The sequence below is a fragment of the Eurosta solidaginis genome, chromosome 3 (genome assembly GCF_040869045.1).
Source record: "Eurosta solidaginis isolate ZX-2024a chromosome 3, ASM4086904v1, whole genome shotgun sequence".
In the NCBI taxonomy this organism is placed as follows: Eukaryota; Metazoa; Arthropoda; class Insecta; order Diptera; family Tephritidae; genus Eurosta; species Eurosta solidaginis.
In genome coordinates, this window is record NC_090321.1 from 261,110,509 (window position 1) to 261,217,251 (window position 106,743).

At 37.5% G+C, this 106,743-nt stretch overlaps 6 protein-coding genes and 1 non-coding gene across 39 annotated transcripts; 5 read left to right on the plus strand and 2 right to left on the minus strand.

Annotated features, from left to right (window-relative positions):
* The first annotated feature begins 216 nt into the window (after positions 1–216).
* LOC137245458 (zinc finger protein 665) lies at positions 217–17,187 on the plus strand. 2 transcript variants are annotated; one of them, XM_067776135.1, is made up of 12 exons: positions 217–403; positions 1,074–1,201; positions 1,267–1,436; positions 1,531–1,683; positions 1,744–1,887; positions 2,201–2,330; positions 2,585–2,752; positions 12,064–12,345; positions 12,411–12,636; positions 15,585–15,820; positions 15,903–16,087; positions 16,229–17,187. In XM_067776135.1, exons 1-12 carry the CDS (start codon positions 301–303, stop codon positions 16,719–16,721), a joined length of 2,418 nt encoding a protein of 805 aa, XP_067632236.1. In that variant the 5' UTR covers positions 217–300; the 3' UTR covers positions 16,722–17,187. The 2 variants fall into 2 exon arrangements, with proteins under 2 accessions (XP_067632236.1, XP_067632237.1); XM_067776136.1 differs by having other exon boundaries at positions 220–322.
* On the minus strand, positions 17,091–56,273 carry LOC137245460 (uncharacterized). Of its 10 annotated transcripts, none has more exons than XR_010951330.1 (3): positions 33,946–34,406; positions 28,926–29,032; positions 17,091–19,043 (listed from the first exon to the last, which is right to left on the minus strand). XR_010951330.1 is itself a non-coding variant. In XM_067776139.1 (3 exons), exons 2-3 carry the CDS (start codon positions 40,890–40,892, stop codon positions 18,940–18,942), a joined length of 414 nt encoding a protein of 137 aa, XP_067632240.1. In that variant the 5' UTR covers positions 40,893–41,002; positions 56,038–56,272; the 3' UTR covers positions 17,091–18,939. The 10 variants fall into 10 exon arrangements, 9 of the variants coding, with proteins under 9 accessions (XP_067632240.1, XP_067632241.1, XP_067632239.1 ...); XM_067776139.1 differs by lacking the exons at positions 28,926–29,032; positions 33,946–34,406 and adding exons at positions 40,583–41,002; positions 56,038–56,272; XM_067776140.1 differs by lacking the exons at positions 28,926–29,032; positions 33,946–34,406 and adding exons at positions 40,583–41,002; positions 49,284–49,419.
* On the plus strand, positions 46,904–46,985 carry TRNAS-CGA (transfer RNA serine (anticodon CGA)). The gene has a single exon. It is a non-coding gene; the product is annotated as a tRNA-Ser (tRNA).
* A 3,362-nt stretch (positions 56,274–59,635) lies between the features above and the next one.
* Positions 59,636–60,810, minus strand: mRpL18 (mitochondrial ribosomal protein L18). Its single transcript, XM_067778197.1, has one exon. It carries the CDS (start codon positions 60,695–60,697, stop codon positions 60,116–60,118), a length of 582 nt encoding a protein of 193 aa, XP_067634298.1. The 5' UTR covers positions 60,698–60,810; the 3' UTR covers positions 59,636–60,115.
* On the plus strand, positions 59,648–60,108 carry ox (ubiquinol-cytochrome C reductase complex subunit oxen). Its single transcript, XM_067778198.1, has 2 exons — positions 59,648–59,885; positions 59,953–60,108. Exons 1-2 carry the CDS (start codon positions 59,754–59,756, stop codon positions 59,986–59,988), a joined length of 168 nt encoding a protein of 55 aa, XP_067634299.1. The 5' UTR covers positions 59,648–59,753; the 3' UTR covers positions 59,989–60,108.
* Positions 60,811–62,019: 1,209 nt separating the features above from the next.
* On the plus strand, positions 62,020–96,723 carry Taz (tafazzin, phospholipid-lysophospholipid transacylase). Of its 20 annotated transcripts, XM_067776154.1 has the most exons (9): positions 69,770–70,205; positions 72,598–72,853; positions 73,796–73,970; positions 74,346–74,570; positions 74,855–75,014; positions 87,709–87,837; positions 89,950–90,057; positions 95,741–96,129; positions 96,217–96,723. In XM_067776154.1, the coding sequence occupies exons 4-9, from the start codon at positions 74,514–74,516 to the stop codon at positions 96,259–96,261; spliced, it is 888 nt and encodes a 295-aa protein (XP_067632255.1). In that variant the 5' UTR covers positions 69,770–70,205; positions 72,598–72,853; positions 73,796–73,970; positions 74,346–74,513; the 3' UTR covers positions 96,262–96,723. The 20 variants fall into 20 exon arrangements, with proteins under 20 accessions (XP_067632253.1, XP_067632252.1, XP_067632254.1 ...); XM_067776158.1 differs by lacking the exon at positions 73,796–73,970; XM_067776157.1 differs by lacking the exon at positions 72,598–72,853.
* Positions 96,724–96,876: 153 nt separating this feature from the next.
* On the plus strand, positions 96,877–106,495 carry Mos (Mos oncogene). 4 transcript variants are annotated; one of them, XM_067776148.1, is made up of 7 exons: positions 101,069–102,058; positions 102,134–102,288; positions 102,647–102,762; positions 103,129–103,235; positions 105,317–105,427; positions 105,494–105,533; positions 105,606–106,495. In XM_067776148.1, coding segments are annotated over exons 1-7 (1,296 nt in total). In that variant the 5' UTR covers positions 101,069–102,056; the 3' UTR covers positions 106,371–106,495. The 4 variants fall into 4 exon arrangements, with proteins under 4 accessions (XP_067632250.1, XP_067632251.1, XP_067632249.1 ...); XM_067776149.1 differs by lacking the exon at positions 101,069–102,058 and adding an exon at positions 96,877–100,449 and having other exon boundaries at positions 105,317–105,533; XM_067776147.1 differs by having other exon boundaries at positions 101,079–102,058; positions 105,317–105,533.
* The last annotated feature ends 248 nt before the right edge of the window (positions 106,496–106,743 follow it).

Sequence of the window (106,743 nt, forward strand, 5' to 3'; positions counted from 1 at the left end):
TTTTTAATTCGATGTTCGATAGCCAGCGAAGATCGAATAATGGTCATAATAGGGGCCATTGTTTTTATTGATACATTTGTATTTTTATTTCTTTATTTTATTTGTATACTTTTTATTTCATTCATTCCACTTTCAAACTTACATTGCACCCAGTTCTTTCACTTATCATATCTCACAGGTAGAGGCCGCTGTGCGTTTGAGAATCAGCTGGTTAAATTAGTTTTTTGCACGGCAGTGTTGGTCGGAAATTTGATATTTTCCTTATTTGTAAATAACAATAAACGCAGTGGCCAAAATTAAATGGCTGAAAATATTGGCGAAGGTGATGATTGTCTCGAAGATCCACTTAAAATTCTAAGTGATAATGAAGCAGCTCCAAACTTCGCTTTCCACTGCCTTAAAGGTATGTGCCCACAAACCTAGACCACGTGTTGCTAACCGCTTCCTAAAAGAGAAAAGGGTGTTGGAGGCCTTGGTTCCATATTGCAATTAAATAGATGGTTATAGCGTTTTATTCATGTGGGAACAGTCTGCAAGTAGGATATACATTATGTACAAATTTCGGGGTTGATTCTAGATGGGTAAAAGTTTAACCTGTTACAGTATCCAGATCGAAGCTGAGTTAAAGTGACGTGTGTAGGTTGCTTTCCACTATTGGGAGTTCAGGGGTTCACCGGACAATTTCTGGCGTCCAACGCCTTTTCGTGGACATCGCTGAGGGAATTTCTCAGAAGCCGTGTTTCTTCATAATGATTACGGACGTGACCTACTTAAGTCCCTGGGAGGCGGGGCCACTTCAATCAAATGTCTGTTGAAATGCCCAGGTTTTTGGAAACTGTTTGTTCTCTGCCTAATGGAGAATACTGTCGCTAGTCACTGTGTCGATGGTGTTCTGGGGCCATAAGAAGACAGCACGAAGCAGTTTTGAGAGCGGTGTTTTGCAAAGCCTGTAGTTTTTTCTAGGCTCTTTATTGGCTCGGCGACCATATCTTTGTTTTGTGGAACGTCGAACACTTCTTTGTCCCTTTGTAGCGTTTGCACAACAATATTTAATATTTGTCTTCCAAACGCAGATGATCCTAGCTTGCTAAATCAGTTGATCACCGAAGACGTTGTTGGGGTAGATATCAATGATTATTTGCATGAAGCTATATCTAGCAACTTAAAAAAACTCGACTTCAAATGGAAAAGTGAATGTTTGGTAATAATTTTTTTTTTTGCCCTTATTGAGTAGCAATAGAAACCAGTAACATTTTTTATTTGTAGTTATGTGCTATCGGTTTTGAAGAGTACCAGGATTTATTTCTGCATTGCAAAACCTTGCATAAAAATGAATTGGGCGAATATGCGTGCACATTGCAAGATTGTGACGTTGTACTTAAAAATGAAGACATACTTGCCAGACATTTGGTGCTAAAACATGCTGATTTGGAAAGGTAGGCTATTTCTCACGACTAGGGTTTAACAATAGGAAGGCATGTTCTTCCAATATGCAAATAAAAATGTATTTATATTTTGATATAATTACAGCATTAAAATTTATTGCGTTTGTCCTTATTGTGATTTGCGCTCTTCAAGTTTTAGTCAACTCAATAAACATTCGTGCTATCGTAAATTAACGCGCAAGGCATGTATACAACCTTATTGTCAATATTGCAAGGAGGAGTTTGTTTCGCATAAAAGGTAAGTAATTATGTAATAGTCCTACTTAAATAGTCCTATTTAATTATACTTTGCTTATAGGTTTGTTTTTCATTTACAATTTCATCTGGCCAAGCGACGTCCAAAAATCTGTTTGGTTTGCAATGCGGATTTCAATGATGTGGATGAGTTTTTTATACATGTAAATTATGCACACGAGCCGCCTGAAACAATGGCATGTTCAATGTTAGTATTTAAAAAAAAATTCCATCTGAGGTCAAAAGCAGTACGACGTTAAGAAAGCATAAATAAGCAACAGGCAATTGAAGTCATGCGATTATGGCTTGTCCGAGTAAAAGCTGAGTATTTGTTTCTTTAGCAAAGTCGAAGGCGCTATCTTTAACTCAGAAATCAAGCCTGAGCACATGCTCCTTTAAAGAACAACCTAAAATATCACTCTTGGTTTTTTCTGTCCGAAGCAGTTGTTGCTTTTGTCCACAGAGGTTTTCTTTTTAAGTTTCTTTTTCCTTTTTACAACATGTCACTTTCCTTCTTTTAGTTGCGATCGTATATTCATTGAGAAGGATGCATACAATGCCCATCAAGATATGCATAAATCGAAACCCAAATACAAGTGTAATGAGTGCAACAAAAGTTATTATGCTAAAAGATTTCTGGCTCAACATAAGGTTAATGGCGGAACGATACAAGGTGGCAGCATGGTGACATACCTACAAACATAAATAAAAGTTCAATATACTTTGTTTTTGTAAATTCGATGGACAAATGTCAAAATCGTACTGCGTCGGAAGTTGATGTATCAAATCAAAAAAAGTTTATAATCAGCTGGCCCATGCTGCCACCTTGTATCGTTCCGCCATGATAACGAATAAGTTGACAAAAAATGTCTGACTAAATTTAAAACAAAATATACTTGTTTTAGGAAAATATCCATGACAATGCTGAATATAAATGCGATATTTGTGCAAAAGAATTACCTACGTATACAATGCTGCAAACTCATATGAAATGGCATGATACGGATGCAGAAGTACAAGCGTATATTTGCACAAATTGTGGTTTAATTGGACGTGATAATGAAAGTTTGAAGGTATGTAACGAGTATTTATTTATTTTATTTATTTATTTGTTAGTCTACAAATTTTACAATTAATCAGACTAAATATGAATGAATGAATAAAATGCGGATTACAGTGTAAAATCAACAACCATACATAGTGCGCAAAATTATATTATAAAATATGTATATACATATATTATTGAATCAGTTGTCGGGATGGACTGTGATGCCGAGCAACGGAATTGATTATCAGTGCTGTCGGAATGGACGTGATTTCGAGCAGCTGATGTATATTTAACACATAATGAGTAGGGCTGTGATGTGTGGGAAGCTGGAAAGGGCGTGATTCCAAGCGACCCGCCCAAAGTAACTATTGATTATTAGTGCTGTCGGAATGGACTTGATTTCGAGCAGCTGATGTATATTTAACACACAATGAGTAGGACTGCGATGTGTAGGAGGTTGGAAAGGACGGGATTCCAAGCCACCCGCCCAAAGTAACTGGAGCAGTAACAGATTTAGTTTAACATGTGATTTTGAAACAGTTATGAGTTCAAGGCAGTGAGTATATATTTTTTATACTGTAAAGTATGTCGCAAGTATCAATATTATTGCAGTGATTATTGAAATCTTGACACAGACAACGAAGAGGTTCATGCATTTGAAAATTCGATCTACATGTATTTAAATATAGCGGTTGGAAATACCGAGAGGGCCTAAAAGGGAAATTAAACGTCACCTCGCCAAGCAGAAATTGACTGCTTATCATCCCCCTTAATAGTTTTACCATAAATAAATCTCTCTACGGCTCTGTAGTGAAGGCAGCTGTGAAAGTTTTAACCGGCTGCAATACGGCGGTAGATTCCTTGATGGATCCCAGGGCAAATGATTTAAAGCAAAGAGCAAAAATTGCTTCTGGACCGATTCCAATTTTTCGCTATGAACCTGATAACGCAGGTTCCAGATAATGGAAGCATATTCCAATATAGGTCTTACTAACGATAAAAAAAAAGAGTTTTAGTGACATAGGGGTCATTGAATTCCTTTGACCACCTTTTTACGAAAGCCAAAGTGCCCCTAGCCCTATTCACACACGATTCGATATGTAATTTGAAGTCCAGTTTAGGGTCCATTATAACGCCAAGATCATTAAAGTTTGTGACTTGCTTAATGATATAATCGCCTATCATGTACTGATAGGTTTTAAAAGATTTCCCCCAGCGGGTTAGGGGATCAGAATATACCCGCGGTAGGTATGCCTGTCGTAAGAGGCGACTAAAGTACCAGATTCAAGGGGCTGTGTAGCGCAACATTTCAGGTTGCCAGCGCAATATATAGCTTCTCCAAACCCAATTGTCAACCTCACCTATCCGCGGCGAATCCTGTTTCACTAACAAACGGGGCTCTGGCGACCCCAGGCTCCTCATGGAACTTGGGGGTAGGGAGGGAGGGAATGGCCTGAAGGTTTAATGTGGACACATAAATCGTTCCCGAGATGGTCGGGCTATCACCTTAATGGTGCTATGGTACCGGAGCGTACCGGATTTGTATCCGGCAAAGGACCATCACATCGATAACACTCCCCAAAGCCTTCGGGGAGCAACCTTATCGCTACAACAACAACAATAACAAAAGATTTCCTCGTAAAACACATAAACTTGCACTTCGGTAAATTTAGAAAGAAATTTAGAAGAGCAGAAACAACACTGGCTGAGGTGACTGCACTGTGGAACTCCAGAAGATACATTGATGAATTCAGACAAGCAATTGTTAAGCACAACGATTTGCTTTCTACCTACCAAGTACGAAGAGACCCAAGAGAGAAGCCGTGATGGAAAACCCAATCGATCGAGTTTTAGTAGGAGTAAGGAATGGTAAACTTTATTAAACGCCTTACTGAAATCAGTGTAAATGACATCAACTTCGCAGTTCGTCCTTAAGTTATTGGATACGAGGGTTGTGAACTCCAGCAATTTAGACACAATGGACTTACCCCTGCAAAAGCCATGTTGTGACAGGTCCACTGCCGAAGATACTGCAAAAGCCAGTTGATTTGTGACAACTGATTCAAATAGTTTTGGAATAGCACAAAGTTTGGCTATTCCTCTATAGTTTGTGACACAGGATCTACTCCCACTTTTATAAAGTGGTATTATAAACGACTCCTTCCACTTCATAGGGAATATCCCTTGCCTCAAAGAGGCATTAAATAAGCAGGTAAAGGGTTGACAAAGAAATTGAGCGCAAGTTCTCAGCACAACAGATGGTATTTCATCAGGTCCACTGGAGTAGGAAATTTTCAGACTTTCGAGATGCCTTAGTACCTCGTCTGTATGAATATATGGGATACCTACTGAGTTAAGCGAAGGTAACATGTATTGATAATCCACCGGAGGGGAGTCAGGGATAGTCGAGTAATTAGATTTAAAAAAGTCAGCAAACATATTTGCAATCTCGGAGTCAATACTAGAAATCCGATCATTATACTTCATTACAGAAGGAAACCCTTTAATTTTTCTTTTGGAGTTGAAGGAATTAAATGTTTTTGGATTGGAATAGATCCGATGCTTAATCTTCATCAGATAATTCTTATAGCATCTTATCTGTAGCCTGTTGTACTTAAGGCGCAAGATGGAGTATGCAGCATAGTCACTATTATAGCCAGATAATTTGAAATGCTTGAAGAAGCGTGTTTTTTTGTTTTTTAGATAATTAAGTTCTCTAGAGCTCCAAGCAGTAGCTGGAGGTGCTGAGGGAGTTTTGGAAAAAGGCACACATTTGAGGAATATCGCATGTAAAACGTTGGTGAAATGGACGGAGCTCGCTTCAATATCTCCGTCGTACTCAGGTCACTTTATTTTAGAGACTTCGTCGATTAGTAAAGACCAATTGGCCTTTCTAAACAGAAACCGACGCATTCGGATCGGTAGTATTCCGCACCGGTAAGCTAAGACAATCCAGGTAAATTGAAAGTGCTGGATGATAAACATTCTCAGGCAATACCACTGGATCACATCGAGTAACAGAACAATTCGATGTGTCGTCTGAAAAAATCAAATCAAGATATTTGCCAAATTTATTATGAATTCTGTTAAGTTGATAAAGACCAATGTCTGCAAGGTAATTTAAATACTCGTAGAATACAACATTACAAGCAGTGGGAACTAGCATTCCGTCAATAAAATTCCACGACACAAAGGGCAGATTAAAATCGCCAGCCACTAAGACAGAATCAACAGACCTTGACATAGCAAATATAAATTTCAATAGGGAAGAATGTTTTAAGTATATAGAAATATCTGACTGGGGCGGAATATAAGACGCAACAAAATATTTATATGTAGATAAAAGTTTAACTTGCACGCAGAGGATTTCAACATCAGAAGAATCATCGAAGTACACTTCCTCAGCAGAGAACCTGGTATGTATGGCGATTAACACGCCTCCACCAACTCTGTTTCGTCGGTCTTTTCTAAAGATCTCATAAGAATCTGCTAATATCTCAGAGTTAAACACAGTTGGTTTCAACCATGTCTCAGTAAAAACCAAAACGTCATAACAGAGTTCATGACTACGGAGAAAAAGATCAACTAGTTTAGTATTTAGACCCCTTCTGATAATAGACGTTGAGGCCATTATGAAAGGTGTCAGACAAATCTATGACTCCGCGGGAATTTCTACATCTTTTCGAAAAAAACGGAAGGGCTTAATGTATACATTACTGGGCCAAAGAGAAGCATTGAAAAGTTTGCTATATTCACTTTCAATAACTCGAACTTTAAAAGCGACTCTCACTAAAGTGTTAATGTCGACATCTCTCTTTACTAACTTAAAACAAGCGACATTAGAAGCAGCAATGCCAAAGTGATCAGAGATGTATTTAACAATACTCTCCTCAGTGACCGATGGCTTAAATGAGGACAAATGAATCCATTTGTACCACACAAATACATCTAATTCAGCATTGTCATTGCTACCACTAACAACACGCGATTTTTGCGTAATTTCCTTTGATACACTCTTTCGTTGTCTGTCAGAAACATCAACAGATGGCACATTTGCATTAACTGCGCTAGCTGCAGCATCTGCATACGATACAGTGCCAGCAGAGCGCGACGCTGCACTAATATTTGTCACATTGTTGACAACCATTTGAGCATCAGACTTATTGGAATTACCAGAAGGCACATTTGAATTATTTTTGATTGTTAGCTTTAGTTAATTTAGATGTGGATGCAGTAGATTTAGTTTCAGATGTAGAATTGGAACTAATTGATATTGATGTATTTCCAGATGTAGACGTAGTTTTAGACGAATGAGAGACTTTAGAATATGAGGCGTTTTTAGATGTAGATGTAGATGCAGGCGAAGTAGAAGTTGTCTTTGTAGTAGAACTAGTAGAGAAAATTTTCGATGTTTGCGGCTGAGTAATAATAGCAGCAGGTTTATATGTAAGAGTAGAAGTAGGTGCAGGTGATGAAGCATTAGCTCATCGATAAGGGGAATTAGAGAACTCCGTGCCAAGCGGGGTAGCGGGAAAATCCATTTGGTTGCTTTGTATTAAGTTGTTGTTATTGGATGCCATGGGGAGAGCAGAAATAAATATCGCACTATTTCTGAAATTCGGACAACCATAGGCACAGCAACATTTAAGTTTTTGTTGGATGACTTCAAAGAGTCCATTATATGATTTTTTAAATCATCGAATATTTTAGACACAGCATTGGAAATTATGTCAAAACCTTGTTTTTTAGCCACAAGAATAGCGTTCAAAATATTAGATACCTTGTCCGGAATGTTCACACACTTTTCACACAAGTAAAGCAAATGCGGGTTAGCCTTGATTAGCTTTACTTCATAGTCCGATATACCCTCACTACAGGCTCTGTGGAAAATCCTCTTGCAGAACCCATTACACGGCACTAGATTATTGTCACCAGTTCTGGAAAATCGTTTATTACACTTTCTACAATATTCATCCATTTTGGCAATTAAAGTAAAAGAAAATATAAGAATACGTGAAAATATGAGAGCGATTAAAAACACGTCCGTACGCGGCGAGAGAACAGATTTATGATAGATGAATTGTGGTAAGATTGGGAGAAGGGTATATGGCTTATCCTCTGTGGCGAGCTTCTAGATATGTATGCAGGTTATATGAAAAAACAAACACATTTCACATAGTCATGTTCCGGTTTTCCACCGTGAGCATTGAGTAGCATAACAAGACGCGTTGTAAATCTAAAAATTCCCCTTGCCAATGATTAGCGGCGTAACGGAAGTTATTATTATTAGATGAGCTAAATACAGGTTGCGGCTCAGTCATACTCTATTGAGGTAAACTAGAACGATCCTAATAACGATCCAAAATTGAGAGAACTTGAAGACAAAGCGCTTCCCAAGGCAGTCGGTTTTATGTACCGGAGCGACTCGGAATTTTTCCCGACCAAGGACTGTCATTTCAGTGTAACCCCATTTAATTTGTTGCGTCCCTCCCACAAATTGTCATCCTCCCAGCAGCTCCTTGCAGCGGGACTGCTCCATATTCTCTTGCTCCTGGAAGGTATCGAATCCAACCCGGGTCCATCTCCTGACGCCGGTCCTGAGAAATGGTTTTGCTGCATTTGCCGGAAAAGAATCTTTTTAGGACGGTCATACTCTGTTCAGTGTGTCTTGTGTAAGGGATGGTTGCATCGGACAGGTTGTTCTGGGCTTGATCCCAAAACCCGACGTCCACGTAACTTTTATAAATCTTTTGTGGATCCTTGCTGTTCACGTCCAAGGGCGTCCCGTAGTCTACGCCTTAGCTCCCCCCCCCCCCCCCCCCCCCACTACCTTCCAGCAGCCCAGCTGCTCAGCAAGCCACAACTAGTACCCGCTGCTGCTCGCGGCGCCAACAACTCAAACAGCTGCTACCACTCATAACTACTATCTTCGTAGTATAGTCAGTAGCAATGCTGAGCATCAGTTCCTGCCCCCGTCTTCTTCCCCCCCCCCCCTCCCCCTCTTTTCCGGCAGCAATCGTGTAGGTCAGGGAAACAAACTCTTAGTCCCTAACCCCGTTTGCACCGTTTGCCAGCACAGAATATATATGTTTGCGACATCAGCCCAATGCAGCTCCTGCCTTGGGCGGTGCCACTTTCTTAGATGTTCTGGTCTCCGCGACGGCAACCCCCCGAAAGGTTTCATTGCGCCATGTTGCCTGGTCGCTAACCCCAATCTACCGGGTACCCCAATGCTTGCCCAAGGACGCCCAGTCCCAGGGCCACAACAGCAGTTGCGTCCTGACCTTCCTCAACCCAGGCGTAGCCACCCGTCACTTACTCCCAGAGTGGCGACGTCTCCCCCTATGCACTTCAGAATTCTGCAGTTAAACTGTAATGGATTAACTGGGAAGATCACGGATATATATGATTTCATGAAGCGGCACAACATCCGCATGGCTGCGATTAAAGAGACTAAACTCACAGCAAGATCTGCACTGCAAACCTGTTCTGGGTATAATGTCACAGAAAAGATCGCATGAGCGGAAATGGAGGCGGCCTCGCGTTTATCATATATCATATATTTGATCCTGGCATCGACCGCAGGGACAATGTCTTAGAACGTCGCGGCCTATCTGCCCGGTGAGGCGATGCAAACCTAGAAATCATCAACATCTACATCCCTCCTGCCATATGTTGCCCCAGTGGATACCGCCCTAATATTAGCGCCTTACTCACTGGCAGCAATCGCATTATCTTAGGCGACTTTAATGCCCATCACGATCTATGGCATTCAAACTTGCGGGCGGTCAGTAGGGGTGAGATGTTGGCGGATCAAATAGAAGAAACGACGTTCTGCACAATAAACGGAGACGCCCCCACACGTATGGTAGGAAGCTGTCACAGTTCGCCGGATATCTCAATCGTGAGCGCAGAACTCGTAAACTTCATCAACTAGCAGCCGATGGTAACATTGGCATCCGACCACCTGCCCATACTTATTTCGTTCGAGCGTACCGCTGACTTCATCGTCACCGAAAAACGCACTTTCATAAACTTCAAAAAAGGAAAGTGGGAAGAATATAAATCTGCAACAGACAGCAGCTTTGCTGCCCTCCCTATCCCGACTGATGCCCGCCAAGGGGAGCGTGCTTTCCGCAAGGTCATTGAATCCGCCTCGGCACGTTTCATTCCCGCCGGGAGAATTCCCGAAATTCGGCCCCACTTCCCGACGGAAGCCGCAAATTTAGCGAGAGAACGTGACCTTATAAGACAGCTCGACCCAGGCGACCCCCAAGTAAGGGACATGAACCAACGCATCAGATTGCTTGTGGATGAACACAAGCGGGCGAAATGGGAGGAGCACCTAAGAGGTTGTAACCTCTCTGCCGGTGTGGGTAAACTTTGGTCCACCGTAAAGTCCCTATCGAATCCAACTAAGCACAATGACAAAGTTTCCATCGCTTTCGGCGATAAAGTGCTGTCGGATTCGAAAAAATGCGCGAGCGCTTTCTGCCGTCAATATGTAATGCATTCTACGGTCGACAAAGATAGACGGAGGGCCAACAGACACGCACATAAACATAAATTCAGCGCGTCACCAATTACCATCACCGCCAGAGAGGTTGAAGATGCCATTGGTCACGCTAAACCATCCAAAGCAGTGGGCCCAGACGGCATAGCCTTGCCGATGCTTACAAGCCTAGGGAAAGAGGGTTTCAAATACTTAGCACATGTCTTCAACCTGTCTCTTTCCACCTTTGTCATACCCGAAAAATGGAAAATGTCCAAGGTGGTCCCGCTACTAAAGCCTGGGAAACCAGCTAACATAGGACAGTCGGATCGTCCGATATCTCTCCTATAGCCAGTAGGAAAGACGCTTGAAGCCATTTTGCTCCCCTACTTCCAAGCAAATTTGCAGCTAGCCTCTCATCAGCATGGCTTCAGAAAACTCCATAGCACACCACCGCGCTAAATGCCATCAGCACCCACATAAATTGCGGTTTAAATTAAAACCCCACCATAGAACAGTACTCGTAGCGCTAGACCTATCAAAAGCTTTTGATACGGTCAACCATGGCACGTTACTGCAAGACCTGGAAGGGTCTACCCTTACCCCATGTCTTAAAAGGTGGACCGCAAATTATCTGGGTGGTCGGCAGGCATCGGTGCAATTTAGAAACGAAACATCAAAACCAAGAAGAATTAAACAAGGGGTGCCACAGGGTGGTGTCCTATCCCCACTTTTGTTTAATTTCTACATATCTAAGCTACCTTCACCACCAGAAGGAGTCACTATCGTTTCATACGCCGATGACTGCACAATAATGGCCACAGGCCCAGGCCCACAGATCGATGAGCTCTGCAACAGAATAAACGGCTACCTCCCTGATCTCTCCAGTTTTTTCGCCTCGCGAAACCTGGCATCACCGACTAAATCTTCCGCGACCTTATTTACAACATGCACGTCCCAAATGTCGACCATTTTTGAACATCCACGTCGATGGCACTACGCTACCGACTGTCCTACACCCCAAAATCTTGGGTGTGACGTTTGATCAGAATGTACATTTTGGTGAGCACGCAGCCGTAATTGTTCCGAAAATCCAGAGCCGTAATAAAATCCTCAAATCCCTTGCTGGCAGTACCTGGGGAAAAGATAAAGAAACGCTCATTACTACATACAAAGCAATTGGCCAGCCGTTTACGTGCTACGCGTCACCCATATGGTCGCCAAGCCTAAAAACTACCCACTGGAAGAAGCTACAGGTCTGCCAAAATACTGCTCTCCACGGGCTGCCTTCTTATGTCCCCAGAACACCATCTACATAATGAGGCGAGAATACTCCCCATCAGGGAGAGAAATGAGATGCTAACCAAACAGTTCCTGTTGAATACCCAGAAACCTGGGCATCCAAACAGACATCTGATTGATGAGCCAACACCGCCTAGAGGCTTAAGTTTTCATCTCCGTAAGCATTTTGAGGAAATACGGCACCTGATAACCCAGCCGTATGAAGCAAAAAAAACACAAGCAGGTCCTTGGTGAACCCCACAAACAGGCGTCGGACCTTTATGCCAGGAATTGCCCGGTGAATCCAGTACTCAATATTTTCGTAAGCGAAATGAGAGGATTGAGAGGAATGCCGCTGAAGCAGCAGGTTTAATTTTGATTTCCCACAATTCGTTAAGCATACTGTAAATTGCACGGACTGCATATACATTTTTGCGTGAATTTTGTTGTGACTTTACAATCCATGCACTCCGTGCACCGTTTGCAAGACAAAGCCATTCCCTCCAATATATTTTATTTATTTATTCAACATATGTATAAATATTTCTCATCCTAAATTGCAGACACACATTTCAAAACAAAACACGGAATGTTTCGAAATTGAAGAAACAATACTCGTATCCGCTTTTCGTTGCCTCTTTTGTTCGTTAGATTATAAGGATAAAGACTCGATGCGTAAGCATCGTGCTTCCGGCATACATGAGGATGGCAAATTTCACTGTCCTCTATGCTATGATGAATTTGAAAATTACAAAGCAAAACGCACACATTTGGCAACACATAAAAACTACAAACCATGGTTAGAGAGTTTACCGCTCAAGCGAAGATTTATGTGTGATGAGGGTGTAAGTAAAATAGTCATAGTTACTTATTTAAATTTATTAAATGTTTTACAAAATAATTTTTGCAGAACTGCGATGAATGCTATGCCGAATGGCCAGCGTTTTTTAGACATAAAAAGCGAATACACAAATCGACCATATGTCAGAAATGTAATCAGAAGTTTTCAAATGCAGATGAATTACAAAATCATGCCAAACAATGTGGTCTAAGTGGATTGAAATGCCAATTTTGTGATAAAATGTGCCCAACAAAAATGTCTTTAGCCATACATGTGACTAAAAGACATAACAATAGTATGTACTTTTCATCCCTTTATATATTTGTATTAGAGGTTTACGCCGGTCACTTAATTGGCGGCGGTAGCCTAGGCTTTATTATATACCGACGGCGGCGCGCGCCGACAAAGTGATCGGCGTAAATCTCTGAATTGAATCGCTGGACTTCAAAGTATCACATTGTCCACAACTAATGAATATGGAAACATACTGCTGACGTCAATAGTATGTGTGACGATCTGGAACGATATCATTAACTTGCGGATGAAGATCTGGGAGGCTTGTAAAGCGAAAATTTTAAAAAATAATATTGGGAGAGGTTTTGTTTATATGTATTTAAGAAAATCGACGTTTCCGCCATTTCGGAAAGATCCGCGGTTTATGCCTCAAAATCTCGTGGATTTTTCAAAAAATTTCGGGAGTAGCTCCTTGCGGAGAGAGATATATTTAAAATGGTCACACTTTTGTAGCGTAGTTTCATCGAAGGAGTTGTTCTGGGCTAACTCTAATACCCGTCGTCGGCACGATTTCTTTAAATCATTTGTAGCTGCATGCTGGTCACGCACAAAGGCGACTTACGGTTGCTATAAATTATCTACTAATAGTCATGACTCTCATGGCACAGTTTTAACAATTAGCATCAACGCTGGCTTGTTGTTGATCGCGCCAAAAGGCGCCTTCAGTTTTTTCGGCTCTTTTTAAGAGCTACAATTTCCGACGTGCGAACAGTAGCAATCCCGACCACCAGTCTCTACCACGCATCCTGGCCCTTATACCATATGCCAGCACAGAATCCATAAGACTGCGACTTCGAACTCATACCTTCGTCGACGTTACTTTCCTTGAAGCTCTAGGTGTAGCTCCGAAGACTTTCTAGCGGATGTTTTTGTAGCGCTATGCTTCCGAGTTACACCAAAAAACACATTGAAACGTTAGGGAGTAACTATTCGGCCAAGGACGCCGCCCTCGAAATCATAAGCAGTCTAAGTGGATATCATTGCGTAATACATGGGTAAAAATCGTGTAATCCTTGGCGTATCTACATAATTTAAACTTTACAAGGACCGTGGATAAAAGTCTTAAAATGTAGACCAAAATTTGCAGACGTTTGTTTTCGATATATTGACCTCAATACTCTTCGTTTCCAGCATTTTGATATAAGAGCTCATTATGGATGGCCGTCTTCAGTTTTCAGACAAGTTCGACTATCCCCTACGTTAGGGTAGTAGAACACCCTGTAATTTGTTCGACTGTCTTGAGAAAGATTTTTCTTCACCATTTTGAGTGTTCTTGCGAAGGAAAAAGCCTAACCTGGTTGAAAAATGTGCCTACGTATTCACATTTGTAACAGTAGCCGTCACGTGGAGGTCATATTTAAACATGGTTGATAAGCTATATACAATGTGATTCACTCCAAGGGACTAGTTGGGGATAGGACCGCCAACTTTAGGAAATGTCAAACCGGGAGACTTAGGTGTTGAATGATGAAGTGTGAAAATCAAAATTAAGATTTCAGACGCTATTTTAAGTGTTTTGTTTTAAAAACTTGGTGAATTCGGTGATGCGAAATCCGTGTTAAGCTGTCATTGAAAGGACCTGTTTTCTCAAATAACTTTTGAACGGTTAAGTGTTAAATTTCGCAATTGGATTTTTACAACTGGCAGTGATGCGCATCCCTTGATACCCCTTCGATCATATCGGACCAATTTTCGAGATGAACAATAAATGGCTTAGACAGTCTTAAAGTAGAAAATATAGTAAAGCGCCGAACGCCGCCGCCGCCGCACCGATATTTTTGACATTTGGCGGCAGCGTCCGAAAAACGTCGCTAATCGGCGGCGGCGGCGTATATCTCTAATTTGTATATATTAAAAAATGTTGTGTAAAATTAAATAAGCTCAAACCAATTGATATTAGTTACATAAGCCTTTTTAAAAATTATGGAACTAATGTAAATGTAAAATTGAGGAGCTCCAAACCAAAACGCAATAAGTGACTCATAACAAGTTCCTAGATAAATGAGAAAAAGTGCCCAGCCTTAAATGGAGGCACATTTTCAAAGGATACTTATGATATAATGGCAGTTATGATAGGCGCACAATCAGCCAGAAAATCACATTTATCGGACAGCTAGATTCTAAGTTAAGACAGATATTTATTTGTAATTACTGAATTTTGGTCTGAAAATATTTTTTTTTTGGTTTGGAAGTTATTGGAATTTCAGCATTTTGGTGTGAATAGTAATTGCTATTTATAAAATAGGTTTTGTGCCAATTTTTCAGCGACACTGGAAAAAATAGTTGGACCATGTACATAATTTTTGTTGTTGTTGTTGTTGTTGTAGCAGTGCTTCGCCCCACCTGATCATTTTTGTTATTTTAGTATTCCAGTATGAAGTGCATGGCTCAGCTACAGAGTTACTTGTGATTAGTTAGGTGGCTAAGAATATACCTGCGGCAGGTATGCCTGTCGTAAGAGGTGACTAAAATACCAAATTGATTCAAGAGGTTGTGTAGCGAAACCCTTTCAAAAGGTTGCCAGCGCAATTTTTACCTTCTCGAACCCAATTGTCAACCTCACCTATCCGTGGCGAATCCTGTGTCTTCAGCAGCCGAGGCTCTGGCGACCACAAGCTCCTCATGGATCTAGGAATCAGGAGGGCGGAATGGCCTAGGTTTCATATGGTCATACTAAATTGTTCCCGAGATTGTTGGGCTAGAAACATAACATACAAATCAAGAAATGTAAATATTGTATGAAATTATAGGGTTTTGCTATAAAACGTAATTTTTGAATTGTTCCAGCGTTGTTGAATTTTCTGTTCTTTTTACTTCTCATGCAGATTAGGTTCTTGAAAGCGTAGTTAAATCATATCCAAATCTCAAGAAACATTAGGGGTGCACTTATTGCGTTTAAATAGTGCATTTAAACGGAATGAAACAAAACGTTTTTTTTTTTTTTTTCAGAGAATTTGCCATGTCCGCATTGTTCATGCGTATTGAAAGATCAAAAAGCGTTAGAGAAACATGTCGGCGATGCACATCTACCTGCCACTTGTGAACAATGTGATAAAGTGTTTCGTAGCAAACGTTATTTGGCCTCACATATAAGAGCTATACATGAACACGAATGCAGATATTTTTGCTCATATTGCGAAAAAGGATATTTTTTTCGTTCACAGCGGGACTCTCATGTAGAGCTGGTACGTTTTATATAAATACAAAGATGAGTGATTTGTTTTGTATAGATAATGTGGTTTCTTAACTATGTTCATAAACTTTCAGATGCATCCAAAATCGCTTTATAAATGTGGCAAATGCAAATATGAAACAAAGTATGCTAAATCGCTTGAAATCCATATGGACAAGCATTTAAACAACGAAAAAATGCTATGCCCATATTGTTCTAAAAAATTTGGTCGAATGAACTCGCTAAACTTGCACATTAAAAGGCATGAAAACAATAAACCGTGAGTATATATAAAAGCTTATCTTTTTCCCTACATCTAGCGGCTTCTGCTAAAAAAAAGTTAATTTTGGTAAGATGCTCTTGTTAAAGTTTCTGGTTTTTCGCGCAACAACTCACATATTTTTCCTTTCTCTTCGAACAGTTATAGATGCTGCGACACCATTGTTGATGGCTGTGAAGCTGCATACATTGCAGAATATTTACTAAATAATCATATCAAAAGTAAACATGCCAATAAATGGAATGAAATTCAAAAAAATAACATAGCAAAAACGAAGAAGAACGGAGCAGTTGCTAAGGAAAAATATATAAGACCAAGTAGAAGAAAAAATAAAACTACTACCTCTACGAGTACAGCACGGAAATGCAATGAGGGTCAAAATGAAACGGTAAACAATATGTTAAATGCTGCAGTAGATGAAATAACAGCAACACCAAACCTGTATGCAATTGAGACGTCAAATGAAGAACAACTAACTTGCGTTGTTGATGACAACTCCATTAGTGCTGATAAAAATTATATGCTGGTATTAATGGATGACATTTCTATGCAAATGGTTAATAATGCAGATCAGCTTTTTCTACTTGAAGACGTAGGCGACACAGAATTGAATACAATCTTGAATGTTACATAGTCGAATTTCATATTCATAGCTAATTAATTTAATTCCTTTTTTTATCTTCTTGTAGACATCCTATCTGAATTGGTTTTCCTTTTTTTAATTCAAAAGTTTTGGAGAAATCCCTTTTTAAATTTTTTTTTATCGATTATGCAAAATATAGGCCTCTATTATGAGCATTTTTCGATCTTCGATCTTCGCTGGCTATCGAACATCGAAAATCGAATTAAAACTTGGTATTATGCAGGGTTTTGCGTTTACAACATTTTTTGGATTGTTTACACTTTCATTGCAAACAATTGTAAATAATGTAAACAATTGTAAACATTTACCAGCATATGTCATTTCAACTTATATTGTAAACTGTAAAATCAAACAGATCGATTTGAAAGGTCCAAAAAGTTACTTTTTTTTATTGTAAAATTAAAATTGACCAAAACAGTGAAAATGAATAAAAAATATTAAAATACTAAATATTAAAGCGTATTTTTATACTTATCGTGCTTTGCACACAGAGTATATTAACTTTGATTGGATAACGGTTGGTTGTACAGGTATAAATGAATCGAGATAGATATATACTTCCATATATCAAAATTATCAGTATCGAAAAAAAATTAGATTGAGCCATGTCCGTCTGTCCGTCCGTGAGCACGATAACTTGAGTAGATATTGAGATATCTTCACCAAATTTGGTATACTAGCTTATCTGGACCCAGAATAGATTGGTATTGAAAATGAGCGAAATCGGATGATAACCACACCCACTTTTTATATATATAAAATTTTAGAAAACAAAAAACCTGATAATTTAGTAAATAATACACCTAGAATGTTGAAATTTGACATGTGGACTGATATTGAGACTCTTGATAAAAATTTTGAAAAATGATTTAAATTGGGCGTGGCACCGCCCACTTGTGATAAAATCAATTTTACAAATATTATTAATCATAAATCAAAAATCGTTAAACCTATCTTAACAAAATTCGGCAGAGAGGTTGCCTTTACTATAAGGAATGCTTTGAAGAAAAATTAACGAAATATGTTAAGGACCACGCCCACTTTTATATTACAGATTTTTAAAAGGGTCGTGGACGAATAAAATAAGCTATATCTTTGCAAAAAAGAGCTTTATAACAATGGTATTTCATTTCCCAAGTGGATTTATAACAATAAATAGGAAAAACTTCAAATTTAAAAAATGGGCGGTGCACCGCCCCTTTTATGACTAAGCAATTTTCTATGTTTCGGGAGCCATAACTCGAAGAAAAATTAACGGATCGTACGGATCGTAAATTGTGTACACATATTTTCCTTATAGCAGGAAATATTTCTAGAAAAAATGGACTGGAAATGGAATGGAAAAAACCACGCCCACTTTTATATAAAAGATTTTTAAAAGGGTCGTAGGATAGAATAATAAGCTACAACTTAGCAAAAAATAGTTTTGAATCAATGATATTTCACTTATCAAGTTTTATTGTAAGAGGAAATGGGGAGACATTAATTTTTTAAACGGGCGGTGCCACTTGTTATGTAGAAAGGTAATTTATCTGAAATGAAATGTACAATTGAAGTTCACGCTGGGTATATAATGTTCGGTTACACCTGAACTTAGACACCTTTACTTGTTTTTATTTAATTCAAAAGTTTTGGAGAAATCACTTTTTAATTTTTTTTATCGATTATGCAAAATGTAAAGTTATTCTTGTTATATATATAAAAAAATGCGTTAATTCGTTTGTTAGAAATACTAAAACTAATATCGTTGAAAACTTACGTTATCATATCGAAAGCCTACATTTAAATTATTATTTTTAGTTATTTATTTTTATATATATCTTTTTGCGCAAAACAAACTACAATTGTAAATATATATATCATAATGTATTTACTATGTAAATGTATGTACGTATGCCTTTGTGTGTGTAAGTATGTAATTGTTGTATAATCAATTTGTATAGATATTGAATTTTATTGCATTTACATGCTTTCTCAACACACTTAATGTTACATATTTGTTTATTAATAAATAATTTGCGCGCCGCAATCACATAAACTTGATTACATTTATGTACGTTACATATTTATCAATATCAAACTGCAACGTAATTAAAATACAACATCATTATGGAGAAAGAAATTGGCAAATTCTCATTTAGAATGTTATATTCGTAGTTCATTTTCATTTAATGTGATTATATGGAGTAAGTAATTAAAATTGTCTACTTTAATTTGTCTTTTTCGATTTTTTGGCTTGTTTAGATTTCAATTTCTCCTGTTTCTTCAGTTCCTTTTCCTTTAGCGACTTGTATAGTTTGTAGCCGAACAGCGCTGAAAAAGAACAAAAAAGGAAATTAAAATATAAATAAAATAAATTTTAATCTTTTTGTAAAAGTAATTGTTAATTTATTATTTTTTTGGTAAATAAACTCATTAAAACACTGTATGTAATGAAAGGCTTAAAATACCAAATTACTTGTTGGTTGAACGAAAAATTTCGATATGGTATGTATATTCAGCTGCTACTGATAGTTGAGCGGAGTATTATCGACAAAAGACCAATCATTGGAAAACACAAACTTATTTTAGTTTCGTCACAATTCTTTCTTATTTTGCAGATTCCATTTGAATTTTTGAAAGTTTGTAATGAATACATAAATAACCATATAAATAATAATAGCCGTGTTTTTGAATACATAAAAAAAATAAATAAATGTAAGGCGCGATAACCTCCGAAGAGATCTAAAGCCGAGCTTCTCTTCCAATTTGCGTCGTGCTCCTCTTGATTTTTCCCTACAAATTGGCCGGACGGGACCTACATGTTTTATGCCGACTCCGAACGGCATCTGCAAGGCAGATGAGTTTTCACTGAGAGCTTTTCATGGCAGAAATACAATCGGAGCGCTTGCCAGACACTGCCGAGGGGCGACCCCGCTTAGAAAAATTTTCTTCTAATTGAAAAATCTTATTTCTAAAATTTTGATGTTGCTTGCCCCGGGAGTTGAACCCAGGGCATACGGCATGATAGGCGGAGCACGCTACCATCACACCACGGTGGCCGCCGAATGAATACATAAATAACCATAATTAACAATAATAGCCGGGTTTTTTTAAACGGTTTTATTTATAAGCTTTTATTTACTTTCACTTGGCTGATGTCTGTAATCAAATCTTGCAAGTGAAATTAGATACACTTCCCGGTGTCCGATTGAGCTGAAATTTTGCACACATGTATAACTCCGATGACAATGCAATATTACTTTGCGAGAATTCGACAAATTAATCGATAACAGAGTTATCGGTAAAGATTTGTGTTAACATTGACATAAAAGCCTAAGTCCTCAAGAACGCAGGTAACTTTGGTCTGTTTGTGTATACCACGAACGTAGAAGTTAGGCTGTTATCGCTAAATCGTGCATACTTTTCTGCGCACTTGATTTTGTTTTACAGACTTAACCCACAGAGCAGAGATCTGGAATGAGTAGTTGTAAACTGAATGGGACATAGGCAAAGTCGCAATAAAATATGATTTTAAGTTAGTTAGCACTGTTTGACACAATTTTATATGTGCTCTCTGTCAAAAATGCTCCAACTAACTTAGACACATTTTATTTCGATTATGAATATGCCCCAATATATTCGCATCATGATATAAAAAATCGTGTACTCTTGCTCAGTCAGGGTTATTTAAACGTAGCGGTTCGTATCAGTAATTTGGTTGAGAGTCTTTTTCATCCTGACACCGCGTTAGCGTTGAACGCGAAAGATCTGACAACCGAAGATGCTGATATCCGAAGTGAAGCCACTTTTGGCAAACACATACGATATGTTTTATCGAAAATCTGTATATTCATATGTATGTATGTACGTATTTAACCTTTTGTTGTTGCAAGAACATGTTAACATGTATATGCACATATATACAAATTCATTTGAATGAGTTGAACAAAGCATGGGGCGCATTCCAAAAGCACAACTGCTGGCGAAGTTTATTAGTGAAAACTTCTTGGAACCCACAGTTTCAACTTTACGACAAATTAGTGAGCATAACAATTGTCCGCTCTATTCACTCAACGTTTTTATCGATTGGTTGTTGACAGTTGGCTCGACGTATCGTTTCAAAAGCACAATTTCTTTCACTCAGCTGATAACTGATTATTAGCAAGTTCAATTAAGTGATGGAACAAAAAACAACGATCAGATTGATGTTAATAATATAATACACTCAGACATTAACAAAACAGGAGGTCTTCAAAAGAACTAGAAATATTTGTTGGTGCTAAAGTTATGTTGAGATCTAACGTTGACATTGCTAAAGGACTTGTAAATGGAGCTATAGGTCACATCATTGAAATTATATGGCCATATTACAGACGTGCTCAACTATACCATGGAGGGTGGAGCCGTGTGTAGAAGTCCATGAAAGTGGGCAAAGCTTCTGACCGCCATTCACCTGGGAATGGCCAGAGCGATTCTTTTGCATGCGGTTCAAGCAGTTCACTACTGCCGGTCACTTGCGGCCAAGTATCCTCTTGGTAGCCGCTAAACGTTTAGCGGTGAGCTAATGTGAGAAGGCGACAACCTGGCTAGGTCACTCTGACATAATCGGTTTAAAGGCTAGCCGGGGGAGATCTCATCGGCAGCGTCTGTACACCTCTAGGTGCGGCTGCAAGCGGGCGTTTGTCTTGGAGCTATATAAACGTGCCAAGTAATATTTTCACCCCCGCTGAGCGGGTTATGCGCTGGGCTTGGGACCCGCCACGTAAAACCATACTCCAATGAAATATAACAACAAGCCTCGGATAAATACACTCTCTATTGATGACGACCATGGCAAACGTTTGAAGGACAATGAATTGAGGGCATGCACCTGGAACGTCCGCTCCCTGAATGGGATTGGTGCAGATGCCCGGCTGGTTGATATCCTCGTCAAAGCAAAATCTGACATCACCGCCATCCAAGAAATGCGTTGGACGAAGCAAGGAAGAAAGAAGATCAAAAATTGTGACATCTATTGGAGTGGCCATACGAATAAGTGCAGTTTCGGCGTCGGATTCGTGGTGTGAGAGAGACTTTGTCGCCAAGTTCTGGCGTTCACACCTGTGGACGAACGTCTCGCCGCTATCCGAATAAAAGCAAAATTTTTTAATATATCATTCATCTGCGCCCATGCGCCGACAGAGGAGAAAGACGATGAGGGATTCAAGGGGTTGTGTAGCGCAATATATAGCTTCTCCAACCCAATTGTCAACCTCACCTTCGAGCGGCGAATCCCGTTTCACTAACAGACCAGGCTCTGGCGACCGCAAGCTCCTCATGGAACTTGGGGGTGGGGAGGGAGGGATGGCCTGAAGGTTCAATGTGGCCATATAAATCGTTCCCGAGATGGTCGGGCCAGCACCTTAATGGTGCTGTGTTACCGGAGCGTATCGGATCTGTATCCGACAAAGGACCATCACATCGATAACACTCCCCAAAGCCTTCGGGGAGTAACCTAATCGCTACAACAACAACAACAACAACACGATGAGGTGAAAGACACTTTTTATGAACAATTAGAACGCACATACGAGCGCTGCCTCCGTCAAGATATAAAAGTCGTGCTTGGTGACTTTAACGCCAGGGTGGGCAAAGAAGGTGTTTTTGGCCCTACATTTGGAAAGTTCAGCCTACACAATGAAACTTCTCCTAACGGAGTGAGGCTGATTGTCTTTGCCGGTGCTCGAAACATGGTCATATCCAACACGAGGTTCATGCATAAAAAGACATCAAGCTACATGGCTGTCTCCTGATCGAAATACTCGCAATCAGATCGATAACGTTGTGATAGACGGACGGCATGCCTCCATTGTTTTAGATGTGAGCACGATCCGAGGACCTAACATCGACTCGGACCATTATCTCGTTGCAGCCAAAAAAACACAAGGAAAGCTAGACGTCGAAAAGCTTCAATCACAACAGACTGCCAATAATTTCGCAACTCGACTCTCACACCTGCTCTCTGAAAGCACAACTCATCCTGAAGGAATACAGGAGCAGTGGGAGCATATTTCCAAAGCACTTCGTACTGCCGCCGAAGAAAAAATTGGTTACCGGCGACCACGAAAAAACAACTGGTACGATGAAGAATGCCGCGTTGCAACTGAAAGAAAAGACGTTGCCTACATGGCTACGTTAAAAGCGAGCGCGACAAGAGGAGTGTGTGAACGCTATCGTGAGTTGAAAAAGGAAGCGAGACGCCTTTTCAGGAAGAAAAAAGCAGAAGCAGAAAGGCGTGAGTGCGAGGAGCTTGAGCTGCTAGCCATCAGGAATAACCCCCGAAAATTTTACCAAAAAATACGGCGACAGACGGAAGGTTTTAAGACCGGGGCAAACTCCTGTAGGAACGAAAACGGCAACCTTGTAACTGATGTCCAGAGAGTGCTTAGATTATGGAGGGAACACTTCTCTGTTCTCCTAAATGGAGGCAGCAATTCACCGCGCAGAGATGAAGAACCCCATCCCGCAATCGATAATGATGGAATATATGTCCTCCCGCCCGATTATGACGAAGTTAGAATAGCAATAACCAGAGTGAATAACAACAAGGCCGTGGGCGCTAATGGGTTGCCAGCGGAGCTATTCAAGTACGGCGGCGAGGAGTTGGTAAGGCGCATGCAGCAGCTTCTTAGCAAAATATGGGCGGAAGAGTGCATGCCCGACGGTTGGAATCTAAGTGTTCTTTGCCCAGTCCACAAGAAGGGGGATACTGCAAAATGCACCAACTATCGTGGAATCAGCCCTCTTAATATCGCATATAAGGTCCTTTCAAGTGTATTGTGCGAAAGGTTGAAGCCCACCGTGAACCGGCTGATTGGACCTTATCAGTGCGGCTTCAGACCTGGTAAATCTACCATCGACCAGATTTTCACAATGCGCCAAATCTTGGAAAAAACCCGTGAAAAAAGAATCGACACACATCACCTCTTCGTCGACTTTAAAGCCGCCTTCGACAGCCTATATGCCGCTATGTCTGAATTTGGTTTCACCGCAAAACTTATACGGCTGTGCAAAATCACGTTGAGCAACACCATCAGCTCAGTCAGAATTGGGAAGGACCTCTCCGAGCCGCTCGAAACTATACGAGGTTTCAGACAGGGTGACCCCCTATCGTGCGATTTCTTTAATTTGATGCTGGAGAAAATTATACTAGCTGCTGAACTTAACCGCACTGGAACAATATTCTATAAAAGCGTGCAATTACTGGCATATGCTGATGACATTGATATCATCGGCCTAAACACCCGCGCCCTTAGTTCTGCTTACTCCAAACTGGAAAAATAAGCGGTAAAGATGGGATTGATGGTGAATGAGGACAAAACGAAGTACCTGCTGTCATCGAGCAAAGAGTCACCGCATATGCGCCTTGGCAACCACGCTACTGTTGGCAGCTATAATTTCGAAATAATAAAGGACTTCCTTTATTTGGGAACCAGGATCAACACTAGCAACAACATCAGCACTGACACAATCTTGCCAATAAATGCTACTTTGGACTAGGTAGGCAATTGAAAATTAAAGTCCTCTCTCAGCGAACGAAAATCATACTCTACAAGTCACTTATCGTACCCGTCCTGCTATATGGGACAGAAGCATGGACCATGAAAACAGCAGATGAAGCGGCTTTGGGAGTGTTCGAGAGAAAAGTTCGAAAGATTTATGGACCTCTACGCGTTGGCGATGGCGAGCATCGAAGAAGATTTAACGATGAGCTGTACGAGCTCTACGCAGACATCAACATAGTCCAGCGAATTAAAACGTGGCGGCTGCGCTGGCTAGGCCATGTTATGCGAATGAAAGATGAAGATGCGGCCATGAAAGTGTTTCAATCGGAACCCGCCTATGGAAGCAGGGGTAGAGGGCGGCCCGCAATCCGCTGGAAGGAGCAGTCGATAGTGAATTATAACGCAAATACCTGTCTTTGTAGACTTAACTCCACGGTGGCTGGAAGGAGCAGTTGGAAAACGACTTAAACTCCCTTGGTGTGGCCAATTGGCTCCGGTTGACAGAGAGAAGAAGCGACTGGCGCGTCTTGTTGACGCCATAACCGTTTAAACGGTTAAGCGCAAATTAAGTAAGTAAGTGAGTAAGATAAAGTTATGCACTTGACAGTCCATATAAAGTTTTAGTGCGTATGTGATGTAATAAAAAACACAGCTAATAACAGCGAGTTGACCTGAAGAGTCCAAGGCCACACATTTTTCCACTTTTTGGTGGGACTTTTCCACAAACTCTGAATGTGAGGCAAGTATTCTAGAACTAGTCAGAATTGCCGTCATAATTTAGCAACGCAAAAAATAAAGCATAAGGGCCCGTCGCATTTGGACATTTTCCAGCTAGACCATTTCAAAAGGTACTTTCTTAAGCGCTCTCTTTGACACGCCAAAAGAGATATGTATTTAGGTACGGAGTTAAACTCAGTCCGCCTACCGTCTATTGTGCGGTGATCTTGTACCTTTCAATTTACTTTAAATCTATTCGATTTACAAATATATGAAAATCGAAGGTGCTAACAATCTGTACCGAAAATGTAAAATAAATCACTACTTCTTTGATATCGTACGTTATAATCCCAATTTATACGACAGACGTACCATGTAATTTTCTTTCGTAATGTTGCCGATCCGTCATATGTTAAGATGCGGTCCCTGTTTACTCAATGCCGCCCAGTCTCAACGGAGCAAAATATTCACGAGTTTTTGGTTTTAATTTCGATATCTGAAGGTCGCAGGCTAAACCTTGTTCTAGGACCATGAATGTCTGTTTAGAGCTCACTCTGTCCATGTGGCCAGCAGTTTCATTACTAGGAACTCCCATTTGACTCCGCATTTAGAGTTAAGTCGGTCAAAAATGGTTTCAGATAGACTGAAGGTATCCATATTGTTACCAGAATTTTGTTTAACCAATAAAAGGAAAAATCCAATTATGTAAGTACCATCGCATGCTGTAAAATAATTACATAGCAATACTAGATTTTCTAAGACTCGATCTAATTGCTGTTTCGAGATTTGATAACTCTGCCGCCCACAGTATAGTAGCCTGAGCCTTAACGACGCGAGCACAAGACACGAACAGAAAACGCGCTCAACCGTTTCTTTCTGCAGCATGCTGGAAAGCTGTTAAAGTTATCCCTATTCCCAAACAAAACAAAGAGTACAGGCCAATAGTCAAACTGCCTTTTATCGCGAAGGTTGTTGAGCGCATCTTACATGGGCAGATCGCCACATATGTGCACGAAAATAAACTTGTGACGGACCATCAGTCTGGTTTCAGACCAAAAAGAAAGCGGAAAAATGTTTCAAAAATTGCTTAAATCGATGAATGGTTTAAAATTTAGGCTCAAATGTCTAACCGTGTATGAACCAACTTCGTATGTAGTTAGTACTGTTTTATTGTTCCTTGTAGGTATTTCAGTGTTTTACGAACAATAGCTAAGTTTTTTATTTGATTATTTTCAATTAACGGTTAATAAATTTATGAAAATAAATCAAATAAAAGCATGAAGACATAAATGATATCTTATTACTGATAAAGGAGAAAGAATGCGACAACCACTTAATGCTCGGCTTGTCAGTACGATATTAAGTTTAAGTTAAAGTTGATTAGAGTTTAGCTTTGCCGTTTTGGTCGATTACATACTTACAATAATTTTGCTTGCTTTAAGCGGCCGAGTTAAACTTGTATTTAGCTTTAACGGAATAACCGTGCCTAAGTTCCCTGAAAAAATATGAGGCTTATGCCTGGGTTTTCAGTGCGAGTTTAACTACAGTTAAAGTCGACTAGAGTTTAATCTTTCCACTTTGTTCGGTAACATACATACGATTTTCTCTGTTCATTTCAGCTTAAGCGGTCGAAGTGGCAGGGTTAAACTCCAGTCAACTTTAACGGTACTTTAAACTTGCACTGAAAAACCGGGCCTTAAGCGCTTATCGCGTATGTTATGTTGTGTGATGTACACAATATAAAGCGATTTTCCAACTCGGTTACCATGTGAAAAGACTTGAACGAAAACAAGTAAGGAAGGCTAAGTTCGTGTGTAACCGAACATTACATACTCAGCTGAGAGCTTTGGAGACAAAACAAGGGAAAATCACCATGTAGGAAAATGAACCTAGGGTAACCCTAGAATGTGTTTGTATACCATGAGTATCAAAAGAGAGTGGGCCATAGTTCTATAGGTGGACGCCATTTCGGGATATCGCCATAAAGGTGGACCACGGGTGACTCTATAATGTGTTTGTACGATATGGGTATCAAATTAAAGGTATTAATGAGGGTTTGCCCTTAGTTGTATATGTGAAGGCGTTTTCGAGATATCGACCAAAATAAGGACCAGGGTGACCCAGAACATCATCTGTCGGGTACCGCTAATTTATTTATATATGTAATACCGCGAACAGTATTCCTGCCAAGATTCCAAGGGCTTTTGATTTCGCCCTGCAGAACTTTTTCATTTTCTTCTACTTAATATGGTAGGTGTCACACCCATTTTACAAAGTTTTTTCTAAAGTTATATTTTGCGTCAATAAACCAATCCAATTACCATGTTTCATCCCTTTTTTCATATTTGGTATAGAATTATGGCAATTTTTTTTATTTTTCGTAATTTTCGATATCGAAAAAGTGGGCGTGGTCATAGTCGGATTTCGGCCATTTTTTATACTAAGATAAAGTGAGTTCAGATAAGTACGTGAGCTAAGTTTAGTTAAGATATATCGTTTTTGCGCAAGTTATCGTGTTAACGGCCGAGCGGAAGGACAGACGGTCGACTGTGTATAAAAACTGGGCGTGGCTTCAAGCGATTTCGCCCCTTTTCACAGAAAACAGTTATCGTCATAGAATCTATGGCCTTACCAAATTTCACAAGGATTGGTAAATTTTTGTTCGACTTATGGCATTAAAAGTATTCTAGGCAAATTAAATTAAAAAGGGCGGAGCCACGCACGTGGCTGTAGTCCGATTTCGCTCATTTTAAATAGAGGTCTGAGATGAGTGCCCAGGAACCTACATACCAAATTTCATCAAGATACCTCAAAATTTACTCAAGTTGTCGTGTTTACGGACGAACGGACGGACATGGCTAAATGAATTTCTTTTTTCGCCCAGATCATTTTAATATATAGAAATCTATATCTATCTCGATTAGTTTATGCCTTTACGGATTGCCGTTATGAGAACGAAATTAATATGCTCTCTGAGCTCTGCTCAGCTGAGTATAATAATACATGAAAAAACCCGTTAAACGACTTTCCTTTTAATTCATTAAGAGCGCGCAGTGCCGAAATACAAACAAAACAAGCAAGCTAATGTTAATTGATTTTAGGCAGGTTTTCCCCCAATTTAATATCAGGTATGGGCAACTGGTTTGGAATTCTTTCTATTCATGAACTTACAATAAGGCAGTTTTTTTTATATTTTAATAATAGGGGGACTCATGTAACCGTATAAATGCCTTATAAAGTGTGTAAACGTATAAATTTATGTAGTGCATAAACGAACTGTCAAATTTTGTATGAAAAATCATTTACACAATTTGTATAAATTTACGCGCACATTTCATTGTGTAAACGGGGTAAACTCAAAGGAATGCAACCTTGCAGACATTACAGCAGGCATTTTCATCAGAAATCTCCAGCATCAGCAAGTCATTTACAAGAATATCTTAGTAAAGACGTTTTAGTTTTGATTTTTCACTCAATCTTTGCATTTTTTAATTTGTATAACAATCAAAAAATTTTTGTTTGGCAATAATACAGCTGATAAACAATCAAGTTTATCAAGAGTATTTCTAGGTGCGTTCATATAACAGCGTGTGTAAATGGATATAATTTTACACCTTATAAGTTTATATGCTTTCATGAGGCCCCTTTAATAACGCTTTCACCATAATTACACGAAGTTTCATATCAAACAAGCACAAAGTACATACACATTGACATACATATTTAATAATTGTCATATTTGTAATCTCATTCAATTACATTAAACCAAAAATAAAAAGCAAAGATGAACTTTTGAACCCCAAACGTTACAAATGTCCGTACTCATGATGTAGATATATATAAAAATACGAGGGTTACTACGAAGATTTTGCGATTAGGAAGCTAATTGAGTAAAGGGCCAATTAATGGTGACTTATAACCATAACCAGATAAAACAGCTAATCGAACCTACCTTATGGAAATCAATGTAATCGATTAATGGTGCCATACCATAACGCTAACGCCATAACCATGCCATAGCCAACCAATTGGTTTTTGGTTTCTCGCCATATCCTTAACCTAAAAATATTTGAGTTGGTGAATTTAACAACTTTTTGTAGATTTTATTCATTGTTTTGGATACGTTATGACTAATGCTCCGTTTCCACCAAACCCAAACTCCGTGTTTGCCAACTCTTTTATGCAAAATATCTCTTGGCAGAAATGCAACTTTTGATTTTTGCTTCCGCATTATTGATACCGAAGTTAAAACGCGTTTTTCGATAGCTTACGCGATATTTTTAGACATGTTTTAACAGTCTTACGAAACTGGCAAACACGGAGTTTGGGTTTGGTGGAAACGTAGTATAAGAGACTTATTTTTTGTGGAATATGTTTGTAATTTTTTGCTTTTTCTTCATTTTTATGAAATTTTCACGATTTTTAGGTTAAGGCACCATTAATCGATGATATTGAAGATGGTTATGGATATGGGTATGGTTACGACTACGGCGTTAGGGTTAAGGAAGTTTAATTGGCCCTTAAAATCTGACTTTGTGTCAATGAGCTTGAGATTTCTTTAAGCAAGGTATTGGGTTGTAGTTTTAAAGAAGTGTCATGCCACGATTATTCGCCTACAATGTACATGATTGGCATGAAAAAATCTGCTCTGGATAAGAAAAGGACAATCATGTGACGAGTATAATATTGTAACGAATTTACTGCAAATCCTCTTATTTGCAACGTTCTGCTAAGTTCGAATCACTAAACTGTGAATAAATAACTCCAATATTTAATATGCAAAATGACCTTTATTAAAGTACTTCACAATAACACTGATACTTCACTTGCTTGCTTAAATGAAACTGATTGTCGCGCCTCTACTGTTGCTGCTTTTATACTGTGTGATTTCCTCGTTACATCTTCTAGGCGCTTCCAGAATTTACTTAGTTACTGGTATATATTTATAATTACAGATGCACGTGTGTAGCTCTCATATGCACGTGTATTTGTGAGCGACACTTCCACAATTATAATTGCGTACTTTTGGGAGCATCTCAGATAAGATATCTGCACGTGTTTGTGCGTTGCTTCTCCGCTGCGTGTACGTGCATATGTGTAGACATAATGATTGAATTATTGATGTGCATACAAGTCACTGCTTAGCATCGGCTTAGAGATGACAGTACCCCTTAGTGTTGCTAATATTCGTAACAATATGTGGGGTTAAGTAGTAGGCTAATGCATTTTGAAATCTTAACCAAGCAAGCACTTGGGAACTGAAAGTAGCTGCCAGTAGGCTATAAGATTTTGCTCGACTTGCTTTTTAATGCTAGACAAGCGGGCCGCAATTTATCTAAGCGCTGGACTGATACCACTGTTGTCTAAAAAGATAAAGGTTCATGCATCAGAAGCTTCCGAAAAGATAAGTTCCGGTTCTAGCACACTGTCTTTCTAGCCCAATTACAGTGCGGTCGAACCTGCAAGATCTTTGTTTTTTAATACATAAGTTACGGGCTAGAAGTGTCATCTAACGTGAGTTTTGTTATGGAAGGTGAGATGTGTCATATCCATGGTGTTGCAAGTCACTACACTTTGCAGCACCATCCAACTGTACTATAAATCGTATCTAAATTGTCGAATGACCGTTCTCACTTTATTTACTCACCCATCCAGCCATTGCGTTCATTTATCTGCCTACAAATCTATGTATTTATTTATTTATTTATTAATTCATACATTCACTAATTTGTAAATATACTATAAATTCACTCATTGGTCCACATTCATTAATCCATCTATAAAAATATTTTTGCACTTATGTATCGATTAAATAATTTATCCACCTATCGATTTATTTATTCACTCATCCGTCCCTAAATCCACCCGTCTATTCAAGCCTCCCCTCATTCGTCGTGCATTTATTCAGTCATTGGATTGTTATTCTTGTATCCATTAATGTATTAATTCATTCGTTCATCGATCCAAGTCCTTCAAGATCTACGGACCTAGTTATGTATTAATGTATCCGTCATTCTACCCAACCTTTCACCCACCCATCTTTTCATTCATTTCCATCAGCGATTTGACTGTTTCGTAACAAGCATGACGGAACGATACAAGGTGGCAGCATGGTGACATACCTACAAACATAAATAAGAATTCAATGTATTTTGTTTTTGTAAATTCGATGGACAAATGTCAAAATCGTACTGCGCTGAAAGTTGATGTATTAAATCAAATAAAAAAAGGGTATGATCAGCTGTCCCATGCTGTCACCTTGTATCGTTCCGCCATGGTAACAAGTGACGCCAGCTATCACTGCTTCGCGACAACTGACGCCAATTAAGAGCACCAAGCGAAGTCAAGCCTTCCTTCACCTGTCTCTCCAAATCTCGTGTAGGTTTCCCCTTCCTCTGCTTTCAGACTGCGGTGTTGTCTAAAATACTTTCATCACATGACTTAGCCACCGAAGCCATTGAGCAGCCCGACAATCAATCACGAAAGCTGTTGTAGCCAGATTAAACCTAGTTCTATTTTTGGGAAGCGGCAGTCAGTGGCGTCCTTTTTATTTTGTCAATAAAAACTGCAACAGAAGTAAATAACAGATAATAAAAGCTAAACTCATTCTTTTGGCGTTTTTTAAACATAATTAATATTTTTTTCTAAATTTTTCGCTACTATTTGCTGTAATTTATATTGGTGGCTGCCGCTTTCAAAGTAATCAAGAAGCTAATGCTTGGCAACGGTTGTCGTCAAGCGTTGCTTTATTGTGGTTGTGGTCTGTAGACGCCGTGTTTAATGTGATCAACCCTATTCTTTTATCCATCCATTCAATCATACATTTATTCATTTTAAGGCAGTCCGTCCTTGAATCTATTCACACGTCTCTTTTCATCCATTTGCCGATTCATTCAAATTGAAATATTGGTACTCAAAAAACCGAGATACATTTTCTTAGCATCAGCACTTTTACCGCCACCAAAATTTGATGCTTCTACACTGGTACAATCACAAAATAGTCAAATAATTTCAAAACTTTCTTTGTATCCCTAGTAGTTACATAAATAATTAATATCAGTAATTGTAAAAATTTATCTAGGGCCCGGTTTTTCAGTACAAGTTCAACTCAGTTTGTCAGTTAAACTACGCTTAAACTTATTCTGTAGCTTTTCAGTATACTTTAATTGAAGTTTGAGCTGAGCTTAAGCGGCCGATCTAGCAGAGTTAAACTCTAGTTAACCTATCATTTATTTGCGTTCATTCGAAATGGCGTCGAATATACCCCACAAGCATTTTGGCTTGAATACCATGAGAGCTCATGTTGATAAATAGGCATACTTCTAAAATCTCAAGAGTTTTTTCTTACCAGTGGGTCAACTCAAGAATCATAGCATACTCAGCAAAAGATGGAATTTTTTATAAAGCAAAAAATGCTATTACTTAAGTTGAAAAAATTTAATTAACAACTTGTGGTTCTCTAACTGCACTCAAATGTAAGATTCCATACTGCCGTATTTTCACTGAAATAAAAGGAAATCTATAATTTAGAAAATAAATAAATGTGAGGCGCGATAACCTCCGAAGAGATTTTAGGCCGAGGTTCTCTTCCAATTTGCGTCGTGCTCCTTTTAATTTTGCCTACAAATTGGCGGGACGAGACCTACTTGTTTTATTCCGATTCCGAACGACATCTGCAAGGCAGGTGAGTTTTCACTGATAGCTTTACATGGCAGAAATACACTCGGAGTGCTTACCAAACAGCCGAGGGCGATCTTGCTTAGAAAAATTTTATACTAATTGAAAAACCTGCGTGAACCCGGGATCGATGTGGTAGGCAGAGCACGGTACCATCACACCACGGTGGCCGCCTATATAATTTATTTTTGATGAATTACACTTCATTACTGCTATCAACCTCGTGTTTATTTCACACAATAAACAGCTGTTGGTTTTGGTGATACCACCTTGGAGATTTTTTTCAACTCCATCTCAACCCGATATGCAATGTAGGATATCAACTGGAGAAATGTGTGGAATATTTATTTGAGAACTGTACATTTCTCAAAATCTATCGAAATTAGGTTAATAATTGGAAAATATTAGCCGTTTTTTAACACGCGTATATCCGTTTACGCTTAAACTTTATATTGACTGCTAAGCGACAAACTATAAATATACCTCTGAAATTGCTGCGCATAAATTTTGTCCTACTAAATTTCAATACGCATTATACTCAGATGTAACTGAAATATGTGTCTTTGTTTCACCCTCTACACTAATTCTATGTATTCTATGTGTGTCCACAATTCATCGCAACTGATTCAGCTATATGTTATACCCTATGGCCATCAGAGCGTTGCGTCTCCGCTTTTCGGTACACCCTGTTGCTGTAGCTAGTTGTTTAATCACAGCCGCTAGATGGGTCTCCTAAGCATTATCTAAGCGAAGATAGGCGTTTTTTTACACGCGAAAACGAAACGTATATGCGCGTGTTAAAAAACACGGCTATTAATGACGTTGGAGATCAAATCGAGAACTTTTAATTTTACAAAATTTCTCAAAGGTTGGATAGTGATTGGAGATTGAAGTTGGATATCAACTCGAGAACTATCTGGTTTAAAAATAATTAAATAATTATGTTGGATATCACTTCCCGAACTAGATATATATTTCGCTGGAGAGTTTTTTTTTCAATGTTTGTTGGGTAAACAAAATCCAGCTGTTGCCGTATCTACAAATTATCTAGATAATGAAAAAACCAGTGTTGCCGCACTAAAAAGCATACCCCAAAGGCGGCCTTAAACTTACGACTGAAAAACTGCTCAGTAGTTTGACTGGAGTTTAAATTTTACTAGAGTTTAAGCACACTTAGTTAAGCTTAGCTTAACCAACTACTGAAAAACCGGGCCTAAGTTTTGCTAGATGTCATATCAACACTAGAACCATAATTAAACGTAAATAGTTTGCAACAAAAACAACTCAATACATACCAATCACTAACAGCACTGTAAATAACAACGCTGCCACAATCGAATAATTATAGACTTGTTGAAAAGTTGTATATTGCATTAATTTTTGTTCGGCATGTTCGATGGTATTACGTAGCGTATCTTTGGCATTATGTAGAAATTGGATGCGCTCTGGCCCGGACAATGATTCCACCTTTTCTTGTAAAGCCCTTATTTTAACAAGTAAACGTTGTGCATAACTATTATCACCGCCAATTTGTCTTATGATCGATTGTACGGTATTTTGCAGTTGATCGATTATATGAAGGTGTTCCAAGTTGTCGCCGCCGTTGCCGGTTTCCATATTTGTTAGCACATACAACTGTTCGAGGGGCGGAAGGCGGGAGGCACTTTTATTCACGGCGGCAGTGAACAACGTCAACACAGAATTGTTTTATTATGTACGAAGGTGTTAAGTGACCGCATTCAACTGCCAACAAAATCGTGGCCAACATACGGAGAGACCGATCAACTTCGCTTTTGGTTGTTCATGAGCTATTAGGTATCAGCTCTGTGAGAAGTATGCGAGCGTGAGTAGCACATTTTGGTTTTAGCAAAGACTCTATAAATTAATTTACTCTCTTTGATTAAAGTGTATAGGGCTTACGAGGGTGCTAACAAAAGTTCGTTTGGTTAGTGAATCTTAATATATTTTTTTTACCAAATACAGCAAGTGATTTCAAGACATGCTGTTGTTGTTGTTTTTGATGTTGTTGTTGTTGTAGCGATAAGGACACTCCTTGAAAGGATTGCGCTACACAACCCCTTGAATCTATTTGGTATTTTAGTCGCCTCTTACGACAGGCATACTTACCGTGGGTATATTCTAAGCCCCCTAACCCACTGGGTGATTTCAAAACTTCAAAGCGAGCGCTTGTAATAAAGAGTGTTAACCAATGATGACATGATATGAAACTTCTCGCTCTCTGAGAGCGCGTGAAAATGTGCATTTTTTATAACATTGACCATAGATTCCATCATCCTCAAAATCAAATTTGGGCATTTCGGAATAACTTTGGGGTATTTTACATGGTAAAGGTTTAATTTATGATTTTCACCGAAAACTTACTCAAGATTGTCAAATGGGATATTAAAAAACTCGAATTTTTTCAGGATCATAAATACAAAAAAAAAACTTATTTTACCCGTTAAAAACTTTTCCGTGACAACACGCGAAATTTAATTTTTTGATAGCTAAGATAAAATGTATTTATCTCTTTTCGTGCGTTAATATAACAGCTCATTTAATTTTGTTATTTCTTGTACCTTTTTTACAATTTTTGATCCGCTTATGTAGTTGAATACACTTGAAATGAAAAATAATGAAAACGCACCGATTTTCTTGGATTTTTTTTTGCGCGGTTTACGCAACTCTGATCTTCAAGACCCATTCTTGGAAACGAATGAAGTTTGTTTACAATCGAATGAATCAATGTTTACAATTGAATGAACTTTAAGACCCATTCCTGGAAACGAATTGAGAGAGAATGAATGTTTCGTATCATGTCATCATTGCAGAAAATAGCTAAGGATAGATCAGAGGGAACTCCGCAACAACCAGAAAAGCCATGTCGGAACCATACAATTGACAGCCGAAAACCAGATGATTAGTACTTTTCTGATTGACTCTTCAACTTCCGGAGTAGTACGATTTTGACATTAGTCCATCGAATTCCAAAAACAAAGTACATGGAATTTTTATTAATGCTTGTATGTATGTCGCCGTGATATCACCTTGCATAGTTCCTATCTTATATATAAAAAGAAAGGCTAAAATGTGTGTTAGTTGGTAGCCGGTGTTTGAAGAGATGCGCCGGTCGATTTTGTTCAAACATAAGTTGCGTATACCTCACGCGGTGGTTTTCACATAGGTTTGGTTGCAGTCGATGCACAGGGTCTCGAGATATAGGCCAAAACGTGGACCCGGGTACCCTTAGATTGTGTTTATAGAATATGAATATCAAATGAAAGCTGATGATGAGTATAGTTTAATAAACTATTGTCCCTATTACGGTGTACAGCTCAACTTAGTTGGGTTATAATTAAAACAACTCAACTCCTGTTTGGTATTACGAATTACAACTTATTTTAGTTGAAGTTGAATTGAGTTGCCAACTTCAGAAAGTGATGATTTGACAGATAAATGAACAGCTGATCAATTTGTGGCGGAAATTTTAGCATTTGCAAACGTGATTTTGTTATTACAAGATATTAATTATATGATATGAAATCTATTTTATAATGGCAAAAATGTTGGTGATTGACATGTCGCGAATACGGAAAACATTCGCGTGATCATTTCAATCCCTTGGAACTACCTAGCACCAAGTAAGAAATTGCTTAAGTGACAAATGATGAGCTTCAAATGCAGTTATTTTGCAGATTTGAATGGAAGCATTTTGCTCATTACTAAACAAAATTAAGGACCATTTCCTCATACGCGTTCGAGGGAAGGCTGTACCCCTATTTTAAAATTATGCGCCACACTCAGATTCCTTGATGATGGCAGCTATCAAAAATGCTGTGGAAATGATTTTGGTGTTGGACTGGTTTTAGATATTATTGAGGAATATATTTGTGCGAAGTGGATTAAAACCCAAATAGCAAAAATTGTATTTTACTCTAAAACAGGACTCCCAGGAGTGTCTTTTGATACTCACGTTCGCATAATTTCACCTATTTTGGCTGCATCCGAACTGCGGCCAGCCTCGCCCAACTTCGGAATGTCGCTCCATAAAGTCAAAAACTTATTCAATGTAATCCTTCGTTTAAACGTTGTTTTTTATATAAATGTCTACAAAATTGTTGATTATTGTTTGATTAAAAGAGGTTTAACTACCGGCTTCAAATTTTTTGTTTTTTTTTTTGGTAACGTTTTATGAGCCGTGCGTGGTGGTATCGAAAGACGCGTTTCGATCTCCGTTTTTAGGATTCGAAAGCAGAAATTAAAAATTTTATTTCTGTCGAAAAACATTTACATAAACCCACAAAATGGCCCCGAGAGGCTCCGGAATATGAGGCCCGATCCAGTTTTTTTTTTTTGCACAGAACATCTTTCTACATTGGCGGCCTTTGGCCGCTATTTGTAAAAATAACCCTGGGTGGGTCCAAAGCCTTTCTGCATTAGTGTGTGCAAAAAATCTGGCAAAATACAACAACAACATGAAATTAGATTTTATTAGAAATAAAACTTAATTTTTGTTTTCTGATTCTTAAATCGGAGGTCGAAACGTGTCTTTTGATACCAACTTTGAAAATTTTTGTTAAAACTTAGGTGGTAAACCCTCTTGTAAAACGGTTTATTTTTCCAAAACAACTGCAAAATTGTATGAGACAACTGCTAGTAATCAGTTGTAAGATTTTGACGTCTTTGACAACTACACTAACACAAGGTTGTAAACGGTAAGCCCACAAAAAGTTGTTAGACTAGACAACTCAACCGACAATTTTTTTACAGGTTGAGTTGTAATCTGTAATACCAAATTGCGAAATTTCAACCCAACCAGAGTTAAGTTGTAAACGGTAATAGGGGCACATATTTTATTTTATTTAAAGAAAATATTTATTCATATTGCAAAAATTCGAATCTTTATAATTTTATTATTATTTTTTTTTTTTTTTTGAAGTATTAAAAAAATTTTCTTGAACAAAAGTTTATACGATAAAACAAAAAAATATTCAAATTACTGGGACTGGGATTAGGACTAGGACTGGGACTGAGACTCGGAGTGGGACTGGAACTGATACTCGGAAGGGGACTGGAACAAAATACATACCACCCTCTGGGACTGGAAATAAGGGATGAAGAAGAATAAGAAGAACTTGAGAGAAGAAGGAGAAGGAGACTGAGAAGAGATAGAATGAGACGAAGATGGAGATAGATGAAGCGAAAAAGACGGAGGGAGGAGTGAATAAAAGGATTAGGAAAAAGTGTAGAAGGGGAGGGCAGAGTTAGACGGAAAAACCTTATTAAAATGTATGCAGATAGACGAAATTTAGAGCAGAACTACGTCTGCCGGGTCTGCTATTATATGTATAAAGGGAGTTCTGAATTTTGTGTATTTGGTGTTGGAAACGTTGCTATAGCAAATGAAAGTTACGGAAGAAACATTTTTTCGTTTTAAATTTTTTATTTGCATATTTTGTTTTGTTTTGACAGTTGTTAATTTGCTATTCAAAATTTAAAAAATAAACTACGGCTTTTGATGTTGCGTATTTACCATGACGTAGCAAATGCATAGCCGTATAATATTTTGGCGTTTTGTGTAAATATGCTACACTAGTTTGTAAATAAAATGATGCTAGACCATTTGCACAAGCAGTGCCCCAATGCGCGGTGCCTCAATTCTTACTTCATTTTAGTTTCGTTTGATGTTTTTCCGCCAATTTCCATACAAAATTGGAGAATCTTGCAATCCATTTTTGAGTAACTTCCCTAGAGTCTTAAAACTTAAAACATGCGTAGTTACCCGATAAAAGGTGGTCCAGGTATCATGAAAATTATAAAAAATATCTGAACTTAGAAATTTTGCTTTCTAGTTTTTAAGAACTTCCCAAAAACTCACGAGATCTGAAACATTGAACATAAAAAAAATAAAAAAATCTGTACTTAGGATACACGAGTTTTCGCAATGGGACAGGGATCAAGATATTTAGAAAGTCCATTTACAACATATGGAATTTTGCGACTGCTATTTGACTAACTTTCCGTAGAGCTAGATTCCTGAAACTAAGAACATGCTTCAGACATGCAACATGAGGAAAAAAAATTTTGCCTACCGTAAAAGTTAAAGTAAAAGTTATAAAACTCGTCCGAACTTGGTAATTTTGCTTTCAAGTTTTAAGGAACTTCCCGATAACACAGAGACCTCAAACATTGAATGAAACCTCTAGCTTCATTAGGTTGTAATATTTATGTTAAAAGAGTTTCATAGATGGGATGGGGATCGAGATTTTACGTGGTATTAATTATTAATTGTGGAATCTTGCGATCGATTTTTAAGTAACTACACATTGAACTAGAAACATGAAACCTTACACATAGTTCAGGTCACCTTGCCAATGCAACAAAAAGAGAAATGAAATGGAGATAAAAATTAAGTACTACCTTTATAAAAAGGGACTAAACGAAAAATATCTCTTAAAGCAAAGACATAATCTTCTTGCAGTTTGATATTCACATTTTAACACAACTGTAAAAAATTTTATGTCGAACAAAAAAATAAAGGTGGAATGCAATAAATAGACTTTCGATATAATATCTACCTAAGTCCGGCAATGTGCGCTCCACCTTTATATTTTTGTTCTTAATAAAAAATTTTACAGTGGTTATATTAAAATTTGAATATCAACGTTACAGGATTATATCTTTGTTTAAACACACATATTTCGTTTCTTCTGGTCCATTTATATAAAGGAAGTACTCAAAAAAATTCTAAATCTCGATTTTGAAGAGAAGGAGTGATACTTTGAGGAGAAATCATGATCTTAAAAAAAAATATACTGCAAGTGACATGACTTTCTGGTTACAAAATAATTTGGATTTTTGCCGGCCTGTGATATAGCAGAAAAAGGTGTTTGTCGCAAGCCTGAACCAGTTTGGAAAATCTTCCCACCGATTTTTTATATTTTTTGTCCCCCGCTGTAATGTGTTGCTCTTCAAAGGTTGATATTTGTGGAATAAGTTGTATGCTACTTAAATGGATATTAATATGCTATTTTCAATTCAACTGTGCCAGGATTTAAGTTCGATACTCCCGAGATTTTTGGGACTTTAATAGACCGGGATCCCGAAATCGTCATCGCTACTGTAAACGCTAAGAGTCCCCATTTCTTATATTGATGGTCCTTTTCCGTATATAGATCCGGTACGTTCCGATAACAAGCACTATTAAGGTACAAGCCCAACCATCTCGAGAACGTTTTAGTATGACCACATTGAACCTTCTAGGCCCTCCCGACCCCACTTTCTTATTTCATGAGGAATTTGGGGTCGCCAAAGCCTCGGCTGCTAAAGAAACAGGATTCGCGACGGGTATAGGGCTATTCAAGTGTTTGCTTGAGCAAAAATAAATAAATGCAAGGCGCGATAACCTCCAAAGAGATTTTAAGTCCGAACTTCTCTTATAATTTTCTTTAAATTTTTCTTACAAATTCGCAGAACGGGACCTACATGTTTTATGCCGATTTCGAACAACATCTGCTAGGCAAAAGAATTTTCCCTGAGAAGCTTTTCATGGCAGAAATACACTCGTAGTGTTTGCCAAATCACTGATGAGGGGCGAATCCGCTTAGAAAAACATTTTTTTTTTACTTGAAACATCTTGTTTTCTCAATTTTCGATATTGCTTTGCCCGCGGCTTGAGCCCAGGTTCTTCGGTATGCTAGGTGGACCACGCTACCACCACACCACGGCGGCCGCTAGCAAAACAGTTTTGAAAAATATCAGAGATAAGATGATCTTTTGCATAGCTTAAAATATTTAAATTTAAATAAAACCAGTTTATTCATAAATTTTAATGAAATTTCCCAATTTTGTTTCCAAATTCTCTTATCTTTTTTAATTTTCATTTCACATATGTATGTTAATTAAATCAATTTATTATTATTTGTTGCTTACCAAATACGATCATAACAAGTCCAATCATTAGGAGGAAGATCATATAGTCCCAGGATGTATGAACAGTTTGATCAAGATGATTTACAAGATGCTCTGCAGCCTTCATTGGATTATATAAACTTTCTTTCAATTCAGCTTTTTCCTCATCGCTTATATCATCCATCTCTTCGATCATCTGCCATACCTCATCTACAGAGGCCATTTCAAAATTACTATCCGAATTATCAATATCGTAGTCATAATCATCGCCAGCAGCATATGCTGCAACATCTTCGGCAAAGAGTTGTTGATTTATTGGATCATCAGCCATTGTGAATAAGCTTAGTTGGTTTGTGGTCTTTTGTTTTATCACTTTTCAGATACACGAGTCACTTGTTCAAAAACTTATCGTTTAATTACTTCTGGTGATTTTGCGAAATTCTAATGTAGTGTTCATAATTTCATCATTATTGTGGAACAGTAAATATTTTGTTTTGTATATTTATTTTATTTAAAGTAAACTTTTGAATTTTAGTAAGCGCATAAGCTAAAGATTTAAAGAATTAGAAGGGTCGGACGAATATATCGCACACATTAATCTAAACAGCGATAAACCGGAAACAAACGCACGATGTTCTGAAAACGCGAAGACCGACTGCTGAACCATATGCATTTAAGAATTTTTTTTTTAGTTTTGTCAAGTTTTTTCCGGTAAGTAGTGAATTCATTATTTAATTGATTCTATAGATCTGTGGTTATTGAGTTAAGGAACCCGTTAGTATAGATTACTTCAAAAGATAATTTTTAGTAAGCTCATTTTAGATAAGTGTGTGCGACAAGTTTATAACCAAAAATGTTCGATTATGAAGATGAGCTGTTTTTAAAAGTTAAAAAAAAGTGGGTTCCGCCTATAAATATTTTATTTACGGGTACAGTACGACTGGAAACCATGCATGAATAAAGTTTTTTATTATTAAAATAAACAAAGATAACTTAACAATTCCGTAACATTTATAATTTTTTTCCAATATGTATACTCATTGAGGTCAATAAATAAAAAAAATGCTTCTTGGTACCCGTGGCCGGTTTCTCTACTACAAATAAATTTGTAAAAATACAGAAAGTATGATATTTTAGATCAGTATAAACTCATTTCGAGGGAGAGCCAAGTGAAGAACAATGCCAATTAGCTCCAGTTAACGAGACTAGGAAGAAACTGGCAAGCTTTATGAAACGGTAAGGATTGTGTGAACAATTAAGTAGGAATCAACTTTTTTCAAATCGACTAAACAGACTTTTTTATACTCAGCGTGCTTTGCACACAGAGTATATTAACTTTGATTGGATAACAGTTGGTTGTACAGGTATAAAGGAATCGAGATAGATATAGACTTCCATATGTCAAAATCTTCAGTATCGAAAAAAAATTTCATTGAGCCATGTCCGTCGGTTCGTCCGTTAACACGATAACTTGATAAATATTGAGATATCTTTACCAAATTTGGTACACGAACTTATCTGGACCCATAATAGATTGGTATTGAAAATGAGCGAAATCGGATGATAACCACGCCCACTTTATATATATATAAAATTTTGGAAAACACAAAAAAACTGATTATTTAGTAAATAATATAACTAGAATGTCGAAATTTGACATGTGGACTGATATTGAGACTCTTCACCGTGACACCGCCCACTTGTGATAAAATCAATTTTACAAATATTATTAATCATAAATCAAAAATCGGTAAACCTATCGTAACAAAATTCGGCAGAGAGGTTGCCTTTACTATAAGGAATGATTTGAAGAAAAATTAACGAAATCGGTTAAGGACCACGCCCACTTTTATATAAAACAAGTTTAAAAGGGTCGTAGACTAGAATAATAAGCTAGCTATAACTTAGCAAAAAATAGTTTTGAATCAATGATATTTCACTTATCAAGTTTTATTGTAAGAGGAAATGGGGAGACATTTTTTTTAAACGGACGGTGCCACGTGTTATGTAGAAAAGTAATTTATCTGGAATGAAATGTACAATTGAAGCTCACGCTGAGTATATAATATTCGGTTACACCCGAACTTAGCCTTCCTTACTTGTTTTTAAATCCAATCGAATCCAGCTCTAATACGTACGATATTGAACTAAGACCACGTTTAAACATGCTTCAATCTACAAAAAATCGTCAATAGATATTCTACACGTTTACATATGTTCCATCCCTAGTAACTAGATTATTTTCTATCAAATTTTTAAGTTTTTTTATTTTGTGCTTTCAATTAAACATTACATTCTAGAGGTGGAACTTTTTCCTTTAAAATAAGTACGCATCTTTACGATGTATTCATAATTACAGATTATAGAGGGGAACAATTTATATGGGAAATCTAGTTATATAATTAACGATTAAGAATTAAGTACGATAATAAAGGTAATCTCGTTATATGTAAACTAGGTCTAGCAAAGCCGTTCCTAGCGAAAAATAGGAAGGATTGTACTGCCGCCCTTAGCAGAAAAGCAGTAAAGAGTAAATCGTAAGAAACTTGTATTTTTGTGTTGGAAAAAAATTTTGTTTTAACTTTGAATGTGACTTTTTAATTTACTTGGTTAGTTAATGAGTAAATTATAATCGCAAAAATGTATTGCGATCAAAATTCCTCAAAATTTACAAGTTATACTCATTATGGACATTGTTAAAAATGTTGTTAAGAAACTGTTGTACGATCTGTTTTTTTTTTTTTTTCAAATATCAAAATGAAGGAGTAATGACGAAAATCGTTTTCATAATCTCCAGGTATTAGGAGTGACACGGCTATCGGATCTAGAAGCAGCAAGTAGCAGAGGAAAGAAAGCTTCTAGTATTTGCCAAGACAACAGAGTTGTTTAATAACATAGGTAATAGTTCTTGATAGGCCTTTTCGGTTTGTTGGCTGAGATCATAAATAAAATATTGTGAATAGATTCAAGCTAGGCTTATATTACATTTCCACTGTTCTAAAGTGCGCACTTCCAAATGGGTAATTTGAAAGCGTTTACACTGGTATCATTCGCATTTGGCTTAATCTTCCCTTCAAGACACGACTGCGAGAACAGCAATTCATCGCAAAAGATGCGCTGGCGTAATAGATAAAAAAAATGGACAAATATGAAAAATACAAAGCAGTTGCTGGCAGAATTCTCATTTTGGCTTTAAAAAACTAGTGGAAACTTCTATTTATAACTCTGGTACAGCACTAAGCACATGATACGTTGTTTTACCGCTGTGTTCTTGCCGGGTTTTTGTTACTAAGAAAATGTCAAAAGCGTGTATTGCCGTTTTGGATAACGTAATGCGAAGAATTTTGAATTTTTTACCCAAAATGACGCATTGATGCAGTGTAAGGAAGATTAAATCCTCAAAATTCGCAACGATTAGAAAAAAAACTACCCAAAAATTGCAAACAAAAATTTTTGATTTATTATAATTTTTTATTTGGCATTTTAAACAAGTAAGAAATTTCAAGCATACGAAATTTTCTGCTAGTTTCCTTTGGTTTGACATTTCCACAAAGTTTCGGAGAGAGATTTAAAATTTTCTTTTTGAAAATGAAAAAACAATTATGGCCGCCGAGAAGAGGGAACGGTTTTACCTTCAAATTATTTTATCATGGTATTACCCCCCCCCCCCCCCCCAAGCGGGTTAGGGGGCTTAGATTATACCCGCGGTAGGTATGCCTGTGGTAAGAGGCAGCTAAAATACCAAATTGATTCAACGCAACACTCTCAAGGGGTTGCAAGCGCAATATATAGCTTCTCCAATCCAATTGTCGACCTCACCTACCCGTGGCGAATCCTGTTTCATTAACAGCCCAGGCTCTGGCGACCTCGAACTCTTGATGGATCTAGGAGGTAGGAGGGTGGTATGGCCTAGAAGGTTTCATGTGGTCATACAAAATTGTTTCCGAGATAGTCGGATTAATACCTTTTTCGTGGTTGTTACCGGAACGTACCGAATCTGCATCCGGCAAAGGATCATCAACATCGATAACACCCTCCAAGGTCTTCGGGGACGGCAAGACGTCACTTCCAGCAATGCATTAGAAGCAAATTTGTCAAGATTAACATACTGAATTGTATGGAATTTTTCATTTCTTGTAATATGGATCACGCGCTTATAAATATCACCAAATTTATAAAGAAGAATCAAAATATACAATTTTCACATTACACTGGTTTACAGCCAAAATGCACCAGAGACGCCATTATGAAATTCCTATTCAAAATCACCCCCTGATTTCGAGATATTTACGGTTTTTTACAAAAAAAAAAAAAAAATTGGGTTCACTTAATCATATATATCTCAAGAACGAATTGAGCAATTCCAAAACGGTTTGAAGCTTTTAAAAAGCAATAAAATTTTCTATAAACTGTGCATAAGACACTTTTTGCTAGGCCCTGCAGATTCAAAGATAACGAACAATCATTACGGATTTTTTCCATTTTTTTTTTTTTGAAATATAAAAAAATGTGTACTTTGCGAGGAAGGATCTCGAAAACTTTTTATTTTTTTTTCCGGATTTGTTTTTTCTCTCTAAGCTCTGTTTTATTGCAAAAAAAAAAAGCTTTCATTCAACAAAATCGATGGACTAATACAAAAGTTATAAGCATTCATGTAAATATTCCCATATAATACTTAAGTACTTAACTTTTGTATTAGTCCATCGATTTTGTTGAATGAAAGCTTATTGTTTTGTAATAAAACAGAGCTTAGAGAGAAAAAAACAAATCTGCAAAAAAATAAAAAGTTTTCGAGACAAAAAGTGTTGTATGCATGGTTTATAGAAAAATGTATTCAGCCCTATTCTGCATTTCGACTTGGATTGGAATTTTTTCGATTTGGCAATTTTGGTATTCTGTGTTCCAATCTCTTTCGATCCAACTTCGAATCTTTCGATTTTGTGTATTCTGTATTTCGATCGTAGTTCCGTTTTTTAAGTTGCAAATTAGTTGGCGGAAAAATATTTTCTTTTTCTTTTTTATTAATTTATAACGGAATTTTAACAAAAATGTAAGTAAAACTTGTTAAGAAACGTAAAAGGCTTGATGATGATTGTTTTTTATATGTTTCCAGGTCAAAAACAACATGTCGATGTCGAAGTCTTTGGACGTACATATTTGCCCCGCAAAAGTAACTAACACATACTTGAAAACATCCTTGTTAAGTTGAAAGTTTTTTTTTTGAACCTAAATAAGAAAATAAGTCATTAAACTTTACCACTTTTAAGTTCAATTTCTTACAATTCGTCACTCATCTCAAATGGATTACACAAATCTCCCAATATTTGCCTTTCCATTCTCGCCTGTCCATTTTCGTATGCGTTGCTTTCCAACTCCACAAATAATGCCGCGGCTATTGATTCCATTATAATAGACAGCTATAATTTGTGTCTGTTCGTTGGGTCCAGTTATATGCCAAAGCAAGCTGCCGGAGTAGAGGAAGGTGAAGCGAAAACGTAAACAATCCTTGCGGAAAGAATAAATAAACCTTTATAAAGTATATTAGGCCAGTGCAATGAATTTAGCATCCCTAAAATTCAGAAAATGTCAACTATATTCGTCCGGAATCCGTTTTAACAAAACTTGGTGGTCACAGCAGAGAATTGGCCAAAAGAACGACAAAAACACATTTACAATTATGAAAGCACTTCACTCAAAAAAATATAACACTGCGGCAATATATTCTGTTGCTTTTTTTGTACAAAATGGCGTGGATAATAAAATATAAACGTTTTTAGGTGTTTTTTAAAAATTGTCTTTAATTTATTTTGCTCCAATGTTCACACATTCCGTACAAACAGCTGATTTCGAAAAAACATTGCTCTTCCTCTTCTCGTTATGATTCCGTCGAAATGCAGAATACCCAACTTCGATTAAATCGAGTGTGGAACGGGGACGTAATCGAAATGCAGAAGATTACCTTTTAAAATCTTCAAACCGTTCTCGAATTGCTCAATTCCTTCTTGAGATATATATGATTAAGTCGATCCAATTTTTTTTTTTTTTTTTTTTTTTTGGAAAAACCGTTATTCGTAAATATCTCAGAAACGTTACCATAGAATTAAAAATAACCTTGATTTTACATAGGAATTTCATAATGGCGTCTCTGGTGCAGAAAAAATTGGAATTTGTGATCCAGTGTTATTAAAACGTAACTGATTTTTTGAGGCTTTTTATTTTGATCCATTTTTTTATTTCATCACATCTGGTATCTTTATTATGCTGCTATTTTTATAAGACACCAGCAATTCGCACACATTAACAACTAGCTTAAATGGCAACTTAGACACAATTGGCGTAGAAGCAGTCGTGGCCGAGTGGTTAAGGCGTCTGACTCGAAATCAGATTCCCTCTGGGAGCGTAGGTTCGAATCCTACCGGCTGCGGATTATTTTGCACTTTTTTTAATAATACTTTTAATTAAAATAGATTTCTCAAATCGCAGTGAATGTTGCTATACATATATTCTATTTTCACTCAAAAGTACTTTTTCACCCGGTCGGAGAGGGGAGATTTCTTCTACACATGGAAATAGAAGACATCAATACATTTTCAAGCTTTAAAGCATTGTGGATAAGCACACAATGCTTTGAAGATAGAGTCTAACTTTAATTGAATTGTGTTTTCTCTCTCGTTCTATTGTAAAATTTTGTTGAATAGATGGAACACCTAAATATGTACATACACTGCGTTTCACTTGAATACAACACTCGTTTCCTTTTATTTATTTGCTTATTTAACTTTGTTGAGCTTGTTGTTGTTGTTTCATTTTCGTCAAATTGTTATTGTTTTATTTCGTCAAATTTGGTTTGCTGGAAAAATGCATTTATTTTTGTTGCTTTGAGTTAAATTTATTCTGAAATGCAGTGCATTTTTTGTGTCACTTGAACAGCACATTGCCGTTTCAGTTTGATGTACAAGTGAACAGATTGCCCGCGAAGTAAAAAAAATATTTTTTTTTTACTATTTCAAACAAATTGATTTCATTTCCCATAACAATGGGTCGCGGTAAAGCTTTAACCAACGAAGAACAAATAAAAATCAAAAAAACATTTAGAGATTGTGGGCTTTCTGTGACTGAAATATCAAAAAAAAAAAAATGGTAAAAGCAGAAATGCTAAATTCAAAATGAGACGAACTATAGAAAAGACATGAAAAGCAGTATAAGTGGTGTACTGTCTGATGCAGATAAGAGGGCTATTTTGAGAGAAGCTTCAAATTCGTATGATTCTGTGGACAAAATGAGGGCTAAAATAGGTGTCCGTGCTAGCAAGACCACTGTAAGGTGTGTTATTTCAGGAGCAAATCACCTAAACAACTAAAATTAAAAAAAAAAACACCACTTAACTCTGCACGGAAAGAAATGAAGTTGAAATTTTGCCGAGATAACATGGCATGGAGCAACGAGTGGAAGCGAGTTGTTTTTTCTGACGAGAAAAAGTTTAATTTGATGATGGCTACAATTATTATTTTCACGATTTGTGGAAGGACACTCACCAATTGGATCGATTACACAGTCGAGTCGGCGGAGTTATGTTTTGGGGTGCGATTTCCTATTATGGCACCTGTGAGCTGTTTTTGGTTCATTGCCGTGGACTTTCCAATACGACAACGCCCCAATACATACTGCCCGTTTGGTCAAATCGTGGATAAGGTCCAAAAATGTCTCAGTTTTGAATTGGCCACCATGCTCGCCGGACCTCAATATAATAGAGAATGTTTGGGAATGGCTGTCCAGAAAAGTTAACGAGTCTGGAAAACAATTTTCAACAAAAGCCGAACTTATTGAGGCCATTCAAAAAGAGGGGACTTCAATTTCTCTCAATTATTTGAAAAGTTTGTACGACTCAATGCCTAATAGGATATACGAGGTTATCCTGAACAAGGAAGGCTCAACCCATCATTAGAAACCATATATATATTTTAATTTTCTTCTAATCCAGTTTTATTGAAAAATGTGCTATTCTAGTGAAACAGAATTTGTTATATTTTGAGTATTTTTATTTTTAAGTTGTATTTAAGAAATCGTTTAATTTATCGAAATCTTTTTTATTTTTTATTAAAAGCTATAAATAGCAATAAACAAATTTTCCTACAAAGATATAAGGGGAAGAATTTCAATATGTACGGTGTGCTATTCAAGTGAAACGCAGTGTACAAATGTATTTTTTGTTTAGATAAATAGATAAGTCGATGTTGTTGTTGTTGTTGATGTTGTTGTTGATGTTGTTGTAGCGATAAGGTTGCTCCCCGAAGGCTTTGGGGAGTGTTATCGATGTGATGGTACTTTGCCGGATACAGATCCGGTTTGCTCCGGTACCACAGCACCATTAAGGTGCTAGCCCGACCATCTCGGGAGCGATTTATGTGGCCACATTAAACCTTCGGGCCATCCCGTCCTTCCCACCCCCAAGTTACTCATGGAGCCTCGTCTGTTAGTAACCCCAGCGGCTTAGGTCAGAATATACCCGCGGTAGGTATGCCTGTCCTAAGAGTCGACTAAAATACCAGATTCAAGGGGCTGTGTAGCGCAACCCTTCAGGTTTCCGGCGCAATATATAGCTTCTCCAAACCCAATTGTCAACCTAACCTATCCGCGACGAATCCTGTTTCACTATAAGTCGACGTCTTGCGTGCTTCTGATAGACAGTGGCTTTCCAAAAAAACGCTTATCAGTAACGAACATTTATTGAAATCACACTAAACACGGTTTCAACACTTGTGCAAACAGTTAACTTTTTTCTAAAATTATTATAATGTGGAATTATAAACACAAAATTTAATTTCAGTTAAACAACACCGCACGGCTACGCAACTACTCAGTAGTTTGGTAAATTAAGTACTGATTTTATGGGATCTATAGAATGGCAAAAATACAGGTAGGAACTGATGTATGTATATCGGAATGTTTATGGATGTAGAAATGTTTAAAAAAACAAAAACAAAAATAAATAATTGTTATACATACATACATATATGTATGAGAAGTCTAAGGAAATATAACGTTTATCTGATCGATCATAATAAATAAATAATATATAATTTATTTACATTGCGCTGCAATCTTTTCAACAATGTCAGCATTTTCTTGACCATTAAGATACATCATTAGGATGGTCACTGCAACTGGAAACTTGTTAATATAAATATGTATTTGAAAACACTTTTAGGTAGGAAGATCTTAATAAAAATTGGTATAGAAAAGAAAAAAAGAATTAATGCGATAAGATACGAAACGTTGACGCTGGCTTAGGTGCCCATTTACCAGGGCATTGCCCGTCATTGACATTATAGCTTTTGTTATAAATTCAAGTAAGAAATTAAATTCTTTAGTAGGTATGTAGAACACTCATTTCGAACGATGTACGCATTCTGTGCATCTTTCATCAATGACTTGTTTTCTCATTTCGATTTCGTTTAAAGTCCAGTAGTAACCGGTCGCTTATTGGCAAGAGGTCCGAGCATTTAGGACAATTCATTTCTCCAGACTCGTTCTATGTGAGACTTGGCATGTCCAGACCCCAGCGGGTTAGGGGGTTAGAATATACCCGCGGTAGGTATGCCTGTCGTAAGAGGCGACTAAAATACCAAATAGATTCAAGGGGTTGTGTAGCGCAACCATTTCAGGTTGCCAGCGCAATGTATAGCTTTTCCAAACCCAATGTCAACCTCACCTATATGCGGCGAATCCTATTTAATTAACAGCCGAGGCTCTGGCGACCCCCAACTCCTCATGGATCAAGGGGTGGGAGGGCGGAATGGCCTAGAAGGCCACATGTGGTCATAACAAATCGTTCCCGAGATGGTCGGGCTTGGTACCGGAACGTACCGGATCTGCATCCGGCAAGGGACCATCAACATTCGATAACACTCCCCAAGGCCTTCGGGAAGTGTCCTTATCGCTACGACAACAACAACAACAACGAAATATATGTATGTATGATCATATATTATTTCTAATTGCTATTTTTATGTACGGGTCCCTTTTTCGCTCTTATTTATCTATAAATAAAATTTCGGTTCTAAAAATGGAGATTCGGGCTATTTATTTTATTTATTTATTTATTTATTTATCAGTCTACAATTTAAACAATTATACAGACCAAATATACCAACATTTAATTCTCAGATGTAATACACGATATAAACAACATAAGCAGTCATCAATTTTAAAGTAATATTTAAACAGTATTGAATTAAACGCTTGACAATTTCAATTAAAAACTTAGAAGTAAGCAAAAGTTAAAATGTTGTAAATGTGTTAAAATGTACTCATGAAGGAGCTAGTAAATAATAATTTATGAAATTGACAATAAAGCAAATTAATAGTAGATAAAATATATACAGAATAGAATTTATACAGAGTAAATTTGATTGCATCCATATAAAAATAATGATCACAACGCAATTTTGCAAACAAGTTTCAAGTAATTGGTACTTCAAATTTGAAACAGAGGGTTGAACAGTATATCACGGTTTAGCATTCTTTGATTCATTTCGAATTACAAATTTAATGTAGTTAAAAGGTATTTTTTAATGCCAAGAAACGAGTCGCAGACGTCTAAATTTTTACAGTGTTTATTAAAATCACGACATAAACAGTGAAGTTAGTGAGCTTTGGGCAATTTTGGTCGTAGTGCTTTTGTTTAGCTATATCTTATTAAAATAATTTGTTAAAAATAAACGATTGTGAGCACACAAAAAAATCTATTTGTACTATGTCACTATTGTGAATATTTGCAATGCATTACCGGCAGTTGCTACCATATGCCAGATGGCAGTTTTTAATTGATTGATAAAACAGCTGATTTCTGTTTATATTTGATAAGAGGCTTTTATATTGGTTGCGCAAGATGCGCACGGGTCCGGCTCGTATATTCAAATTTGTAAAAAGGTTTCCTTGGGTAGGTGCGATTGGCAATTGGGTTGGGGAAGTAATGAAGCCATTAAGCTTTATATTGCCTTTACAAACCCCTCGCTTCCCAGTCTTAAGATACAAAACCGCATAGGCAATTTTGGTGGCACAATTTGAAGTACCAAGTTTTCCTTCATCTGCTTTTTCCCGCTATCGCTCGACTTTCTGAGCCGAAGCTTTTTATTGTCACAGTCCTTTAAATTTTTAGCGGGCTTCACCTACAAAACATTAGCGATACGGGCTCTTGAACACTATTTTTTGTACATGGAGCCTCAATCCCTTGCGGGCCTTGAAATAATCCGTCCCTGCTTATTTGTGTTGTCTCGTGGCATTATTGATATTGAAAGTGTGCCCGCATATACATACCTGCATATGAGCTTACGTATGTACATACTATATAATACATATCAGCACAAAATTTTCTAAAACATGTACATCTAGCTACAAAGACAAAATTTAAAATATATTTTTAAATAAGTTATTTCGAGCTTTTGTGTTTAATAAGTTTATTTGTGCCAAATAAGAATTTATATGGTAGTAAAAAGTGAGGTTTATGAATGCCAAATCCTTATTGATGCTATTGCTGTTGTAACAATGTTCCGACCCATGCAGTGGACCCAACCACTCAATAACTATCACTGTCATCAAAATCCTCTGCCAGAAGTCCAAGGTAACTAGCAGTGTAAGTATAGTTAGACCATAGAAAAGTTGCTGTTAGAGGCGTTGGTTCCACGTTACAGTTTAATTAATGGTTTGTCATGTGGGGACACATCGCATACAGGTATATCACGTACGCTGTAGCTGTAGCTAGAATGTAACCTTGATACAAGGGCAGAACGAAGTAGAGCCAGGGTGAGAGTGTGCGTCCTCTGCGTTGACTTAAAATGTGGTTTTCATGTAAGGTTTGGCGGGCGCGATTATTTAAAATGTGTGGATACATAGAGGGCCCGCATATATACTTTAAAATCAAGCGTATAAATTATTTATGGGTAGCTTTCATCATTGTGCTTTCGCAGATATTCTTATCTGTTTTGGAGGCTCATCTACATCATGCAGTTGACTGCAGGAACTGTTACAGAAGTGCTCATCACAAAATAAAGTAATGAAATCTAGTGAGATTCAAGGGGTTGAGAAGCGCAATTCATAGCTTCAGCAACCAAATTGTCAACCACGCCTATGCGAGGCGAATCGGCTTCAAACATGCATGTATAGTACACATTTTAAGCAGGCGATGCTCTGGCGACCCCAAGTTCCTCATGGAATGTGGATAGCCGATAAGGTTCAATGTGGTCAAATTATGGCTAATGCCTTAATGGTGCATGTTGCCGGAACGTACGGGTTCTATATCCGGCAAAGGGGCATCTGTATCGATAACGCTACTCAAAACCATCGGGGTGTCCTTATCGCTACAACAATAAAAAAGCGGAACTAATTTGTGTAAACGCCTTTGGTGTGACCAATTGGCGGCAGTAAACCCAACGAAGGAGGGACTGGCACGCCTTGTTGGACCGCCATAAGCGTTTAAACGGTTAAATGGTTCATATTTGTTATTGAAAACAGATGCTTGCAGAAAAAAATGTGGCAAAATAACAACAAATATAGAAAAAATTACATGCCACTCGTGCTTTAAAGAAAGTGTGAATGACCACTAATCCAAGAAGAAAAAATGAAATAACCGGTTTTTAACCCTTTCGACCCCAACGTTGCTTGTGGGCAACTTCATATGTTTGACGCCTAACGGTCAGCGTCGTTTTTGTTTTTGCTGTTGTAACGGCATCGATATCGGAAGCTACAAGTGTTCTCTTTAAGTTGAATAAAACAACAGCTAATTTGATCGCCAATTAGCAAAGTTATTTTCATTAGTGCACGCGTGTGTCAAGACAAATATATTTGCGAAGTTGGAAAGAAGTTTTTATACACGTGAATTTTTTTCAAAATTATAATAAAAATTAAAAATGTTTTTATTGAATCTGTTTAAGTAAATAACAAGTAAAATATTTGTGAATGTTAAATCTTACCATTGCAAACAAACCACAGGTGAGTAATTTCCAAAACTGTCAAGTTGCTTGTGAGCAACTTTGGGCAATTATGGTTATTAATTTATATACTTTTAGACATGAGACCCCAACATAAAGGCTTGACAAACAAAGATATTGAAGAAATGTTGAACTTCGATTGGGATGTTTCCAGTGACGAGGAAAGCGGCGATGAGGTGGAAGACATATCGGCAGTGCTGGAGAGGAATTTGGAAGGGATCGTGGAAAGAGGAGAAAGCATAGAGATCGACCTTCTTGAAAATACGCTGGCGGACGAGGTTGAGCAAGAATCTTCTAATACTGTTAATATGTGCTTTGTAAAAGTTGATTCAAAATCTCTCAAATGGAGATCAAGGCCCTATGAAGCCCCTGACACTAGTTTGAAGGACGATAATATCCTGGAAATTATTGAAGTTTTGACGTCAGTTGAATATTTCGAAAAAATTTTTGACACTCGTTGTATTGATTTGATCATACAGCAAACAAATTTATATGGACTACAGGAACTCGGCATTGAGCTTAACTGTACTAAGGAGTATATAAAACGGTATATTGGCGCTTTGTTATACTTAGGTGTTTTTAGACTACCCCAGCTTAAAATGGCTTGGGCCCAAAACACAAAGCTTACGGCTATATCAGAAGCAATGTCTCGCGGCCGGTTTGAAAAAAATTAAGCAGTGCTTTCATTTCAATGAAAACAGCCAACAACCTAAAAAGGATGATTTAAATTATGACAAGCTGTACAAGATACGCCCTTTGCTAAATATCCTCAAGGAGAACTTCAATAATCTACCTCAGGAAGAGCATCAAAGTGTTGATGAACAGATAATTGCATTCAAAGGTATACATCGATATAATTCATATATTCATAAATTTATACTGTTACTCTTGGCTAGGACGGTCTACTTATAAACAATATAACCCAGCTAAGCCCCACAAATGGGGTTTTAAAATGTTTACTCGTGCTGGAACTACTGGCATAGTATATGATTTTACAATGTATGTTGGCGAAGGAACCTGTCCGTCATACGGATTGGGACTATCTTCGGATGTTGTCCTTTATCTGGCTCAAAACTTGCCCAAAAACAAGAACTTTAAACTTTATTTCGACAACTGGTTTACATCAGTAAGTCTTATTGCGTTGAAGGAAATGGGCATATTTGCAACAGGTACTATCCGTAAAAATCGGGTAAGCAGTTGCCAATTGCTTTCAGATATTGAGCTCAAAAAACGGGGAAGAGGATCTTTTGACGTGAGATCTGAAGCTAATTTTAATATAGTACGCCTGAAGTGGTTTGACAACAAATCAGTTTTGCTAGCATCTTCGTGTATAGACCACCAGCCTGTTGATGTTTGTAAGCGTTGGAGCCCGAAGGAAAAAACTTACATTGATGTTCCAAGACCTGCTATAGTTGCTTCCTATAATAAAGGCATGGGAGGGGTTGACCTAGCTGATATGCTCATGGAGCTGTACAAGGTTAACCACCGCTCAAGAAAATGGTACATAAGAATCTTCTATTGGTGCCTAGGAACATCCGTTACAAATGCCTGGTTGCTTTATAGAAAACATCTTGGTCTTCTGCATCCCAACCAGAAACATATTCCATTAATACAATTTCAACTGGAAATTGCTAATGCACTTTTGCAATATAGTTCAGTTTCTGAAGATTCCATCCAAAGGAAAAGAGGTCGACCATCGAATTCGGAAAAAAATAATCCAACATCTTCCGATGGTATCTCTCCCTCGAGCAGTGTGTCTTCGCAAAGCACCAAAAAGTATAGGTTCCAACCGAACCCTCCAGATGCAAAGCGGTATGATAAAGTGGATCACTGGGTAGTATTTGGCGAAAAAGGTCGCTGCAGATTGTGCAAAACAGGAACTCCAATGTCCAAATGTCTTAAATGTAAAGTACATCTTTGCTGTAACAATAACAAAAATTGTTTTTTGTCCTTTCATACTTAGCATTTAAAATAATTCAATAAATCTTAATACGGCTATAATAACAAAACAAATTTTTTTTATATACCACAATTGCCCAACGTTGCTCACAAGCAACTTTCTCTACCGCCCAAACGAATGGGCGTGGCGACTTGAAATTTTGGCCAGACACTCCTTGAGTGACTACAAAATGATTAAAATTAAAAAAAAAAATTTATGGATACAGATAGAAAATTGGGTCGAAAGGGTTAACATCTGTCTACTTCTACACACAAACGGCCAAATGTATGAGCATTGCATGCTTAACTTTTCTTTGCTTTTCCTTCTTCCTTATTTGATAGCAGGTGCAGTGTGATTTGAATTAGGTAGCTTCATTTTTAAAATTAATGACCAACTGATAATAAACTACTAATGCATGCTATATATAGATCATGATACAAAAATATAATATAGCTACACTTTCATTTATGACATAACCCTCAGTTTTTTATTGCAATAACAAATGAATTATTTGTATTTTCACTGTTGTTTTGTATGCATTTACTCACCTGCTAAACCAAATACAACCACAGCCGGTACATAGAATGCATAGTTGGGAATACTTTGTTGGTATGGTGATGATGAATCAGTTAAATCAACCATTTTTTCTTTACAATTAAATGTAAAAGGAATGTTTTATGAACTGTATTAACTTTTTGGTTTAATTTCACGCATGCAAATGAAGCCCCGATTTGCTGGAATATTTATCAATAAAATCGGACTTTGTGTATTTTCACGTACAAACAAATGTGGTGAGTAATTTGATGTATCGATGTATCGATAAGAAGTTTTCTTATAAGGCCCCGTCACATAAGATTTTTGATTCAGCGTCGTGCGCTGACAGATGCTTAGATTGCTACCCTTCAAAAACGCGAGTACGCTATAAATAATGTAAGGAATACTCCCAAAGGAGTATAGGACTGGCCCAAATCTAATCTGTATTCATACAAAAAATGTGCTCCAATTAACATTGCGATGTCCTCTCGCTTTGTTTGTGAGTATTCCATAGAGTACATACGTGACAGTACATTGCAAAGTAATTTCACTGTAGTACTCCATGGAGCACTCACAGAGGATCATATGCCATAGTACCAAAGAGGAATTGTGTTGTCGGAAAGAATTATCGGATTGAATTTAATTTAAAATGAAAGTAAATGAAGAGGGGCATTACAACTTTTATATTTCATACTACGAATATTCTTATGTTATTTAGCATTTGCGTGAATAAACTGATACTTCTCTAGTATGTATACATAAAACCAATGCGCTGTTGCATATTATCAGAGTTGCCTTAGTAAAAATCTATTATCAGTTATTTGTATGCAATACTTTACTTTTGGGAACTCTGTTCGATCGTCATCGTGTTGTGATCACGGTCGTTAAAAAACGAGCAAAAAACATTTTTGATGTTGATGCTGGAGTCTTAGCCTGGCAAGTGCAGGGCACGAGCACAGAACGTGCTCGATCGTTTCCTCCTCCAACCCACACTTCCTACATCTACTATCACTGGTCAAGCCTAGTTTAATGTCATGTGACGCCAGAAGGCAGTGTCCAGTCAGAATACCCGTCATGAGTCTACAGTCCTCTCTTTTTAATGATAGGATCAACTGTGTTAGTCTAAGGTTGTAAGACCTACACATAATCTTCGACACTTTACAGCTCCGCGCTTGAACCCACGCCTTTCCCGCTTGGTCGATCATGTGCACCTCTCGCCTTCGCTTAATCTCGCGCAATCTAATTGGGACATCTACGGAGCAAGCTTCAAGGGATGCGCCCTTTTTAGCTAGTTCGTCCGCTTCTTCATTCCCATCTATTCCCATATGCCCTGGGACCCAATATATATGTATGCTTCTCCCTGTCCCGATTCTCTCCAGAGACTGCTTACACTCTAACACGCATTTAGATTCTGTGCTATGCGAGATTATTGCCTTAATTGCTGCTTGACTGTCAATATAAAAGTTAACAGGGTTGCAGCTTAAGCTATTCTCTCTCTCAGTAATCCGGCAGGCTGTAGGATCTGCTTATTTCCGGATCAGCGCAGTATACCGCAGACCCTACTCCTTCCACTACTTTGGAACCATCGGTGTAAACATGTATCGCCTCGTCCGCCATTTGCGCACCCTTGCGCCAACCGTCCACCTCTATTGTAGCCTTAAGATCTCCCTCGAAGCGCAGATAGGGAATCATGTAGTCTGTTCGTCTTGTGATTGATGACGCTATACTACTATGGCCATATGGTCGGCGCTCAAGCTGCCCCGAAGCACCGAGCCTGGTTGCGGTCGTTAACGCTTTATTCTGTGCTACCAAGTCTACAGGTGGGATGTGCAAAATGGCATACAGTGCAGCCGTCGGGGTTGTTTTCAGGGCTCCCGTAATGCTAAGCATCGATAGTCTGCATACCCCCTCTAATTTTTTGAGGTATGTTGTTTTTTGTGTGGCTTTCCACCAAACAAGAACTCCATAGTATAGAATAGGGCTTACAATCGCTGTAAAAACCCAATGATAAAGAGAGAGCGCTAGGCCCCACGTACACCCCAACATTCTTTTACATGCGTAGAGTGCCGTTGAGGCCTTCTTGACCCTCTCCTTCACGTTGAGCTTCCATGACAGCTTACTGTCTAGGATTATTCCTAAATATTTTGTGCATATTTGTTATTATTATATCAAAATAAAGATTCTCTAGCGTTGGAATTTACGAATTTCATGCCACATTTTCCCGATGGTGAATTACCTACCAGCTATTTGATGGTTTACTGTTTCCCACTATTCGTTCTGTTGGCGGTTCTCTATTTTTATCCGTTGTCTGGCTTAATCGTTTCTTGTTAGACGTTTCTTTTTTTACATCCTTCAAATTTACCATTTCAAGGTGATGGATACGAAGGCAGGTAGCAAAATGGCTGCGAAAACCTAATCGAGATCTTTCAGAATCACTATTCCCAACTACACAGTGTGCCCTCTTGTATATCTATTCTCTTTGCACTATTTTAATCTCAACTAGGTCTCAAAGAACGTAATAAATTAACAAAAAAACAAAAACAAAAAATTAAAATTTGATAGAAAATAATAAAGTTCGGTAAATCTATACGACAGCAAAAATATCGAAAGAGGTGTCAAAAGACGCGTATTAATCAACAATAATCCGAAACCGGAAAATAAAAATTTTACCTCTGTCCGGAGATATTTGTAGTTGAAGTTGGCGACTTTCATGTGGTTGTTGTAATGTTGATGTACCCACAAAAAAAAATTGTGCACATAAGTGTTTTGCGCGGATATAGTTTTCGTCTCCAAACCGGTGTTGGATCCACCCAGTGTAATTTTTTATAAGCGCGGCCAAGGGCCACCAACGCAGAAGTGTTCTTCGCAAAAATACTATGAATACCACCCCCGGTTTCGGAGGGACCCGCGGGTCAGTTTTCAGTTTTTCGTTAATATCTTTTGAACGAGTTTTTTTTTATTATTAGTTTAATGGTTAAAGCTTAAGCTTAATAAAATACCAGGTTACCCTTCCATTGGTGTTAATAAATAACACCAGGTTATATATACAGAAGTTTGCTGTCTTTAAATTGCTGTACAGTTGCTCCACCAACACACAGATAATACACAAAGGCCAAAACCATGTGCGTGGGTTTCTGCGTAATTGAGGTTATTATATATTCTGATTTCATGGTTTACTCCAAGTACGATAAATTTTTTAGTTTTTAATTAAATTTTTTGTCATTTCGATTCCCGCACTATCCGCTATTTTATTCTCTACTGCGTGAATAGCGTCGTTTTATAGCACGCGGTTGAGTTGTGGGGAAAAACGAGCTTGACGCGACGACGTAAAAAAACGAAGTGTTTTGAACGAGTTAAAATTTTTATTTTCCGGTTCCGGATTATTAATACTGATGTCAAGACGCGTACGCGTCGTTTGACACCTCTCGTATAGAATTACCTCAAGTTCTCGGAGATAGAACACACGCAAACGCGTAGATTATCTATGGACAATTTATTGTAGATTAGGTATAGTGTAAACATGGTCTTAATGGAGACTGATCCCGCATAGCACGCATGTGACGACTCGGCGCAAGTAAAGCAAATGAATGATTTAAATCCAAGAAATCGATATTTTCTTATCATTTGCTTATTTTGACAGCTAGGCGAACTTTAACAACAGCTGCTACTGGACAATTCTCATCGTTTGTGAAGCAATATTTTGCAAGTCAATTGGAATAGTTACAAAATAATGAAGGCCTTATACAACGTTTTGTTTAAAAGGACCTCCACCTTTGCCTTGACTATTATGGCATCAGTGTTTTTCTTTGAACGCGGCGTGGATGTTGCATCCACTACAATTTTCGAGACTGTCAATAAAGGAGTAAGTTTTTGCATAATTATGTAAGTGCAGCCACCTCATCTGATATATTCTCTTACTCTATTTCTAGAAACTGTGGAAGGATATCAAGGATAAATATGAATAAGCACCACGCTATTCATAAATATTGGCTAGTTAGAAATATTCTTATGCTACCGATGGAATAAAATCAGCGCAGCGATTATTTTTAGTTATTAATAAATGTAACAATTTATTGCAAAAAAAATGCCTTATTAGTTTTCTCGTACAACCTCCGTGTTTGCTTGTTGATTTGCTACTAAGCTATCTTCCAGTACATCCCATGGTTTCTCCGGGCGTTCAGGATCCCAAGGGTGCGGTGCACTGTAACGTTCAGGTTCTTGTAATCTTATTCCATTTTCTTCCAATGTTTTGAGGAATTTATCTACTTTACTGCCAGCAATAGCTTCAACATTGCAAGCTATTTCTGTTATACCGGATTGTAGGCATCTCATGGCAAACACGCGAGCTAGATTTACAAAGGCAGATGTGTCTTTGGTTTTGTATAAATGCTTCTTAATAGCCCACTCTGAGGTGCTGGCACCGATGATGGGTCCATTCTGAAAATGTCTCACTTCTGCCGTCACATATCGGCCACTTACATTGAGCTCCAGTTTGTGCCAAAACGAACGTCCTGGTTTCTCTAGGAAATAACCCGATGGTTTGTGTGCAATCCGTAAGCGTTCCAAATTGCGTGGATTGCGATTTATCATTACAGGTACGCCGGTGGGCTTACTGATTTCTTTAATTTTCTGTAGCACGCGCGACGAACGCAAAGGCTGAAAATGCCCAGACATGATCCAATATAGTTTCTTAGCACTGGAAAATCTTTATAATTTTTCGCTTTCTGCCTTATGACTTCAAAACACGAATAGCTAGGAATGTGTCGATAACAATGATTGATAATATTGTGTGTTCACAATTGAAGATTGCTCCTGTCATTAAAAGATAGATTAGTTGTTGTTGTTGTAGCAGTAAATAAAATATTAACAAATCACACTAGTAGATTGCGCATTGCGAATGTAAACATTAGATCAGCTGTTTTTTATGCCGTATGAATTGACTCTTTTCCTTTAAGGTACGCGCACATTACGCTGCGCGAAACATAGCGGCAGCGGCGCCTCACAGAGCGACATATTTTGGCAATTCACATTAAGCGGCAATCGAGCGACACATTGCGGCAAAAGTTTGTGTTTATTTTTGTTTGCAAAATGGACGACACAGTTTTTGGAGCTGTAATTATTTCATATTTGTGCGAAGAAGAGGAAAGGAAAATAAAAAGGTCGTGGCTATTGGTCCAAGACATCTCATCCTCAAGATATGAGGAAGGAAAGTTCCACACTCTTTTTCCCAGATTGAAAAAAGATGGTGCAAAATTCTTTGCATGTATTCTTATGAGGCAATTCACACCTAGGGGCAGCAGCACTGCGCGACACTTAGCAATGCGGCTTTTTTGCCTAGTTGATCAAATTTGCCGCGCTGTGCCGGGTCGCGCAGTGCTGCTGACGCTAGGTGTGAATTGCCTCATAAGAATACATGCAAAGAATATATTGTAGTGCAGTGCAGTGCTGCGTAGTGCAGCCTAATGTGGCCTTATCTTTATCCCTTTTTTCTCGCTCTTTTTTTTATTCGCTCAAGAGTCAACTACGTAGAGGCCAGAACCCACCAGTACCATTGTTTACTATATAGTTTGGCAGCTTAATTCGAGGTTATGTTACGAATAGAGTGGAAGGCACTCGCAGGCCGTGAAAATAGACACTCGAATGGAGTGGCATGAAGAACAGTAGGAAGACCAGAGTTGCATTGGATCAATCATTGCATCAATATTAAAGATAAATTTAGAAAAAATAATTAAATACTTGAGTATAAGCAAACATTTTGCTTCAATTACTGCAATTAATGTGTCCTAGATGCTATATATTCCAAAATTATAACATTTTATGTCTGTTTAAAAATTTAACTTCAATTTTCCTAAGATTTCCGTAATATGGCCATTAGTGATGTTTGTGTGTGTGCGCAAATTTTGAGCGATCAGCTGTTAGTTGCGCTACTTGGTAAAGTTTACAATGACCAGTACACATCCCCATTCGGAATGTAAATATTTACGAATGCATCGCCAAATGAAGGATGATTGCAAAGTAAAATGTCAAACAATTTTAATAATAAATCGATTTTTTTGTAATTTTTAATTTTTTTTATAACTTTAGCATGGGCCACACCAGGAAACGTTTATATACATTTTCCTGGTCATAAAAGCACTAAGTCCGCGTACGTAGTGGCCACATTGGCTTTTATCGTGGACAGCGAGGCGTAAAACTACCAAGTATTATCTACTTTTTTGTAAATATTAGGAAACGCCAAGAAAGCCTAAAATGCTGTATATGGCTGGATTAGGAGCATTTGGCAACCTTCGGCTCTTGGGGCGAGGAAGTTATGTGACATTGGTTCGGATACAGAAGCCTTGCACTGCACACTATCCAACATCATCAAAACGGGTGAGTAATAAAACTAAATAAACTTTTGCAAGTTCTTGGCATAACGTTAAAACAGTAATCCAATAAGCCAAGTCAATGCCATATGGAAGATATGGGTGTGTGTGTCTGATTTCCATGGTCATTCGTTACTTTTGCTGCTGTTCATATTGCTCAAATATGATATGATACGGTGATATGCCAAGTATTTTTTTTATAATGTAATGACAAAAAATCTGCGGAATGGAAAACGCAACAGATACGCTGCTGGCTTTTTATGGCCTAGAAGGTTCAAATTAAATCGAATGTGGTCATATCAAATCGTTTCCGACATTTTCGGGCTAGTACCTGAATGGTGCTTTTAACCAGAACGTACCGGATCTATATCTGACAGAGGACCATCAACATCGATAACACATCCCGAACTCTAATAAGAGTGTTTTTATCGCTATAATAATGAGTAAAACAACAACAACGCGCACCTAAATATAAACACAGTTCGTCTCCCATTACCATCACAGCCACAAAGGTTAAAGCATAAGGCCCGGATAAGCATAAAACCTTAACTATCAGGGATTAAAATACCTGGCGCTCGTATTCAACCTGTCTCTGTCCACTTTCGTCATCCCCAAAAAAATGGAAAACAGCGAGGGTGGTAACGCTTCTAAGGCCTGGGAAACCAGCTACCGTTATAGACTCATATCGTCCAATTCCTCTCCTATCACGAGTAGTGCAGATACTTGAAGCCGTCCTCCTCCCTTATTTTACCACAAACCTACCAATAACAGGGAATGGCTTCCGAAAACTATATAGCAACACCATCGCCAAACGCCATCAACTGTATTAACATTTCTATTTACAATGAGGACAATGCAAATGTCGACAATATTTTCATCACTATCGGTGGCATTACGCTACCGACTGTGTTATACCCAAAAATATATGGGGAGCATGCAGCCGCAATTAGAACACTAATATCCCTTATAAAGTAATTGCCCGGCCGCTTGTGTGCCACACGTCCCCCATATATTCTCCGAACCCAAATCGGACTCCCATTAGAGGATATTGATGATAATTTGTGAGTGACCGCACCTATTGGATAGAGCGAAGCACTTTGTTTATCTGGGAACCACCATAAACGCGAAAAGAATGTCAGGTAAGAAATCAAACAGAGAATAGCTCTTGCCATCAAATGCTACTTTGAACTGAGTAGAGTATTAAAAATTAGTCGTCTCGACGAACAAAAATCAAGCTCTGCAAGTCGCTCATCGTACCTATCCTGAGGAGAGGTAGGTGGAGGAGACTTGACCTCCCTTCGTGCTCTTAATTGGCGTCAGTTATCGCGAAACAGGGATAGCTGGCGTGACTTGTTACGAAACGGTTAAAACCACTTAGGCGGTCAACCTCCAATTAATGATGACGCGGAACCCCTGGAAGAGTTCCGCTACACAATCCCTCAATCCCGTAAATTTGGCTATCGCTTCTGTTTCTGTCCGACACACCTCTTCCGCTACAGACACCATGTAATTGCAGTGAGCATGGCCGGAAAAAAGGTTCTATGAGGAGTCTCACTTCCACTTGGAAGCGAAGGACGCTGTTTAGAAGGTCACGTTAAATACGCGGGCAACTTAAAACAAATATGGAGAATGACAGCCCTTTTTGTCATATCAGCGCCATCAAGTTAATATAATGCTTAAAGAGCTCGTATGGCTGTTCTAAGCTCCCACAGAAGTCATCCTTGATCGGAACGTCTATATAACCTTTTGTTGTTGTTATAGCCGCAATCAATTTTTGTAAGTTCGAGGAGTATTTTTCTTCACCTATGGCGCTGCAAGCGTATTCCAGTAGAGGAGAAATATACGTAGGTGTCCAAATACTTATTCGCCAATTCCGTAATTTCGAATTTGCTTGGCGTTAGACCAGCTTTAGGTCTCTTCTCCTTTCCTGAAAACTGGAGCCAAACAGAAGTCGCAGCTGCTTAAGCCTGGGAATCCAACATACCAACGAACGTCATATCGTATTATGAGATTAGTACTAGCAGCTATTTCGGTTTAAATAAATAAATAAGTTCTATTAAATTTTAGTATTTTTGATTTTGGCATATTTCGGTATAATTTTCGGACCTATTTCCACGTATCAGAACTATATACCGAAAATTTCGGAACCATTTCGGAATAGTTTGGGGACTATATTCCGTTTATTTCAGGATTGTTACGGGGTGTTTTCATATCGAAACTCGGAATTGTTTTAAGGTTCATATCAGAAAAATATCTGGAGAATATTGAGAGAGTTTTCAGTACATCTTCGGGAATATTTTAATATTGTTTAAGGAATAATTTCAGTATTGCCATCAGGACTATTTCTGGATCATTTCAAGATTGCTTTAAGGATTATATCCGAACTATTTCGGTAGTATGTTGGGGTTTTTTTCGGGATCGTTTCAAGAGTATTGCGTCATCATTTTAGTTAGATTATATTTCGAAACTTTCCTATACAAATGCACTAAATTCTGAGCTCTGAAATGGAGAATCGAGCTTAAAGCATATGTGAACTACTGGGAGTAATACCAATAAGATACATTTTTCGAGCGGGAATGCGTACCAATAAGATATTAATTGATTTTCATTTCCATGAAAGGAGGTACCAGCTTTAACTCTACAGGCTATAGATAAATTCTTCTTCACCACATATGATGATGATAAAAGACGTTATAGCATGAGTAAAGGAGGCGACTAAAATCAACGGACGCGAAGGTTTGAGTGGTCGAAAAATCGCTAGGAAACAGGCATGTCGCAACCCTTTCAGGTTGCCAGCGCAATATATAGCTTCTCCAAACCCAATTGTCAACCTCACCTATCCTTGGCGAATTCTATTTCATTAACAGCCAAGGGTCTGGCGACCCCGAACTCCTCATGGATCTAGGGGGTGGGAGGGCGGCATGGCCTAGAAGGTCGCATGTGGCCATAACAAATCCCTCCCGAGATTGTCGGGCTTGGTACTGGAACGTACGGGATCTGCATCCGGCAAAGGATCATCAACATCGATAGCATTCCCCAAGGCGCTAATGTGCTGACTCTTTGCTTAATGGCAGCAGGTACTTCGTTTTGCCCTCGTTAACCATCAAACCCATCTTTTCCGCTCTTTTTCCAGTTTCGAGTAAGCAGAACTTACGGTTGGAGTGTTCCGGCCGATGATATCAATCTCGCCAGCATACGCCTGTAATTTCACGCTTTTATAGAATATTTTTCCAGACCGGTTAATTCCACAGCTAGTATTAATTCCACCAGCATCAAATTAGAGAAATCGCACGATAGGGGTCGCCGTGTCGAAATCTCGTTAAATTTCTAACGGCGCGGAGGGGCCTTTCCCAATTCTGACTCAGCTGATGGTGTTGCTCAACGTCATTTTGCACATCCGCATAAGTTTTGAGGAGACACCAAATTCTTTTATAGCGGCATATAGGCAGCTCTTTTTGGTGTTGTCGAAGGCGGTCTTAACATCGACGAAAATTTTATGGTGTTAATTCTTTTTTCGCGTTTTTCTTTTCAAGGTTTGGCGCATAGTTAAAATCAGTTCGATGGCGTATATACCATGTCTGAAGCCGCACTGATGAAGTCCATGCAGCCGACTCAAGGCTGGCTTCAATCTTTCGCACAGTACGCTTGACAGGACCTTATATGCGGTATTAAGAAGGCTCAAGGCGATAGTTTGCAGGATCCTCCTTCTTGTGGACTGGGCATGCAGTCGTCCGACAACATTTTGCAAAGAAACTGATGCATGCGCCTTACCAACTTCTCGCCGCCGTATTTGAATAGCTCCACAGGTAATCCATCAGCGCCTGTGGGCTGCGGCTTTGTTGTTTTTATATCCCCTGTACTTGTACACAGGGTATTATAACTTTGATTGGATAACGGTTGGTTGTACAGGTATAAGGGAATCGAGATAGATATAGACTTCCATATATCAAAATCATCAGTATCGAAAAAAAAATGTGGTTGAGCCATGTCCGTCCGTCCGTCTGTCCGTTAACACGATAACTTGAGTAAATATTGAGATATCTTCACCAAATTTAGTACACGAGCTTATCTGGACCCAGAATAGATTGGTATTGAAAATGAGCCAAATCGGATGATAACCACGCCCACTTTTTGTATATATAACATTTTGGAAAACACGAAAAACCTGACTATTTACTAAATAATACACCTAGAATGTTGAAATTTGACGTGTGGACTGATATTGAGCCTCTTGATAAAAATTTGAAAACATTTTTTAAAATGGGCGTGGCACCGCCCACTTGTGATAAAATAAATTTTACAAATTTTATTAACCATAAATCAAAAATCGTTAAACCTATCATAACAAAATACGGCAGAGAGGTTGCTTTTACTATAAGGAATACTTTGAAGAAAAATTAACGAAATCGGTTAAGGACCACGCCCACTTTTATATAAAAGATTTTTAAAAGGGGTGTGGACGAATAAAATAAGCTATATCTTAGCAAAAAAGAGCTTTATAGCAATGGTATTTCATTTCCCAAGTGGATTTATAGCAATAAATAGGAAAAATTTCAAATAACAAATAATAGGAAAAATGAGCGGTGCCACACCTAGCAGTTTTCTATGTTTCGGGAGCCATAGCTCCAAGAAAAATTAAGGGATCGTAATAAAATCGGGTACACAAATTTTCCCCACAGCAGAAAATATTTCTAGTAAAAATGGATAAGTTTGGTTAAGGACCACGCCCAGTTTTATATAAATGACTTTAAAAGGGTCGTGGCCAAAAATAATATGTAAGTTAAATCTTAGCGAAAAATAGTTTTGTACCAATCGTATTTTTATTGTTCTGTTATATCTTTATTTTAAAATAAACAATAGGGAAATTCCCATATCTGAAGGAAAACTGCATTATTACCCCCTCAAAGTCATTGGTGTTAGCCTCTGTATCCTTTTTGCTTAGTTCAGAGTATAACCATATATGTATGTATGTATTATTGCGCAGCCTTGCAACACTATTAAGCACACAAAACAAACAACCACAGCATTTCAAATGTACAGCTGGGTATGTAATGTTCGGTTTCACCCGAACTTAAACTTCCTTACTTGTTTAATCTGGTTATTGCTATTCTGACTTCGGCATAATCGGGGGAGATTAATTTCATCATTATCGATTGGTGGCTAGCAGCTCTTCGCACTCACCCGTTCTGTCGCTAGTTTTTTCTTAAGTGAAACTACCTTCAATGTTTATATCACAGACGGAATATAGATGTAAGTTTCTCCTCCCTATTCTTGAATCATGATAATGAACAATGAATTCAAATAAAATGACCCACGGCGAACATGTTTTCAAATTGTCCTCAAGTTGTTAAAAAAAGCAAAATACCCAAAAAAGTGCCGATTTTTAAAAAAATGTTATATTGCGATTGGCCGATAAGCGAAATCAGTGATGCAAAATCCTTTAGTAGGTTCTAGGGGCATAAACTCCCCTTTAAAATGATTCTTACCTCATACTTAAGTTGAGGATATATGTACGTATGAGAGAGGTTTGAAAAATCACTTGGGCTTTTTCATTCAAACATCTGTTGTTTATTTGCGAAACTATACAAAGCATCTGAAATGTTAATTTTGATTTTCACACTTCATCCTTCAACACCCAAGTCTCGCGGTCTGACATTTCCTAAAGTTAGCGGCCCTATCCAAAACTAGTCCCTTGGAGTGAATCACATTGATTGTAGCCTATCAACCAAGTTTAAATCTCACCTACACGTTACGGCTCCCTTTACAAATGTGAATACGTAGGCACATATATTTACCAGGTGAGGCTTTGTCTTTCGCAAGAACACTCAAAGTGGTGAAGCAAAAGATTTCCCAAGACAGTCGAACTAATGACCGTGTGTGATACTACCCTAATGTAATGGACAGTCGAACTAGTCTGAAGCAACGCGGTCATCCATAATGAGCTCTTATATCATAAGGCCGGAAAACAACAGTTAACATCTTTCAACTTAAAATCGGTCTCGTTTTGATTTAACGAAGACTATTGGAATCAATGTTGTGACACAAACGTCTGCAAACTTTGGTCTACATTTTAAAAATTTTATCCAGGGTCCTTGTAAAATTTTAATTATGTAGATGCCCCGAGGATTATACGATTTTCACCCATTTCGCAATGACATCCACTTAGACGAGGGCGGCATCTTTGGGCGAATAGTCACTCCCTAACGTTGCAAGGTGCTTCTCTGGTGTAGCTCGGAAGCATAGCTCGACAAAAGCATCCGTTGGAAAGTCTTCGGAGCTACGCCTAGAGCTTCTAGGAAAGTGACGTTGACGTATGAGTTCGAAGTCGCAGTCCTATAGGGTCAGGAGGCGTGGTAGCGACTGGTGGTCGGGATTGCTGCTGTTCGCACATCGGGAATTGTAGCTCTTAAAAACAGCCGAAAAAACTGGAGGCGCTCTGTGCCACGAGAATCATGATTATTAATAGACCATTAATAGCAACCGTAAGTTGCCTTTGTGCGTGACCGCCAAGGAGCCATAAATGATTTAAAGAAATTGTGTTCGCGACGATTATTAGGAGTTAACCCTAGGTGAATCTACGCTTTGAACAACATATACAGACAAAAGTGTGACTATTTTATGTATCTCTATTTCTTTTCAGTATACGCAGCAGCTCCAATTCCAAAGACCGGGTTTAGGTTCAAAGCCTCTCTGGAGTAAGTGAACGAGGGACAATCCCTCCGCAAGGAGCTACTCCTGAAAATTTGTGAACGGTCTGCGAGATCTTGAGGAAAAAATCCCAGATTTTCTGAAATGGCCAACACGTTGATTTCCTTAAATACATACAAACCAAAACTTTCCTAAATATTATTTTTTTAAATAGAAAAATCAAGTTTTTTAAAGTAAGAACACCGGCGCGCCGCCCACGCCGCCGCCGCCGCCGCTGCCGATAAAGTGATCGGCGTAAACCTCTATCTTCAAGTAATTGTTTACACTTCAGCATCGTACAGCTTTTGCTCTTTAATTACTTTTGTAGATATTTCATTTTGAGACAAGTTTCATCAAAATAACCCATAGTGCGATATCTCAACTTAACTGAGTATGCGCTGGCTGGGAGTCGTTGCTACATATGTATGTGTTTGTGGATTTTCCGCGTTTCTCACCACCACTATTGTGTAGCCCCTAAACCTTGTTTCCTTGCCACAAACGACATTTTCTATTCAGTGGGTGTTTGTGTAGAACACCATTAAATTGACGCTCGCTCGTTCGCTCTTTTGTGAGAACACGCCACTAATCAATCCCATACATAATAAGATCCAAAATTGTTCTCTGTTTGTGGTGCTTGGAAAGCTATATTTCTGATTTGTAAATAACAGTAAATTTTGCAAGCTCCTAGCGTTACGACGTGTGTACGAATAGCGAGCGAGAGCGGTAAACAAACGTGCGTGGTTTCGTGTATAAACAAGAAGAGCAGTGACACCACTGTAGTGTGTGTCTGTGTGTGTGTGAAGAAGAACAGGAAGATTGAATGGAAAAGCTGGAAATGTTTTGCATTAATGAATTGTTGTGCGAGTCGGAGTAAAATTTAAGTATAGACTGGTGTAGTTTGTGAGGGTGTGGCACTACTTTTGCAGCTGTAGTTGTACAATACTAAAATCCATTCAAAGCAATTTGTTCCTTGCAAAAATACATAAAATAATAATAAAAAAATTTTTTTTTAAAATTTACAAATTTCTATACCACCGAAATCGAAAATACCACAAATGTACTAAAAAATCAAAACAGCCACCAAATTGAATTAATTTAGCAATATGCAGGGCGCTTGCCATTTAAAACCGGTAAACAAGCTTAATTGAAATGTTCAATTTAATGAAATTGTCGTATGACAAAAATCCAAACATTTTAAAATGAGTTCGCAGCAACTTTGCACTGGTGTTAAAAATTTACAAAAATAAAACAATAGAAGCAATAAAGCCCGCGGTCCCCCAGCGGGTTAGGTGGTCAGAATATACCCGTGGTAGGTATGCCTGTCGTAAGAGGCGACTAAAATACCAGATTCAAGGGGCTGTGTGGCGCAACCATTTCAGGTTGCCAGCGCAATATATAGCTTTTCTAAACCCAATTGTCAACCTCAACTATCCGCGGCGAATCCTGTTTCACTAACAGACGAGGCTCTATAAATCGTTCCCGAAATGGTCGGGCTAGCACCTTAATGGTGCTATGTTACCGGAGCGTACCGGATGTGTAGCCGGTAAACGACCATCACATCGATAACACTCCCCAAAACCTTCGGGGAGAAACCTTATCGCCACAACAACAACAGCAATAAAGTGCGTTTTAGAAAATTTCCGCAATTTTTCGCAAATTTTTTTCCCACTCGTTGGCTCAATATGACACTGTTGTTAGACAGAAAGGGAAGAGTTTTCAATGGTCACAACTTCCGTGGCATAGCCTCAACAAGTAGCAGCAATGGTATCCAGCAATCCACAAACTCGTACGGCTGCTTCTCACGGCTACATAGGTACATTATAAGGAACAATGCCGAGCACCAATCGTGCAATATAATCTTGTTCTCCGAGTAGATATCGCCCTAACATAAATGCCACACTCAATGGCGTCTTTAACACACTACGATCTCTGTGACTCCAATTTGCTAGCCGATGGTATGGGACAATACCTTGTAGAACAGATAGATGATACGAAGTTTGGCTCACCAGAGATCTCCATCGTAAGTGCACCTACATTAAGCTGGCCGGATTTAAAGCATATTCGCAGCGCTCATTTTCGGGTCTGCCCATTCCTATTGATGTCCGACAGGGAGAACAGGTCGCGCTGATAGAATACCTCCACAAATCCTTCCAAATTCCTCAGTTCACGCTGCAATACTTCTTCTCCTTTACTATAGCGCTAGCCATGCATAAATACTCAGTTAAACGACAGATTCAATAAAAAGCCATATAATCGGGTAGTGCTATCTGTGGTCGGAAATTCAAAAGCCTTTGAAATTGTTAACCATGTCGCTTCACTCCAAGATATATATTAGTTATACTTCTATTCTATTTAGAATTATGCCGCCATCGGCAAGCCTGTCGTAAGAAACGACAAATAATTACAGAAGCCTAAGGAATCAGATCCATAAAGGACTGCCCACATTCGGAACACTACCCTGAACTTTTGGGGAGTGATGTTGCTGTTAGATCAACAATAATATAGATTAATCCTCTCTCCCCTATTGTCCTAAGAGGTAGACCACCCACTATTTGAATGACAGGCAGGTGTATACTCAATCATAAATAAAAAATTTAAATGAAGGAGAACTAAACATGATATGGCTTCACCATAAGGAACTATGCTCTAACATAAGCAATTATTTTTCTCCTAGAAACACTTGGTGTACTGAGCCAGCAGTTAATAAGTGAAGTCCCCTCCTGACTTACAAAGATCAAGCAATACAAATTTCGCATCATACGTTGACTGATTTATTGCTCTGAATAACGGCCGCTGCCAAAAGCGAAGATTTACATATCTAACTTTATTTAGCTCTCTTACCAAAATCTTCATAGCATTCGTTGTTTCCACTCTTTAAAAAAATGTCTGTGTTAAATTGTCACACCTCGTATACCTACGTATGTGGTACTTTGTTTTGATATGAATATGCGTGAGTGCGTTGACGCTGTTGCATAGGTGGCGGGTGTTATTTATTTTTCTTGATACCCATTCGATGTGGGGTAGCACACACTGTATCTCACGCATACCGGTTTTTCACTCCCATGAGCTCTTATGACCGCGTCACAATCAACTTGTTCATATGGAGGCGTTCAATGCAATCTTATGCATGATGAGTAGATTGCACGTATTTTAATAGAGGACGGCACACTAGCGCCATCTGACATACGAAAGTTGGCAATTTTCAACTATTGCTACATGTCAAGCATAAAAAGAAGAATTCGACATTTGCTTTCGTTATGAGTGCTTTCACACTTTGCAAGTTAAATTATTTTTCCCACTCTTTCGTACTTTTCGAATGTTTTTCACATTTAAAAAACGGCATTTTAACAAAAGAGTAGCAGACAAAATATGTTAGCAAGTATTTTTCTTGTTTAGTAAGAACGTTTATAACAGCTCTTCGCGAAATTTTATATGTGAACTAGCAGACCCGTCAGACGTTGTTCTGCCCTAAATTTGGTCTATCTGCATACATTTTAATAAGTGTTTTCCGTCTAACTCTAGGTATGTGGGTATTATTAATTTCATGTCTTTATTCCGGCTTCCCATGCATATTTATCAGCTTTGCCAGGTTGATGTGACTAAATCGAATATCACAATGAAAATTACTTTAAAGCTCCCAGCAACAGCTTTCATTTGATATCCAAGTTGACACCGAACAATCACACACACGAATTTTTTGGTAAAAATGTTACTTTTGTTTAAACAATTTGGCTGATATAAGAAAGGAATCAAGTATTTTTTTTGATGCAGATCGAAGGTAAATATTTCAAAGTTTTACTGAAAAGTAGAATTTTTTAAATCCATCCATCCGTTTATGAGTTATAGCTGTGTAAACAAAAATTTTATGATTTTTTGCTACATTTTGGCAATTTGCCACGCCTCTATAATATATATCTTCAAATGATATTAACTGTACCATCTCACGTAGCTAAGCTTTCAAATGCAAAAAACCGTTTTAAAATCGGAGCATTCTGTGTGAAGTTATGTGCATACATGGCATTTAGCGACTTTAATTTATAAGATTTATAGATATATAGATAGATGGGCAAATCGGAATAAGTTTTATTTGCTAAGCCTGAAGTTCCTTTATTTTTACAAACGCAATATCTTGCGTGATTGTGGCGATGTTACTGTCATTTCATAAGGTTACCTATGTATATAAAGGAAAGCCCATTCTGACGTGACCATTAAAAGGAACACAGTTTCCCGTTTTTATTACTTTAAGTGACATTAATTCTATTCTGCAACTCTTGTTGAAGTCAAAAAACGTCATATCTTAACAATAATTCTTATAGCGCTAGTTTTTTTTATTCCTTATACAAAGTGATAAGTCCAACAGTTATATACCGACTAAAGTGATCTAGAAGTTTCGACAAGGTCACATCAAATCGTGCGACCGATCACAAATTGTCATCAATATCCTCTAACGAGAGTCCAAGGAAACTTGCTGTTTCAACAGGGGTGGACCATAATGAGAGGGGTGCTAGAGGCTTTGGTTTAACAATACAGTTAAGTTATGGTTGGTTTCATCCGGGGACACATTACAAGCAGGACATATGTTTTGTATGTCGGGGTTGATTCTGGATAGGTAGGAGTTTAGCCTGTTACAGTATCCAGATCGAAGTTGAACTAGAATGACTCGCGTTTCCCTACGGAGAGTACGTTCTTCTTCTGCTAGTTTTGTGTATTGCTCTTTTAGTACAGGATTCACCGGGAAATTCCTGACACAGAAGTCCGACGCCTGTTTGTACCCGACTGTGATTGTCGTTTGTCCATTGTTGCCTAGCAGATGCGGTTTGGAGTCGGCGTGAAACATGTTGCTCACGTCCTGCTAATCTGTAGGAAAAATTAAAAAGAACACTACTCAAATAGAGGTAACTCAAACCGTAGGCAATATCTTATATCGACTGCTGAGTGGAATATCACAATACATCGATCAAAACCCGTCTTTTTACACCTTGCCCTATATTTTTGGACGCGTATTAGCCATCGTATTAGCAGCCGACCACTGTTCTACTAGACTTTTACCAAATTATTACCTAAATCCTGAAATAAGGTGATTTTTGAAAATATTTGGAGATATGGTGTTTGGGAACTTGCTGCCGAGATAGGTTGATATTCCACTCAGCAGTCGATATTTTATTGCTCTAGAACCAACAGCTATTTGTACTAAAAAACAGAAATTAACAAAAAAATTTAATGTAAGAACTTCAATGGATTTTATGTCTTCTTTGACTATCAAATTGCAGTTCAGCCAAAAATATATTAAAAAAAAATAAAAAATTATATAGCGTGTATATCTTGTGATTGTGCTGCTATTTTTAACAATCGTACGTGTTACGCAGCAATTCTGTAATACGCAATTTTCGTAAATTCGTGTGTGCAAAAAAATTAAAAAGAATTAAAGAAAAAACTGAATGAAGTTACATGATGCATTAATGATGAAGCTGAAAATCTTTATGGAAAATGGAAAGGTGGACCAAAAAAGAGAAAAACAAAATAAAATAAAGAAGCATGACAAGTCTTGTAATTTAAGCTAATCTCTTATTTTTTTTTTTTTTCTTATGAAATAAAAAATGGGATTTGTTTTATAACAAAATCAGCAACAATAAACCATGTCATTAATTGCTAATTCCTCTGTGATTTTCTCTTTTCCAATTTCTTCCATATCATCGTTCATTTATAAAACACCAAAAAAATTGCAATTTAAAATTTTATTTTCATCATCATCATCATCATCATCTGTGTGTTTCATTAGTATCACGTTCAGCCTCAACAAGAGCCGCAACCTCAACAACTTGCTATGAGCTATAATATCGATTGGATATTCCAGCGTATGCGATTTCCTAATACTGCATGGTATATTGTTAGTCAAATTGTTATTACTGCGGTGGGACTATTGGCCAAATTTGTTTTGGGTGAGTATATTTACAAATTTACGAAAATTCGTATATCCAACAAACCACACAACAAAGTCTCAAGATTTGGAGAAAATGCTTACTCTTTATTTACTGGTAAACTCTGGCCAACAGTGACTGACCATAACAAACAGCCAGTCACAGCGATCCAGAAAATAGTTTTTAAACTGCAGTTATCTTTGAGACTGAATGTCTTTCCAAACTACTAGTAGGCATCTATTATCGTGTTGAAAAGTTCAAAAGAATTCTTACTTAAGTATTGAAAATAACAGTTATTGAAGATATACATATATGACTTTTGAGATTTCATAGTAATGTAATTTGTATGTATTTTAAATTGAGATTAAACAAAAATGTTTGTTGGGCTAGTTTTTGAACAACAACACATTAACAGAGTTGTATAAAGCTTAAAAACCAACGTTTGGCATTTTACAGTTAGTTGTCAAAGTGAGATTAAACAAAAATGTTTATAGAATCATTCTGCGTGGTACATCGCCCTATCTCGGTTGCCGTTTCGAAAATGCCCTACCCCCAGAAAATTGTTGAAAAATATATTTCGAAGAACGCCATAACTAAGATTTTTTTAATTTAATTTTTTAACTTAATTTTATATTTTATTTTATTTGATTTCATTTCAATCCATTCATTCTATATTATTTTATTTTACTTTTTTTTGTTTTATTTATTTTTTTAAACAAATTTTTTTTAGTTTTTATTTGAGTTGGTTTTATTTTGGGTAATGGTATTTTATTTTATGTCATTTCATATTATTTTATTTTACTTTATTTTATTTTTAACTCATTACATTTTATTTAAGTGTGTTTGATTATTTATGTCTTATTTAATTTTACTTTTAAGTTTTATTTACGTGTTTGAACAAATTTTATTTTATTTTATACATGGCTGTCTCCTGATCGAAATACTCGCAATCAGATCGATCACGTTGTGATAGACGGACGGCATGCCTCCAGTGTTTTAGATGTGCGCACGATCCGAGGACCTAACATCGACTCGGACCATTATCTCGTTGCAGCCAAAATACGCACCCGCCTCAGCGCGGCTAAAACCAAGGAACAAAAAACACAAGGAAAGCTAGACGTCGAAAAGCTTCAATCACAACAGACTGCCAATGATTTCGCAACTCGACTCTCACACCTGCTCTCTGAGAGTACAACTCATCCTGAAGGAATAGAGGAGTAGTGGGAGCATATCTCCAAAGCACTTCGTACTGCCGCCGAGGAAAAAATTGGTTACCGGCGGCCACGAAAAAACAACTGGTGCGATGAAGAATGCCGCGTTGCAATCGAAAGAAAAGACGCTGCCTACAGGGCTACGTTAAAAGCGAGCGCGACAAGAGGAGTGTGTGAACGCTATCGTGAGTTGAAAAGGGAAGCGAGATGCCTTTTCAGGAAGAAAAAAGCAGAAGCAGAAAGGCGTGAGTGCGAGGAGCTTGAGCTGCTAGCCACCAGGAATAACGCCCGAAAATTTTACCAAAAAATACGGCGACAGACGGAAGGTTTTAAGACCGGGGCAAGCTCCTGTAGGAATGAAAACGGCGACCTTGTAACTGATGTCCAGAGAGTGCTTAGATTATGGAGGGAACACCTCTGCTCTCCTAAATGGAGGCAGCAATTCACCGCGCAGAGATGAAGAACCCGATCCCGCAATCGATGATGATGGAATATATGTTCCCCGCCCGATTATGACGAAGTTAGAATAGCAATAACCAGATTGAAAAACAACAAGGCCGTGGGCGCTGATGGATTGCCTGCGGAGCTATTCAAGTTCGGCGGCGAGGAGTTGGTAAGGCGCATGCAGCAGCTTCTTAGCAAAATATGGGCGGACGAAAGCATGCCCGACGGTTGGAATCTAAGTGTTCTTTGCCCAGTCCACAAGAAGGGGGATATTGCAAAATGCACCAACTATCGTGGAATCAGCCTTCTTAATATCGCATATAAGGTCCTTTCAAGTGTATTGTGCGAAAGATTGAAGCCCACCGTGAACCGGCTGATTGGACCTTATTAGTGCGGCTTCAGACCTGGTAAATCTACCATCGACCAGATTTTCACAATGCGCCAAATCTTGGAAAAAACCCGTGAAAAGAGAATCGACACACATCACCTCTTCGTCGACTTTAAAGCCGCCTTCGACAGCACGAAAAGGAGCTGCCTATATGCCGCTATGTCTGAATTTGGTTTCCCCGAAAAACTTATACGGCTGTGCAAAATGACGTTGAGCAACACCATCAGCTCAGTCAGAATTGGGAAGGACCTCTCCGAGCCGTTCGAAACTAAACGAGGTTTCAGACAGGGTGAACCCCTATCGTGCGATTTCTTTAATTTGATGCTGGAGAAAATTATACTAGCTGCTGAACTTAACCGCACTGGAACAATATACTATAAAAGCGTGCAATTACTGGCATATGCTGATGACATTGATATCATCGGCCTAAACACCCGCGCTGTTAGTTCTGCTTACTCCAAGCTGGAAAAAGAAGCGGGAAAGATGGGTTTGATGGTGAATGAGGGCAAAACGAAGTACCTGCTGTCATCGAGCAAAGAGTCAGCGCATATGCGCCTTGGCAACCACGCTACTGTTGGCAGCCATAATTTCGAAATAGTAAAAGACTTCGTTTATTTGGGAACCAGCATCAACACTAGCAACAACATCAGCACTGAAATCGAGCGAAGAATCAATCTTGCCAATAAATGCTACTTTGGATTAGGTAGGCAATTGAAAAGTAAAGTCCTCTCTCGGCGAACGAAAATCATACTCTACAAGTCACTTATCGTACCCGTCCTGCTATATGGGGCAGAAGCATGGACCATGACAACAGCAGATGAGGCGGCTTTGGGAGTGTTCGAGAGAAAAGTTCTTCGAAAGATTTATGGACCTCTACGCGTTGGCGAGTACCGAAGAAGATTTAATGATGAGCTGTACGAGCTATACGCAGACATCAACATAGTCCAGCAGCGGCTGCGCTGGCTAGGTCATGTTATGTGAATGAAAGATGAAGCTCCTGCCAAGAAAGTGTTTCTATCGGAACCCGCCTATGGAAGCAGAGGTAGAGGGCGGCCCCCACTCCGTTGGAAGGACCAGGTGGAAAACGATTTAAACTCCTTTGGTGTGACCAATTGGCGCCGGTTGGTGGAGCGAAGGAGCGACTGGCGCGCCTTGTTGGACGGCCATAACCGTTTATACGGTTAAGCGCTAATTAAGTAAGTAAGTAAATTTTGTTTTATGTCATTTCCTTTTATTTTATGTTATTTAATTTTATTTAATTTATTTTGTTTTATTTTATTTTACTATATTTTATGTTATTTTCATTAATTTTTAAAAATTTTTTATTTTATTTTATTTTATTTTGCCATATTTCATTTTATTTTATTTTAAATTATTTTAATATTATTATTATTTATTTATTTATTTAAAACTTATTTGTACCAGTAAGACTCTGTCTTTTAGGTAGTACATCAACCACATAAAAAAAATTCAAGTTACATATAAATACAAAGAATGAATGCAAAATTTTGATTAAAAATAATAAAAAGCACATATGTACATATATCTATATATTAATACGCTAACAAAATTTCCATACAATCAATTGACAGGCTGTTTCGCATACTTAGCATACGTAAAATCATATAAAAGTTATATGAATCGATTCGTATTGATCAGCCGCAGTGCATAGGCCTATTTTTGTTAACAAATATTACTCTATTTGTTTATAATTAATAGAAAAAGTTTTTTGTAAATTCGAAAGTCTGTGCAACTATCGAAATTGCCATCTGTAGGACGCATTATGTTCACAAACCCCCCTGAGTAAATAGCTCCAAATTCTCAATTGTTGCGTGGCTCAAATGTTTCATCTCTACATATGTATATATTTGTACACGCCAAACGGTGAGAGAACTACTGCTTCGCTCATTTTCTGCTGAAATAAAATATTGTTTCCCATTGTTTCCAATTACCTATATTGGTTTGTACCAAAATCCTTAAAAAATTGTCCTAGAATAATTGTTAGCACACAAAAAAACTTTAAAGAGAAGTAATAACTTAACCGGCCTATTTTTTTGGACAAATTTTACTTACACGTAAAAGCATAGGTCTTTATTTAACAGATTCTTTGTTTTTCATTTTAGGTGCTTTAAAAAAAATGAAATCAGAAATAATGAGTCAACTTTTGTTCAAACTCACTAAATTTATTTATTTATAACAATTAATTGCAAATTTGACCCAAATGTTTTTTGCATTTCCAGATTTTATGCTCATTTTAGATATAGCACGTCTTATAGTGAACAAAAAATAAATAAATTTGCTACAAAGATATTACATTAAAATTTGTATATTGTCTTTTATGCTAATTTATTTTGATATTTCTTATTTTATTTTATTATATTATCTTTTATTTCAACTTAGTTTATTATTATTTAAATGCAACTTGATTGAATCGGAAAATTTCACGTTGTATATTAAACGAAAAAAAACGACCCAAAAAAGTTTTCGATTTTAGGTCGAAATATTGCATAGGCAGTATATTACCCACTATATTTATTATTAGGCTAACTTTGTTTGATTATATGCCCATTAATCGAATGCTTAGATCCCATAATCCTAATTTGTTTATGTCGCTTAAAATTATGAAATCAATTTTATTTTAGTAAATATGTTTGCGTGAATAATTTCAATGTTTTTGTTTCTTTTTCTTTTTTTTCTAATTTATTCTGCTTTGGTAGATCTTAGTATTATATCGTTCACAGACGATATTTTATGGTAGATATGGTCATATATATTCATCTCCATTTCGTGAATGTGAATGTTTACAAATTTAATACAAATTAATTACGTACATAGATCTCAATGGGAACCCCAACATTAAATATCCGAATATTAGAAACTTCATATTTCCACAATGATAACATTAAAACCCGGAAAAAGGTCCAAGTGCACTTTTTGCGTTTTTATATGGAACTGTTTATTCACATCACTTAATTTTTTGGGGAACCGATCACACAAAACTAACTTCGGTAGCGCCCCAACGGGGACCTCCCGGGTGGTGTGGAAAAACCTATTTTTCAATTTAATGTCAAGTAATTTCACCTTAATTCTATGTCAACTTCTTTTGATTTTACATATTTTTTATATTTTTGTTTAAGGAGCTCCATACCAAAAGGTTATAATTACATTTGAAAATTTTGTAGAAAATTTAAGAAAATACAATAAAAATTACAATGTCTTAATGAAAAATTTAAGTAAGTTAGACCAGTTTGCTATATTTCCGCTCACTGCTTAACTACTAACGCATTATTTCACTACCCTCAACACTGGATGCATAGACTGAGTTGAAAAAAATAAGAGTTGGTCGAATTTCGACCACAGGCGATACTAGTATATAATTATTAATAGTGTGATAAAAACAATTCCAGACTAAAGTTTGAAGAATGAAGGTTTGAGATATGTAAATTAGGGTAAGTTACGAGTTTAGGAAACATAATACTGCTTGTTTGAAACATCCTGCCTTACGAATTGCTTTTGTCTTGGAAGGAAGTGAGTTCCATAGACGGATTGTACTGCCAAAGAATATTCTAAAGGATGTCGAGTATTTAAAAGCCGGTATCAACAGATTCAAAGTTCGAGTGGACTGACACAAGGTTAGCTTATTAAATAAGTAAGGAGGATATTGAGGATGCAGAAGTTTGTGTAAGAAACATAGATTTCTCTTTTTTAAGAAATTGCAAACGTACTCCCGAGTATTTGCACGGCAGACGAAGATATGTGATCGTACTTTCTTTTAGAAAAAACAAATCGGGCGGCATTATTTATGGCCAGCTGAAGTTTGTTAAGCGATACCGAATCAAGGTTACTACATTTAAGTTCTCAAGTTTATTTTTTAGTTATTTTATTAATTTTATGTTATTTTATTGTATTTTATTATATTTATTAAGTTTTATTTTATTTTCCTTTATTTGATTTTATTTTACTGTATTTTATTTTGTTTGCTTTTATTTTATTTTATTTTATTTTATTTTATTTTATCTTATTTCATCTCATTTCATTTCATTTATTTATTTTTTTTTCATTTATTTTATTGTATTTTATTTCATTTTATTTTATTATATTTTATTTTGCTTAATTTAAATTAATTAAATTAAATTTTATTTTGTTTTATTTTATTTTATTTTTTTAGTTATTCTACTTTCATATAATTTAATTTAATTTTTATTTTATTTTATTTTATTTTATTGTATGTTATTTTATTTTATTGTATGTTATTTTATTTTATTTGATTTTATTTTATTTTATTCTTTTATTTTATTTTCATTTATTCTTTTTTACTTTATTTTATATTATTGAATTTAATTTTAATTAATTAAATTAAATTACATGAATTTAATTTTATTTCATTTCAAATTAATTTTATTTTATTTAATTTAATTTTATTTTATTTTATTTGCCGTGGTGTGGTGGTATTGTGCTCCGCCTACTACGCCGAAGATCCTGGGTGCAAGCCCCAGACAAAATAACATCGAAAATTTAGAAAAAAGTTCTTCGAATTTTCGAAAAATTCCAATATGGGCGTGAAAATGTTTATATAAACTTATAATGTGGAAGGGCAGCGGGTGTTAAATCCTTAAAAGGGATTCGTTTTCTTTTGTCGTTGGGCTTTATTTTCACTACACCATACATGTATAATACAAACATTTCTAGGTCGTGCCAAAGCACTTTTCTATATCCATATATCCGTATATATACGGATCGTTACAATGCGCTGCAAAGGATGGCGAGTCTACTATGTATGCCAAGCTCTTCCTCGAATATATATATACAGTTGCGTACTGGTGTTGTAAAAAGAGAAAAAAGACCAAGCGAATAAATCAAAAAATTTCACTATTAAAAGTATTGCTCTGCCCAAATATTTATGGTGTATTGCGATATTGTGATTTAACAAAATAAAACATAAGATATTAGATAAAATCAGGAATCGTAAAAGTTGTACGTTTTATTATTAAAAACCTCTTTTTAATAATTATTTTTTAAGTTTTATTATTAGCGCATAAAATTAAAAATTTTTTGTTTTTATTTTAAATATTCGCATGCCCTTATAAATAAAATTTTAAGTAAGACTTTAAAAAAATCCGAAATTTGACTTAAAAGGACACCCTAGTGTAAATAGACCAGAGACGTCTCTAATCACGTATCCAGAGCCTTATTTAAGTTTGATTTGCTCATTTCACATTCGGTCACAGGCCTAATTTGCAAACGTCACAAAATTGTGACTATTTATATCTCAAATGTGTAAACATCTTAAGCCCTCTCACGGCGTTCTGCTCTGAACGCTCATATTTTTTTCGCTTACGTACAAACAACTTACCCTTTTGTAGCTTTAATTTAAATTTATTAAAGATCTTGCAGCAATTGCATATTTTATTATTAAATAAAAAAAAAACTATTTTTATACCTAAATACCGCAAGTCATATTTGCTATTGTTGTAGGAATTATTTGCACACATGTTGCGGACTCAATGAGTTAGATGGCATCATCATCACCTCACCTTAATTGTTACGCCAGCTATCCCTAGCTCGCAATAACTGACGCCAATTAAGAGCACCAAGGGAGGTCTTTCTCTACCTACCTCTCCATTTCAGTAGAGTTAGATATGTCTTCTTTATTAAGAGTGTGTTATTAAGAACGTTATCCAATATTGCAAGACTATCAACATAGAGAATTCGAGTAAAAGATCCAGTGAAAATACTTTTTTTTATATATGTAAGGATTGTGTTGAGGACCAATGGCTTCCTTAGTATTCACGTAGCATAGCTATCAAGTTATCTGGCAAAATTATTTTGAAGACGTGCGCTAGATATTTTAAGCCTTCATGGTCAAAGTTCTTAAGCATCGGTATGTCATTCCGGGCCTACTGTCTTTTCACAATCTTTGGCGGTTATGGTAATGGCGGACGCGTTTATGATGCTAAGGAGCAGACAAGCAGCAAGGAGCTACAAGGCCCAGCGGGTCAGGGGGTTAGAATATACCCGCGGTAGGTATGCCTGTCGTAAGAGGCGACTAAAATACCGGATTGGCCTGAAGGTTTAATGTGGCCATATAAATCGTTCCCGAGATGGTCGGGCCAGCACCTTAATGATGCTGTGTTACCGGAGCGTACCGGATCTGTAAACGGCAAAGGACCATCACATCGATCACTCCCTAAACCTTCGGGGAGCAACCGTATCGCTACAACAACAACAAGCTACAAGAGATTTGAAGAAAGGACGGAGGGTCGATGAATCTAGGAATCTAACCCAGAACACCCCGTTCGATGCAACCATCTTTTGCGCGTGACACATTGATATTAGTGTGATCGTCCTTAAAAAGTTCTTTTCCGGCACACGCGCAAAGCCATTTCTCTGGACTGTGGTTGGGTTCAACACCTCCCCGGTGCAGGAGAGGATGGAGCTGTCCCGCTGCAGGGAACGACTCGGAGGTTGAGAGCTTGTGAGATGGACGCAACAAATTCAATTGGGTTACACTAATATGACAGTCCTTGTTTGGGAATCCCGAGCCGCCTAGCCGCTAGATAGAACCGGCTTAAATTAGAAGCAATAATATTTAAGTGTTTTTGTTCTTCATATTTTTAATTAAAGTTAAAAACTTTGCACAATAAAAAAAGTTGCTAACGAGGAAATTTATTGCAGAATGTTTTTTGTTGGCGTTTTTGAATTTGTTTTTGGTAAAGGTTATGTTTTATTTTGTTAAATCTTATCGCAGCTTCCGTCTTTTATACATTTCTTAGTCCATCTATTTTTCATTCACGATTTTATTATATTTTTATGGGCTCTGCGCCTTTGAACTTGATGCGTCGATACAAAAAAAAAAAATATAAAACGCTATTATCATTAAAGGCAATCGCAAACATTTTCTAACAAGCAAAAATTGCAAATAATTAAAAACAAAACGTAAATTTCAATTTACATATTGATACCGCACTCACGTTTTCAACCTTCGGATATGTATATGTATATGCACTTATTTATATGTGCTAATAATATAAAAACTTTGCTGTGTTCGCCCATGGTTCGCATTTGCGCGCTTGTTTAATCGTTTGTTTTGTTTTGAATCGCTGATTTCGTTATTGAAATTAATTCAAACGGCGCTTTAAGAAGGTGCACACGTTTTAAAAAAAACACTGCAGCATGTAAGTCGAAAGTTCAACCTCTTACAGTAGGAGCTCGAACTTTGTCAAAAGAGATATTAGAGCTTTTGATAGTCGACCTTTCGAATAATCGATTAGTCGATTAGCAAAAGTTGTTAAATAAGATAGTCACTAGTCGACTAGTTGTTTGCATTTGATTAGTGTTAAACTCAACTATGGGAATCGTTTTTTTTGTTGTTGTAAATTTTCAAAGAATTTTGCGATTTATAAAGAAAATAGCAGTTATTGTAAGCCAGCTTCAGATCCCATATTGTGTAATTTGCTTCTTTGGCATCAACGGAACTAGAAAAGAAATTCCATACCCATCTACGTTTTTTTGGATTTTTTTTTTTTTTGCAGCAAACAAATTAATTTTTATGGCAAAAAATTTAATTCATGAAGTTTTAAAATTTTATTTTTGATAAAAAATGAATTTAAGGTTATAAAAGCCCTGACAAAGTTGACGCATCTATATCCATATAAAACAGCTGATCCAGCCAACCTTATGGAAATCAATGTAATTGGTCAATGATGCCATACCATAACGCCCTATCCATAACCATACCATAACCAACCAATTGGTTTTTGGTTTTTCGCCATATCCATAACGTAAAAATATTTAAGTTGGTGATTTTATTAACTTTTTGTATATTTTGTTTATTGTTTTGGATACGTTTTGAATAAGAGACTTATTGTTTGTGGAATATACTCAACATTTTTTGCGTTTTCTTAATTTTTTATGAAAATTTTACGATTTTAGGTTAAGACACCAATAACTTGTGCCAATTGATATGGTTAAGTAAAAATACGGTTATGCCCATGGCGTTATGACTATGTCAACTTTGCCAGCCCTTAAGTTTTGAGTAAGGCCAAAGCCAAAAGTTCCTTTAGCTGTCGTTTATAATCCAGTGGCGCTATTCACCAACTTTTTTTTTAAAACATTTGAAAGTCATAACTTTGATTAACAATAATTTTAAGAATTCTGTTATTCACGAACATTTTTAAAAACATTTGATAGATGCAACTAAGTTTAACAATAATTTTGAAAATTCTCTTAACTTGTCAACCCTAAAATTCGACAAAATAAACCCAGCTGTTATCGTTGTCGAAAATTGGTAATTATCGTGGTCTTTGTTGATGTGGTTAACCTGTCGAGAAAGTTGGTAAAATTTAGTTACTAGCTAAAATACCTAAACTATTATGATTGTAAAGTTTATTTGTGATTGTTTTTTAAAGAAAATGGCATTTGAGTTTGTGGCGTATAGTTGCATAACGAAACTGCAAATAATGCAAGAGTTGTGGACCTTTCTGGTGAATACCATGCTGAAAATATATAAAATAATACAGTAAATGTTCAAATAACATAAATAACATAAAAAAAACTTAATATTGGTTAAAGGGCCCATTACTGATACTTAGCATAGACTTGACTTGGAGTAAACTTGGCAACTTATCCACGATTATGCTCCACTTATTGACATAAATGTCAATTTGTATGACAAAATGAAATGGAAAAAAACAAATGGCATCTCAAAATGTAAACGTCACTTAGAACTTACATAGAAAATCAAAATTCAACAGACTACTAAGTCAAGTTAAGTGCTGCTAAGTTTTGAGTAATCAGTAACATGCAATGTTCATTTAACAGAACTGTAAGTGACAGTTCTCAAGTCAAGTCGAGTCTATGCTAACTATGAGTAATGGGCCCTTAAGCCCTGGCAAAGTTGACGTATACATATCCATATAAAACAGCTGATACAAACAAAATTATGGAAATCAATGTAATTGGTCAATGGTGCCATATCATAACGCCGTAACGTAATTTTTTTGAGTTTTCTTCATTTTTATGAAAATTTCACAATTTTTAGGTTAAGGCACCATTAACTGATGCCAATTAGTATGCAACTACTTTTCATGAATTCCTTGTAAAAATCCTTTTCCTTGAAATTAAAAAAAGAAAAATTTAGCTATTAGTAAAATGTCCTACTTCTGTTTCAATCAAATTTTATGGTACGACAGAGAATTGTACAACGATTACGACTTTCTTGTGAACTGCCTAAATAGGTTTAAGTTTTATATAAAACGTGATCTAATAAAATCTGTTATGCGAACACCATCTAAATCAAGAGTTATTTCCATTTCTGTGACCATTTACTGACTAATCCCAACAATACCCATACGGGACTAGTGTGGATGAATTACAGCACATTGTAGATGAAAATGGGTAATCGCGGGTCACTATCTTTAGGGCGGAGTCGCACTTAATTATCCCAACTAAACTCATAATGCACTACATAGTGGAGATCAATTATTTCCCACTGGAGACGAAAGTGCTTAATCGCTATCTTTAGTGATGAGTCGCACGATTTCTTGCAGTGTTACTACTGTCTTGACCTTTTGCAGAAGCTCTTGACCTTATTATGTAATATTCGATGTATTTTTTGCATATCTATGGCTTCATCAAAACAAGCGTACATTAATTAAATGGGGGGTTGCCGTTAATCGATGGACTATGGGTGAATTAAATTTTTGTTTCTTTTTTTTTCAAATTTAATTTCTGCTTAGCTGTGCACTGATTTACATATGTAAATCTTATCTAAACCGGCTTTACGCATTGTTGATTGCATTTGTTGAAAATTTAATTATCGTATTATTTAGGGTGAAGCGTACAAGTGGGTGGTTACTGGCGCAAATATTCGTGCACTAACACAATGAAACCATTGGCCGGTATCAGCGCAATAATATTGTTACGAATATTAGTAACACTAAGGGGTACTGCCATCTCTAAGCCGATGCTAAGCAGCGCCTTGTATGCACATCCATAAATCAATCATTATGTATTTACATAAACGAATCAATCATTATGTCTACGCATACGTACGTACACGCAGCGGAGAAGAGATGCACAAACACATGCAAATATCTTATCTGAGATGCTCCCGATGCAATTGTAATTGCGGAAGTGTCGCTCACAAATACGCGCGCATATGAGAAGTTATACACGTGCATCTGTAGTTATAATTATATGGCAGTAACTAAGTAAATTCTGGAAGCGCCTAGAAGATGCAACGAGGAAATCACAGTATAAAAGCACCAAAGGTAGAGGCGCTACATTCAGTTTCAATTAAGCACGCTATCTGTCGGGCAATAGTAGATTTAATTATTGTGAAGTACTTTAATAAAGGCCATTTTGCATTATTAAATATTGGAGTTATTTATTCAACAGTTTAGTGATTCCAACTTAGCAGAAGGTTGCAAATAAGAGGATTTGCAAGTAAATTCGTTACAATATAATGCAATTGAGCTTTTGTTTTGATTTGGCGCAACTCAATAAGTGAAAGAAAATTCAAAAATTTCGAAGTCCTATAATTCTGCACTTTTCATAACTTCTGCCAATATTAGCTATACATACACATATATATTCGCTTACTTTTTTAATTCAATTAAAATTAATTAACAAAATGTATGATAGTGTAGTTTTTTTTCGTGTTTTTTTGCAGGTTTCATGAACAAAACAATTGTTTACAATAAAGATAGACTGCTAAATGTGATAGGGAGACGTCCAGTCGGTGTACCGTTAGTAACTATTTCAAATCATCATTCATGCTTCGATGACCCAGGGCTATGGGGTGAGTTATAACTAGATAATTGCATATTTTTCATTGTTTGTGAATGTATATAAAAACTAGAGATGCTACAGACCTTCGACTGAGATTCTAAAAGTTGGGAACATCTGACTAGCTGGACATCTGTAATGAAATTCTCTGGGGTTTTAAATAGTTACAATTGCCTAGTGTGCCGTAATTATTATTAAGCTAGAGTTAATACTATGTTTACACTGTACCCAACCTCTGTGTTTGGGAGTTTTTCCTAGTTGGCATAAAAGATTGGCAAACACGGAGTTTTGTGTTTGTGGAAACTTAGTAAAAAAACTCCAAGGTAATGGACGCGTCGTTCAAAGATTGTGCCGCAGACGTTCCCATCAGATGGGCCGTAAAGGCGGGACTGCAAAGTGTCGAAGAGCATATACAGGTCTTACAACCTTAGATTAGCAAAGTAACTCATACATCTAAAAGAGAGGACTGTAGGCTCATTATGGGTATTCTTACTGGACACTGCCTTATGGTGTCACATTCTTTTAAAGTAGGCTTTGTCAGTGGTAGTACATGTAGGAAGTGCGGGTTAGAGGTGTAATCGATCGAACACGTTTTGTGGTTGTGCCCAGCTATAAGGAGTGACACAGCTATCAGATTTAGAAGCAGCAAGTAGCATAGGTGGCCGCCGTGGTGTGATGGTAGCGTGCTCCGCCTACCACACCGAAGATCCGGGGTCCACGCCCCGGGAAAAGCGACATCAAAATTTTAGAAATAAGGTTTTTCAATTAGAAGAACATTTTTCTAAGCGGGGTCGCCCTTCGGCAGTGTTTGGCAAGCGCTCCGAATGTATTTGTGCCATGAAAAACTCTCAGTGAAAAATCATCTGCCTTGCAGATGCCGTTCGGAGTCGGCATAAAACAAGTAGGTCCCGTCCCGCCATTTTGTAGGAAAAATTTAAAGGAGCACGACGCAAATTGGAAGAGAAGCTCGGTCTAAAATCTCTTCGGAGGTTATCGCGCCTTACATTTATTTTATTTTAAGTAGCATAAGCAAAATTTCTGCTAACACTATGGACTCATTCAGTCTATGTGGGTCCTCAAGAACCACCCAGCTCAACCTAATATAGTAAAAAACGATAATCGGCATGCAGGTTATGAGCGCAGAGATGCGGTGCGTATGGAAACATATTTTATTTCCTCCGCAATGAAAACCAAAGACGAATACAGCGCAAGGTAAAAAGAAAACAAATACCTCAAGTTGTTTTTTTGGACGAAAGGGATGCACCTATTGTGATTAGCTAGCGTTTGACTGAGTGTAGACCCGCCCCGCAGCGTCACCAAATTTTGGACATACTAGCAATCTGCGAGCCATCCCCAAAAACTTTTCTCAAATACCACTGCCTCTCTCTACACAACAGGTTCTCCATCAGAACTGCAGAGTGATGATATCTCTACTCTATGGAGATATACGGATTGCTCCAAGCTTATAGCCAATATGGGCACTGGTACCTACTATGAATAACTTTTGTTCTCCTTAAGTACAAGGCAAGACTAACAGTCATAAAGGAGGCTGCTCGCAGGCTTCTATTTATCCCACGTCCGTGGCAATTTAAGCTGACAGTCAAGCAGCGACTTCTTAAAAGGTAGCAATAGATTGCAGGTAAACACACCGGCTTCTCGGTCCACCATGGTGATGATGTGGGTCTTTGGTCACAGTGGTGTACCTGAAAATTGTGTTGCTGATGAGCTAGCAAGGAAACATTAATGCCCAAAAATTCTACGAAAAATCAGGCTTATACGGAAGGTTTCAAGACCGGGCAGAAAGCATTTCTGTAGGTACCCCTATTTGGAAGTGGAGGAAGGGGAGACCTTCACTGAGTTGAGAGGGACAAGTGAAGAAAGACTTGAACTTTCTTCGTGCTACTGGTAGGCGCCATTTCTCGTGAAATGCGGCGTCGAAATCTCCTAGGCGGATAGCCGTCCAATTAATGAACAATGACACTCCTATGAATACTATGTGCCGGCTCGTCTCTGCCTCAGCTCCGTTGACTCTAGGTCAATATTGAAAATGCAATTGACAACTACTGACAATACTATTAAAATTTGCATTAGCCTATTATTTTTTAAAAATCTTTCCTTTTTCCAGGTGTACTACCAGTCAAATATGTTTGTAATACATTCAAGATACGTTGGTCAATGGCAGCGCACGATATTTGCTTCACCAACAAATTTCATTCTATTTTGTTTATGTTTGGTAAGTTTTATCAAAGGAAAGGAGATAAAAGTGAGTTAGAAGAGAGAAGGTCGAGGCATAGAGAAGGCCCAATGACGACTGCGCGTGGAGGGTCAAATCGCTAGTAGCGAATTCACATCTGTACCTGCTCGAAGAATATTAAAAAAATATCACTACCAGTGGTTTGATGGTATACTGATTGCTGTATTTGTTGCGTCGAGCCTCCTCTATACTTCAACCTTCAAAGAGCATAGAACAGAAAGAGAAGTAAACATCGCTATCATGTTATTAGTTCACGAGCAGGGAATTCACCATGTGGTAAAAAAATTAGTCTGAAATTTATGACGAAGGGCCTGTGTTAATCGGTGTATACTGTAACGAATTTTGGGGATTTTTGATTATTATGCAACTTCTGCTAACGTTCGAATCGCTGAAATGTCGAATAAATAACTCCAATATTCAGTATTGCAAAATGGTCTTTATTTAGACTATGTACTTTGGGAGTACTTCGCAATTATACTTCACTTAACAGTGTATCTTAATGAAACTGATTAGTTACTCCTCAGCTTGCGCTGCTTTTATACTCTGTTGCATCATTCGCATATTTCTCCTAAGGTCTAGACTTTTCACGAACATGGAACAGTTTTATCGCATACTTGGTTATTTAGCTATATGCGTGTGTATGCGTGAGCAACAACTTCTGCTCTTAGCTGATGACTACATGTGTGTATGTGAGATATCTCTTCACTTCGAACTGCTGGTTATGTGTGTGGAATATTCTTCGTTACTTTGTACATAAGTGTGAATACTTGTTTTAATGTGTACATGTACATAAGTGTGGCTGCTTGTTTTATTGTTGTTGTGCATTTATTTAGTAGCAGCATATTGATGTTAATATTCGCCACAATACTATAGTGGGAAATCTTTTTATTATGGTGATAATTTTCCCAATAGGAAACTGCAAGGTCGCGGATTTTTTTCACCTCATATCTTTCAAAAATTTCCATGCCAGGGGGTCAATTCACGTTCTATGAAGTGATGAAGTGAAAAAAAATCATGCTCGCTGAGAAATAAATTTTTTCATTTTATCACATCACTTTTTCATATTAGGCGATTCGTGTTTTTTGCAATACTCGTTGTGAAAATCTAATAACGAGCACTGTGGTGAGTAAAAAAAATAAATGATATTTTCTGTCAAAAAAAAAATTAATTAATGAAGTAAATATTTTCAACTTTTCAATAAGAAAAGAAGTAAATCACCAATATTCGCCTTTGATTTCTCACCACCGTCTCGTCACTGCATCGCATTCCATCAGGATGTGTTCTGCAGCCTCATCTTCGCGATCACAGAATCGACATAGGCTACTAGACGATATATGTAGCTAGTTTATCCATGTGGCTCTTTAGCATGCAGGGACCTGTGAGTATGCCTGTCAAAATTCTAAGGCTGCTTTTTGGGAGCTTAATCATAGCTTTATATCGCTTATCCTCCTATCCTGGACTTTCGCGCCAGTGTTGTTCTCTGAGGCACGCTTCTTTTTGCCTGAACTCTTCCCTTATTGTGTGTGATACTATCGGTATGATGGGCTCTGGTCCTATTGGCTTTTCCGCTGCCGCCAACCTGGCAAGCTCGTTACCATCCACTTCTCTGTGTCCAGTTACCCAGGCTAAACGGATGGTGTTATTGGCCCCTAGACTGCTTAACCTCTCTACGCACTCAAGGACTGTTGACGATTTAATCTCAACTGAAGATAGTGCCTTGAGTGCAACCTGACTGTCGCTGAGTATAGCGATTCCCTCGTTTGTATATCCCCGCTGTAAATTTATCTCTGCACACCGGCTCGTGGCGCAAACTTCGGCTTGGAAAATGATCGGATATTTTCCGATTGGTAGGGACATTTTTGTTCGGGGGCCGAAGATCTCCGCTCCGGCGTCTTCGAGCCATCGGTGTACCATATTATAGTGTGTTCCTGGTGAAGCGCTTCAATTCTGGAGGTGTCCTATGTAAATTTGTTCCCCAGCTCTATTTTGAAGCGCTTCTCACACTTAATAGCTTCCTCGTCTCATCACAGGGAAGTTGGATGAGTGGAAACTGCTCCTTCAGCTTCTCCATGTTCCGTGATTGTATCACTTTGCCTCTTCCGCATCCCTCTTTAGCTATGTTCACTAAAGTACTCCTGGTTGACTGCTCAATTATTATGTGTTATTTTAATTTAAGCAGCACCTCTATTGCCGCCGTCGGCCATGTTCGCATAGCTCCCATCCATGGATGAGTCCTCTTCCCCATTCCTCTCCCGGGGAATGACTGGGCTGAAGGTTGCAAAGGGAGCAGTTATCGGCATACAATAGTCCGTCCTGTCAGGGATGAAGTCGAAGGCTAGAGTGTCCAAAGTCAGAAAGCCCATAACCCATGTCAGTGGAAACCCTACTAAATAATAAACAACTTTTTAAAGAATTTTGGCAATTAGTGCGTCTAATTTATTATTTGTTTCTTTATGGGCATTTAGCATCTCTTTAGCGTCATTCTTATGGCTCTTCCTCTTCTCCATCTTTTTATATCCCTCCCTCTCATTCTCCTTCCCCTCGGTCTCCCCCTCTCCCTCTCCTCTGCCTTTCTTTTCCCTCTTCCTTTCCCTTTTCCTTTTCCATTCCGTTTTTCTTCTCCTTTCCTTCCCCTTCTTTTCGTTTCCTTTTTCCTTCCCCTTTCCCTCTCTATTTCCTTCTCCTTTTCCTTTCCTTCCCCTTCTCCTTTTCCCTTTCTTCTCCTTTACGTCTCCGTCCCCCTCTCCTCTTCCATCTTTTTATCCCTCTCCTTCTCAGTCTCTCGTTCGCCCTCCCGATCTCTTACTCTTCTCCATTTCCCTTTCCCTATACTTTTTAATTTTCGTTTCCGTTCCCTTTTCCTTCTCCCTTGCCTTCTTCCTCTCCCTATTCCTATGCTTTTTCTAACCTTATCTGTATTCTTGTATCTATTCTTATTCGTCGGATAGGGACCATTCCCAAGAAGTGGGTTTACCTCGAGTGGTATGCATCACTACTATATATATATTATACTAGGAGAAAATAAAATATATGGACTATTCACGTTAACCTGCTTATCAATTTATTTGTTTTAAAAAAGTTTTCTGTTTAATATATTTCATTTTTGTAATAGAGTAAAAAAAAACTAAATGAGCTGATAACCTGATAGGATCACCAAATGATCGAAATTATGCAGAAAAAGCCACGAAATGACCCCGACGGTATCGCGGACGGATCCCGAAAACCATCCAGAAACGCTCCCGGAAGGGTCTCCAAAGGGTCCCAAAAAAGTCCCGAAATGGCAACGACGCGATTCTAGACTGATCCAGATAACCACACAGAACTGATCCCTGAAGGGTACCCAAATGATCCCGAAATAGTCTCGAGAAATTTCCGAAATGACTCTGGCGGGCTCCCGAATGGACCCCAAGCACCATCCGGGAAAGGTCCCTAAATTTTCCCGAAATTAACTCGATGTGATTCCGGACGGATCCCGAAAACCATCCAGAAATGATCCCGGAAGGGTCCCAAAATGATCCCGAAATGACCCCGACGGGATCCCAGAAGGGTCCCAAAATGATCTCGAAATACTTAATTACTTAATTGGCGCTTAACCGTCTAAACGGTTATGGCAGTCCAACAAGGCGCGCCAGTCGCTCCTCCGCTCCGCCAACCGGCGCCAATTGGTCACACCAAGGGAGTTTAAGTCGTTTTCCACCTGGTCCTCTGGGCCGCCCTCTACCTCTGCTTCCATAGGCGGGATCCGATAAAAACACTTTCTTGGCCGGAGCATCATCTTTCATTCGCATAACATGGCCTAGCCAGCGCAGCCGCTGCGTTTTAATTCGCTGGACTATGTTGATGTCTGCGTATAGCTCGTACAGCTCATCATTAAATCTTCTTCGGTACTCGCCATCGCCAACGCGTAGAGGTCCATAAATCTTTCGAAGAACTTTTCTCTCGAACACTCCCAAAGCCGCTAATAAAAGCTTTAATATAAATAAAACTATTGTTTTAATAACAACCAAAACGCCATATATATTCTGTATACATAAATTTATAAAAAAAAAAAAATAAAAATAAAAATCTAAAGTTTTTTTTTGAAACTGAGTCGAGAACTGTGCGTGTGAATGTGCGAATTTTCACCGATCAGCTGTTAGTTGCGCTACTTGGTAAAATTTACAATGGACAAGACTACCATGATGGTTAGATGGTACTGATTACAGTTTATTTATGTATATGTTTAAGTGACTAATGTTTTTGTTGTTGTTTTATGTTCGTGTTTTATGTTCATGTTTTCGATACGAAATGCAATAGTGTAAGTGCTTCTTGTTAAAAATTGTTTACTTATTTAACTATCTGTTAATTTTAACTTCTGTTTGTGGCAGGGATTTTTTAAAATAAATACCCCCCTGAAGATTCTAACAAAGATTAGCGAAACGTTGGGAAGATAGTGGAATAATTTAGTTTTATTTGCACGCTGGACTTAGATCAGAAAAGCCTGTTATGATAAATTTTATTTAAAAAGAGAATTGATCGGAATATACAATTTATACAGAAATGATGCCTGAAGGATACCGAGAATGTCCCGAAATAACCCCGACGTGATCCCAGATGGATCCCGAAAACTATCCAGAATTGATGTCTGAAGGATACCGAGAATGTCACGAAATAACCCCGACCGGATCCCAGATGGATCCCCAAAACCATCCAAAAATGATCCCGGAGGAATCCCCAAATAACCCTGACATAGTCCCGAAAAAGTCCCAAAATAACCCCGATGGGATCCCGGACGGATTCGGAAAACCATCCAGACGGGATAAAAAGTATCCTATGTCCGTCTCCTGGTTCTAAGCTACCTCTCGTACCAATTTTCAGCCAAATCGGTTCATCCGTTCTTGAGTTATAGTGTAACTAACACCACCATCTTTTATATATACAGATTTTTCACGGTCAAATTCAACGGTGAAAAATATTCGTTAAATGAAAAAATTTTTACAATAAATATCCCTTTTTTTGAAACTGAAAAACATATCAGATGAAGTGGTGAAAAATACTTTCACCTCACAACTTCATAGAACGTGAATTGACCCCCAGGGTACTTTGCTTTCGATTGTAGTCAAATTTATTTGTGTCATAGTGAATTATTTTTTAGTGAACTGACAGCACGAAAGTGTGTTTTGACTACTGTCATTGGTCTTTGGTTATACCAAGATAAAATAATACCAGACATGTGAAGTCAGTAGTATAACAAAAATTTGACGGCCCTCATAATCCGGTCATGAATTTTAAAGTAGTAGGAAGGGAAAATAGTTGGTACTATTTTGCTACGTTATAATAAATTAGTAATGTAATATGCGGAAAAAGATAAAATCGATAGATCACATGAGAGTAAAAGTAAGAGTAAGGGTAATATGAAGGCTAAGAATAGGGATAAGATTAAGAGTAATAGTGAGAGTAAGACTTGAATAAGAGCAAGAGCGGGAAGAGTAAGAGGTATACTGGAAAACTTAATGCTGCAGAAAAGTTAAGAAGCAATACTTAAATTAATAAGGCGAGTATTGTTTAATGCGACTCCAATTTTTAATATTGTCTTCACCTGTCTGGTTTATTGCATCATAGGTTACACCAATAAATTATCTAATCAATTATTGAATACAACTTTTTTTATTTTAACTTTTAGGTAAATGCATTCCAGTGGTGCGTGGCATTGGCGTTTATCAAGATGCAATCAATTTATGCATACAAAAATGTGCACTTGGCCATTGGGTGCACGTCTTCCCCGAGGGCAAAGTTAATATGACTAAAGAGCAAATGCGTCTAAAATGGGGTGTGGGACGCATTATATATGAATCGCCATGTATACCCATCATATTGCCCATGTGGCATGAGGGTATGGATGAGGTGTTGCCCAACACAGAGCCGTACGTTTTGCAATGGGGCAAAAGAGTGACACTAAATATCGGAGAGCCTTTGGATTTGAATGGTTTTATACAAGATCTGAAAGATCGTCAAGTGGCTGAGCCGGAGGCGAGAAAACTAATAACGGATAAAATACAGGATGCCTTTTATGTGAGTTTTATGTTTTATGGAAAAGCATTCTAAGTTCATATGCAAAAGAAATTATTTGTTGTTTGTGTTTCTTTTTTCGTGTTGCAGCATTTAGGGGAAGAAACGCGAAAACTGCATAGCAAGCGGCTATAGTAAATAAGTAAATTTTTATTTTTGTTAAAATTAATTTAGCTAATATAGATACATATATATATACGAGAGACAAAGATAATACATATTTTTAGCTAATGTTTAATTAGTTATATAAATAAAATTAACCTAAAAGTATATAAAAAAAGCTATGTATAATAAATAACAATAAACGAAATTTTAGTTCTTGCAGTTAACGTATAATTAATACCTACAGTACCTATCCATTTAAAACCTGTGTGTAGTTGTTAAGTTTTCTAGTCTTATAATATAAGTTTGAACACTAGAATGTAAGAAGTTAAAAGAATGGACAATTGAAAAATTTGAAATAAGTGGTTCCACAACAAAACGTAATAAGTGCACTTAAAATAGATTTTTGACATACTCAAATTCTCCTTTTTAAGATCTAATTATTATTAATTTTTCTAATGTAATAATTGCGTTTAGCTGTAAAAAAAAAGAAAATGATATAGCTCAATATCTAAATTTTTTGCATGGCTCGTCACCTAAGAAAGCCAAATGGTTTTAAAGCATTTGAATTCTTGGACAAAATATTTTGTATACGTTTCTTAAATAACATTCAGTCTGAGGTCCGGAAATAAACAGTTTCCACAAGCTGCAAGATCACTGTAGAGTTTTTCAGGCGGAAGTAGTAGCCGTAACCAAAGCAGTAGAAACACTGGGAGGAACAGGAAACTGCGGCCGTGTCAACCTTTATAATGACAGCCAAGCCGAAATTAAGGCAATAATCTGTCATAGCATAGCATATAAAAGTGTGTTAGAGGTAAGCTATCCTTGGAAAGAATAGGGGTATGGAGAAGCATACATCTATATTGGGTCCTAAGGCATAGATGAGAATGAAAAATCGGATGAACTAGCTAAAAAACGCGCATCGCTTGAAGCTTGGTCTGTAGATGTCCCAATTAGATTAAAAAAAGGCGTGACTGACACATAATCGACCAAGCGAGAAAGGTGTTGAACCAAGCGCCGAGCTGTAAAGTGTTGAAGATGTTGTTGTTGTTGTAGCGATAAGGTTGCTCCCCGAAAGCTTTGGGGAGTGTTATCGATGTAATGGTTCTTTGCCGGATACAGATCCGGTACGCTCCGGTACCACAGCACCATTAAGGTGCTAGCCCGACCATCTCGGGAACGATTTATGTGGCCACATTAAACCTTCAGACCATCCCCTCCCTCCCCACCCCCAAGTTCCACGAGGAGCTTGGGGTCGCCAGAGCCTCGTCTGCTAGTGAAACAGGATTCGCCGCGGATAGGTGAGGTTGACAATTGGGTTTGGAGAAGCTATATATTGCGCTGGCAACCTGAAGGGTTGCGTTATACGGCCCCTTGAATCTGGTATTTTAGTCGCCTCTTACGACAGGCATACCTACCGCGGGAATATTCTGACCCCCTAACCCGCTGGGGTAAAGTGTCGAAGATCATGTATAGATCTTACAACCTTAGAGAGAGGACTGTAGGCACATTACGGGTATTCTGACTGGATACTGAATTCTGGCTTCACATGCTATTAAATTAGGCTTGGCCAGTGATAGCAGATGTAGGAAGTGTGGGTCGGAGAAGGAAACTATTGATCACGATTTGTGCGTGCTCCTGCCCTGCGCTTGCAGGCTAATACTCCAGCTATTAGAAGTGATTCAGCTGTCAGATCTAGAAAAAGCAAGTGACATAGATCCCAGAAAGCTTTTAGTATTTGGCAAGAGGGCAGATTTCTTTTATTTCAGTTTGGTCGTTAAACAAACTAGTGGTAGCATGTGAGGTCCGATACTTAACCTAACCTTCAGTCTAAGGTAGCAATTGTCGAAAAGAGCGATAAGACCGTTGGATTTACAGGCTGTCATTAGGCATTTTCAATGTTTATTAATACGTTGTAATCATGTTTCCGTCAGTAGTGTGATAGACATTTGGTTTTATGAACGGTAAGTTGAACCAAGTGCCAAATAAAATAAATATTCTAACATTTTAAGGAATGGATAGGCGAATTCAGTACCAGGTGTTGTTATCCCACCAGCTGATTGCTTCTTCATAATAATTTTCCATACAACGTCTTGTGCAACAATAGGTTAGTTAATTGAAATCAATGACAATTTTTTTTGACTTAATATTCTTCTGCACGGCGATTTGGTTGAACTCGCTTTGCCACGAATCCATAAAAGGTGATGGCAAAACTAGTTCAATCAATTCGCCGTGCAGAAGAATGTCAAGTCAAAACCAAGTTTCCATTTATTTCGATTAACTGACTCATTGTTGTACAAGGCGTTGTATGGAAAATAATCAAGAAGCAGCAATCAGCTGTTGGGATAACAGCACCTGGTACGGAATTCGCCGTATACAAGGCATTGTATGAAAAATAATCAAGATGAATCAATCAGCCGTTGGGATAACAACACCTGGTATTGAATTCGCCTCGTACAAGGCGTTGTATGGAAAATAATCAAGAAGAAGCAATCAGCAGTTGGGATAACATTACCTGTTACTGAATTCGCCTTCATAACCATATCTTTAAATGAAATATGAATCACTGTGATTCCGCGGTAGTTGGCGCGATTTGCGAGACCACCTTCATTGTGGATTAAGCAGATCCAATTTAAAATTCCATTTCCATGCATACGCTTTTTCACCTATATTTTGCATGCAAGTTCACGTATGCGCTCTATAAAATGTTCGCCTTCGTGTCTGAATAACTCGGCCGGTGTCCCAAGTTTTGCTTTTTTTAGCCGGCATTTTTCCGTTCTCATTTAATCTCGTTCTCGTTTGTCGGGTAGCAGATATTATATTTCGTCATCGGGGATTGGAGTATCGGGTTCTACGTCTCCCTCGCTTTCTAGAAATGAAGAGAAATTGTCAATTCACTATTTTTTTTAGTAGAATTCAAAAGGAAATTGTTTATGAACCTCTAAATGAGTTTGATCTATAACTGACTATATTTTTACTATTTTTAGGCCCGGTTTTCAGTAGCTAGTTAAACTAAGCTTAAACTAAGTTTGCTAAAGCTCTAGTCAAATTTAAACTCCAGTTAAACTACTCAGCAGTTTTCCAGTCACAGTTTAAGGCCGCCTTTGGGGTTGGCTATTTTGTGCGGCAACTTTGGTTTCTTTTATTATCTAGATAATTTGTAGATACGGCAACAGCTGGATTTTGTTACCCAACAAACATGAAAAATAACTTTCTCCAGCGAAATATATAACTAGTTATTAGTTCCGGAGGTGCTATCCAATATCATTATTTAATTATTTTTAAACCAGATAATTCTCGAGTTCATATCCAACTTCATTCTCCAATCACTACCAACCTTTGAGAAATTTTGTAAAATTAAGAGTTTATCTCCAACGTCATTAATATTTTCCAATTATTATTCAACTCTCGAGATTTTGAGAAATGCAAATGAATATTCAACACATTTCTCTTGTTTATATCCTACACTGGATATCGAGTTGAGGTGGAGTTGAAAAAAATCTTCAAGGTGGTACCACCAAAAACAGCAGTAATGAAGCGTAATTAATCAAAAATAAATTATATATATTTTAATCATATTTTCGTGAAAATACTGTAGTATGAAATTTTACATGTGAGTCCAGTTAGAGAACCACAAGTTGTTAATTAAATTTTTTCAGCTTAAGTTATAGCATTTTTTGCTTTATAAAAAATCCCTTTTTTGCTGAGTACGCTAAGATTTTCGAGTTGAGTCACTGTTTTGAAACAACTCTTGAGATTTTAGAAGTAGGCTTAGTTATCAACATGAGCTCTCATGATACTCAAGCCCAAATGCTTGTTGGGTATATTCGACGCCATTTCGAACGAACGCAAATAACTGATAGGTTAACTAGAGTTTAACCCTGCCAGGTCGGCCGCTTAAGCTCAGCTTAAAATTCAGTTAAAGTGTACTGAAAAACTGCAAAATAAGTTTAAGCTTAGTTTAACGGGCAAACTGAGTTCACGTGTAAAGAAAAACCGGGCCTTACTATAACAGATTCAAATTAATGAAAATTAAGAGTCGTAAACCAAAAAAAGTGCAAAAATTAAAAAAAAATCATTAGCTCTTATTAAACTAAGTACAAGCATATAACCTAAAACATAATACTATAAATTGTAAAAAGCCAAAGTTAGTTTATAGTCGTTGAGAAAAAAAAAATTGTAAAACAGCTAAAAAAGATTTTTTTTATTTTAATATTTCAGGTGAGTAAGGAATGGTTCTTGAAAAAGTAAATTATTTGTTGCTTTTAAGTTGCCAGGTACATCGGATGTCTCTAGTTTAATCCTTGAAATCCGAGCTTGGCAGAATTTTCTTTTTTTGAGTGTTCCACTAAATAAACTTTTTAGTCCATGCGTCTGATGACTGAATTGAGTAATTTACCGAATTTTGTTGTCGTTAATTGTGAGCTGGGGTTAGATTCAGTAAGTGTGAGTTTTAAAATGTACACTCTTTCTTCATATAATTTAAATACAGCCCCTGGTTTATCCACTGAGAATGTCGTAGCTAGTAGTTCTTGGTTTTAGTCGGCACTAGTTGAATAAGTTGAAGAGTTATCATGATATTTTTAGACATGTTTTAGCAGCTTTGGCTTCTGTCATATAAAAGATAAAGACACTCCCCGAAAGTTTTGGCGAGTGTTATCGATGTTGATGGTCCTTTGACGGATATAGATAGATCCGGTACGTTTCGGGTAACAAGTACCATTAGGGTTCTAGCCCGACCATATCGGGAACGATTAATATGACCACATTAAACCTTCTAGGCCATTGAAATTTACCAGGAAAATAGCATTTCCTGTGCTTTAAAATCAGAGCTAACAAAAATAGAAAACAGGGACACCATTTATCAATTAATGTTTCTTTTTTTTGCAATAAGAAGTCAGAAATATCTGTATTTTAATTAATTGAATTCCGGGATTTGAGGATAGCAAGTTATCTCGGGAGTCTCAGGATCACGAATAAGGGTTCCCGGGACTCGATGTCTTACTCGTCCCACCCTCTTCCGATTGTAATAGGTTTCAGGAACAAAATTTGCGGCCTATAAACACAGTGTAAGAATGTCGATGTTCGATTATTTAGCTTAAAGCTTTATGAATTGGAATCGAAAAATTCTATCGTTTTGAAAAGTCAGAAAAGTTTTTTAAATCAATTTCGAGAAATCGGCGTAGACGAGTTGACATTATCGTTGTTTTATCTTGTCGGACAGAGATCTAACGTTTGACCGTAACATACCCACAGTCAATCACTGGACTTCAGATTAATTTGAGCATCGCCAGGGTTGAAACGACGCAATTGGTCACGTTCTCTCGTTAGAGCTACTGCCTCTGCACAAACACTTGAACGAAGATTCGGTCGTTAAGAAAGAATATGCTTTTAAAACTAACAAAAATGCGCAATATGCAAAAAGTTTCATCATGACAAAGCTTCATATCACATTCTCATACCATTTCTATAGAATTCTGAAAAGAACTTCGCCGTTCAATACCATGAACTGTTTTTTTTTTGTTACATTTCTTTTATTTTTACATTTCTTTGCAAAAATAGTGATTCACATGAGATTTTTAATTATAATTAAAAAACTTATTCCACCAAAACCACTGGGCATTGCTTAACTTGTTTACAATGGATTCATGACTCTGACAAGTAAACAAAGCACTTTTGTTTTTGTTTATTGTCAAATATAAACAAATTTTTTTGTTGAACACAAACAATTCAGCAACAATAAATAAACAGTACTCCGTTAACTCTGCGAATAAAGAATTACAATACAGAAACAAAAAAGTCCATCGCAGTGGAAAATTATAAAAAAAATGTAAATAGCATCATTAGTTCATATTAAATAAAAAATAATAAAAAAATAAAAAATAATTACACGAAATTTGTTTAGGGCTTTGCTGCAATTGCCACCAAATAATGAACAGGCAATTGTCCTGAATACACCAAATCGGAATGAATTACTCAGAGATGGACTGCCAACGCATACGAAATATACAATTTTAGGACGCGGGGCTTTTGGCATCGTTTTCAAGGCGATCTATCGAGGTAGTATATCAGCAAATTTCAAATGTTTTTATTTATTTAAAAATTATTTACAAACAATTTTTCGGAGATCAATTTTGTTTAATTTGAAGTAATTTTTTAAAGTGAAATGAAACAAAAGAGTGTACGAAAGCCACAAAACAATAGTGTAAAAATCGAGTGCTGAGTAGAATATCACCCTACTTCTGCAGCCGTTTCAAAAACGCCTCTTGAATAACGACCTATTTCAGAGCTTGTTTTAAAAAACGCCCTATCTGTGCTGTTACGGTGATACTCCACTCAGCCATCACAATGAAATCAGTTCATTGGAGTTTTATAATTAAAGTATTCTAGAGATTGTTGCTATTTTACTTCCAATAAGGTCAATCTGTTGCTGTAAAGATCGTGCGAAATTTGAGCAATACGAATGCGCAATCACTGCGCAGTGAAATGCGAATTTTGGGTTGGAATCATCCTAATATAATTAAAATTTTTAGGGTAAGAAATATAATACAGTTTTTATATCGACTGCTGAGTGGAATATCACCCTATTTCGGATGCCAGTTAGAAAACGAACTATTTCAGGATTAGATCTATAAACGCTCTAGTCGGTCGAAGAGCGCCGTATTGCCGAAAAGCCCTACCTAAAGTCAAAATGTATTTAATTTATGCTCAATAGGGTATTTTTGAATATAATTCTGAAATAGACGTTTTTCAAACACATTTTGAGGCAGCGTTCTTCAAAAGTTTTGTGAGATAAGGCGTTTTCACAGCTGCGCCGGATTGGGTCATATTCAACACAGCAGTCGATATACTATTTAGTTTCATTTGAAAAAACGTCTGCTACTTGCACCTATACTTTAGGTTGAAACTACGCCCAATTTCGGTATCGTCATAATGGAAAGGATTATGGGTCCAAGCTTACAAGAGATACTGGAAGTTACTCCCCTGCCACTGATACATCGAATTTTGTAAGTATTATATGTATGTAGTTAGTTTAGTCCAGCTGTTGAGGATTAAACCCTATATCCTTGCCCATCAGAAATCTTTTACCGATAGCGGTGTCAGTTTTGTATTTCAGGTCTTGTTCCATATAAAAAAAAAATGTTTCACGCGTTAGTACTATATACTCGAGAAATTCGATGAATCTATTGAATTGTATATTAAAATGTGCGAAACAAGCAAATAAATAAGAAATCAGTTAGGAGCCCTTTTCAAAGCAATATCCGCATCTGTTTGATTATAAACCGATGAGCTATCGATAACGTTATTATCGAAAACAAACTTTCAACGTCATGATAACTTCAATGGGAAATCGATATTTTTTCGATAATGAATCGGTTACTTTTTGTTAACATATCGATAGAACCTATAAAAAACCGATAGCTCATCGATAACAAATTCATAACACTTCGATAACCCAACTATATAAACTATATTAATTTTGTTCGCATAAAGGTAATCCGTACCGGCATAAACTAATCTAGATAGATATAGACTTCTATATATCAAAATGTTCTGGGCGAAAAAAGAAATTCATTTAGCCATGCCCGTACGTCCGTCCGTCTGCAAACACGATAACTTGAGTTCCTGGGCACTCATCTCAGATCGTTATTTAAAATGAACGAAATCGGATTATACCACGCCCACTTTTTCGATATCGAAAATTTTGAAAAACCGAAAAAGTGTGATACTTCATTACCAAAGACGGATAAAGCGATGAAACTTGGTAGGTGGGTCGATCTTATGACGCAGAATAGAAAACTAGTAAAATTTTCGACAATTTAAAAGGTTTGCAAGTTGTAATTTCGCAGTCGTTGAAGATATCATGATGAAATTTGGCAGGAACGTTACTCCTATTACTATATGTGTGCTAAATAAAAATTAGCAAAATAGGATGACGAACACGCCCACTTTTTAAAAAAAAATTTTAAGTCAAATTTTAACAAAAAATTTAATATCTTTACAGTATATAAGTAAATTATGTCAACATTCAACTCCAGTAATGTTATGGTGCAACAAGATACAAATATGAAAGAAAATATCAAAATGGGTGTGGCTCCGCCCTTTTTCATTTAATTTGTCTAGAATACTTTTAATGCCATGTCGAACAAAAATTTACCAATCCTTGTGAAATTTGGTAGGGGCATAGCTTCTATGCCGGTAACTGTTTTCTGTGAAAATGGTTGAAATCGGTTGAAGCCACGCCCTGTCTTTATACACAGTCGACCGTCTGTCCTTCCTCTTGGCCGTTAACACGTTAATTTGATCAAAAATCGATATATCTTTACTAACCTTAGTTCACGTACTTACCTGAACTCACTTTATCTTGGTATTAAAAATGGGCGAAATCCGATTATGACCACGCCCACTTTTCGATATAGAAAATTTCGAAAAATGAGAAAAATGCCATATTTCTATATCAAATGCGGAAAAAGGGATGAAACATGGTGATTGGATTGGTTTTTTTACGCAAAAAATTTATAAAATTGGTGTGACACCTACCATATTAAGTAGAAGAAAACGAAGAAGTTTTGCAGAGCGAAATCAAAAGCCCTTGGAGTCATGGCAGGAATACTGTTCGCGGTATTACATATATAAAAACAATTAACGGTACCCGACAGATGATGTTCTGGGTCACCCTGGTCCACATTTTGTTCGATATCTCGAAAACGCCTTAACATATACAACTAAGGGCCACTCCCTTTTAAAACCCTCATTAATACTTTTAATTTGATACCCATATGGTACAAACACATTCTAGAGTCACCCCTGGTCCACCTATATGGCGCTATCTCGAAAAGGCGTCCACCTATAGAACTATGGCCCACTCCCTCATAAAATACTATTTAAATTCATTTGATACACATGTCATATAAACACATTCCAGGGTTACCCGTGATTCATTTTCCTACATGGTAATTTTCCCTTATTTTGTCTCCAAAGCTCTCAGCTGAGTATATAATGTTCGGTTACACCCGAACTTAGCCTTCCTTACTTGTTTTAAACTGTATTTATATTATTTCATATTATTTTACAATAAAAATTTCAGCATTACACAGGACATTCTATCAGCACTTTCCCATTGTCATAGCAGAAATTTACTACATCTTGATGTGAAACCACAAAATATTTTGATATACTTCGTCGGCGCACAACTAAAGTACGTATCGCTTTCGCCTCACTTCCGTAATCGGCAGTATGTTTGTAAACTTTGCGATTTTGGTAGTTCATTACATGCAGATTCATCAACAAAAGGCAATGCGCGGGTAAATATCACAAAAACCTTTGATAATACTAATTAATATGGATTTTATATATGTATATACATACATATCCAGGGCACAATGCGTTACATGTCCCCTGAAGCATTGCGTGAGGAGCCACTTACCCCACACGCTGACATCTACTCACTGGGCATAACAATGTGGCAAATGAAACACCGTCGTACGCCCTATCACTGGATCGCCTGCAATGAGGTGGTGGCATATCAGGTAGTCAAAAATAAGCTACGACCCGATAGCACAGCTCACGTCAACGCCATCCCAAAAGGCGCCAACACCTGCAAAGCGGCCGTACGTCCAGCGGCTCTATTACAGCATCACAATTGTCACTGCGCCAATTTAACTGCCGATGAAATTACGTATCATTCATTGGTACATTTGACAAATGTAATAAATCGCTCGAAAAAACCAGAGGAACAGTTACGCTTTTCTGATTGCGGTGGCATGGATGAGCCACACCAGAGGGCTGAGCAGCGTCGTCCCTTTGCCTCATTGACTGCAAAAATGAATGTTATGCGCAATTTAAGCGGCGAATTGAATTGTAACACAACCAAATCACCGCAAGCCTTGCAGGGTTCTCCCATGCAACAGCAGAAGGTGTCTCAAATGGAAGTGAAGGGGCAAAAACAACAGCATATTAAAGTTGATATCGGCAATTTGTTGGCTTTATTTCAGCGTAGGCAGTTACATGATCTCGAAAAAGAGCAACGTTTTGAAATGATTTGTAGAAAATGTTGGTCTGATTACCCAAGCATTCGTCCGAGCGCCCGCTCTTTACAAGTTCAAATATTCCAGTTGTTGGTAATGAGTGTGGGATCTTAACGTTAATTTTAAAATTTATTTTAATGTTAAATTTTATTAATATTGATTTAGTTTGTAGAATTTTAAAATTGTTCACTATAAAAATAAACTTTTACTTGGTTTTTAAATCAATAAATTTTCTATTATTTGCAGCTTTCATTCTGATAAAAAAATTATTGAGAAATAATCAAACTAAGTATCTGGGGGACCGAGCTTTGCTCGGCAATCTTCGAGTATGCTGCATAACTTACTTTGTTCTACATGTCACCCTTAATCAAACTCTACTTTTTTTATATGCACATACATATATATTTTTACTTACCAATATTTGATTCCCTTAAAAATAGATTTCAAAAACATATCAAACACTAACCGCAAAGTGAACTGGAATGAA

What these genes read in the sequence shown, in the direction of transcription:
- LOC137245458 (XM_067776135.1), top strand. Translation starts at nt 301, where the DNA reads ATGGCTGAAAATATTGGCGAAGGTGATGATTGTCTCGAAGATCCACTT. An exon ending in GATTTCTGGCTCAACATAAG is followed by an intron (nt 2,331 to 2,584) that starts GTTAATGGCGGA and finishes TACTTGTTTTAG; the next exon opens with GAAAATATCCATGACAATGC. An exon ending in GGGACTCTCATGTAGAGCTG is followed by an intron (nt 15,821 to 15,902) that starts GTACGTTTTATA and finishes ATAAACTTTCAG; the next exon opens with ATGCATCCAAAATCGCTTTA.
- LOC137245460 (XM_067776137.1), bottom strand. Translation starts at nt 34,267, where the DNA reads ATGGAAACCGGCAACGGCGGCGACAACTTGGAACACCTTCATATAATC. An exon ending in TACAGTGCTGTTAGTGATTG is followed by an intron (nt 19,044 to 33,945) that starts GTATGTATTGAG and finishes GTTCTTTTTCAG; the next exon opens with CGCTGTTCGGCTACAAACTA.
- ox (XM_067778198.1), top strand. Translation starts at nt 59,754, where the DNA reads ATGAAGGCCTTATACAACGTTTTGTTTAAAAGGACCTCCACCTTTGCC. An exon ending in TCGAGACTGTCAATAAAGGA is followed by an intron (nt 59,886 to 59,952) that starts GTAAGTTTTTGC and finishes CTCTATTTCTAG; the next exon opens with AAACTGTGGAAGGATATCAA.
- mRpL18 (XM_067778197.1), bottom strand. Translation starts at nt 60,697, where the DNA reads ATGTCTGGGCATTTTCAGCCTTTGCGTTCGTCGCGCGTGCTACAGAAA.
- Taz (XM_067776152.1), top strand. Translation starts at nt 62,273, where the DNA reads ATGCTGTATATGGCTGGATTAGGAGCATTTGGCAACCTTCGGCTCTTG. An exon ending in CGATGACCCAGGGCTATGGG is followed by an intron (nt 87,838 to 89,949) that starts GTGAGTTATAAC and finishes TCCTTTTTCCAG; the next exon opens with GTGTACTACCAGTCAAATAT. An exon ending in TTCTATTTTGTTTATGTTTG is followed by an intron (nt 90,058 to 95,740) that starts GTAAGTTTTATC and finishes TTTAACTTTTAG; the next exon opens with GTAAATGCATTCCAGTGGTG.
- Mos (XM_067776147.1), top strand. An exon ending in ATATAATTAAAATTTTTAGG is followed by an intron (nt 102,763 to 103,128) that starts GTAAGAAATATA and finishes CCTATACTTTAG; the next exon opens with GTTGAAACTACGCCCAATTT. An exon ending in CCACTGATACATCGAATTTT is followed by an intron (nt 103,236 to 105,316) that starts GTAAGTATTATA and finishes TAAAAATTTCAG; the next exon opens with CATTACACAGGACATTCTAT.